Genomic DNA, 144,179 nt, shown 5'->3' on the forward strand with positions numbered 1-144,179 from the left:
GTTTTGGCTTCCTCAGTATATAAATGCCCGATAGCATTGTTCAGTATTTAAAACTGAATTTAGATTAGTTCAACCTGTTTAATCATCTGCCCTTTTTCAAATATTTCCACATACTTTGAGAGATGACTACATTAAATAGCAAAAGGAAAAAGTATTTCCAGAGGTAGTGCTAGCTTTTTTTAGCCTTTTATTGCTGCATTGCCTTTTCACAGTCTTCCTATCCATTGAAGTTCAGTCATCACTATAACTTTAAAATTAATTAATGTCAATTAAAAATAAATCAAGATAAAAGTGTCAGTTCTGCTAAAACAGAACAGTGGTGTAGTTGGTTTCTTTGAGATATTGTTTCTTGCAGGTAGGGAGTCAGAAATAGAGTTCCCTGGGCTTCATGGCAAGCTTGTCAAACGGGGACCTCTAATGGTGAGTGATCTCAAGCACTATGTCCTCTCGAGCTGCAACAGTTGACAGAGGTTGGCAGAAGAGGATGGTAATAGGGTCTCTTGTCCCTTGCTGTCCTAACAGCTAAGGTCCTGAGAGCTGCAGGGTTCCATCCTTAATCTTCTTCCCATATTCTCCTCCAACTCAGGGAGACTTGCCTTCTGTCATATTCAAAACATAATCACAAATGCATGTTGCATTCCTGTTCCCTTCTCTCCAAAGACCTTCTCCCTCTTATCCGAAACTCCTCCTGTAGACACACTAGATGGCAGCAAAAAAGACACCGGAAAAACCTGACCCTGCGGTCAACTAATGATTATCTGGAGCATCTAGATTTTTACAGCCCAAATGTGGATACTTTCACCCAACCCTGCATGATCAAGGTTGTTGAAGATGAGGACAAGAAATGGGCTGCAAAGGTCCCTTTGCCTTTGTTTCCTGGGACAGCTTGCATTCCAAGTCTTCACTATATTTATACCACATGAGGTAAGACAGAAATTGAGAAAATGTTTGTTAACCAAATCTGGAACCCAAAAATTTCCCTCACTTGTATTGCTACATAAGAACTGATAAAAACAAATGACCATCTATTTTAGTGTTCTGCATGTGACAAGAAGCAACGGATGGAAACTAATCAAAGAGAGAAACAACCTAGAACTAAGGAGAAATTTCTGACAGTTAGAACAATTAATTAGTGGAACAACCTGCCTCCAGAAGGTGTGAATGCTCCAACACTGGAAATTTTTAAGAAGAGACTGGACAGTCATTTGTCTGAAATGGTATAGGCAGTGGTGGGATTCAGCCAGTTCGCACCAGTTTGGCAGAACAGGTAGCTAATTTTTTGTTGCCCAGGCCCAGAATGGACTTTTGGAAGTGGCATCCACACAGAGAATCGGTTGTTCACATATCTGAACCCCACCACTGTTTCCTGCCTGAGGAGGGGGTTGGACACTAGTTGACCTACAAGGTCTCTTCCAACTTTATTATTGTTGTTGTTGTTGTTTATTTAACTTAGCCATAATTATGAAGAAGTATTCTGCCCGTGATGCTAAATAGTTCCTTCACAGAGAATAAGCCATTGATATAATTATCCTCCACAGATATATTTAATACTTCCTTACATAGTTTTGTCTATCTTAGCCACAGATCTCTAGAGATTTTGTCAAAGATGAAAACCCTGAAATTCCAGATGCTAGTAACCCATGAAAACTTTGCATGTAGTCCTTCAGCTCTTCCAGAAAATTGCCACCCACATTTTATGGCAAAAGGAGAAAATTATTATTACATAAGGAGAGATTTTATTATTATAGTTAATTAATTTAATTTAATATTATTTAAACATGATTAAACCTAAGTCCCATCACTACTTTTTGTATAAAAAAGGTATAATAACTTAGTTATTTCTTGAAGTGAGAAATCTGACATTGAATAAGCAGAACAAGATGAGCTAAGAGTGATGCAAGATCCATCACATAAATACTGTTTTTTCCTGTTTTTCTTTCTGCCAAGTTCAAAGGTTTCAAATTTGAGAAGGTTTTTCTGGTAGAATACCCAGCAACCTATAAAACCTATAAATTATCATTAATTTTAAATAGAGTAAGAACTCATTCTACATTATTATTATTTGCAAATGTATACTCAAACAGTTTTGGTTGATTAAAAAAATCTAAAAAATATAACACACTAAGATATTTTTATAACATACTGTTTATGTAACTAAAATTATTGAGCAAATATTTATTCAAGCTTTATCCAAACTCTGGGATACTTAAAAAAAAGTTTATTTTAGTGAATCATTTAAGCGTATGTTAAATTCATTTGGAGAGGGAGTTAAAATAGTTCCTGTGTGGTTTGCCCGAGAGCTTGAAAGCCAGTCATGATGTAAAATATTTACATGCATTTTTGAAAAATGGGGGTGGAAAGAAAAATACTAGAAAGAAATTAATGTTGCAAAAGGAAAGAAAAAAGATATGACAAATTAAAATAGGTGAAAGAAAAACATTCAAACATTAAACACATTCTCTGTGTGTTTATATGTCAGTGTGTATGCTATCTATTCCAACACTTACATTTAAAACAAATGATAGTTATATAATTGAAGACTGTATAAATATTTAGTTCTCTACATAATTCTCCCAAAAAGAAATAAAAAATAAAATAAGTTTCTAATGATTTTGATAATGGTCAATCCAGATTATAAGAGCCGAGGTGGCGCAGCAGTTAGAGTGCAGTACTGCAGGCCACTTTAGCTGACTGTGTTCAGCAGGTCAGCGGTTCAAATCTCACCGGCTCAAGGTTGACTCAGCCTTCCATCCTTCCGGGGTAGGTAAAATGAGGACCCAGATTGTTGGGGGCAATGTAAATATATATATACATTGCTTACTGGTGTACACCGCTTAGAGAGTGCTTGCACTTAAAGTGGTATATAAGTCTCATAAATAAATAAATAAATAATATTCCAGAGGTTTATGAAAGGCAATACAAAAGTGTTTACAAATACAAATTCACTGATTGTAACAAGGCAGCAATGTCGTCATTCATAGGAAGCATTCTGATTCTACCCACTGGCAAGCTAAATTTGAAGGCAATGTTCTAAAACAAAATTCAGATTCCTTAAGAAAATAATTTATAAGAAAATGAGAATAAATAGATGCATAGAAATGATGTATAGAAATATTAGATAGATTTAAAATGCAATTAGGCTCTGGAAATTAATGTATTAAAGAGCAAGAGAATTCTATTTGATTGGGAAAATGAAATGAGCAATTGTAAGTTATGTATAAAAGCAAAAGAATAGAGCATGTAGATCAGAGGTGTCAAACTGCTGGCCCATGGGCTGGTTGCATCATATGTAGGCCGTGCCCACCTCAGCTCCAGCAATGCAAAAAAAGTTGTGATACGTTGCAACACGTCATGCGACACAACGAGTTTGACACCCCTAATGTAGATGAATGTGCACATTCTATTAAATATTTACTAACAATGGGGAAAATGGCTGGAGATATTGTAAATTCTGGTGAAATGATAGATTGTTTTCCTTCCAGGGGACTAGTATTTAGCATGATCAAAATGGATTTCAACCCAGTTTATGATATATTAGTTTGTATGAACTGAGCCTCGGATATATTTGAGGGACTGGGATCACTATCCTGTAAAATTATTGAGTATTACATAGTAAAATAATAACAAACTAGACTATGCTTGGAAATAAATTGAAATCTATCATGCTTTTTGTTGGGCTGTAGATGCCTTGACATTAAAAAAATCTGCTGATCAAAAGCAGAAATTTTCTTTCTTCATTTGCATAATCTGTATCAAATGAACTATGACAAACAGTTTGTCATGAGACTCACTTAGAAAATAATGTATTCTATTGAGCAAACTTGTCAAGTTAATCTTTTAATGTAATTCAGAAAACCATACTACTTTCAGATCTCATCTTCCATCCATGTATGCTTCAATGAAAAAAAAAAAGAATGATAATCTGTGAAGCAACCCATAACAAAATTAATCCACATATTCCAGGATAAAAATTAGTAAGGATATGTTATGCTAATACACACATGTAGTGACAGTTAGTCTTTTTTTTCTGTAAAGCAATACTAACATATTTCCAATGTATAAATTAGCATCCAAACTAAACATACAAAAGAGGCACTGCAGTGATAGCAATAGCCCAAGAAAAAAAAAATTAACAGCAATTCTAAGCAGGCCTCTCCACAGACAAGAGATGAAAATTTGCAGGAAGATATCAGCAAGGTAAGGGCTAACAAAAAAAGATGCAGTAATAGTTCAACTCTTCACAAACGAAATAATAGAGGTAATAACAACAATAATAATACCCATCAAGTGTCATCACAAACTAATGACTCATTTACAAGCAGCTTTGCTGTGCTTTTTTCCCATCCTAGAAGTGGGAATAAACCAAATTGGCATAAATAATTTTGATCTTACATTGTGCCCTTAATATGCTTCTGAAACGTGGCCATTTTGTACTGCTTTCTCATTCAACACTGCATTGCAAGTGACTGGGAGCCTTCCTCCACCAAAGTAAGCAATATATTTCAAGGGCACTTACACAGTCTATGTGCTCTATCCAATCATGTTTTTTTTCTCCCAATGACTATCAACCTATTAACTAATGAGTGTGAAGTGGTTTTAAAGCATGTGTTTCTCTTAACTGCAGCAAAGTGGCCACATGAGCTTGTGTGGCCCAGATGTAGCTGCTATTTAAGTGTTTCTGGAGTCAGAGTTCAAACAAGAGATTTTGAGTGTTTTAGAGATATGTTCGGGTTACTCTTGTTGAATGAAGCCAGGAATGGGCTGCTCAGCTTTGAAGATTCACTCTCGGAGTTGATGGTCAACCAACCAATTCATTTAAAAAGAAAAACAAAATGGAAAGGAAATGGTTCCAGTATCCCTTGCCACCCAAGCAACGTTGCAGAGCAAGCATCAAGCAGAGAGACCTGATGGAAAGAAGTGGTATCATCATACAGTTGCTGCCAAACACATCATCCCCATCAACCATACCACTTCAAGTCAATTCCTCTGTGTACCATGGATTGTATGGATGTGAGGTGTTTTTTTGTATTCCAAGGGAAACATGTCAGAATACTTTGTACCTAAGCAGTAGGTAGCCTATGAGATGTAGGCTCCATTAAGGTGATGTCCTCAAGTGAAATGTCTTTTTTTTTATTGAAAGTTTTTTAAATTTTACAAAACAAATCCCCTCCCCAAACCCCCCACCCTCCCATACCCTCCCCCACCTCCCCAAACCTCCCAAACCCTCCCCCAACCTTCCCAGAGCTGAGTACAGACTTAATTAAAATTTTTCAGAAAAAGAAAAGAAAAACTTAAAACACATATAAATCCTAAACAAATCTAAATACATTAAATTAAATAGGTTATCTTCTCTAAAAAATAATAATTGCAATCATTAAACACATTATAATATACTCTAAACATTTTCTAGTATCATACTTATATTATTATCCATCATTCTGTATAAACTCCCTCCAAAACACAAATTTAAACATTACTTTCTTTTGAATATCTATACCTACAATTATGTTATTATCCATCATTCTTTATAAACTCCCTCCAAAACACAAATTTGAACATTACTTAAAACATTAGAATTCCCTTATACACATTTAAATCTTTACCAATAACAAATTCCATCCACAATAAACACATTCCTTATCAGTCTCTCTTGTCCATAAACCATTAAAATTCCCTTATACACATTTAAATCTTTACCAATAACAAATTCCATCCACAATAAACACATTCCTTATCAGTCTCTCTTGTCCATAAACCTCAAAAGAAGTGCTTTGAAAACTGCCCTTAAAGCTAACTCCAAAAAGTTTGTAAATCTTGCTTCTCCCACAGACTCAGTACTCTTTTGAATACTTAAACTAAGTACTTAAACTTAAACTTCTTATCTAGAATTTTCATTCGATCTCCATCCTTGTCAGTCTCTCTTATCCATAAATCTCGAAAGAAGTGCTTTGAAATCTGCCCTTAAAGGTAGCTCCAAAAAGTTTATAAATCCTGCTTCTCCCGCAGACTCAGGAGCCAATACTTGTGAGGCTTCCTTAAACTCCTTCTTCTGTTGCTCTTTTTCTTTACGATCATATGTTGCACGAGTTGTCCTCTGCTCCTTCATCTCAACTTGTTGAGGCCCCTCAAACTGAGATTTCCCATTTTTCATTAATATAGGCTCTTCAGACTGCAATTCTACCCTTAAAGGTTACTCCAAAAAATTTATAAATCCTACTTCTCCCGCAGATTCAGAAACCAATAGTTGTGAGGCTTCCTTAACTTTCTTCTGTTGCTCCTTTTCTTTACAATTATATGTTGCACAGGTTATCCTCTGCTCCTCCATCTCAACTTGTTGAGGCCCCTCAAACTGAGGTTTCCCAATTTTCATAAGTATAGGGTCTTCAGACTGCAATTCTACCTTCTTTTCTTCCAAAGCTTTAAACTTAATAGATGGCGATGAACATACCCCCAGGACCGAAGTATAAAAGTCTTTTGCTTGAGAAACAGTATTAAGTCTATAACATATCCCCAGGTAATTCACCACCATTCCAATCGGAACATCCCATCTGAACAAGATTCGTCTCTTTTTAAGTTCATCTGCTAAAAAAGCAAACTCCTTTCTTCTTCTTAAAATTTTAGATGGGATCTCCTTTAGAATTATAACATCTTGTGAAGCAATTTGAAATCTCTTCTTATAAAAAGCTTGTATAATTTCGTTGCGCAGGGATCTTTTCCCAAAGTAAATTACCACATCTCTTGGCAAATTCTTTTGCACTGCCACCACAGAGTTAACTCTAAATAATTTTTCAATTTCACTAAGTATTTCCTCTTTTTCTTTATTCAAAATCACAGCAAAGTCCTTTGCAACCATCTCTCTCAGATCTCCTTGCACAGACTCTCCCAAACCTCTGATTCTTAAGGCATATTCCATTTGTCTATATTGAAGCATAAGAATCTCATTTTCCATTTCTTTTTCCATGCTTTCAAATTTTCCCTCCATCAATTCCACTTTTTCTTCTACCTCTTCTACACGAGAGTTCAGCTTTTCAAGAACAGAGGCAACTCCTTTTAGAGCCAAAACTATCTCTTGCCTCAAAATCTTATTATTTTCCTCTAAAATCTCTTTCATTTCTGCCCTAATTTGAGATATAACATTTCCCATCATATCTTGCAAATCCTTCACAATTATTGGCTGTACCAAGGAAGAGGGTGAAGCTATTGATTTAGGTTGTTGCACTGATGATAACACCGAAGAAGAAACCACCTTAGGAGCTGTAGGAATTACTGGACGCTTTGGAGCCATCTTAAAAAAAATCTTTACTCCTTCTTAAAAATTACAAAAATTAAGCAAAAGAAAAAGAGAGATTAAGTCCAAAAAAATTCAAAAAATCCTTCAAAAGGAGATCATTATAACAAAAAGATACTGAACGCTTTGGAGCCATCTTAGAAAAATCTTTACTCCTTCTTAAAAGTTACAAAAATTAAACAAAAGAAAAAGAGAGATTAACTCCAAAAAATCAAAAAATCCTTCAAAAGGAGATCATTATAATAAAAAGAAAGGAGTTAAAAAAAGAAAAGGGAAGAAGAAAAAAATAATTAAATAGAAAAAATCCATTCCATTTTTTTAAAAGTACAAAAAGCAAAACAAAGAAGTTAAACAAAAATAATAATGCTTCTAAAATCCAAACCCAACATCAAAATCAAATCCACATTCCGTTCCAATCATTAAAAAAAAGGAAAAGGATAAAAAAAAACACCAAAAAGCCTGCCGATCGCCATTCTACCTTCCCAAAAAAAAAAAAAAAACCCGAAAGGCTTGCCGATCGCCATTTTACTTTCCCTTTCAACAAAAGGAAAAAAATAAAAAGAGGGAATATAAAAGTAAAAGTAAATCTTTAAACTTAAAATCCAAATAAAATCAAAGAAAGCAAAAGCTAAATCCTCTACTCAGCTCTGTCCGCCTCTAAAAAAAACTCACCAGATCACTTTAATCGCGGAGGTGGTTGCAGCGGCTTGTTTTGTCCCTAGGGACAAAAGCAGCTGGGAAGCGGAGACAGTCTGAACTCCGTGGGAGCACTCCTCTCACCCTCCCAAAAAAGCCTTGGGGGTGCATGAGAGTGGCTCTACCACTATTCAGACAACCCTCTTCCCCCCCCCCTTTGCCCGGGAGGGGGATTTTGAACCGCTGAACAGCTGATGGCCGCTGTTCATAGCGATTCAAACACTTACCCAGGAGGACGGCTACAAAGTAGCCGCCATCGCGCGCGCAGATCCCCCGGAAGTCAAGTGAAATGTCTTTATACTATGAATAAATAGTCTGTATGGATGTACTTTAGCAGTGCTTTTTGTGAGGGCTTTTAATTTAAGCCTTTGCAGATTTTTTGGCTTTTTTTTTCTGACATACTAAAAAGAGAAACAGAATAGTTACACATCTTCTGATTCTACTACCAATTGATATGATTATATAATTTAGCCTCATTATATCTCTGAGAAAAGTTTTGTTCAGAATTAGTTTTAATATCTATTCTTTTTGTATTGTTGATGTATACATTTTTATTGGAAATAAAAGGCAGACATCACAGGAGCAGGTGATCACATAAACAATCAAGTCCTATGCCAAGTAGGGATTTATATGTAATAATAAGTACTTTGAATTGCATATGAAAACTTATTGGGATTCAGTGTAGGTTCCAGAATAGATCTATTATATGGACCTAACTAGAGAAACCCAAAACTATTTGTGCTGCTACATTGTGAACCAAATGAAATTTCCAAATAGTCTTCAAGGTCAACCCTATGTAGAGTGCATTGAAATAATTTATTTTATTAGATTTTTATATTGCCTTTATTACATGCCCAATACTCCTGTTTTTCCTTCTGTTTTTCTTACAACAATCCTGTGAGGTGGATTGGGCTGAAAGAATGACTGGTCCAAAGTCATCCAGGCTGCTTTCGCGCCTAAGGTGGGACACACAGACTCCTAGTTTCCAGCCTGTTGCCTTAATTACTGACATGACCAAACCTGAGTGACTGTGAGAGGACCCCCAATTCAGGAATAAGCACAACTGCCACACAATACAGAATTCTGTTCTTCAAGCAGGAACTGTGAATCCAAGACGATCCCCAGATAGTGCATGGAATCCAAGCAAGCGCCACATATATGTAATCAAGCACCATCGGCATATTGATGTTAGTTTACTTTCACAAAAATACAGTGAAGATTTTGAGTGCCTTGTCAGTTTAAAGCTCCTATTTTCTGGGAGCTTTCACTGGCAATCTGCTAGGGATTTTCCCCCCCGTTGTTTCAATGAGATATCGGAAGAAAGATCTGCCCTCATCTTTTCTTTCCCGGATAGGGTACAGATCACATAAGTCTAAAGTTTGGACTATAAAATCCTTGTTCAGAGTATCAGTCTGTCGCTGATTGAGGAACCCAGGGCGAAGGGGAAACTCCTTTTCTGCTTAACTCCCCAAACAACAACTCCGATCCACAAACAATCTGACTAATTCCAAATTCTCCCCTACGCGGCTTCGTCAGACGTCACGAGGCTTCTGCGAGTGGCGCATGAGCAGCGTAGCCTTCTCTGCCTGGCTTGTTTCAGTCTTCGCCGAAGCAACGCCGGGAGGTGGGACAAAGGGTGCCGCTTAACGGTTTCCAGATTACTACCGTCGCCCACCCGCCAGCCGGTGAGTACCTTGTCCTTCAGCCCGCCGCTCTGTGTGAACGGCGGGGGGGGGGCAGCAAGGCGCAGGGGCCGAAGCGGGCGGGCGCCTAAAGGTTTCTTCGTGGGTTCTGAAGGGCAGAAGGACAAAGGAAGGGAGAGCTGGAAGGCTGAGCCCCCCCCCGGCGTTAGGTGAAAGGCCCGTTCCGTTAAGGGAGGCGAGAAATAGGGAGACCTGCGCCCCTCCGGATCGGCAGAAAGCGGGGTCATTTGTCCACGCGTTCTGCTCTCAGGTTTAAGGCTCCGACCGATCAGGACCGCGCCCTTTGTTGTGTGGAGTTCGCCATCCGGAGGGGACGTGAGCCATTCACCTCACTCCCGCGCGGGGGAAGGAAGGGGAGCAACCTGGCTCGGGTCCCGCACCTCTGAGCGGCGCTGCGTGGGGGGGGGGGGGTGAGCGGCGCTGCGTGGGGGGGGTGAGCGGCGCTGCGTGGGGGGGGGCTGGGGAACTGGGCCCCGGTTTCCTCCTCCGGCGAGGGGTGGAAACCCACGCTCAATTATGGGAGGCGAAAACCGGACTGGGAAAATGAATAGAGGGGCGCTGGAGGTCTCTGTGGCCTCGTTATGGGCGCTGCCAGAAACCTTCGCAGAGCTCAGAGGCGGGTGGTGAAGAGACCGTGAAGGAGCACTTGGGTTTCATTACGTAGCTTGTTTGCGTAAACGGGAAAGAAGGAAGTAATTGCGCTTTTGTGAGAATTGGTTTCCCTTACGCGGAGGTGCGCCTTGATTACCGTAACGATCCTTTAGTAATAGGGGCCGAATCGATATTGGCCTGATTCATACATCATATTAAAGCTTACTCCGATTTGATTTAGTATATTGTGCGAATCTAGCCGTTACGGTTTAGTGTAAAACGTGGTTTATGGATTAAAATAACTTTAACTTCTGTGAAGACTTGAACACAGGATTTAGCATACAGTGTTTTGTCATGGGTGAACAGAATCACAGCATTTGCTATCTTGAAGTACTTTTCCCTTCATTTTATTAAAGTTATGTATTGTTAAAAAAATACAATTATCCATTATTTGCATAAACAGATTTTTACTAATAGTTTTAGATTAACTGTAACAGTATAAGTTTATGAAGTTTGAAATTAAATTCTGCTTCTGGCAGAAGCTTTTAGAGTTATGATTGCATTTGTTACTTCTGAATAGTACCATATTTTCTGGCGTATAAGATGACTTTTTAAACCAGCGGTTCTCAACCTGTGGGTTGCGACCCCTTTTGGGGTTGAACGACCATTTCACAGGGGTTGCCAAAGTCCTGGAGTTTTTCCTCATAGAATCCTTATGAAACATAGTCAGGCATTTTTTTGTTTTGTTTTTTTTCCCCTTTTTCATGAGCTGTGCTACTCCCTCTTATTCTATTGGCTTTTGAAAGCCAATAGAATAGACTCTATTCAAGAGAGTCTATTCTATTGGCGTTCGAAAGCCAATAGATTCTATTGGCTTTCAAATACCAATAGAATAGACTCTCTTGAATAGAGTCTAATTCTATTGGCTTTCAAAAGCCAATAGGAATTGTCCAGGCTGTCTCTGCCCTGCTGAGCCCGCCAAAAGTCCCAGTTGGCAAACGTTGCTGCAAGTTGTCTGCAGCTAAGGCGAGCTTTCTGGAAGTTTCCACCCCTCCTTGCTGAGCAATTACTAAATGTAAGTAAAAGAGGGCCAGGGGTGGGAGGGCTTCCCAGGAGCACCTGGGCCTACCTGCCACCGCACCGAATGGGTGGTGACCATGGTGAGGCTAGCAGGGCAGCGGCGGGTGCTGGGAGGGTAGCTGGCGCGTGTGGGGCCTGGTGGGTGGCTTACCTCCCTTGGACTGGGCCAACTGGTGGCCCAGCCGGTGGTAGGCCTGCACTGTTGCTGCCGCTTGCCATGGCCGCCAGGAGTGCCTGGGCCTGCCTGCCACCGCATTGAACGGGCGTCTTGCTCTGTGATTGCCGCGAGGCGTGGCTGAAGCAAGAGGCGGTCCCTCCGACGTCCGGCTGGCATGCCTCTGATGCCCAGTCGGCGTAGGGACTTCCCCGGGGTCCGTGTCAATGGGGGGAGGTAATTGCGGTGCATGGTGGCCTTGCCAACTCCCAGCTGGTCTTCGGAAGTTGGGCGGCACCCCAGGGCGGCATACGGATGTTGGCTGGCCGCTGGCTGCTCCTTCCCTATCCACTGGTTCATGTCAAGCCCAGGGACTTGACACACCGCTTATAAAGTTTTCGGCAAGCCGTTTCCAAAGCTAGGGACAAAGCTAGAATTCAAAAATAATCGCCCATTTAAAGCCATGCAAGAAATGGGTGGAGGGGGGGAGAAAAAGAAGAACCCGTGGAATTAAAAGTGCTTCTCCTCCTCTCCCCCACTGAGGGGGCTTTTTCTTGCGTCCCACGTGTATTTTGCAAGGAAGTGGGGTGTCAGCGCCGAACACGTTTCACTCCGCGCGGTTCCCCAGGTAAATGTGGCAAGTGATGGGCAGCGTGAGAGACAATGTAACACTCTGAACGTTCTGAGCCATTGTAACGTTTCGAATCCCGCGAGCGTGAAAGTACCAACCCACAAAGCTGCAAGCGCCGCAGCAGGGATGGAAAGGGGAACCCCTCGTTCTTCCAACTCTCCCGCTGCTTAAGACTTCGCGTACGGTAAGCCACCGAGGCCAATTTCCTTCGTGAGAAGAGAACGCTTTCCCTCTGCTCCCCCCACCCAAACTCTCCTCGAAAGGGGTGGGGCTGAGACAGATCAAGCGCCACGGCAGGCGGTTCTTAGGGAAATTACCCTCTGACCGTTTTGAAATAAAATAATAAAATATACTAAGGGCAATTTGGGATTCATTTCACTCCAAATGGGAGATGTAGAGAATGATCGGAAGGTTGTCATTTCTATAACTGAATCTTTTTTGAATAACCAGGAAGAAGACGATCCTAAATTGTCTAAGAATAGAATAGAATAGAATAGAATAGAATATAGACCAGACCAGAATAGAGTATAGAGTAGAGTACAGTACAGTAGAGTAGAATAGAATAGAATATAGATCAGACCAGAATAGAATAGAATAGAATAGAGTAGAATAGAATTATGTTTAATTTGTAACAATGAAAATAAATAGAAATAAATAAATAAATGAATAGAATAGAATAGAAACCAGAGTAGAGTAGAGTAGAGTATAGAGTATACAGTAGAGTAGAATAGAATATAGACCAGACCAGACCAGAGTAGAGTAGACAATATGGAAGAGAGAATAGAATAGACAATATGGAATAGAGTAGAATAGAATAGAAGAATAGAATAGAGTAGAGTAGAATAGAATTATGTTTAATTTGTAACAATGAAAATACATCCTGCATATCAGATATTTACATTACGATGCATAACAGTAGCAAAATTACAGTTATGAAGTAGCAACAAAAATAATTTTATGGTTGGGGGTCACCACAACATGAGGAACTGTATTAAAGGGTCGCGGCATTAGGGAGGTTGAGAACCACTGTTCTAAGCCATGAAAATCTTCTCAAAAGTCGGGGGTTGTCTTATACGCCCAGTCGTCTTATTTGCCGGAAAATACGGTGTGTGTGTGTGTGTGTGTGTGTGTGTATATATATATATATATTCAATAATGATGGTGAAAATGTGACTCCCGGGCATAATTATAAATGGAATGAATAAAGCGCGTTCACCAGGAGAGTTTAAAGTTAAAATACTTTAATTAAAGTATTTTACTATATTAAAAGGTTGCCAAGCTTTCGTTGGGAAAACTCAAAAAAAAAATCAAAGATGTTGGGGAGTTTTCCCAACGAAAGCTTGGCAACCTTTTAATATAGTAAAATACTTTAATTAAAGTATTTTAACTTTAAACTCTCCTGGTGAACGCACTTTATTCATTCCATATATATATATATATATATATATATATATATATATATATATATATATATAAATTCATAGGCAGGAAATATTTTCAACTCATAAAACATTTAAACAATTTAGAGAGCTGGATAAAACTAATTGCTTATAATGTATTCTTGTTATTTATTATAATTGTTGTTAGAAGTAACAAAACCATTATGAATAACTTGTCACTGATAAGTTTATCTTCCATGAATTTGACTAATCCTCCTCGTAAAATAATCCAGGTGGTTTGCCAACAATGTATTCTTTTGGAGTGAAGTCCATAGGTTTAAACTATCTTGAGTGTATTCTCTGTTCAGTTTGTCAGGCAAACCCTGTATATATTTACTTTTTTAGATTCATATGCAGCCTTTTGTACACAACCTTCTTCCTGTTTTTCCTCATAACAGCCAGATGAGGTTGGTTGGGATGAGAGTGACAGGCCCAGGATTACCCAGCAAGGTTGACATTAAAAAACTTGTTTACTTTTCTACATTATACATACACTATGTTTATACATCTCTAATATATTCCCGGTTTTTTGCTTCTTGCTAAAATAAAGAGTTCCAGTGTAATCTTTCTCATCTTTACAATTTTTCCTTTAGATGTTACCAGATTGAGAATGTTATCCCATGTCAGTTATTTTACAGATGTTATAATGTCTGTAACTGAAAAATAACTGAAATCATAAGTAGCATATTTTCATTTCTTTTTCTGATAATTTCTAATGTACAATTTACCCTTCTTTGTAGCAAATGACAATTTATTCTTTTTTGTAGTAGATTGCAATCTACTACAAGCCCATGACCATTTCTTGGTCAGTCATTGTCAGTGTGAATTCAGTGAATATAAAGTAAGGATTTTTTGGCTGAATATACTTCACTTTTGTCATGCCTCTCAATTAGTTTGAAAAGATCCATTTGGAAGTATTAAAGAGGTATTGAGTGATCTAATTTCTATTAATTCTACAAAATACTTTGTTATCCAAAGGGTTATTCTATTGTGTCTCTCCATTTATTCAGATCAAGGTACCTACTAATATAACCAACAGTATGTCATACAAATCTTCTGGATTTTAACCAGCAGTGAAATAAAGCAACAAAACTTTTTTCCCCCTGTATTTTCATTGATGCCCAAAATCTGAGATTGCAGCTTCATGTTGCCTAACAGTAAAGCCAGATCTGATTCCTCAATTATTTGGGTTCTCCTCCCTACCCCCCGAAACTAGATTGCTCATCCCTAACTCTAGGTTCATTAGGAACAAGTTAAAAAGAATTAGGCTTATTGGGGATTCCAATGTTTATATACATTTTGAGAACTGTCTCGCCCCAATTCCCCCTTTCTATCCTTCAGCCTGTAAGAGATTTCCCCTCTTATCCCAAGACCAATATATACTCTTGAGAACTTTGGTGAAGACTTTGTCAAAGTCCACTTAAACTCTGCCTACTAAGATACTGTTAATTCTATGCTTGTTGGCTTTCTTGAACTATTTGGAAAGCTGTGTTCCTTCTTCTCTTTCAAGTAACCTGCACTTGCTGGGAGAGTTGGGGCAAGTCCAGATAGAGGCTGACTAGCCAACTGAAATACCAAAGCAGTATTTTTTGACAGATACACATATGTTCATACATAAACATATGTTTTCTTTTTGTCCATTCAGTCTGATCAGAAAGGGGAATACAATATTATTCAGTTTTAGAACAAAATATTGAAAAGAGTTAATTTAAAATTTTGGAAGTATTCTGTACTTGTTTGATTTACAGTTCAACCCATCATTTCCTAGATGTGAATGCTGGGAGTGGTTTATTTATAAAATTAACTATATAAATAAAGATCTGAATGACATGACTCAAAGAAATAAATGAAAGGGCTGGAATGAGTCATATCAATTGCTTAAAAGTGTTGGACCCCAAATACTCTATTAACGTGAATAAAAAGAGCATCAGTTGTAACTCTTAATTGTGCAGCTTATACTTATACATATAAAACATGAATATTTTAAATTATTGTTACTCAAGATCGCATCTCCTCAAAATCACTGAGGTGCTTCCCGGTTGAAAGGATAGCTGGTGACATTACTATTGCCGGGGGGATGCCTGGTTGGGGGCTCCTTTCAGGTCCCTGGCAGGAGCTGGAACAAAGGACAGAGTGCTCACCCACCCAAGGCAGCACGTGGGTCGAGAACACGGGCTTGCTAACCTTCAACGTAGCATCCTAACCACACGAGCTCCATGTTACACAAGATTACCTAAATATAATTCTAGTAAATAACATTTTTTAGAAATAGAAATTAATGTAATAATTTAGAAATAAAAATATTGAATTGTGGCTGTTAATAACTTTTTATAACTGTACTTAGAATGGACATTGGAATTTTGTATTGCTTATTTAAAAACTTTTTTTCCTCCAGTGAAAATGTCGCTGTATCCTTCTCTGGAAGACCTGAAGGTAGACAAAGTAATTCAGGTATGACAAAATACATTTTATAATAAACTTTTGTTGTGGGTAAAACTTGTGTTTTGAGATTTCTGAAGTATCACAGTAATTTAAAAATATTTGTGGTATAAATATTAAGTTTTATTAATATATTGCATATATATATGCAAAAATCCTCTGGAGAGATGAAACCCACATTTTTTCTAGAAGCTCTTTTAGCTAGCCTGTTTAAGAAATTGAAGAACATTTCCATATCCAGAATTGCTCAGGTGTACGTTGATATGAGTAGTTCTCTTAATCTGTTCATGCTTGGTGAGCAGGATGGGATTATCCATCCCTTTGAATAATGCTAGATAATGTTTTCTGATTTACTAGAAATATGATTTCATCAAACATTGTTAAACTGAATGCTCTGGGCAAGTCATCCCATGTGGTCTTGCCATAGTTTACTTATGGAAGCTAATTTTAAGGTCTGATTGCAGCTTTAAAACTTGATTTCTTGAGATAATGTAGTATTTCAGGGGGAAGAATAAACTCTTTCATTAGTGTTGACCTTCCACTAAATGGAAAAACAATAAAACTCTAAAATCAGTATAAATAATAATAGAGGTGATTTTAAAGTCTGACAGATCGGTCAAATAACCTTACCTCTAAACTGATGTTAAGTATAAGATAAGAGCTAAGAAAACAGGGAGAAACTTTTAGAGGTGATGACTTTCCTAAGAATGTAGGTTGCATGAGAACTTTGGACTGCATTAAGCCCTTTGGACAAAAGTTGTCCATGCCTGTTGCAGGATTAATGTTAGATGAGAACTCCAGTGACCGGATTTAAACTCTAAATGTCAGTAAGCTCATTGGGTAATCTTGAATCAAAATTTCAGCCTTGAGTACTTGAGGGAAGACCATTTATACCAGCTTCAATTCTTGGAAGAAAGTGGAGAACCCTTTTTTTTTTAAAGTTATAATTTACTGTATTGAGGACATTTAAGCTAGTGTTCCTTTTTGTCTCTTTATCAACATTGTAGTGTCATGGTGCACATAGAAGTAGAGATTGTAAACACCTTTGTTCTTACCGCTTTTGTTGCATACTAGTTAAGCCCAACATCTAGTATTTTTACATTTTGTGAAATCAAGTAGAAGGGGAAGTAGGATACAATGTTGTTACAGTCAATCTATGCAATGGGTGGAGCATGTTTTAAGCTTTTTATTTTAAGCTTCAAAAATGTTTTGGACAGGAAAGCCGTGTTGGATAACCGTTTTATCTCACTGTTTCTCTGATCAAAACCTTCTTGTCCAAATTGCTATCTTCCCATCTTTACTTTGTGAATTTAACTGTTATCAAAGCACAGCTAATTGTGACTGCAGTGAAATAAAATAAAAAGGCAAGGTTCTTACTATTGATTCAGATCTAGTTGAGCATCTGGAGAATTGCTTCTTAAAATTACATCTTACATAATGAGGAAACTGAGAAAAGTTACAAAATCTTATAAATGTTCATTTAATTCAATATATATGTATATATGTATGTATATGTATACATATGTATATTTAAAAACATACAGGTAGTCCTTGCTTAATGATAGCAACTGGGGGGTGGAAGTTCTATCACTATCATAAAGTGCAACATCATATGATCGCATCACTTAGGAATAGCAATCCTAGCAGTTCCTGTTGCTATTGTCAAACAAGGATCACAGGTAATAAAGAAAAGATCTCCTCACAACTTTCTGCATGTTTTCAACAAGCAGAGTTAATGAGGAAGCCCGCAGGAAGTTGCAAGCCTTTGGTGGCTCACAAACAGGCTGACAGTCAAATAAAGGGCTGCTGTGCTGTGCTGTGCTGGGTAGAGGGTGGCTGCTATCATTTTGGGAAAGGTGCATCAGTATCTGCCGCAGAGCTACATGAAGATAACAGGGCTTGGGTACTGGAGATGGGAAAGTGCATCTATGCCCATGAGTAGTTGCTGCCAAGTGAGGGATGCTGTGTTAGTAGTAGCAGGTGGCTGCTTCCAGGTGAGGGAGGGTGTGCCAGTGATTGCCATGCAAGCATTGCTGGACATAAATATAATCTAGGCAGGAAGTGTTATGATTATGCACATAACTAGCAAAAGCACTTAGATCTTTATACTGGTCCATAGTGCTTTACAGCACTGAGCTGTTTGCAAATGCCAGCATATTGCCCATAACAATCTGGGTCCTCATTTTACTGACCTCAGAAGGATAGAAGATTGAGTCAACCTTGAGCCGGTCAGGATCGAACTCCTGGCTGTGGGCAGAGTTAGTCAGCAATACTGTATTCTAACTACTGCAGTACGGTTCATAAGTACACTACAATAAGATTCCCAGAATCTTGTACGCCAATAAACCAGAATCCTAGGGAAAAAAAGCTGTGGAAGCAACTTAATAGGACCAACTTATAATCTTCCCTACTGGCTTCACCATTGACTTTGCTTGTGGGACATTAGCAGGGAGATCACAAATGGTGACTATGTGACTGCAGGATTCTGCAACGATTGTAAGCTGAGTGTCAAGTACCCAGATTGTGATCATGTGATCATGAGCGATGCTGGGATGGCCAGACTTTGAAGACCAATCATAAGTACCTTATGCTCAGTGTCCTTGTAACTTTGAACAGTTGCTAACAAGTTATCATTAACCAAGAGCTGACTCTAAAATATTTTTATGTAGTTTAATCCTTACATTTTTAAATCCTATTTCTGTATAGGCTCAGACATCCTTTGCCTCAAACCCAGCTAACCCAGCAATTCTGTCTGAAACTTCAGCACCGATCTTACAAGATGGAAGTAAGTTGCTATAAGATTTGAAAAATGCTTGATATTTTATATAAATTTCATTGATTGTAGAAGGACTTTTAATTGATTGTTATATGTTTTGCTCTTAATATGATCTTACTTTCATAATCCAAGCATATATTTATTTTCTAGCCTTTGAAATCCTGTCTGTTGATGAATTCTGCCTTATCTCAAAACAAATGAATTTTGCAGGTTTTAATTTAAAGAAAAAAGCTCAATGATGTTCTATATTTTATAATATGTACTTGAAATACATTGTTTTTTTTTCTGAGAATGATAGTATCAATTTATATATACACATTTGTTATAAAAGTAAATCAAACTTTTTGATATGCTTATATAATCAGTTTGGAATTTTGAACACAAAGGAGTGCAGTATACATTTTGTGACCTGTTGTCTTATTTTTAAACAGAAAACCATTTTCTGTAGTGTAGAATCATTGTAAGACAATGTAGTATTGCTGAGGTATCAAAGTAAGCTTTAGGTAAGTGAATTTAGTACCTCCAACTAGTGTGTTAAGTTTTTTAAAATTCCAAAGGATAAGATTGGTGAAATATGAGGCATGCTGTTGATTTTGCCAAGAGTATAACTGAGGGGACAGAAATACCATTATAGTAAGTTTGTAGTAACTTTTTTTTTACTTGTTTTAGATTTATACCCTAAATTGTATCCTGAACTTTCCCAGTATATGGGTATAAGTTTGAATGATGAGGAAATCCAGAGAAACCTGGCAATGGTTCCTGCAGCAAATTCACAGGGGGTAAGTGTCATAACCGAGAAGAGGGATTCCTTTGGGCTTTACTGATTTTGAGGGACTGAATTAAGAAAAAAGGGAAATAAAGATGGGATACTTTCTTGTGTATTCCCTCCCTTATAATTGAAAAAGTCGTAACAAAAAAACTTACATGTGCTATGTTAAAACAGTGGATGTATTTGCTCAGCTTGAATTTACTTGAATCTTTGTCATAATTGTGATTTTATAGATGCTAAAAATATTACTATAAAACCACACATAGGTCTGACACATTTACATCAAAGATCTATATTTGATAATAGGATTTGTGATGATTTTTAATTTATTTTGGGGGGGATTGTTTTTGTACTCCATAGCTTGTTGCAAGATCTGCATCAGATTACATGGTAGCTCCAGTAACTGGAAATGATGTTGGAATTCGTCGAGCAGAAATTAAGCAGGGGATCCGTGAACTGCTCTTGTGTAAAGATCAGGATGGAAAAATTGGTCTTCGTCTTAAGTCAGTGGACAATGTATGTATAATGTTTTCATGCTATAGAATTCAAAATAGACAAATTGTTACATAACTTTATAGTTTATCTTTCAGCCCTTAGTCTGCTATATGACTTTCAATATATGTGAGTTGGTAAGCAACAAATATTTTAAAAAATGAAAAAGGTTTATGAGTCAGAAAGAAATTCCTAACTTTTTTAAAATTAAACACTTTCATGAGTAATAAAATTAATAGTGTAATCAGAGAACTAATACTAGCGTAAGAAATTTTATCAAATTTATGCATTTTTAAAATTAAATTTAGGGAGTGGAGGATGTAATCTTTGTAATATAGTAATGTTAATAAAATGTTGGGACTTGTTTATTTAGAAAAATGATAGATTTCTTCATTATATTTCTCCTCTGCTTTTAATGTATACGGGAATTATATCTGCATGCACCACCTAAACTGGCAAACATTGTTGTTCTAGGGTATATTTGCTCAGCTGGTTCAGGCAAACTCCCCGGCCTCACTGGCTGGCCTGCGATTTGGAGACCAGGTTCTCCAAATCAATGGTGAAAATTGTGCTGGATGGAGTTCTGATAAAGCTCATAAAATTCTGAAGCAAGCTCCTGGGGAGAGAATTTCCATGATTATTCGAGACAGGTAAACTTGCAGGATTATTGCATATCACCTGAATTATATTAATATATTAGTAAGATCTGTGCATTCTATATTGTTATCTTAATACGCTTCTGCACAGCCAGTAAATTTGGGGTTAATTTTATTGTGGACAGTGGTTCAGTAATACATCAATAAATTTTATAAGTATTGAAGTACAAACATTTTCCCTCTAGGCCTTTTGAACGGACTATTACCACGCACAAGGATAGCACAGGACATGTTGGCTTTATTTTCAAAAATGGAAAAATAACTTCAATAGTAAAGGATAGTTCTGCTGCAAGAAATGGACTTCTTACTGAACACAACATTTGTGAAATTAATGGACAGAATGTAATTGGCCTGAAGGTAGATGATAAGTTTTTTGTAAATATATGGTACTCTAATCCATTAAATTGTCAAAGAACCTCATTTCTTAACATATCAGTAATATACAATTGTACCTTGGCTTTTGACTGCTTTGAAACTCATCAAATTTGGTCTTTGACATATTTTGACGAAAAAAATTGGTCCTGTGTATTATTTTAATTTAAACTATTAAACTATTTTATTCATTCTAGTTCGACTAAAACAAAGTTAAAACCATTGTGGTTATCTAAACAACTTCAAAGCTTATAAGAATTTATGACTTTTACACTTTGTTCACCAGGATTCTCAGATTGCAGACATATTATCAACAGCTGGAAATGTAGTGACCATTACTATCATGCCTTCCCAGATCTTTGAACACATAATAAAAAGGTATGCGTATTTTTTAATATGTGTGTTATGGGCTCTTATCTTTTGAAAGGATGGATAATAATGCATTGAACTTACAGTGAAGATAAAATGCAGGTAGTTTTCTCTTTACTAGCCATTTCTTCATGGACCAAAGTAATGACAGTGCTGAAAAAATAATTCTGACCAAATTATGACCATTGGAACAGTCCCTCAGAAATGTGATCACCATTACTATTGCACATTTTGTCCTATGCCCGAATTTGACTTTTATTTTTTTCTTCCCTTGATAAGTGGACTTCAAGAGAGGAAGCTTTTTTAGTAGACAGTAAGCAGGCACTTGAACATTCCAAAGAATGGAGGAATAGTTAGGGGGCAAACAGAAACTGTAGATATGAAACAGTAGTCTTATCTATTTCTAGCGAGAAAGCTCAGTTGTGGTGACATGATTTCTCACTTAATGATTGCTTTGCTTAGAAATAATTGTCTTCCAAATTAGGGTTACTGTGAGGATTATCTGTACCTTATTCCAGCAACTTTATCCTCAGTTAAATTGGAAAGCATCTAAACTTTATTGCTGAAATAATTGAAAACTTAACACTTTTAATTCTTGAAGTTTCTTTTTAAGAGTAAACATATTAATATAAGAATATGTATTTATTTCAGGGTTTAATTGTGAGTCCTTAGTGCTGAGTTTGGTTGTTTGCTTGCATATGTTTCATTCCTCTACTAGATAACAATCAATACAAGTGAATGTGGTGTTTGCTACCTGCTTATATACAATCTGCCAGTTTTGAGGGGTTGTGGTTTTTCTCTTCTGTAGTTCCTTGATTATGTTTTTTTTTCTGCTTGATAGCAACGAAACCCTGAGAGCACCAAGGATTCCACATATTAATGAAAGTTATAATTCTTTGCATATATTTGCTCGTTGAATAACATCATAGCTGTCAGATGTGAAAAACTAGGTCCATGTGCAAGTGTTCAAAATTAACTTGCTAAAAGTCTATGCATAGGAATATTTTCAATTAGTGGTCAGCATCTGATTAGTATTAGATAAGTGTCAGCCATTTGATTTATGGCTGCAGAAGAACTCTAAACTGATCCCTCTTTTTATTCCTCCTCAGGCTCTGCCAATTCTTTTACACAAACCTGCTAATACTAATTTATGGATAATTCAAATATTTTGCTCTATTCTTTTTGTAATACTGCAAATTTTGAATGACTTGCATATTCCGTTATGAGCTAATACATTGTGAACTTTTTTTTTCTAGGATGGCTTCAAGTATTATAAAAAGCTTGATGGATCATACTATTCCTGAAGTCTAAAATTTATTTTGGATGCATTATTTTGTAATTGAGACACTGCTGAACCTGGGCTACTACATCTCTGAAATATTTACATTCTGCACATGAGCCTTTCTTTGACATAATGTTGCATTGAGCATTTAGATAACATTATGGCTGGGAATGTCACATTTCAACATAAAACCTTGCTCAAATTTTCCATTTTGTATTCATCATACTACTTTGACGAAATATATGCTTCTTTCATAGGGTTGTACTATGTAGGTCAGGAAAATTTCTGTCATTAAAAATGGAAGAAAACTAATGTTTGTGAAAGCATCTAGTATTTGCTTTCTTTGACCCAGATATACTGCTGCTCTTCGTACTTTTTCAGATTCATTTTTGTACTGCATCTATCAATGAGAATATAACTTAGTGTTAATTAACTGATTTTAGTTATCTTGTTTACAGAAAGCATGCTTGTTAAACTGAGCATAGCTTGTATTTATCATTCCATAAGTATTTTAAAATAATTGTCGTCTTGCTGTCTTATAAAATCATTCTAATATGCTTATATTGTGTTGCCTTAATCCTCTTAAAACTGAAATAAAGTTGCAAATATATTCACTTTCTAAATGGGTAGTATTTTGCATTTATGAATCTCTAAATCCTTCCTGACTATTAGCAGTATAATCCAGCATAAAGGAAGCAGTGAAAGTGTTAAACATTTTACCTCAATGGTGTGCTTTATGGGCTCTTGAAATAGTAAAATTCAGTGTAGGCTATAGTATTTCTTTCATTACATGAACTAATTTTACTAATATCAAATAAAATTAATATTGGAGATGACTAACATTTTAACAGCATACTCATTAGGGTTTTTAATTTATTTCTCTAGCAGATAAGCTTTGATACAGTAATTGTAGTAAGAAATCATCAGCAATTTACTGATGAAGTTCTATCAGTTGGATGTCAAGCTTTAATGCTAGAAGATAAGCTCAACCTGGCAAATAGAAAAAAAAGTTACAAATAATGGCATATAATATGTGAATTCTATCACAGGTGTAATACAAGGAAGTAGATGTAATCCTTAATTGCTTAGCAATCATATCTGCATTAAAATAATAGAATTATCTCTCAAAGTAAATGATTTATTAGCACGTACTAATGAAGAATCATTGGGAATTATGACTTGCATTGTCAATTTAATAACATGTTTTTCTATTAAACTGATCAACTTAGGACAGGGGTGTCAAGCTGCCGGCCTGCGGGCCATATGAGTCATGGCGAAACCGCGCCCACCCCTGCCAACAATGGAAAAAAAGTTGTGATACATTGTGACACGTCATGTGACTTTGCGAGTTTGACACGCCTGCCTTAGAAGGTGATGTTTAAGAGAACTAGATAATAACATTAAACAATGTTATGGCAAATGAACAGTATTTAACCACTACTACCCCAAGCAGACGCAAAAAGTTTAAGAGATTCATTAAAACAGTATATTGTAATTTTTAAACACTACAGTATATAGAGAGATCAGCATTTGAATGGGACTCAGCAGTGAGTATGCAAGCACGTTACACATTGGTTTGCAGTGGAGGGTGAAAAAGGATTCATGTTTTGGTTTGGCCAGTAAACCATCACAGTTGATAAATTTCTGAGAGATTAAACTGCAGCACTGGACTTAACTGAAGGTAGAATGATAATGACTGTCATTTAACATTGTTAAATATTTATTAGTAAATGAAATACTACCCAGTCCAAACACTGAGATATCAAAGATCAGTGAAATGTGAAAATTAGTGAGAAATGATAAGGAGCGATCTAGGTCAGATCTAGTGAATGTGGATGAGAATTTTAAACTCCACTTTTCACCAGCACTCAATAATAATGCCAAATCATGACAACATGGATATAATTCCTTAGTAAGAAGGTGGGAAGGTATTTGATAAGGAATGGGTACTATAAACATAATATTCTAACCTTATGAGCTGATTTATATCATTCCAAGCAGCTTTATAAAATCAGGAAAGAAATAGAGACTTTCCCAATAAAAATACAGAATTATCAAATTATTGATTTAGCAATCAACTGCTGTTTGACAGAGTGATCTAGGGTGAAATAGTAAAAACATGATCATATTGAGATGGAAGTTTGGGAAAGCATTTCTGCCAGGTACATAAAGTTGAATAAAATCTTGTTAGTTAGAAAGTAGGAGACCGTAGATTCTTAGGCACAAAGCCCACTGGTTCACTTTGGCCCTAAGAAGAAGACAATGGCAAACAAGCCCACTAATTTCGAATAAAGATAAAATTTAGTGATTGCAATGTTGGCAAACTACTGCCAAGAAAACCGCGGGGATTTGTCTAGGCCACAGGTCGGCAACCTGCGGCTCCGGACCCGCATGCGGCTCTTTGAGCCTTCCCCTGTGGCTCCCAGCCTCCTCTGCCTTTGCAGAGAGAGACAGAGACAGAGAGAGGCAATTGCGTTTCCCTGCTTCCTTCTCTCTCTCTCTCTCCGAGGAGCTGAAAAGCTTTCTGGACGGAGCTCCTCCCTTTGCTGCGTCTCTGCAGGAAGCAGGAAGGGCAGGAGAGAGCTAGCTAGCCCAGCTAGGCTGACTCAGGAATTCTGGGAGTTGAAGTCCATGAGTCATAAAAGAGATGAGGTTGCCTACCCCGGAGGTTGTTGGACAACAGCTTGAAGCTTGCCAGGTGAGCAGCAGATAGGAGAGAAAGAGAGAGAGAGAGGGAGGGAGAGAGAGGGAGACAGAGGAAAGAGAGAGAAAGAAAGAGTGGGGGAAGAGGAGTGGCAGGCAGACCAAGGGCAGATAGGGAGGGAGAGAGAGAGAGACCCTTTTGACATCTAAAACGAAGATAACAGTGCATATATCCTTTTTTTACCTGTATGTGTATTTGTATGAATGTGTATATATATATATATATGTGTGTGTGTGTGTGTGTGTGTATACATACATACACACACACATATATACACACACACAAACACACACACACCTATAATAAAGGTAAAAAAGGATATATGCAGTGTTATCTTCATTTTAGATATCAAAAGGATTTTGCGGCTCCCGGTGTTTTGTTTTTGGTGGGAAATGGGTCCAAGTGGCTCTTTGAGTGTTTTGGGTTTCCTACCCCTGGTCTAGGCAGTAACCAGACATCAACACTGACTTGAAGACAAACATACACAGGAAACAATATATAGGATAGTATGATTTCAAGTTAGAACATACTGGTTACAGAAAAATAAATTTATTTTCAACAGAAGTATACGACAAGTACCCCAGGCTGTTACAGTATTACTTCAGTAAATAGGCAAGTGCATACACATATTTGTAATGTGTTCATCAATATACAACAGGAATGGGGGAGAGGGGACCAGAAGTTCTGTCTGAACCATAGAAAGCATTTTTACATTTAGGCAAGGTCCTTTTAAAATTCTGGTTTAAAATATTAAGGATTGAGATATCAGAGAAAAAGCACTTAGTATTGTTGCTTCCAGACCACAATTTGTCTGTCTTCTCCTCCAGTAATTATATTGCTGCACTGGTCATTCATCCACATACACGTCACAGCACCTAAGGAAGACACATATACAAGTCATTCAGATTGACCATTTGCAACCACCTTCCTCAGCCTGCTATCTACAATTCATAATTAATTTTATTCCAACTGCAAAAGATGTTAGCTCACCGCACCTATGAAATCTACATTTTGAGAAGCAAGTTATAGAATTTGTCATATTTAATTATGTCAGGAATAATATATCAAAAACTCCCAAGCTAACCTAAAAATGGTGGGACATGAAACTGTCCTATAAACTGTTGATTAATGAACAGGAAACAGTAAAAAGGAATATCATGCATCCCTATTGGCAAGGCAGATTATTCTTTCCAAACATCTGATTTGGGACTGGTACTTTCAAAACTAACTGTTTGAAGTTCAGGGTTGAAATGAGGGGTCCTTAGTGCTCTCTGAGTTTGGCTGTTTTTTTGCAGACGTTTCATTACCCAAACTAGGTAACATCATCACTTCTAGTAAGGAGTGGGGTTTGCTGTCATCTACAACAGGGCTTTTCAACTGGTGGTATGCGTACCACTTGTACTTTGCCATATGGCAGGTGGTACATGATTGTTATCCAAGTGTAGCAGGGGAGAGGAATGAGTTGAGGCGAGCCAAGCCTGAGGGAGAGGCAGCTGCAGAACTCTCTGGGCTTGGCAGAAGCCCCAGGAGCCGGCAGGGCTCCAGCTGATTGGCAGTTCCAGAAGCAGCTCAGAGCTGAGGTGAACTGAAGAAAAAAAAAAGGGGGGGGGGTGAAAGAGAAGAGAGGCTACAAAAACATGGTTTGGATGGGGAAAGGGAAAAAAAGATAACAGGAAAGATTTAATCCCTTTAAACAAATGTAATTAGTTTTATCCCCTTTAATTGAGTCTGTCTGGTTTTTAGAAAGTTTTCTTTGAAAGCTAAAGCTTTTTGCAATTGTTGGAGCCTTTCAGTCTAGAATTGCAACATTGTGACAGTGACACGCCTGAGGCAGCTAAAAGAGAAAAAAAAAAACGGAGTTTGGGTTTCTTTATTTTCTTGCTTTGCACTTGATTTCTGTGTCTTTAAGGGTACAGGGAAAGGATTGGGGGGTACATTCTTATTACACTGTGGAAGAGCTCAGAAGGGCAAACCAGCTAGCTCAGGAGTCTACAAACTTAGCAACTTTAAGACCTGTGGTCCAACTCCCAGAATTCCTCAACCAGCCATGAGGGCTGACGAATTCTGGGAATTGAAGTCCACAAGTCTTAAAAGTGCCATATTTGAAGACCCCTGAACTAGCTGCTAGTGGTGCATATTAATAAACATGGATAAATTCATCATACATTTGTCAGTGCGAAGGGAAAGTGATTCAGCACAGGAACAGCCATCGAAGAAATTAAAACTGGTTCTTTTTTTCTACAGTTTGTAATATTTGATTAGATTATAGCAGACATGTCAAACACAAGGCCCGGGGACCAGATGCGGCCCGCGAAGTGGTTTCATGTGGCTCGCGAAGCCATCCTGGAAACAGTGAGGGAATGGCCCCCACTGCCTTGGCCCTGGCCCAGGCTGGCCAGGAGCCAATGTACAATTTTGTGGTGGCCATCTATGCTCCACAAGGCTGTCTGGAAACAGCAAGGGACTGGCCCCTGCCACGTCAGCCCCACCCCCTGCATGCATGCTGGGGAGGTGTCACCCTTTGTGAGGAATGAAGAAATGGACCATGCCTTGGCGCTTGCCCTGGTCCCTCTCCCTTCTGCCAGAGACCCTCAGATCTGTCCCACTCCTGCCCAGGCCCCCATAGACACCCTTGACGCGAACGGTGTAGAGCTGGCCACGCCCACCCAGTAGGCCACACCCACCCGGCCCCCTAAGGGCAACCACAATGCTGATGCGGCCCTCAGTGAAATTGAGTTTGACACCCCTGGATTATAGAATAAAATACAAAAATACAAAAGCAAATAGTGGGACACAGTGGGGGGAAAAAAGGGGGGGGAAGTGAGGGGGAGAAGGGAAAAAGAACATACTTCCTCTGTTGCAGTAGAAGAAAGCATTAACATTGAACGTCAACTTATTAGTTTTCCATAATATTATAAACTAGACATTTCTATAACAACAAATGAATCTAATCAGTAAAACGTGAAATCCACCCCCCTCCCCAATTTTTTTTAGTCATCAAGTTTTTGACACCTTGCTAAGCACTGGTGGCACTCAAATATTGGCATGTCCTAAAAGTGGTACAATCTGTGAAAAGGTTGAAAAGCCCTGATCTACAACATACATTGTAATGACTACAACAGCTACTACGTAGGACAAACAGGAAAAGACCGGCAGAATACATTTATGAACATCAATTAGTAGTTAGAAGACATGTTGAAAACTCTTTAATTTCATAACATATGGACAGACTTAACCATAGTTTCATCTAGGAAACTGTGACGATCCTAGACCAAGCCCAGTCCAAAAATGCTAGAAGCTTGACACTCTAACAAATTAGCCATCAGTGGATACATAAACAATATCTATTCTACGTGCTATGCAAAAGAGAGACTCAATGAGCCAAAAACAGAATAAAAAGACCAAAACATCTCCCCACCAGCAATCAGCACTCAGATGAGCATATATTAACTGCAAAATTAACATCAAACCAACAATCAAGAAGTAAATAATACTGCAATCATGAGAATGCCAAACAAGCTAACAGTAAGCAGTCCAACCAAAGAAATTCCAAGATCATCCCCACCAACACTGACAGGGCAAGACACTAGAATATAAACTGAGAACAAACTTCACTCCTTCTAGCCCTGATGATGTTACCTAGTTTGATTAATGAAATATCTGCAAGAAAACAACCACGCTCAGAGAACACCAAGGATCCCTCAAAGCCAAGACAGAATAATTTGAGGTCAACATTGTTTCTGGTTTTCTGATACTTTTTGATTAGTTTGTATTATAAAAATATCTCCAAACTATGAAAAGCACATTAGCCAATAACAGGAAAGAGAATGCTTTTTAAAAAGTATTTGCTATGGGGATTGTGAATGTAATATTTTACATTCCTTCCTAGTTGGTAGGATGAAGGCAACAGTGTTATTTCCTTGTAATGTAGCCTCTACACCAGGAGTCTGGCTGAGGAATTCTGGGAATTAGACCACAAGTCATAAAAGGGCCAAGTTTGAAGACCCCTGCTCTACACTGAAGATCCTGGTTTGCTTAAAATTGTTTGAAAATGCTCAGGCTAAAGGCTGCCCAGAGTCATAAAGAGAAGCCTATAAATCAATTTGTACGGAAACCTATAAATCAATCAAGTCAAACTGATATTTTTTTTGCCCCTCCTATATCCATCCTTTAAACTTCACTAAACTTTTTGGGCAGTCAGATTCTGTTGTCTCTATTTTTTTCTTGGTTGGAATAGTTCACAGGTTTAGTAGCTTCAAAAATGTTTTCCTTACTTCTTAATATTCTAAGCTTTAGCATACATCAGACATGTCAAATGTAATTTTGGAAAATACCTTTTTTCTGCTTTTCTAACTGAAAAATAAAAAAGTTAATTGTTTGAGAAAAGATGTTGTGGTCTGCTGGGGACATCTTGTGGCGAAACATGGCATAGCAACTGAATTTCTTTGTTTTTTCAACTGTGCCTGTTGACTCCCTTGATTTGTCCTTCATATTAGCCAAAAGATAAGAATTGGAAACAGCTGGCTGGTGAAAACAATTTTTAAAAAGTGTGAAAGTGAACATTGGTTGACTCTTACTAAACATAGCCTCAACTAAAGGACTATCTTTAATCACCATGGAAACGGAGGAACTCTACCACAACTCAACTATAAACTTATTCTTGAAAAATTTTTGGAGCTACTGAGCTAATCAAATCAAAAGTGAAAGCCGAGGATATTTTTATAAAACTACAAATCGAACCCCAGACTCCAGATGATCAATTTATAAGCCAAAAAAAACAGAAGAGGAACAACAACATTTACAACTTTTGCTAACCCAACACTGACTTTAACTACAGTATCTATAACTCCAAAAACAACAGGAACTGATCAACAAACATATAACATCGAGAACTTAGATAATTTAGTTAATCAAACAATAACTACAATACCGGATATGACTCTCTACTTTACTCAGACAAAACTGGAAGAAGAACAAGAGGACCAGACTGAACTGATGACAAATATTCCAAACCAAACATGATTTGAATTATTAGGGCAACAACCTAACTATTACAAAGGGGCCAGTTCGTTTGAAAAATTGATAACTGGATGTTCTCCCTTGGTTCAAACAACATGTGTGGGAATGAAGGGAGAGACATCAGTGGATTCAGAGGAACTGGTATGGAAACCTGTTTGGCACAAAAAGAAAGCCAGAGTTAGATTTAAAAATGGGATTTAAAAATTCACTTAATGGTCTAGGTAGCTTTTTGGAGTGATTGGTTTAATATTCAGGATTAAGACTTATAAGGGAAATTAAAATTAATTGTTAATTATAGTTTTGATTGTTAGATGGAAATACATTTGTGATAATGGAATATATTTTGTTAATAAATGAAATAGAATATATTTGTGAACAAAGTAAGAAGGTAAATTTTGGAACAATATGTCTATTCTATAAGTATTTTATAATGAAATGAGGGAAATTAAGGTTGTCTGAAACTTAAATATTGGTTATAAAAGGCTAAATTAGAACATGGTAAATGGAATTAAGTAAAACTTAAAAACAGGACTTGGATATATATAAGTAAAATGTCATTGATAAATATATTCATTGATTGAGCGTTAGTTGGAAATGTATTAATATGAACACGATATAATATTTAAGGGAATTAGAGAAGGAATTTCTATTGATGTAACCTGAGATACACACGAATGATTTTACTATTGGATTATTGGTTACTCTATCACCATGCTGCTTCCCAAGCACTTGGATGTAAAAATCTGAAAAATTAATAAAACTTGCTTATAAAAAAAAAGACATGTCAAACTTGTGATGTCATGTGATGTCGCACAACGTATCGAAGCTTTTTCACCATTGCCGGCAATGAGGTGGGCATGGTTTCCTGATGCGTCCGACCTGCGGGCCAGCAGTTTGACACCCCTGGCATACATATAACAAAGGTCATGAACCTTATGAGCCAATATTGTTTTGATTTTCCATTGAATGGTTTAATAGGACCCTTAACAGCAATACTCTGACTTCTTTCTACAGTATACAAGTTCTTAGGATTCTTCTTGATATCAAGATCAATAATTTAATATAATAGTTTAAAAACCAAGATAAAGCTATAAGGTGAGCATGCACTTTATCAAATATTTAAGGGCTTCAGAGATTTGAAATGTCACCAAGAAACATTTTAAAAATATATTCAAACATACCTGCATGTCCCGGAATTTTTCCTACTGTTTTTCCTCCAAGTATATCCCAAACAAACAATTCTCCTGACTGACTTCCTGATAAAACTATGTGTCCATCCCACTTGAAACATCTGCAAAAATAAGTTTATCAAACCAAAATTGGTTATCATTTGATGTTATATAACTGTACTGTCGTCAATACCTACACTTTCCAGGGTTTAATAAACATAGGCATTTGTTGCTAAAAAAGTGTGGTTTCAGACTGTAAGAAAAAGAAATGTATTTGTATTTTGGTGTTAATTTGGGAAATTTACGCCATGACTACAATCAAATGTACCCAAGCTAAGGAGGTAATTTAGATGTTTTGCATTTTCATATTTCTCAAACATTAAACTTTGTGCTAACTTTAGAGGAACAAGCCCAGATTGCAAAATTCATCTATACCCCCCCCCCCCAGGTAATCTTATGAGATGAATCTTATGGGTCCCATGTTGAGACAATATGTATGAAAATTTTTCAAAACTAATCTGTTTCATATACAGGATAGAGTTTTAACAATATTTTTTTTAAAAAATTAAAATTGGCAAAAGAGATTACCTTTGAGTCTGCTCCAAAACTATAGAAGAGATAATCATTCCAGTTTGCACATCTGTTACTTTAAAATAGGCATCTTCTCCTGTGCTTAATAGGTGCCGGCTATCTATATTACAAGAATAGATACACTGGGTATTTAGTTCAAGTATTTGAAGTTAATTACCTTGTCTTCATTATAGAACATAGTGCTTCAATCCCATACATGATTCAGAGAGACCTTCAACTCACAATCTGTAATTCCTCACACAGATACAATGATATAATTATTTTAGCTATTAGATATATTACATACTTGACTGTGCAGAGAACAAAATACCTATAAGCCTCAAAACCTGATATCATAGTTCAGTTTCAGGAAAATTAGCTAGTTGATAAAAGAAAGATGCTCTCCAAATTACAGTCACCATTTTGACTGCAGGCATGCATGCAAGGAAAAACACCTACTATAAGTGGATGTCTTTCTTCTGTGAAACAACTAATATGCTACAAATTACTAACATAAAAATGCAATGGAAGGCAAGCTAACAATGGTGACCGAAACTTTGTTACAGCTGCTATTGTGTTTTATGATTATAAAGCCCAGATCAAAATGAGATGATTGGGGAGGTCTACTTACTGGGAGCCTCAATCTGTAATCCATTTACTGAAGAATAAACTAATTGAATATACAGGTAGTCCTCAACTTATAACCACAACTGAGCCCAAACTTTCCATTGCTAAGCAAGACAATTGTTAAGGCAGTTTTGCTCCATTTTTATGACCCTTCCTGCCACTGCTGTTAAATGAATCACTGTAATTGTTAAGTTTGTAACCCAGGGGTTAAGTGAATCTGTCTTCCCTGTTGACTTTGTTAGATAGTCGCAGAAAATAGCCTCATGACCCTGGGACATTGCAACCATCATAAATGCCAGTTGCCGATGTCCAAATTTTGATCAGTGACCATGGGGATGATGCAACATTTGTAAGTGACAGCCATAGGTCTCTTTTTTCAGTGCTGTTGTAACTTCATTAAACGAATGGTTCAAAGTCAAGGACTACCTGTGATGGTCCTTGTTTCCTCAGCAACACAAACAAGTATTGTATTGGAATTGTATGTTTCCAATCCAGAATTAGATAATAACTTTGTTTATCTATTAGGGTGCGTGTTTTCCTTGACAGAATGGGTATTTAAGAAGAACATTTGAATTATCCATACCAGGACTGAAAGCAACATCCAAAACAGTTCCTGAGTGGCACGGAAGGCGATGCAGTATAGAAGCAGCAGGAACATCCCAGATACTAATGGTTCCATCTTTTGTTCCTGATGCTAGCAGAGTATATGCAGGATTCAAGGTGATAGTTGTTACCTAAGTAATTATGTCAATGTTATTTATTTTCATGTTATTAATAATAGATACAATGATGAGCCGAGGTGGCGCAGCAGTTAGAGTGCAGTACTGCAGGCCACTTTAGCTGACTGTGTTCAGCAGGTCAGCGGTTCAAATCTCACCGGCTCAAGGTTGACTCAGCCTTCCATCCTTCCGAGGTAGGTAAAATGAGGACCCAGATTGTTGGGGGCAATGTAAATATATATATACATTGCTTACTGGTGTACACCGCTTAGAGAGTGCTTGCACTTAAAAGCAGTATATAAGTCTCATAAATAAATAAATAAGTTTCTACACATTTTCTAGGATACTGACTCTTTAAGCTTGAAACACTTGAACGTTTAAAATTATATGCATAGTTTTTTTTCATAACTGGGGGTATTTCAATGAAGGATTACTTTCACAGGGAAAATGAGCACAAGAAGGATGGGATTTGGCATCTTCAGAGCTAGCCTCAGAATGGTCAAAAAATCTACTCTTATTTTTTTATGTCTTCCATATGTAAAAATAGGCAGAGATTTGCCTGCATCATTGTGGCCGCTATCTTAACTTTTTATTGTTATTATATGCTGCAGATATCCTTGAATCTCTGGAAATCTACACTAGAGGATTGCAAATGTTTTGAAAGAATGGGAGGAAAACAACAGATTATTGTCATTTTCTTTCACTCAACATTCACTGTTCAAAACAAAAGTTTTCAAGATATATGCTAAATTTTACAAAACAAATAATTCTTCCAGTGCAAGTGAGATGTGATGGCATTAGGACTATGGCTATGCATGATTTATACATTTGGGGAAAATATTTCAGACTGCTTCTAAAAAGTGAGGACACACATATTTGCTACATATGAAAGTAGTCCCTATCATTTCCAGCTTCTGCCTGAGCCTGAAAAAGGAAGATTGCGTGTACTGTAAGAGTCACATTAATTTTAATCAAGAGCTTTCTTAAAGCAATTGCCCTTGTGCAGAAGCCAGAATAAATACATTAAGCACTTTTTAGAGTCAAAAGGTTTACAAAATATCCAAAGCACTTCTTTCATATAATTTGCAAGGAAAATATCCCAGTTAGAATTCTGATTAGGTATAGTATACAAAAAGAACCAGATGTAAGAAAGCAAGATCCATCAGTCCCTCGAGTCCAATTTTCCACTTAACATAGAATTCCAGATTAAACCAAAAAAGAATTCAAATTAAACATAAAGTTTCTATGGCTCTTTATGGTAATAGTGATGAAAAATTCAATATATTCTCAAAACAATTATTTATCTTTCAGTAATTTATCCATTTGCTCATATTTTACTAAGATGAGACATTTCCAAAATTCTGATCTCTTCAAATTCTATATTTTGTGAAATTATCTTTAAATATCTATGTATTTTGGCTTATTTTACCACTGTAACAACAACTTTATTTTTTAAATAAAATCTATGTTTTTCTAGGCAAATCCATTCCCAAAAGATGTCCTACCGTGGACGGAAGGAAGAATATTCATATTATTCTATAGTTAGAATTTTTAGATGGCATTTGAACTTTATTGTTTATAAAGTACTACATACACAAGTTTCACTAAATAAGGTTGAGAAAAGAACCTTACAAGAGAAAAGAAACAAAAGATTTGTATAATCTTTTTCATATTATACTAATTGTACACTATGTTTCCAATTCAGACCTCCTAGAGTATATTTGCATATTTTAAACAGAATCCTGCACACAACAATCTGTCCCAACCAAAATGTTGTTTAGATATATGAAAATTGCCAATGAATTGAATTTTTTAACACTTTAAACTTAAACTTAAATCTATAAGTAATAAGTGAATAAGCAATCATAAGAGCGCATTTACTTAAATCATTTAAAAAAGTAATCACATTTATTGATCAAATTTTTGATCCTCGGATGCAAGATTCAGAGGCAATCAATCTGAAAAGAGTTATGTATCTTCATACTTACACTAACATCATGTTCCAATTCAGCAAGCAATTCAAAATGTTTCTTAGTGTTTAATAATTCTGTTGGATTACAGTGCCACACCTGGGACATAAGATACATAGTGACTAGAAATATATAAGCATTGTTTCACTCATTATGCCATTCATAAAAGATATAAGGAATTGGAGAAAAAACCATGGAACTTTTTGTTATATAGAAGTAAGATTATTGCATGCATAAAGATAGAAAGATTTGACAATACCTACAACAGATGATCAGTGAAGATATTCAGAAAATGCTGAACAGGCCAAACTGACTTATTTGATTATAAGAAAAAAATATCTACATTTATTGGTGACTTTATGGACTTTTTGAATTTACAATTTATAGTTCTGATGATTAGATAGAAAGGATATTAGCAAGAAGAAAGGAACATTATAATTTTAGACAGACAGCTCAATTTATAATTGTGCTTATAACCAAAAGATGAAAAAAAGATTGGAAGCCATTTCTATATATCTTTATTTCCTTCTATTATTTTTATCTACTACTCTTTTTCTTTTTGCACAATTAGTTTTTTCTTATCTTTTTTACTTTTTTCTCTTTTTTCTATTTTCATATTAATATTGTGTTTATATTTTTCAATAAAATTATACATGTTAGATATAAGATAGCTCCCTGGAAGTCATATGTTTTGTTCCATATGGTTTGCTATATTATTATATATTTATAATATCATACATTTATATTATAAATGTATATTATGCTCTACACAAATTTAACAATTCAAAGCCTATGTATCTAAGCCACCTTAGATCTCTTAGCCATCTCTGTAGCTGTTTGCAACTGTTAATATTCTACTATGAAGAGCTTTTTGTCAATCAATTTATCTGATGGATTGTTCTTATGCTACTTTTCCGAGCAGAGATCTATCAGTAGTACAGGAAATAATGGATCATCCATGAGGCTATAATCCGCCTAACCTATCATAAATACCACAGGAAGCACGATCAACTAGAGATGATAAATAGTTTTTATGGGGCAGTTTTATAAAATAATCATTACTAAGGTATCTCAAACCGACACAGTCCATGAGTCAAACTAGCTGCTATTAACCAATTTATGGATAGAAAGTTTTGGCACTGTAATAGACACCTAATGTTGCAAAAGGGACAGATTTTGAATAGTCTGTTATCCAATTACAAAGTTTTTGTAACAACTTTGTTACAGATGTATGATATTTCTAAAATTAGCTGCTCTCCAGATGCAATGGACTGCAACAATCCAAAATTTTAGTCAGCATGAGTTAAATCCTGAAAATTGTAATCAGCATGAGTTAAATCCTGAAAATTGTAGTCAACTTATATTGTATCTAGAGCACGGGTGTCAAACTCACTGCGTCACGTGACGGGTCGTGACATATTATGACTTTTTCGCATTGCTGGAGCTGGGGTGGGTGTGGCCTCCGCATGATGCAACCGGCCCGTGGACTGGCAGTTTGACACCCTTGATCTAGAGGGTACTTGGTAGAAAATAATGACCTGCAAAATGTCTTCCATCACAATCATACCTACTTTTACTGTTGAATCCCAAGATGCAGAATATAAACGATTATTATGCCAACAGATCTTGCTGACGGCATCATGATGGCCTATTAAGGTGTCCTGTTGCCTTCCAAAGGCTACTGAGTAGAAATAGCTTTTAGAAATTAAAAAGAAAGAAAGAAAGGGATTTATAAATACTTTGGAGGCAATTTTATTTAAAACAGTACATGCACATACAAAAGTAAGCCAAAATGTAGTTCTTCTCATTTTCCTATTTTTAAAGTATTTTAAACAGCATTTATATTTGGGATTGTCCTGTTGATTAGTTTCAGTGGAAAATCCTCTAATAAGGCAAATATTGCAATGTCAGCAATTAACAGCAGTAGATAGTAGAAATTATTTTGCTCTCTGAGATAAAAAAACAAAACTGCACTAATTGGTTATTGAATCTTTTGTTAATCTCTGTTGTTCCCAAAGGCTGTTGTAAGAAGACTGTGTAACATAAAAATCTCTCCTTAATAACTTGCTGCCATTTATCAGCTGCTAACAGCTACTTCATTCAAATATTTAGCCATGGTAGAAATAACTATTCCTGTCAGGAAAACCTGTCCAGATCTGGTCACTGGGGTAATCCATTGTGCAACAGATTATATCAAATTACATCCAATCACACTTGGCCAATAAAGAATTCTATTCCATTTCTCATGTCCATGCACAATCTTTTGCCTCCTTAAATTCACTTGAATTCAGCTCATGGAAAAACTGGTCCCAATAAAAGGAATCATGAACTAGTGATGTACATTTAGGAATGTGTAAAATCACATACATATTATTGTCCCATGAAGAACATACAACGGTGCTATTCCCTGGTAAGATTAAACAAGACGACAAAGCCTGTAACAAAATCAACAAGAAAAATGTTGCTTCATATTATTAAATTATATATTAAAATATTAATATATTTTGAATCAACATATTTTGTATGTTATGAATTCAAAAGCTATTCTTTTGAAATAATTAAACATATGAACATTATTTTGGTGTATCTAAATCTTCAAAGGTAGCTAAAAGAAAAAAGGGAGCCATATAAACCAAAACATTCCCACTAGAGAATTATTAATGCATTACTCTTTGTTTATGTAAAAAATCATTAAATATAAGTTCAAACAAGATCACCTAACCTAAACTTTAAAAAAAGCAAATGCACTCTTAAAATGCAACAGCAGAAATATAGTGTAAAAATCAAGAAAATTAATCATTCTTGAGATAGTCACACCATATTTAAAATATTGCTTCCATTTCTGGCCACCATGTTTTAAGAAAGATATTGACAAACTGGAATCTATCAAGAAAACAGAGATAATGAAAAAGGGTCTGAGAAGAAACTTCTGGGAACTATTGTAGTTAGTGAATGTACTTGATCTGAAGAAAAGAAGACTGTGTGGTTACATTATCCACCCCCACCCTCACGCATCTGAATGACTGCCTTATAGAAGATGGGACAGCCTTGTTCCAGAAGCCAGAAAAAACAATGGATTTAAATTAGAAGTAGATGGACATCAGGAAACATTCCATAATATGAGGTAATGTACAACAATAGAACATAATGTTTCTGACTATCTGACTATCATTCAATATCCAATCATTTAAACAGAGGCTGAATGGCCACTGTTGGGGATGCTTACAGTAATGGTTTCTCCACTCAGCCAAGGATTATATTAGATAATCTTCGGATCCTGTGAAACCACCAAACCTTTCTATGAATGGAGGTTGAAATATCACCACTTGGCAAAGAGGATGTCATCTCTACATCAGGCCTTTAACTATGTGTTCCTAATGGAGATTGTATACCCTAGCTTATATCAGTTTCTTGGCTTGGATTTGAAAGGAACATTATCCTGGTGGCCAGATTCAAAGGCTTAAGATTGGCACTGGGCATCAAGAAGCTTTGTATATTTTGAAACCCACTTCAAGTTCCAGTTTTCAAGTAAATCAGGCAGCCTCTAATTCAGCCTACATAGATTTCAGCTGTTTTCTGAATTATAGTCCCAACCAAATTTTGTGTACACATCTAAAAAGGCTACAATAAAGGCTTGGAAGGACTGACCATGTTTGAGAAAGACATACTCCTTTGAAGCATTTTTGAATCTGCAGAAAACATCTTCAAAGTTGAATCTAATGTAAATGATGAGAGAAAAATAATAAGAACTGTGCTCATTTAAAGGCATTCTTCACCTTTCAGTTTGAAAAATCAACCAAGTCAGGATACAGACTTTCAATTGGCAAAAAAAAAAAAAAGGTGTTTGTGCAGTCCTGTATATTGATGCATAAATAATAAATGCATTTGTTAAGCAATGAAAAGGCAATATTTTTCATATTACTATGTAAATATATATTAAAAGGTAAAACATTACTGTCTTTGAATGAGCTTGTACAAGGTGAACTTCAACTCTTTGTAGATTTATTTTCACTGAATATGGAAGGAATATAGGTTGTTCTACAGATGCAATTAAATCAAATTGTGTATACTTTTGCAAAACCTGGTGTTTATGGCAAGCATGCAAATCTCTACCTTGTTCTTATATAAAGCCACTTCTGTTACTATATTTTTCACCTAGGGACAGTACTATGCTACCCTAACTTTTAATATTTTTACAGGAATTTGTCCACACTTCTGCTTATTTAACGAAGTTAACTTCTACACCATGTGATTTCTTTTGGCACTTCCACAGAACTACGGAACAGCTTCCTTCCTTTCTGTTCATACGTGCATTCAATAATATATACATATTAAAATGTTTAGACAGTCTGTAAATCTTTGGATTTTTAATTCTGCAGACCATAACATTCGCCACGCCCATAGTAAACCAATTTAAAAGGCATTGTAACATTTCACTTTATTTGAAAGCAGGCACCTGATAAAGGCATTACTCACCTTGAGATGTAGTAAAGATAGAAGATTGATTAGAAGTAGAACACACGGCAATTCCAGTTATTGGCCTTTTCAAAACAAAATCATGTAATTTATTTAGTTACTTTAGGCTGATTGAAAACTCACACCAGTGTTTCCTGAAGTCTCTAACTAAGGATTTTACTCATTACATTTAATCCACGCGGGAATTCTAAATTTGATATTCAGATGTAAATCTATCTGTATTTAATGGATTTACTCCAAAGTAACTAAAGTAAGTACTTAACTCATAAAGTCTTAAAGGAAGAAATATTTACAATATTTCAAAATTGCAGGTATCACATTGATTCAAAGTGTAGGATGATTTCTCATCCCACTCCAAACTCAATAGAAGCTCTGCTTTCAAAATGAAAATGGTCAAATAAACTTCTCAATGATAGCCAGTTAGTTCTGGTGATACCTGAATTAAAATTTCAACATTTAATTGCACCAAAGTTATATTTTCACCCCCATGGCTCAATTTAAAGCACTTGTTTTAGCTGTTAAGCTCTGAACAACCTGACACTTTGATTTTTTTTTTTTCCAAACAACTTTAATTTTCTTATCCAGGATTTATGTTAGTATCACACTTTCACTACAGGGATTTTGTATTCTATAAAGGTTTAAAAAAAACACAGTCTTATTTTTTTTTAATTTTTGACAAAAATCTCTTTTATGCTGGAAAAACTCTTCCCAATGTGTTTTGAGGTTTATCTGTTAGTATTTTTCCTGTCTTTGGGAGGAGCTTTTTATGACTGGCTATAAAAGTTCCAGTTGTGAAAGATTAACTACTGAGGTATTTTGGATTATATTAAATTGTAGTCAAAATGCAAGAAATATATCAAGACAAAGCTTATTGGGAAAGCTGGGCTGAAAGAATACTTTTCAGCTTACAGGTTCAGCTTGAAAATTTAGATAAAAAACTTGATAAAGAAACAATGGTTTTAAAAGATGGCAATCAGATGCAAATAACAGCACTACAAGATTTACAATTAAATGGATGAGGTGAACTTGAAAATTACAAGTTGGTTAGATAATTCTGAGATAGTTTTTTGTACAACAAATGCTGTGGAGATACACACAACAGACAATTATGACTCTAGGGAATAAAATCCAATTGCTAGAAAGTATCCTGATTAATATCACTAAGAATCAGTGGAGGATATTTGATCCTGGATGGGCCAAACACAATTATTGTGGTTACTTATCGTAGACCAGAAGCATTGTGGACTTTCTGCAAGTCAAATACAACAAACAGATTGTTAACAGAAGGTTTTGAAATTTATTTTAGCTGTTGGTTTTATGTGTTAACTATGGTTCCATATAGTAGATTGATGTCAGGCTAAGTGGGTTGGGTAAACAGTGTTATAGAAATTTATAAATTGTGTTTGTTTCGCAAGGGAAAGGAGTTATTACTTTTGAAATATATTTAACAGTATTCAACTAGAGAGGACAATTTATGTATATGTCTGTTTCGGTTTTTATGCACTTTTTTTGGATGTAGTCTTTATTTTTGTTTTTGTATTTTTCCCTTTTTTGGGAGTTTTATTTTAATGTTCTGAATAAAATAAAAAAAGACAAAAAAAGAAAAGAAATTTTCTTCCCTACGCTAAGCATTTCATTTGTGGTAATAGGGTTGAAGATCACTGAGATGAGTTCAAATATTTATTGTTTTCTTTTATACAATTGCCCATCTAGCTGCTACAATTTACCCTTTGTGGATCTTGTATTGCTCTTCAAGTTTTAAACTGGCCATGTTATTCCAGGAAAGTAAGATGCTTTCTTCTGTCAGATCCTCAAAAGATTCTTCACCTGGAGAGACTGACAAATATGATAATAACGTAAACTCAATGTAATCAAATGAAAGTCAAAAATTGTATATTTTCTATAGGATCTTATTTCAGGGAATAGACAATTCAGGCTTTTTCACATTCCCTCCTGTCCTATTTTTTCTCTCTTAAATAACCCCCTGCCCCCCCCAAAGTATCAATTATAATGTCCATCAGGAGGCACCAAGTTATCAATTTCATCCTTATAGGTAATCATCAGGTGTGGGCAGCCAAAGGTTATTCGATGGGGCTCAAACCTGGTCGTGAATTCGGGGACCTTTACATTTGGATGGCTACATACAGCATATTAGCTGTAAGAGCTATCCGGGTCCTGGTCCTGAATAGTTTGCAGGAAAGGATATAAAGCAGCTGTCAGAGTGGCATATGCAGCCCACCTTCCCATAAAGTCTCAAAACAGAGAGATAAGATAGTAATAGTAGTAAAGTTGGAAGGGACCTTGGAGGTCATCTAGTCCAACCCCCTGCTCAGGCAAGAAATCCTACACCATTTCGGACAAATGGCTGTCCAGTCTCTTCTTAAAAACTTCCAGTGTTGGAGCATTTACTGCTTCTGGAGGCAGATGATATATTATATCATCCCTCCAAGCATGGAGTTTTACTAAGGGTTTAAAAATAGTATCAGTGATAGTAATACAATACTGCAAGCAATCCTGTTGATCATCAAAATTATCTTTTAGTGTTTTGTTAATGACTATATGAATGGAACTCGCAGTTAACTATATTATTATATAGCAGGTGTAATATAAAAAGAATTCAAAAAGAAAAGCTAATGTTTTTCTAACTCTTCAATAAATGATCTCTTCCTTATGACTCTGTTGTACAAAGAGTAATTCAAATGTCATCACCTACCAACAATCAACTGCTGCAAATCAGGTCTAATTTTATCTTTCCAATGTTGTGAATTATATTTCATCCACTAACAAGGATCAGTACACTTTGGGTTACCCATGCATATCCTAAAAGATGGCATCCCATAATAGCTGCCTCTCATTTTTGAGGTTTGTTTCAAAAACAACGAACACGCCATTTTGAATGTTTGTGAACATCAATAACTATGTTCTCCTAATAAATCATATACTATTTTTCACTATATCCTGTTTCTTAATCATTTTAAAATTTTATTTAGCAATTTTTTTAGATTTTGTTGGATAAAGCAACATAGATTAAAAAAGGGAGTGAAACAGGCAATGTGCTAAACAATAAGAAGAATCTAAAAGTCTACAAAATTTACCTGAAGATTCAGTCAGGCTGGATCCAGTCAGGCTGGATGCTCGAGACCAACTTTTTAATTTTGGGATTATCCTTCTTGGATGTGGGATTGTGAACAATTGTTTTGGAGTCTGTCCAAATTCCAAGATTTGCGTCAACAGAGCTACTCTTTCATTTGTGTCCATAATGCTTCAGAAGAAGAAAAAAAATGATCTTGCATTGTACCAAGAAAAACATCATAGTATATTCATTATATATCTGTGGAGACTCTCAATCATCCCGGTCATAGTTGTCCTAAAGGTGCTTTTTCCAAAAGGCAACTGAACTTTCTTGGGTTTTTTTCTTTGAAAAATTTTCCCTTCAAGCTTCTTCTTGAGAGCTTACAACCTTCCCTCAGAGTGCTAACAACCAAATGAATTCAATCCTTGAATTCGCCACCAGTCAGTTGGAACTGACAAAGCTTCTTGGATGAGAAGCGAAACATTTTCCAAGAAAAAAACCAAGAAAGTCCAATTACCTTTTGGAAAAAGCACCTTTGGGCATATTTATTACACTAGGTTAAATCTGTATGTTTCTACCAATAATAGTTTTCATAGTTTAAGCTGGTAGGATTCAAGATACAGAACTTTGTCTCCTTACCTTTGTGGCAGGAACTATAAAGTTCACTAAATTATTTCAAACATAATAGGAAAATGAGGGCTTTCTCTCCACCCCAAATAATTACTTTATGTAGTAGGAAATGCAAAGGGATGCAGACATTGTTGTTGAAAGGACAGCTGTGAAGACTGTGACTTCGAAGGAACTGCTTGTCTGGTGAATTTAACCCTTTTCACCAAACAGGCCTTCTTTTTCTTTCTTTTCCTTTAAAGTTTTCTTGCCTTTCCTTTATCCTTACTCAGTTGTATTTCTTCCCTTTCCTTCCCATTTCCAACCAATAACTTATTGCTCTTATTCTTATTTTTGTTATTTCTGCTGGAAAGATAGAGAAAAATCTTATCTTTGAATGGATGGTATTTACACATGAGGGTTATTTTATAGGCAATTCAGTTTCTTGGTACTGTTTAACTAAACATACATTTATAGGCTTTTCTGTTCTGCTCTATATGTCCTATGTACACATTTAGTAACGGGAGGAAATTTTCAGAAAATCTGAGGATATATATGGACAGGAGGAAATTTTTCAGCAACTGGCAACCCTAAACTGAGAAAGTGTCATTTTCCTATTTTTTTTTCTTTTATCTCTGCTCTTCCTTTTTGGAGATAATCCTTTTAAATTTAGAGTCAACTTCATTTCTAGTAAAGAGTATGGAATGAGAATCTGAAATGTTTTTCCAACTCTAATTTAAGTATCTTTACAACACTGAATTAGTCAGAATTGCACAATTCTTAAACTAGTGAAAAAGATTTACATATATTAACTACCTAATTGTGCAATTAATTTATGGAAACACAACTCATATGTAGATTCCACAAACTCTTCAAAATGGCCTGACATTTATCTTGAAATGTATTCTGTTCTTTAATCACCCTTTTCCAACATCACCCTTTTAAAAACTATTTTGATAGAAAGAGCTTCAATGTTCACACCAAAATTGTCCTGTTCAGAAGGCAAACTTTGATTTAAACAAACCAGGATCTCAACACCAAACTTGAAATCAGAGGGGAGTAGAAACTTATGAGCATCTTGAACTATTCTCAGCATGTTTATAAAATCAGGAATGAGAAAGACCCAATGCTACTGATTTTATTATTTAGGTGCAGCTTTCCAAATTGGACATCCCATTAAATGTATAGGATTATAAGTAGGCTACACACCAAAATGTTGCAGTATGCAGTGATCCTAGTCAAGTAGTCATGCCCTCAAGACTATGCCATTGCTTGACCTCTTCATTCCCACCTCCAGTTTTTTTGTACCTCCTCTTCGATTAGGCATTGGAGCATTCGGGCATGGAACATGCTTTGCGTTCAGCATACTATTCCTGAACATGCATCTTGCTCCATTCTTTTTAGGGTTTCTCCTAAAGGTTACTTTGCTGCTTATGTGCTTTTGCAAACTTGAAGATTGTCTAAAGACCGTCAGTTTACTCCTTTGAGTGCATACAAGATATCTCAGAATTCATGCTAAAGAACTGTATTGAGGCAATACTTTTTTTTCTTTTTGGGGATGAGTGGGGGTTAAGCACATACATAGCATTCTCTCAAAGGGAGATGTATAAAATTTGTAATTAAAACCAGGGTTTGTAACAGAAGAATATGAATGCTATATTCTCATTATAAGCATATAGAAGTTACCTGTTCAGATCTACTCCTCCTTCATAGGTCAAGGGATGAAATACTAAAAAGAAGTAGAGAAGTATGCTGCTTACTTGAAAATACAATTGTGGCAAGACTCTTAATCAAGGAGCATTCTGCAATCTCTCACAAGAAGGTGCTATGTCATTTGTACACAATAAATTTCAGCTCTATTCAATATCAAGACAAATAGCACAATGTCTGAAATATAATTTTTTAAAGTTCTAACTCTCTATAACTGCTTAACATCCAAATAGTCTTCTCTTTATGAACTCTGATTATGTAAATTTCTAACACCAGCATGAGCACCAGTCCAGTGCTAAAAGATAACTCCAGAAACCACAAACCCAGCAGGTTTTGACTTTAGTCAAAACCTGAGCACATCAGGGAGGCCACCTGGTATTTGAGGATTAGAAACTAAGAATGTTTGTAGGATCATTGTCCAGCCTTATGGATCTGAGAGGTAGAGAAGCTGCCGAAGACAATGAAAAGAATGGAGAAAGCAAACAGCAGCTTAGAAGCCAAGTAGTGCCTAGCTGCAATGGAGTGGAGGCAGTAGTTGGTTTTTTTTCAGATTTAACCCAACTCCACTAAATCAAAGTATATGACATAAAAGTTTTATTACAGAAGTCTTAGAACTGAACTTCCATTGCTACTTCAAGTAGAAGTCAAATGTGATCAATACTTTTTGACTGGTTTCTTAATGAATACTGTACATAAGCAACCTGCTCTACTTTAGGATGTTACTACCCTAATTACAATGGAAACATATTTGTGTCTATTCAGAAGCAAGCCAAACAGAATTCATATAATTTACTTCCGTGTATATTTATATAAGATTACAGTTATGACCTATAACTGTAACTTCAACAAAAGAGAAACTTAAATTTAATGTGGATATAATCAAGCAAGACTGTTTCATACGACAAAAATCAGCAATATTTATAAACATTTACCTTGCAGCAAGTATTACTTAACATAATAAAATTTATTTCTGAGAAAACATATTTAGAATCATGCCATTAAAATGTGCTTGAATCTGTTTTCATTAGCATTATAATTTATAATAGATATGGAAGAGAATTTGGTACATTATGACATGTTATGTGTTCAATAACGGGTAGAGTGTGTCAAAGAAGTCCTAGTATAAGAGAACGCCATACAGCTGAAATGCAAAAATAGCCCTTAAGAACTTTAAATATCTATATCAAAATTACCATTCTGAGCTGCAACAGCTTCATTGCCCTTCTGCTTATAGCCAAACACAAGATCAATCCATTCATGGAGATGTTCTGACACATACTGGCTTTCTAAAGCATCTTGACTCTTCTGGAGAAAATCTTTGGCATCTGAAATAAATAATATTCAAATTTCTTGCATGTTGTGGACAGCACACCTCTAGTCACATTTTCCTACCTCCCTTAAAAAAATAATTAAAAACAGCACAAGAAGCTTCGGGAAATCATATTAATCAGCATTCAGAATTTTGTAGCAATCATCTTTAAAGCCCAGAATAGGAGAAAAATGGATATTATTTTACAAGTTTATGGAATGAGAGCAAATCTCTGGAGCAGAATCCAGATAATAGTTACACCTAAAATTTTATTTACCTGATGCCCATGGAGGAAGTTCTACATTGTCAACCATCTTTCCTCCTTGTGTCTTCCCCAAGTCCAGTTTCAGGTTATTTAATAAGAAACTAGAATCACTTTCATAGAACTCGGGGATTAGCTGGATAAAAGAAAAGTGGGGAACTGTTAGCAATGAAATAAAATTGTATTTATATTCATAACAGCATTACAGTAAAACATTGACTAGTGCTTATTCATGCTTCTAAACCAGCACAAAGCACTATCACACAACAGACTGCACCCTTTCAAAAAGAAAATCCAAACCTGACTAACTCCTAACAGAAGACAGACCAGTAGTCCCATTCTTGGGTTGAATGCACAGTAGGAATTGGTAGAATGCACTGTTGGCCATTTATTTTTAAATGTGGGCATTTGTCACCAATATGTCAGAACATCAAAGATACAGCATTCACATTAACTGTGAAGTTATCAGATTCAGTCTACTCCAAGTAAACTATTAAGCTATAGTTGGTATCAGGAAATCTCTGTAAAACCCCAGGTATTGTGGAGTTTTAATTTCTTACTTTAAAATATCAGCCCAAACTGGATATCCTTTCTTACGTGCCAGCAACAGATTGGTCAAGTGAATGTCTATTTGGCGATCTTTTAAAGTGAAATAAATTATCTTGAAGTGCATGAATTGATTCCACAAAGAAAAACAAGAAAGTCCTGTTGCCTCTTGAAAAAGCACCTTTAATACAACCATGACCTGGATGACTGAGAATCTCCACTGACACTTGATTCCATAGTACAAAGATTTATATTGGCCACCATTCATATATCCACAGTATATCTTAATCTACACAAACTACCTTTTCTTGAATGTGTTTACAGTTGTGGATCTCTATTGCACATATTAATGCAAAGGTTCCATGTATTCATTAAAACACAAACACTAAGCAGAACACAACACAAGCTTTTTAGTATAGGAAAGAGGAATGGAAAAGATTTTCATTTCTCCCTGTAATGGGTTTTGTGCCCTCTAGCTCAACTTTACAGAGCCTGCAAGAAGATAAAAGATCACGAAGATTGCTTTCCCAATCCCATGAGTATTATTGAAACTCCATTAAGTGCTATGCTGCTAGATAAAAGTCACCAATGGAAATGAACGGTTATGTATAAAATGGCAATGATGTTGAAGACATACCCTTCAATTTTTCTCTTCAAGATGTCATGCCATTACTGATATCGTAAAGCCTATGTTTGATTTTTTGGCAGAAAAAAACCAACATAAATAAAAGTTGCTATACAAAAGAAAGCCCAAGTTTTATAAAGCTTATTTCAACTGTGTTTATACCACTTCAATCATGGTAGCACTTAATGTAATCTATAGTTCTACCTACCCATAGCAAGGGATATTTAATTACCAACTTTCATTATACAACATAACTTTTAGCTTCAAATGTTGATTCAAACTGTTTTTATTTAAACATCTAACAGATGTTTAGATAACATTCTGGAACATCAGCTCATGATTAGTTATTGTAATATGATAAACATGAAGCATCTATCAGGCTAAATTCTCAGTGAATAATAAAGTATATTTCAGCTTGTAACATTGAATTTATTTCAATCATGTTTGGCTGCAGGTCTTTAGAAGAAATCCAATATCACTTATTATCTTAGTCTTATAACTAGGGATGCTAACAATTTGGGATTTTCTGTATGATAGGCCCCAAAGGTTGGGGTAACTTCCTAGATCTGTTAGATGGAAATTCATTTTTATATGCCATATCTGCAGCATCTCAATCAGCAACATGAAGAAAAACAATTACTACAGACTGAAGTACAAGAAGATAATTTACCTCTTTGAAGTCTGTTGCGCCATCTAAACAGTTTTTCCAGGTTTCTGCAATACTAGATAAGAATAGTACAGAGAATAACCAGTTGTAATTTAAAGCAACATTGTAAGTGTGACAAACATAAAAGTTAACTGAACTGGTTGCGAAATTTAGAACTAACCTGTTGAACATTCTGTCAGGATGATCAAACTTTCCATTTTGTAAGCAAAGCATATGCTCTGGTGCTATAAAAACAAAAGAGGTTAGATATATATATTCACTCAAGTACTATAATGATATTCTCTGAAATAATTTTGCATATATCTTACCAACTCTGACCAGGTAAAAGAGAACATAACCTGGTGATGAATAGTGGCTGCCATACATAAATTTTGGTTCTTGCATTTCTTGATAACGTACCTATCAATGCAAAAAAGGGGGGGGGGAATAGGGAGAATCAATTAACTGATAAAATTTTTCTATAGTGATTACATGTAGTTTATATTAAAAAGTGAGTCAGCATTTCATTTTTTGTGCACATTGTTCCATGACTGAAATGAGTCACTGACACAACCATATATTCAATCTCAGTGGACTGCTATAGGGAACAATTCCAAAATATATTATATTTCAGACATGCTTGACTCCAGGGCCACTTGGATAAATTCTTCCCCATGTCCAGTAAAAAAAGATTGTTTATATGTACAGTATAATCTGATCCTAAAATATCTGAAAAAAATACCTATCAAATCAGTGCAACCTGCATATGAAAACCTTAGAAAGATATTCTAATCTAGTCTTTTCCACCCTTCTCTTGTATATACTGAAATGTTTAGGTAAAATAGGCTTGCTTTATAATAAAAAAAATAGTTAGAAATATTCACATATTTAACCTTTTATTGACAGTCTAAGAAATCATAGTCCAGCCTAAATATATCACTTATAAACTTTTGAGCTATGCTGCTCTTTACGCCTAGATAATAGCCAATTATAATAGCCAAACTACAGACTTGAGAAAAACATTTTAAATGTTGCTGAACCACAAAAAATAGCAGCTTTGCTTAATACATCTGCAATGATGGAGGTGCAGGGAGTTTTAATTTAGGAACACCTGAAGGGCCACTGTACCTCCAGTCCTTTTATTGCTTTCTCATTTTCTCTCGCTATATCTCCTTGTACTCACATTTGGATACCTTTACCAAGTAATCACCCTCCCATCTCAAATATCTACAAGTAAAGTTACATTCTTTAACTATTACTTCTAAAACCAGTTTTTCTAGCAATTTTGCATCTATCTTTTATAACAAATTGAAACATTTCACTAGAAAAAACTATACTTAAAATACAATAAACAAAAAACTTGTTTTAACTAATTTACACACACACACATAAACACACAAACACACACATGAACACACACAAATATACAAACAAGGTGTTTTTCTACATACCAGTAATCTTTCCAATCTTTCTTTATTTAGTGCACCTATAGGTTTACTAAGGTCACGAAATGTTTCGGACTTTGTTAGATCTATAAAAAAAGAACATTTGTAAATATATATTATATTATTAACAATGATATGACAACTTTATTTTCTAATGCGTATGGACAAAATTTAAGATATCAAAGCTAATTAGGAGCTATACTAAAGCTATACTTTTAAAGCATAATTGCAATCCTTGGGAAGAATTTGGACTAATGTGTTTGCATATTTAGCTATAAAGCTGGAGGGGAATCAGGTCTACTGATTCCAATAATTTCAGTATAGGAAAAAAACTTCACTGAAGTTTTGTTTTTTCAGATACCTGCGCTGCAGTTACTTTGGTGGAAAAGTATTTTTTTTCATCCCTCAAATATATCATTTTATGGAAAAATTAGACCAATTCTCACTTCACAATCAAACCAGCAAACGTATATTTAATGAATGCACCCCATTTCCAGTTTTGTAATTAACTGCTTATACCCAAAAGACAAACACTTCACGAACACAGGTTTTTTCTCTATTTTATGCTTTAATATTTTAACATTTATTTTTATCTCATTTAGATTCTTTAACTGATTTTAAAATAACCAATTTAAAAATAAAATATATGTTTTCTGGAAAGTTTCAGTCATTTAATACTTTCTATTCACAATTATCCATTTTAGGCTATTTTAGTTTTACATGCTATTTTGGTAAGATATACATTTTTATACTCTCTTCAAGTTGAAAATCCAAAGAAATTAGATTTTTGGATTTTAGATATCAAGTAACTTTATTCAAAACTATCCTGAAAAGGCAAAATCAATCATTTTTTTTGAAAAAAAATATGCTAACAGCTCTTATTTAGTTTTTCTCTTAGATAAGCAGAAAACATGTATGCAAACCTTTCCAATCTATTCAAGACCCTTACTTTCTATGAATAACACATCAAAGTTAGTGCTTACAATGCAAACTGTGGAACTCTATGTAGCCTTAATTGAAATGAATGGATTTTTGCAACATTGAATCTAAATTCACTAAATACTGAATCTTTTATCTTCATGCCCCAGGTTGTTATTAATGTTTCCTGACTTGTATTTCCTCAAGGAGTCATTTAAAAGTCTAAATGCAGCAAAGTAAGCAGCAGGCTGTGCAACTTGTTTATACCAAGTTTAAACCAAGTTTAAAAAAACCAACTGAAAATGCTGCTGCTACTAAACACTATTCCATTTTGGAAACAGAAGTTTGAGAAAATGAACTGACAGCACAAGCATCCAACTGCTCAGAGTACCTGGTCTGGATTGTCCCGTTGCATTTACTTTGCTTGTCTCCAAAGAACTCTTACCTAGTTCTGAGCTAGAATAATCTGCTATGATCCATGGAAAGACAGGGTACTGGGAAAGATCATTGCAGCTCCGATCAGCCAGATTATTGAGATGAAGAAGGTATTGGTAGTTTGAGATATGCCCTCGTTGCCATTGTAACATGTAGCTCTCTGCGGTGTGCTCTGTAATATGATTTTCTAGAAAGATACAGAAAATGTGACAGAATGCAAATAAGAAATTAATGTAATTTGCAATTAAGGCTTTCCAAGGAACACGCATCAGGCTGAATTTCTATCTTACAAGGCTTGTAGAGCCATCGTTTATCACTGATCAGATAAGGCAGATCACTCCCCTGACAGCAAGTATTCACTGATTTATGAGAAGTGGGTGAAGCTGTACCCCACAAAATAATTACTGTATCTTGCCATCCCTATTCTGTGCATGTCTATTTGCTAATATAAAAATGAGCAATGATTAAAAGAAATCTTCCACTATTTTTTTCTAAGTAATTGTTTTCTAAGCAGTTGTCTTCCATGGAAATTTCATGACAAAAAAGTTGACAATGAAAATCTTGGGATGGGTGATGATGGAGAAGATAATCTGCCTGCATTAAAATACACAAATTAATGTAATATGATGGGAATAAAATCAGTTATTTTAACGATTTTGTTTAATCCTTAAGGACTTTATCCTTCTTTATCCTGACCCTGCTCACATTTTGATATGCTGCTCTTAATCCAAACTAGACTTGTCTTTTAGTATTCCGCTAACCATGCTCATACCTCATTTGATTTTGGATTACACCATACATAGCTGCCCCCGTCCTTCAACATCTTTTGTGGTAGTGTATTAAATATTCTGAGCTCAAGTTTCAGGTTTTTCATGTGTCCCAAGATCTATATTAAAGCCAATCCATTGTAAGGGCTATTTATACTTCTTGTTTCAAATGCTGTGTCAGGAATTAGTTTTGTGGTTTAGGGTTGAATTATTAAAATTTTCCCCAGCAGTATTGACTTAAATCAGATCAAATGTTGGACCAAAGCAACAGCTCTTGCAACCATGACAAAGCAATAAGAGCTGTTGTGGGCTCTGTTTAGCCTCTTCTTCTGCATAAATGAAGATTTCTCTGAACTTCATGCCTGCCTTCCTAGTAGATATGTTGCTGCCTTTTAAAAACAAATTTCCTGTGGGGAAGTTAGATTTCATGCAAATTAACTATAAGTGCGTTTCATGTTCCACTTTGTTTGTTAGGCAGATGGGTTGAGATTAAAAAAGATAGCCAACTACAAAGATTGTTATTTAGGAGAAAACATTATAGCCCTCTCTAAGTGGTTTACAGAGTCAGCATATTGCCCCCAACAACCTGGGTCTTCATTTTACTGACCTTTGGAAGGATGGAAGGCTGAGTCAACCTTGAGCCGGTCAGAATCAAATTGTTGAATTGCTGGCAGCTGGCAATCAGCAGAAGTAGCCTGCAGTACTGCATTCTAACCATTGTGCCACTATGACTCTTATTATATAACTATAATAGTAACTATTATTTGCTTCAGACAGAAGTGTTGCTGGTACTGTTAGTTATTCCAATGCTACTACATTTATGGTTTGATTTGGTTTGCTGAATTCTGTTATTAGCTTGTAAGAGATATGCAATTCAGTTCCAAGAAATTGGTGAATATGTGCCACCTATCTGTTTCTTTTTAAATCAGCACGTTTTCCCAATATAGGTAGTCCTCGGATTACGACTATTTGTTTAGCAACCATTCAGAGTTACAAGGCACTGAATAAAGTGATTTATGACCAGTCCTTGCACTTACTACTGTCATAACATCCCTGCATTCATTTGATAGAAGTTTGGGAGTTTAGGAATTAGCGTTCATTTATTAAGGTTTCAGTATCCTGGGGTCATGTGATTACCAGTTGCGAATTTTCAACAAGCAAAGGCAATGGAGGAAGCTAGATTCATTAACAATCTTGTGATTCACTTAACAACCATGATAATTCACTTACTGACCACAGCAAAAAGACTTGTAAAGTCAAGCATAATTCACTTAACTACCCCTTCCCTTAGCAATGTACATTTCGGTCCCAACTGTGGTCTTAAGTTGAGGACTACATATATTATATGGCAGCACCATAAGGCAACTGTGCAACTGCAGGAAAAAACTGGCTGGTCTAGAGAGTTGCACATTCTGAATCACCTTTTTTGTATTACTTCTGAAGTGTTATACAGGTCTAACGTTTGTTCTCTATCCATCCTCTTGTGCTAATGTTGGGCTTCCAAATTCACTTAAATTCAGTTTTTACTGGTTTATAAAGTCTTCAGCAATAGTTTTCTAACAAAAACAAAATAAAAAAAACAGGCATAACATTCCAACAGAAAAAAAATCATAATAGTTACTATTATAGTTACATAATAAGAGCCATGGTGGCATAGTGGTTAGAATGTAGTATTGCAGCCTATCTCTGCTAATATTGCCAGGCATTAAATTCGTTCAATCCTGATCAGCTCAAGGTTGACTCAGCCATCCATCCTTCTCAGGTCAGTAAAAATGAGGACCCAGATTGTTGGGGGCAATATGCTGACTCTATAAACCGCTTAGAGAGGGCTGTAAAGCACTGTGAAGCGGTATCTAAGTCAAAGTGCTATTGCTATTGCTATTTTTTATGGGTGTATGCCTGGGATGATCACTATGACAAAGACAAGTGAATTCGGTTACTTGAAGTTTCAAGTGAGTTGGGCTGTTAATACATTGGGTTGTTAATACATTCTGCCACAATTTATCTGCCACTCAGTCTAAAAATTATTGGCCAAGAGTATTTTTTAAAAAAAAAATATTGGGGAAAAAGCCATAGGTAACAATGGAAGCCTTAATCAAAATATATACCTACTCTTTGTTATTTGCCCCAAGTTGCAGTATTTTTCTTCCTTATATTAAAGCTGCTCTTCTGATTATATAGACAGGGATATTATCAAATGACAACATATGGAAGATATAGAACTCTCTTTACCTGATTCTCACCTTTCAATGGCTTTCTTCTGCTAATCATACACAAATTTAAAGATGGTACTAAGAATCTGCTACTAAGTATCTCCACAAAATAAAAAAGAGCTCTTTTTCTAGGCAATACTTCCAATCTTCTATAAAAGCTAAATTTATATAAAAAGTTGAAGTTAGTCTGATTCCCAACCCCCTACACACTATATTATTTATTAGAACTGTTTTGAAACCTAAATATGTTGACACGTAGAAATAGACATTATCTCGGTCCTCAGTGTTGTAGAATTTCAAATAGATGTCTGAACATAAATCATTTTCAGTGCAAAATACTTCCAGACCCTTGAAAATTAAAGAGATAAAAATAACATGTAATGAAGTTAACAAAACTACTGAATTATTCAGAATCCATGTAGCAGATGTTAAGCATAGATAACTGATTCTTATTGTTTTCAAAATAGCAGAACTGATGTCTAGATTATTTTATAGCATAAAAAGTCAACACAATTAATTTATTTTTACTAGGCAAGCACTTGGTTAAATTATTCCTTTATAACTACCAAAATACTGCCAAGATCAAAGCAAAGCTTTCCACAACGAGATACACATTTGATTATATAATGTATGAATATATGATTATATAATGCATGAATCTGTTAAATGATTTTCCATAAACTAAGTTGCTAGAAAATTCAATCAAAATGTAATTTTGTATCAGTTCTGTGAAACAGGCTCCACTAAGTCCAGAAAGATTTTGTACTGTGTAATGCTTGCTCCCTCAGGAATTGAAATAGCTAAATTTAAACCCATGAAGCACATCTATGATACCAAGGATCAAAAGCAAGTATTATCTTACCAAAGGTGACAGACTATGTCTTCTTTTGTAGATGCGTCTGACACTACGCAGTGTCACTTGTACCACAGGTTTCTATAAGGAAAGAAGTCAAAGATTACACATTTCTTCCAGTTTTATTCATATGTTCTAGACAGAAGATGCATTTTCTCCTCTAGTACTTTACCAACAGTGAATTTCGATGTTGCATCCAAGAAAAGACCATTTTGGAGGGTTGCTGGGATTTTTTTTTAACAGGATGGGTTAGTTATCTTAATTTAGAGAGGCTACTTCTGTGACTGTTCAGTAATCTGTATGTGTTCTGGAAATAGCCAGCTATTTGTTATCTGAGGAAGCTAATTAAAAATTAGGTTAACTTCTTCTCAATGTTAAGGATAGATTCACAGTATAGAAACTTTGTGTGATATAATTAAACGTACACATGTGAGCAGAAGATACCATGGCTTCTCACAAGAAATACATGAATCTACTTTCTAGTTTGTTAGCATCACAGCAAGAACTCTTTGACTTTCTTAATTGAGATAGTTTGGTACCTTGAAAACAGATAGAAGCATTTAACTTATTGTATCAGGAAAGCCAGATGGATGCCAATGGAAAGTTGCATGCCAATAGAAATGCCAATGGAAATCTACATACCTAGGACATAGCATCCCAATTCTTGTGTTCCAGAATCATCAGTATGTAACAGAATAGCCATTAAGGCCATTTTCCATCTATTAATTCATACCATCTTCATGGCATCACTGAGCCATAATGAAGTGATATAAGCCTGTCCTCTTTATTGCTACTTTGACACAACAATAGATGGATGAATCCAGTGCTGTAAGTCACCAATTAGAACATGACCCAACACTACTGATAGGGCAGTGGATTACTTGACCAATACTTGTATGTGTGCTTTAATTTTTTTTACCTTTAATTGTAACATGGATATTTCTAAAAAGCAGGCTTAAGCTGAAACTAGTTTTCCTCAGCCTGGGGAAATATAGCACCTAGGGGAAATGACAGGGTTGTTTGATTTGCATTAAAAGCAGAACTCATTAGAGACTAAACTGTATGATTTGATCCAAGGACCAAATAAAGAACACATTGTATAAACTTGGAGAACATTTTGCTAACACACTTATCAAGGTTTTAATAGCAGACGACTAGAAAACGCAAGTTACTCACAGGATAGCCATTGAGAGGCTGGAAATACAGGTTTGCATCAGTGATGCATACATGTCCTGGATTAGTTACCAATGGAGTGACCATTTCCGCTTTACATTCCATATGCAGCGTTTCAGAAATGTTCTGAAATCTATACAAATGATAAAGAAAGAATCCGTGTAAGCTTCTATTTATTCTTTATCAGCATATCTATTTTCTATCATACCTTTACACATATTTTTAGAATATAATATTTATTACTTTATATATTTTATAACAACCAGTGTGAAATCTACTTTATATTACTGATTTTATTGTAAATGCGTGAAATTTTTGCTGCTTAGCATATTAGAAGGTATAATCCACCTAAAAACTGAACACATTTGCAAAAGCATTTCAAGATAGCTAAGACCAAATAACCAATCTATGCCAAGGAGAACATGATGAAAGCAAGATTTTTTTCCCCTTTCTACATGAATGCAAAAGAATAAAACATGAACCAACGAAGGTGTCTCCAAGCATATTTTATACTTCTTTGGTTATTATTATTTTGTCACAGAAATAAGCGATTCAAAAATTCAGAATTCATCAGAGTGAGAAAAACATATATAAATAGAGAAAATATTGTAAATCAATATCAGGCAACGCATAGATTCCTATTGCTGATCTACTCTTTGCTTTTTATATTTACCTAAGCATGTTAATTTTTTTTTAGAAACGAAGAGTGAAAAGATGAGATGCCTCCTGAATCAACATAGAGAAACATACCTGTTCTTATCAAATGATGTTCTGGCCAAACGTGACTGTAGAATAGCAATTATCTGATTTAAAATAATAACAATAATCAGCTTTAAATTTTTAATGCAAATAAGATTGTCACAATTTCCCCTTCATTAATGCTGCATCTCTACTACATATTTACCATAGCAGCCTGGTCCCCTAGCTTGTCCAGGTGCGATGCTCTGTATAACTGTAAAAAAACAGAAGCAATCAAATGAAATTTAGAAGTTTTCCCAGATATAAGAGATTTGAAGACCATAGATATAGGCAAGACTTGTCAGAATTACCCACTTTGCATTACAGTTTCATTTACAGACTTGCATCACAACACACATATATAATCATAAATCATAACTCAAGAGTCACAATTCATGGCTTTAGGCCACATATACCCCCCAGGAACCCCTTTTTATATCATCAAGAGCTCCCCAATAATAACTGCTGAAAACTATTAGCCTATGTAATCACCATTTTGAAATGATAAAAACTTAAGAACTGTAGCAAAAGCCCCCAAAAGTAGGATGCCACAGAAAACAGGGTCTCATGCATTCACTGAAAGGTCAATTCTTGATATAGATTCTTAACTAATTTAACTTTACCAAGATTTTTATACATCCATCCATATGCATGCATTCATAAGAATTTTGTCCTAATCAGTACTATTCTCAACAGCAATATTTCCCTTAATTCAAGTTTGACTCTGGTGCTTACACAAATGCATTCATGTAGTTTCCTTGGCGGAGATATAAAATGGTTTTGACACTGCCTTCTTCTGTAATGTTATTTCAATTTTCCAGTGAAGCTCATGGCCAAGAAATTTACTCATGTAAATACAAATCAGATCACATTCTTGCTTATTCTTTTCAAAATCACTCAAAGTTGGCTAGATGCTGCTACTAGTTCATGATTAGTAAGCACAAATTTTCTAAGCAGAGATAAACCCATTACTGTTACAAATGAAAAAAAAACCAATATAAACTTCTCTTGTTTGATTGCCTGGAACTGAGATTCTATAAATGTCTACTAATTGTCAACAGCATTTGTGCCAGAGATTGCTCTCTACAGGATTGCAGAAGCACTCTACAGGATTCCTTAATGATTGATTAGCCACATTTAACCCAGGACTACCATGCAAAAGAAAAAGAATTAGGCATTTGTTAATTGTTTCAAATATTTGACTAGATGAAGAGAGTTTACTCTGAGTCATTAGCTAAATCACATGCTACAGGCAGTAACAAAACCAACAACTATTCATACTTGGTGAAGTGTTTGTGTGACATCTTCGACTTTTCCAGCAACATCCAGTTCAAATACATATTTAGTTTCACCCTAACAAGAAGAGATAATTAAAATTATATTACAACCCATTGTAGTTAAACCCCACCCAACCTCTTCAAACTAGGAAAGGGTCTAGTTTGGCATCTGTATTCTATGCAAACTAATTCTAGATTTAATTCCTGTTAGTTCTGATACTCTAACCTAGCTGCTGTATTATATCTCCAGTTTCTTATTACTCTTTTTCTTGTTTATGACATTTGGCAAATCAAACATTGTTTGTATATTTTACCTACCGTATTTAACAGTTCATATCCTAGACTACTAAAAGGCACTTTAATACTTTTATATTAAAAATAAGAATATGTTTAAATACTAACATATGCAGTTATTTTTCAAAAAATTGATATTTTTTTCCAGAGACAAAGTATTTAGTTATGTAACATTTGAATTTTTTTTTCTTTGAATGGAAGAAAAATATATACTTACTCTTTCGGTTTTAAAGGGTGCAATGACATTTTGTTCTTTAGTGAGAAAAGCCTTTAGAAAAGGACAACTTGTTTAGTATTTATTTTTGTAATATATTGTAGCTATTAGATATTATCAGAAATGCAGGGAAGCTTATAAAGTATGAATATATGAATAGTAACTGTTCAGAAAGTTCCTCCTCAAATCATGTTTCTAACCTTTTCTCTTCATTTTAAATGAAAATTACATTTTAATTTTAAAATAGTTTTTTTTTTTTACAAAAACGAAAACGAAATTGTAGGCTAATATTTCACTGTGAGCCTAGTTTAACTTTGCCTTTATTGAAAAGTTAAACATTTCCCTACAGTTGATGTCATTGTCAGACACAAATCCCGATGACTTTATGGACAGATATCCTCCATTTTGATGTTTCTCTAGTGCAGTGTTTCTCAAACTTGGCAACTCTAAGATGTGTGGACTTCAACTCCCAGAATTCCCCAGCCAACCATTCTCCATGCATAGTGGCAAATCACAGTTATTGTTCTTTCAGAGATATTCAAATGATATTCCTGATCCTTTTCTTTTATCTTCTCCATTGCCTTCCCCTTTTCTCATTTCCTCCAATCATGCCAAACAGTTATTTTTTCTAGTTCATCATCTGCAGAGTTTTTGCTTATTAGTCACTGCCTCACCTTTTTTCTTCAGAACTAATTGATTGGTTCTTCTTTTAGCCCATGATACTCTTAATAACCATAATCAAAGCTGCAATTAAAAGTTATCCATCAATGTCCAAATTTCTCACCCATACAGTATCGCTGGTAAATCCACTGCTTTAACTATTCTGATCTTGATAGAAGAGAATATTTGATATTCTGACACATTCTAATCTTTGTTGTCATAGAAGTACTCTTTGGCTTCTTGATCTTATCTGAGCTTCCTGTTGCTTCCCTCTTTAGTATTATTTTACTTCTTACATGTCAAGCATGCAGCTAATCTATTCCTGAGTGAAGAAAATAAAAATATCTTCTTCCCCGTTGCCTATGAACCTATTAAGCATGCAGACTGATGATATCCTTTATCCATTTTATATCCATTATCCATTTTACATTAGCTATCAGATCTCTTGTCTCTTTTCTTAATACCATTTGTCTCTGTATAATTCTGCTTTGAAGAACTTAAAACAAATATTTGCTTGTGCAAAGGTTTATGATAAAAATATTTTGCCTCCCTGAGCTAATGTGTCTGGGGCACAGCAAAAGCTTTGCTGTTCAAACTTGACAAGTTTTTTCTGACAGGGTTTTGTTCAGTCTGGCAGTGTTCAACCAGGGGTGCTTATCTTATGAGATTCATGATTTATGTAGCACTGTTGTACGAACAGCAGAGCTAAAGTTACCTATCATTACACTACATACCCTCGCTGACCTTCCTTATGTATTATTATGCTTATTTGACAAATCTCTTATATCCCTTAAGTTTATACAACAGAAATATGATTTTATTATCTGTGCAGTGTTAACCAATATATCATCATCAAGCATTGCTCCTGGAGTAATTTTTCTACTGTCACTCACGGTATGAATTATGATGAAAGTTTCAAAACTGTCTTGAGCTAAATACAAATTTGATAACAAATGGAGTTTGGTCTGAATTAGAAGCCTTTTCAGAGATTAAGGCAAAACTCTAAAAAAAAATTCACAGGAATTTGCATTTTAATTTAAAAATGACATTTAAAAAGCAGTAAACATGGACTTTTAGATTATTCATTACTTACTTGACTAGATAAAATAGCAATCTGCCCAGAAGTACCACTAAAACACAGATTTGGGGAAAAAGAAAATAACATTATCACATATTCAGTTATATTGATATTAAATAAATAAGTCTTTAATACATCTTTAACAGCATTTACCCTGTGAAGGAATAATTCCCACTATCTTCTGGTGCTTCAATTTTAACACAATCTCTCAAAGGAATCTATGTGAATTTACAGAAAAAAGAAAATTTCATTTGAGTTTGATGTTAAAATCAACTAAAATTCTTGGCATTACTTACTAATCTACTCACCTTAATAATGGGGTGGATTATTTCATCAGGCTCAAATATCACTGATTTTGAGCAGATTTTAAATGATCCTTTAATTTTCCTAAGCATTAGAAGATATTAGAAAGTTATTGCAGAATTTTGATGCAGCACAATATTCATGTTTTCCCATTTATAAAAAGAGTGTAATACCTTATTCCCTTGCCACCCTTCTCTAAAATGTAATTAGCTGTATGTTGTTCAAAGTAGTATTCTTCCAGATTAAGGAGTAGTAAGGAAAATCTAAAAGTAAATAATAAAAAAACAAAATAATATGTGTTAATGGAACTCAGCTGTGCTTTGATACTAATATGCATTACAAATGGCCATCAATTTATCACCAGACACTTAGCGGCTGTTCAGTTATGAAGGACCTAACCTCAGGGCTACTTATGCCCCAATTCAGCAGTTGTCTCCTCTGCGAGTCAAATGGCTAAACTTCAGCCCTTGGTGACCGGGCCATCTTTACAGCTGTTTGCAGCATCTCACAATCACGTGACCACATTTTATAACAATTTTGCTGAAAACCGGCATTTACTTCTGATTTGTGGGAAAAATTCACCCATAGCAAACTACTAGTTCACTTAATGGCTGTGGCATTTGCTTAATTACTGCAGCAGCCACTTCACAACTATGGCATTTGCTTAATGACCACCACCACAAAAAAAGGGCAGTAGTTTTACAATTGTCATGACTTACAGCCATGATGGGCAGTCTAGATGTGTTCCAAATAAGGCAGCTTCTGGCTAAAAGGTAAAGAACGCTTCCTAAAAGCAGGGTGGATTTCATTTAAATCAAGTTGATTTAAATCATTTAAATCACCAGTAAAAAGCTTGATTGAAATCAACTCAATTTAAATCATATTTTTAAAGAGCAACTGTCATCTTTCTCCTGCAGCAGCTTCCCCTCTGACCCTCTATTGACTCACTGACAGTCCCATTCATTTTAATAGGACAGCTGGTGATGCGGCAGTGACACAACAAGGTGAAGGACATGGAGGGCAGCAGGTGAGTGGATGGCTTGCGCTGCCATGATAGAGCTGAAATGACAGGTGCTCTTTAAATGTAAGGACTCATTCTTGTTAGTAGTTAGAATTTTTAATATTATTTGCAAACAAAATGAAGGTTTCCTATTTAGAATAATAAGCTGTCAGGTTAGCAAAACAGTGATATCAGAACTGATTTTAGGTTAATAGGTTAATCATACATAGTTGGAGAACTTCTCAAATTCTTTTATTTAATTAAAACACTTAGAGCCTGGTACAGATGCATTTCTCTTCAAATAATCAGTTTGTAGTGTACATAGATTTGCAAAACAATGGGATAAAGTAATATTCCTAGACTTTGTTTTATGATTTATCTCATGGTTACTATGAAATTGTATGAATGTATCAATGCAGTGCATGTTATCTCAGCTTACAGAGCTTGGATTCATTCAATGAATTTACCAAAACTGTAAATATTGCACAATATACAGCATCATGCTACATAACTAAGCTCCATTTCATGCCGAATACATTAAATCATTAATGTATCTTAAATAGAAAACTATCTTTAGATAGATTTTTACTTTAGAAGTATTTTATTAAAATAAATTTGATAAAAATAAAAAATCCAATTTAAATTAAAAAAAATCCAAACAATTAGATGTGGAAGTAAAAGTCATCATTGATGTTTTTAAGCAGGGGTCTCCAAACTTGTCCACTTTAAGACTTGTGGACTTCAATTCCCAGAATTCCTCAGCCAGCCATGCTGGCTGAGGAATTCTGGGAGTTGAAGTCTACAATCTTAAAGCGGCCAAGTTTGAAGACTCCTGTGTTTAAGTAACCACATGTTGGAAGTGCTTTAGTTTCAGATCAAAAAGCAAATCTGATTACCAAGGATATTTGGTGTACACAGCACAATATTTTGTTTGCAATCCAAGGGGAAGAAATTTTGAATGATCTTTTTTATGTATATATTTATTATGTTTTATCAACAGGAATAAAATATAAAAAAGAAAAACAAAACAGAAAAGAAACATATATCCAACAGTAATAACAAAAAATGTTTAATGCTGGAAATTTTGGATGATTATAACAAATTTTATTTGCATCTTTTTCTCCATCTTTTTCTTACCCATTGGAAAAAACGGCAACATAAGGAAAAAACTGCAACATTGATTTTAACTTCTATATAGATGCATAAACTTTAAAAGTATCCCTTTAAGAAAAAACAAAACAAAAACATTTTTGTAACATCAATAAGCAATAATGAAGCAGAATCTTTTAAAAAATTCCAGCTAATTACTGAGCTAGCCTAAAAGATAATTGAGAAATTTTATTTTCACTAGTAGTTTATTCTTCAAGGAGTATTGACTTCTACTGTCCTGCTTTGTACTTATCCAATTAAAAATGGAAACAAGTCTATATTCTTTTTGAAGGATGCAGTTCCTATGAACAGCTAAGAAAGGATTTCATACAGGATTTCACATAGTAAATATAAATATTTGCAATGTTACATAGTGATCAGTATGTACATTTAAATAAAATATGTTAACATGTGACCCCATCACAAAGATCCTTCCCAGGCAAGATAGATCTTGAATGTCATGTGTTACGGGGCACTTTCCCTAGCTACTTTCTTTTTACTCAGTCTCCACGGAAGGGAGAAAATAGCAAGAGCACAATAAGACTACTATTTTTGAACTTGTAGAGGTTGGGCTTCATTACCAGAGAAACTTGAAACATTAAGTAAATTGTTAGAGCTCAGCTTTAATGGTACAGCAGCAATTACTATACTGCCTAGCCCTAACACCATAATTTTTCCAAGTAGTTTGATACAAAGTTGCTAATCTACACAATCTTCCCTTTTTAAATATTGATGAGTAAATTATCATAAAAGAAATCCCAAATTTCAAAAATCTGCACAAATATCACGCCATGAATACTGGTTTGTAATGGATGTAGCAACACTCTTCCAAAGAGGGTTGGTGAATTAATAGATTTACTGTAGCATAAGATTTCATGCCTGGAGACTAACCTTCAAACAATATGTATAGATGATTAACACATTAAAAAACCATGCGCTAAAATTCTAACTTATATTTATTGATTGGAATATCCACAATAATCTAACAAGAATATCTGAAAATGTACGATCACAGAATAATAAGAAAATAACATTGCAAAGAGTCTGTTTTTTTCCAGTTATAGGCCTGATAATCTAGATCAGGGGTTCTCAACCTTGGCAACTTTAAGACTTGTGGACTTCAAGTCCCAGAATTCCTCAGCCAGCAACTGTCTATTCCTGTCTATTCCACAGGCAAAGACTCCTATCACCCACATATAAAATCACTTAAACCTTTTCACCCTATGTAGGATGAAATTGATTAAGCAGTCTCCCCAGGAAGCCCTCTGATACCAGCAAATCAATCAGGAAGCAAGATCCCTCAAAGATACAGAAATCTTCTAATCACAATGTTGTTGTTGTTGTTAATTGCGAAGTCGTGTCCGACCCATCGCGACCCCATGGACAACGTTCCTCCAGGTCTTCCTGTCCTCTACCATCTTCTGGAGTCCTAATCACAATACTTCTCCCCTATACGAGGTTCCCAATCACAGACCCCCTCATAAAATTCCCCACCTAGAAAAGATCAACACATCCCATAGGGCAGTGTTTCCCAAATTTGACAGCGTTGCCGGCTGTGGAATTCTGGGAGTTGAAGTCCTCTTGCCTTAAAATTGTCAAGTTTGGGAAACACTGCCGTAGGGCAAAAGATAACTTTCCTCACCAAACTTTGCACATCCCCAAGGCAAAGACACCTCAATTAACACATGTACACACCTCACAATCAAAGCCCAATATTGCTATAAATATTACTACTCTTATTCTGATTTTGTAGCTACTTTGAGAGCTGAATCATTTGATTTGCTGTCAATTAAATTCTACCTCTACTTCAAGTTGGTGTCCTATGCTTATTTACCTGGCTGCAGAACAGAATTTTCTTCTAACACCACAATATCAAAAATTCTTGCAATGCATGCAGTGACACCATGATGGAAATCCAGTCCTTTTGTACTTGTGTTCCTAAGTCAGATACTAATACATCAGTTTTGGCATTTGTACTATGATTTTGAGATACATTTTTCCACTTGCGCTCCTTACCATCTCCCCCTCATGAATGCCCAAATTGATGGTTGACTGCATGTCAGACAAATTAGCTTTAAGATCCAGGGCTTTTTTTGTCATAGAACACCCAGAACAAAGTTCCGGCACCTTTTTTGGATGGAACCTTGTAGGGTAGGCAAGGTGGGTGGTATGATGTGTGTGAGTTCCGGCACCTTTTTTTTTTTTTTTTACAAAAAAAAGCACTGTTAAGATCATGGTGCTCAGTGGTCTCATGACTATATTTTGTGATTATTTTTGGTCTGTTTCTGGCAAAAAAAAATGTTCATTTAAATGAATGTGGTTCAGTTAATGACCATGGCATTCATTTAACAACCACTGTGGAAAAGGCCAGAAAATTACTTCTGGTCACTGGGTGCCTCAACGTATGACTGTAATTTTGGGCTCAACTGCGATCATAAGATGAGAACTATCTGTAGATAATGTTAACTGCTTAAGGATGTTGACATAACTACTTGGCATGGGAATTAACTTTAGTTTCCTTATTTTTAATCTGAGAGAATAGCGATGAATAAAATCTACTTTGTGTAATTTTAGGCATAAAATAAGGAAATTTTCACATTTCCTTTCATATGGGTTAGAGAAAGTAGATCTGAAGTAGCTTGGTTCATTTTCTTTTCTGCATAAACCTTACTATTTGGGTCTTGTATATGAGCTATGGATAGCCAAATTATTTAATTTTTAAAAAGTATTTATTTTTAAATATTTTCAAACTTGTTCAGAAATTAAAGTTGCAAAGTTATACTTTTTTCTATTCATTGGTTCAACTGCACTACCCACAAACATGAATTAAGATGTCCACCATTTAGCTTAGTGCTATCGCCTTCGGAACAATCCAGCAAATTGCTTTGATAAACCGTAATTTGTTTAATTAAAGGTCCGTGTGATAGGCAATGCAATAGTAGTCTTGTTGGCTACACCAAAGCAGTACAAAACGTGAAGCGTGTTTTTACGATTTTATCCGGAGGGAAACGATATTATTGAACGAATCAATGTTCAACATCTCGTGAAATTCATGTACCCCGTCCTATGCCCCAATTGCCATGTTTTAGAATTGGAGCCTTTGTAGCTTTAAGAGGAAGGGCAATACGTGCATACACTGCAGTGTCCCAAGACAATAGTCCCCACGCCACTTCCGTAATGCAAGATTATGACCCGCAATAGGGCTCACCGGGACAGCGCGAGGAAGGTTGATGATACCGTACGCTAGTTTTAAGCAAAAGGGACAACACAGACACAGACACACACACACACACACACAAAATTAGGAGTCCCTTCTTTCACGCCCCTCCCCCCCCCAAGTCGTTCCCGGTTCTCTCGCTTCTTTGCACACAATTAACAAAGCGATTTCGGTGCCTCCTGGGGACAGGTTCCCCTCCCTGCTCCCCCAACCGCTTGAGAGCAGCTGGGTACTTTCAATTTTCTCCGGATCTGAGCGCGCTTCACCAGCAGCGACGCTACCGCTGGAAGAGGGGCGGCGTTCAGAACGGCCCAACTCCTGAGCTTTTGCTCCTTCGCTGACATTGCCGCCGTCTTCCCTTGGAGGAACTGGGCGCGCGGCACTAACCCACGGCCCTTCACCCTGACATTGCCGCCGTCTTCCCTTGGAGGAACTGGGCGCGCGGCATTAACCCACGGCCCTTCACCCACCTCTCTTTAGAGTAGAGCTCCGGCTCCTGCCGTCTCTTCCGAATGAAGGCCATGGAGCTGACCCGGCCCTGCTTCCGCAGCGCCTCTCTTTTGCACCAGGAACTTGCCGAGAGGCAGAAACTTCATTCGCCGCTAGGGGCCCAGCAGCAGGCAGCCCTCGCCGGCCATTTATACCGCCGCAGGAGCGTCGGCTCTGGTATCTCGGCTGGTTGGGATCACTTTGCGGTGCCCAGATCCAGTTTTCGGGCCGGCTCTCGTTTCTGCAAACTTGCCTTGTGGCAGGCATATGCACTTGCCTTTGGGAAGCCGGGAAATCGAAAATTCCCTGCAGATTATGGCCAGCTGCCTTTGACAGTTTCTTTTTGCCCTCTTCCCCTCACAGTAGATTTTCTGGGGTAAAGAAGGTGCAAGATCAAGAGCCACTTCGGTTCAGTGTACCTGCACACCCGAGTGGGGTGTAATAATGATTTATGTTGTAGTTGATGACGCTCCCCTCCCCATCGCAAACAGGCAGCTTTCGAAAGGCTTGAATGACAACTCTTAAGTATCTGTGGAAATAGTTATCGGTACATCTGGAGGAAAATCGGCTTGAAAAAGGCAAACGCAGAAAAAGGCAAAAAAAAGAAAAAAAGTTGCTGTGCTTTCCCCCCCCTCTGCCTTTTCTTTCTCTCTCACCTGCTCTGTTCTTGAACAGATGTCAGAGCAGCTGGAATTGAGCCATGGGCATCTTAGCACACATTTGAAAGGATATAGCAAATGAAGTGTAGTGGTAAAAGATTAAACGTGGGAGTGAGGAGACCCAGATTCGAGTTCATCATTAGTCATAAGAAATGAGTTTGTGGTTGAGCTGGAAGAAAAACAGGATATAAATCTGATGAAAAAAATGATAGTAGTTGTTCCTGTTGGCTCTATGTCAGATATTTGCAGCCCAAGAAGATTTTTAATTCACTATCTGATCTGTAAGGGTGCTCTAGAAGAATGAGCAAGGAGCAGTGTCAGCTTTGATATCTGACCTCTGAAAAGTGTTTGTTTCAAGGAGGTGTGACGCAGCCAAATATTCTCATCTCTGACTCTAACATTTGTAATGCATTTATGTTTAACTGAAAGCTTTCACTTATAAATATAGAGCAGACATGTCAAACACAAGGCCCAGGGGCCAGATGCGGCCCGTGAAGTGGTTTCATGTGGCTCACGAAGCCATCCTGGAAACAGTGAGGGAACGGCCCCCGCTGCCTTGGCCCTGGCCCAGGCCGGCTGGGAGCCAATGTACAGTTTTTGTGGTGGCCATCTATGCTGAAACACACTCAGTCTTAGCTCCACAAGGCTGCCTAGAAACAGCGAGGAACCAGCCCCTGCTGTGTCGGCCCTGCCTCCTGGGTGCATGTTGGGGAGGTGTTACCCTTTGTGAGGAATGAAGAAATGGACTATGCCTTGGCGTTTGCCCCGGTCCCACCCCCTTCTGCCAGAGACCCTCAGATCTGTCCCACTCCTACCCAGGCCCCCACAGGCACCCTTGATGTGAACAATGTAGAGCTGGCCTTGCCCACCCAGTAGGCCACACCCACTCCAACCTAGCCCACTAAGTAGGCTGCACCCACCCGTCCCCCTGAGGACAACTGCAATGCTGATGCAGTCCTCAATGAAATTGAGTTTGACACCCCTGACATAGAGGAAAGGTGCATTGCCCCAGATGGATGTCAGCCTTTTAGAATCGTAAGGCTGGAAGGGACCTTGGAGGTAAGCTAGTCCAATCTTCATCCAAAATGGGTCCTTATTCCATCCTGGACAAATGGTTGTCCGATTTTTTTTTTTTAATTGAACATTTTTATAAATTTTTACAAAAAAGACAAAAAGACAGAAAAACAGAAAAAAATACAACAATTCAAAAACAAAAAATACAAAATACACAAAAAACTAAACATAACATCCCCTTCCCCACCCCCCCAAAAACACCCCCCTTCCCCCCCTGAGCTTCCCAGAGCAGAATATAGGCTTAATTAAAAAGGAATTAGAAAATATATATGTAAAAAGGAAAAAAAAGTTTAAAACTAGGAAATATATATATATATATATATATATATATATATATATATATATATATATATATGTTTTCTGAGGTTTTCGCGGGTGTTTGTATGTAGGTCTTTGGTGAACTTCACACAAAAAGATTCCTCCTAGACCGAATCAACAAAGATCTCCTCACACTCCACCTCAAACTCAGCAACAAGATCCACCCCGCACTTTGGGACAAATCCAAACAACTCGCCGTCTGGAGAGCCGAAACACAGACCACCCTCAAGACAGATACACACACCAACAAACTCCGAAGACTACAAGAACGCCAGAAACAAACCCCTCCTCCCTCACAGCCACACATGAAACAAACAGTGCATAACATCTCAGATAGGATCCTCACCAAAGCCGAAACCAATGTCCTTTCCAAAGGATTCAACTTTGCAGTCACTCCCAAACACATCCCCACTGAAACCATTATATGTGGAGTTGAAACCAGCCTGACCAAAATCAACCCCGACGATGCTAACAGAATCAGACTCGAAATCACCAACATCCTCTGTACCAGCAAGCCACCCAAAAGCAACTTACCCAAAGAGGAACAGACAGCACTACGTAACCTGAAAGAAGACACCAGCATAATAATCCTACCAGCAGACAAGGGCAACGCCACGGTGGTTATGAACACATCTGACTACCAAACCAAATTAACCAACCTACTCCAAGACTCCACATACAAACCCCTAAATACAGATCCCACCACCTACCTGGAAAAAACCACCAGATCCAAAATAAAAGCCTCCCCCATTAGCGAAGAGATCCAGCAAAGAATCATTCCCAGAGAGAAATCATCCAGATGCCCCAAACTCTATGGTCTCCCCAAGATACACAAGGAAGGAACCCCACTCAGACCTATAGTCAGCTCCATAGGCTCACCTCTACAAAACCTAGCCAAATTTCTTGCCAAACAACTACAGCCCTATGCAGAATCCATCACCTCACACGTAAAAAACTCATTCCACTTTATAGAGATCATAAAGAAACAAAACTTACAGCCCAGCGACCTACTCGTGAGCTTTGATGTCATATCCCTCTTCACCCAAGTGCCTATCAAAGAAGCCTTGACAGCTATCCAAAACAAATATAACCCCCCCAAACACATCTTAGATCTGACCAACCACTGCCTATCCAACACATACTTCATCTATAATGGACAAAAATACAAACAAACAGAAGGAGCACCCATGGGATCACCCCTCTCACCTGTCATTGCCAACCTCTACATGGAACACTTTGAAACCCAAGCTCTAGAAAAATCGGATCACAAACCCAAACTCTGGCTCAGATACGTAGACGACACCTTCATAATCTGGCCACATGGGAAAGAAAAACTGGACAACTTCCTCACACACCTCAACAGCCTACACCCCAAAATACAGTTCACCATGGAAACAGAAGCTAACAACCAACTTCCCTTCCTGGATGTCTTAGTCTACAAGAAATCCAATGGCTCCCTAGGACACACCATCTACCAGAAGAAAACACACACAAACCGCTATCTGCACGCTCTCTCACACCACCACCCAGCACAGATCAACTCTGTAGCCAAGACACTCATCTCCAGAACAAAACGCTTAGCTGACGAACAACACCTAAAACCCGAACTACACACTCTCACCAATGTACTAACATCCAATGGATTCCATAGAAATAAGATTACAAACCTAATCCAAAAAGAAACCCCCACTAAAATCCAAGACAAAGAACAAGAAAACGGCAAAGCCCTCCTCCCATACATAAAAGGCACCACAGACAGAATCAGTAAGATCCTCCATAAACACAACATCAAAACAGCATTCTGCACAAACAGAAAAATATCCACCATCCTTAGAAACCCCAAAGATAAAATTGAATTAGAAAATCAAGGAGTATACGAAATCCCATGCACCACTTGTCCCACCACATACATCGGACAAACCAACAGAAGAATAAGTGCACGCATTGAAGAACATAAGAACTCAGTCAAAAAAGAGGAACCAACATCTTCCCTGGTCCAACACCTTAAAGCCACAGGACATGAAATTGACTTTAAAAATACCAGAACCATTGCCAAAAGTGAACATTTTAATAACAGAATAATCAGAGAAGCCATCGAGATAGAAAAACGCCCACACAGCATGAACAAGAGAGATGATACCTCCCGCCTACCAGCCATTTGGAAACCCGCCCTCATTGACAAACGACTCCCTAACACAAAAAATGATACCAGACCCACACTCACAAAAACCACACAGGAGGTCACCACCAAACATCCACGCAAAAAACAAACCCAAAGCCACACTGACTATGAGGCACGACCACAAACCAGAAGCCAGACCACAGCTGCATCATTAGCCACTTTAAACCCCCCCAATCCATACATGAAGCAAACTGACACCCTCCATGAAGAGGAAGCACGACCACGAACGCGAAGCCAAGGAATGGCAGGGCAGCCCAAAATCTTGAATCCCTCTGCAACTCAGACTAACCTGAGCACAACCAAACAGAACACTCCCCCAGCCAATCAGAGCACAGCCAACCCCCCAGCCAATCAGAGCACAGCCAAGCCCCTAACCAATCAGAACACACCTCCACCCAATCAGAACACAGCCAAGCTCCCACCCAATCAGTTCATACCTCCACTGGCAGTTAAAAGGAAGAAACAGCCAAGACCACACACTGCTGCTCGAGGCACGAAGCTGAAAGCACCAGCCTGAAGATGACGAATGGGACTTCGTCGAAACGTCGCCAAGACACTTCCAATTTTACGTGGGAGAAAACCCGAACAACCAAAGACCTATATACAAATACCCGCGAAAACCTCAGAAAACATATATATATATATATATATATATATATATATATATATATATATATATATATATATATATATATATATATTATAAAAAGGCAAGATGGTATTTTTTTATATCCAATTTAAATTGTATAAATTCTATCCATTTATCCCAAACAGCAAGAAATTTCTCTTGCGTTTGATCCTTTAAAAAAGCCGAAATCTTTGCCATTTCCGCCAGACGATCTTTTCTTGAAATCCTCCAACAATGAAGTACCTACAACTTCTGGAGGCAAGCAGTTCTACTGATTAATAGTTCTCACTGCCCTAAAGGAAGTTTCTTCTTTAGTTCCATATTGGATTTCCCTCTGGCTTCTACCCATTACTTCTTCTCCTGTCCTCAGGTGCTTTGCAGATAAATCAACCCCCTCCTTCCCATGACAGCCCTTCAAGTATTGGAAGGCAGCTATCATGTCCCCTCTAAGCCTTCTCTTTGTTATGTTAAACATACTAGTTTCTTTAGACATTCCTCATATAGTGTAGCCTGCAGATCTCTTTACTGTTCTTCTCTGCTCTCTTTCTAGACCCTCAGCCTCTTTTTTGTATCATGACCAGAACTGGACGCAATATTCCAAGTGTGGCCTCACTAGTGCAGTACAGAGTAGTGCTATCACTTCTTGTGATCTTGATACTATCCCACTGTTGATGCAGACTAGGAGTGTATTGGCTCTTTTGGACAGCTGCAGTACATTGCTAGCTCATACTTAAGTGGTGGTCCACTAGGACACCTAGATCTTTCTGAAACATATTACTATTGAGCCAGATACTACCTATTCTGTACCTGTGCATTTGGTTTTCCTCCCAAATAAGTGCAGGACCTCACTTTTCTCACCACTGAACTGCATCTTATTTAATTGGACCTAGTGCTCAAGTTGTCAAGATCCTTCTGAATCGTGAGTCTATTTTCCAAGTGTTAGAAATTTTCCCCAGCTTGGTGATATCTGTAAATTTAAACACCCCTTCAGTCCCCTCATCTAGGTAATTTATGAAGATGTTGAAAAGCTCTGGGCCCAAAACAGAACCTTGAGGTACTCTGTTGCATGCTTCCCTTCATGTAGATCAGACATGTCAAACTCGTGACGTCATGTGACATCGTGCAATGTATCGGGACTGTTTTGCCATTGCCGGCAATGGGGTGGGTGCGGCTCCCACGTGATGTGTCGGGCCCACGGGCCGGCAGTTTGACACCCCTCGTGTAGATGTAGTTCCACTGAGGATCACACACTGCAGTTGGTCAGCCAACTGCAAATTCATCTAGTCATGGTACTGTCTATGCCACATTGTTCTATCTTACCAAGAAATAGGTTGTGATCTACTTTATCAAATGTCATATTAAAGTCTAAGTATACTATATCCGCAGCATTTCGTCTATTAATTTAGTAACTTTATCAAAGAAGGCAATTAAAAATCCTTTTTTCAATGCTGCTAGTTGCTATTTCTTACTGCAGCTTAGCCTACAGCAGGAATATGGGCATGGTGAACATCTCAGACAGGACCCTTCCTAATTTTTTGAGTGAAGGGTGAGAGATGTACTTTCAGACTGGAAAGATTTACAATAAAGATGCAGTTAGTTTATCCGGGTGTGCTTCCTGTCTGTACTACCTCACAAGGCTGGCACCGGTGTCACAAGTTGGAAAGTAAATTTCTTCCATATCATCAGGGAAGAGGAAACTCCCATGGAACGGTTCTGTTTTTATTTTATTTCCTGGGGTTGGGAGAAAATTGATGATTCTTTCCTTGGGTGATGCTATCTTTTAGATTTGGCTTTTGATTTTTTTATTGTTTTATGTGGGTTCTTTTTTTTTTTTTTTTTGCAATGCCTTCAAGTCAGTGTTGACTCCTGGCAACTTTCTAGACTGGTCCTTGCAGTTTTCTTGACGAGATTTTGTCATCTGAAGTAGATGGAAAGGGGTGATCTCAAAATTTTGAATATAAATAAATATCACTTAATATTGTCTTTGCAGTGTTATGTCTTTCTTCAGATATATTAATCTACAGTTACGCACCCAAGTGCTCTGAGAAAGGATATATTAGATTATCACTAGACTCAACATGATTTAATAATATTTCAGTTCTAATTAAAGTAATATTCTGGCACACTGCATACATATCTAGCATACAAAAAATTAGCCCTTTCCTGACATCCTAATTTCCAAAGCCTAATATGTTGGAGTTGCAATTAATAAGTTTATCCCATATATGCAGTGCACTGGAAATGAACCCTTTCCCACCATCTCCCAACTTTGTTCATATCGGCATAAATTTACAACTCAACAGTTCATTAGCAGAATAATTCTGTATACCCAGGTTGCAATCTTCATGATAATTGTGAATTTTGAGAATTGCTTTGAAACTGGGTTGATTTTCTGGCACCAGTGTGTACCAATACTAAATATTACTACCTGAAGTTATCTTGAAAATTAAGTACTGTATGCCCCTGGGGCTTTCGTTATTGGTGGTGGTAGGGGTAATTTTGCCTACATTGGAAGTATTTCTTCTTTCTATATGCTTCCAGAGTAGTGTCCCATGAATACAGTTGATAGTTCTCTTGGAAATTGTAACCGTACTTTTGTAATGTCTCATAAGCAATCATTTGGATGTGTGGTAAAGTCATGGTCAGTTTCCAGTTACAAAAGTGAGATGTGATCACACTTCGTGCATTCTGCAAATGGTAGTATTGTAAATGAAGAAGGGAAGTAAAAAAGAGAAAATTCAGAATTAGGCAAAGATAACCAATGTCGTACAGTTGCCAATAAGTCATTGATATGTTCATGTCATCACTACCATATGAGCTGAGGTAAAAGAGTGTTCCTAATTTTCTTGTATGAATTATAGAAATGCTACTTTTTATTAACAACATATATTTGAAAGAGAAATATAACTTTAAGAATGAAAGACTAACACTGCAGCCTATCCTAATTCAATCTTCAGAAATGTTGATTACTGATATTTTAAGAAAGGAAGTGATACCACCTTTAATTGTTCCAAAATTCAATTTCATTCAAGTAAATATGAAAAGCAAAGGAGAGGATATTTCATCTCTAGTTCCTCAATTTCTTTTTAGATTATTATCCTGGAAGTAGAAAATCTGGTATGTTAAAGACAATGTTTTGCAAATTGCATGTTAAACTGTTTCATCAAAATTAAAATCAGTTCACATACCACCTTATTTTCAAATAAAACTTTGTAGCAAAACATACATGTACTAAATTCATATTCAGGATATGCTACTTGGGTTGATAAAGATTATAATTGGTTATTATGCTCCCCAAATTTGTTATATTTTGACTTTATAGTTCCTTTGCTCTTTTTTCCTCATTGTTTGCTTTGATTAACTATAAAATACCTGGATTTGGAGCTCCTTCTTGTGGTCATATGTGGGTACAGCACATAGCTTTCTATAAACATGCTGAAAGTGCTTCATCATAAAGTTAGTTAATTAGAAAGTCAGTTCAATAAAATTATTATGCACTAACTGCTGCAGAAACTAGTTCTCTTGAGCAAATAGGTTCTTGAAAACAGAGATGACTTGTTTTTCTTTGCAATCCTAATATATTGCTATGAGAAGTATTGTATTTGGAAATGTCTTCTATATCAGTGTAAGGTTCAGTCATCACAGTTTTAAACTCTTATAAACAATACGAGAACAATTCAAGTCAGAATTAGTTATATATGTTCTCTTTAAAAAGATTATAGAATGATTAGCACATTTCCTTGAAAGACTGTAATTAATTTGAAGGAAGAAGATTTATGGTTAAATGCTAATTTTATGTATTTTTTAATTTTATTTTTTTAATTTTAATGTTTTATTGTAAGTCTTTGAGCTTCCTCATTATATGGCAAAATGATATATTTAATAAATAAATAAAACCATGTTGTGACTCTAATCTATAATCTCATTTTCCTCTGCCTTTTAGAAACACATGCAATCTCCCACTGTTTTATATAGTACCTAATCCCACTTCAGTTCATTCCTTATGTTAAATCACAATATTTCATTTTAGGATCTGCGAACTCCATTATTATGGTTTCAAATCATAGTTATAGCTTAAGTTATAGATCAAGAAAATAGAGGTCATATAGCCCTAATAAGTATCCATGACATCCCTAATAATGATAATTCCTTTAAAATGGCTCAAGAATGAGAATTAAGCATTAGAATTAAGACAGATTCTCACCTCTGGCAGTTTAATGAGGTTTATACCCATTATTGGTTTATATATTTATCCCACTTGATGTATACTCCCACACAGAATTGCATGATGTGTTTGAAAGCATAAATACTATCTTATATGTGTGTTATGTACGAATCCAATTTTAATGGCTTAATCACATGGTAATTTGTTTAACAAATATTTTTTTAAAAAATAGCTTAGCACAGCTCAGGTTTTGGGAAATAATTCTCAGCAGATATCAGTTTAATGAAATTTGCCTTAGTAGGTGCTTAGCATATAACCACAAGGCAAAAAATATGCATGTATGAATTTTTTGAAAAATTGTTGCTTTAGTTTCTCCTAATATACTAGGATCTGCCATAGATCTTCATTAAAAAAAACTACCTTGTGCATAGAATTTTAAAGTTGGTATTTCCAGCCCACATTTAACTTTGGAAAGCACATTTTCGTTTTGCTAACTGAATTTGTGGATTCTTTTTCAAACATGACATATTATTTGCATTTTTACATATAAAAAGCCAAAATATAGAGTTTTAATTGTAATGCAGAGTCGTCATTAGACATTGTAGTATTATCACTATTGTAGCCTAGTTGATAGCCCATTTGTTTAGTCACAGAAAGGTCCCAGTTTAAATCTATACTCAGCTATGTAACTCATAATAATAATAATAGTAGTAAAGTTGGAAGGGACCTTGGAGGTCATCTAGTCCAACCTCCTGCTTGGGCAGGAAACCCTACACCATTTCGGACAAGTGGCTGTCCAGTCTCTTAAAAACTTCCAGTGTTGGAGTATTTACTGCTTCTGGAGGCAGGCTGTTCCACTGATTAATTGTTCTCACTGTCATCAATAACCTTGATACAATTACTGCCTTCTACCCTGACTTGTCAGCAGGATAGTGAAAATAAATAGAGAATGGGCAACATCCATACTGTTTTAATATAAAGGATGACAAACATGGTCTGTATATCTTTAATAAAATGATTGACATTAGAAATAATTTTCAGAGAATAGAATGATTTTTTAATTGTTAATTCTGAGATGTATTCTAAAAATATTTTTCAGCTGCAGAAAATACAGCAAGTATTGAAAACTTCTTTGGCTTGTTTTGCCATGATGTCATGATCAATTATGGAAAAAGGTAAGTTGTAAAATATTATTCATTTCCTCCCAGTTGTAATTCAGTCAGTTTGATATTGTGCCATCAAGATTTAAAAGGCTGCATTAGAGATTGGAAGAGTATTAGATCAGCAAGAGGGACATTCAACTTTCCCTATGTACCAACCATCAGCGCTCTCTAGAATCCCACAAAATTTCAGACTCTGTACTATCCTTGGTATCAGTATCTAATTTTCAGTTGAAATAAAGAAATATTGTCATTACATTTTATAATTCAGGTCTAAGCACAATGAAAGAAAATGTTAAAAATGCAAATGGTTTGTGGGATTGGCTGTACAGAAACAGCATCTTCCATATTTATCATTTATCAGACCACTAATCTCAGTAAATATAAAACAGCTTTTCCCAACTTGATGCTTTTCAGAAGGGTAGGAATAACTATTAATTCTTGCCCACCTTATGTTTCAAAAAACAAAGTAAAACTTCAGTGCTTCTTATTTTTGGTCACTTGGTGGCACTAAACCAACATGATACTCATTAATTCAGTACATTAAAAGGTTTATGCTGAAGCACAGACTGGTCATGTTTATGTTCTTTATGGCTAAATTTCAACAATAATAAAACTCTTTAAAAGTCTGTCTGAATACAAGTGTCATATTCCTAAATAATAAATGAACACTATAGCTACTATTTCTTTTGAACATTTGCCTAATCCTATTTGTTCAATATTGTTGATACTGAATTTTTCTTTCGTTTCAAAGATATGTTTAAAATCACCAAATCTCTTATGTAACATTTTGTTATTTCTTTTTTAAGCTTCATATAAGCACAATCCAGACAAAGTTAAACTTTTTAGACAAGGAAAACCTATGTAATGTAGTAGTTAAAGTGCTAGGCAAGAAGCAATGCTATAAAAAAAGTTTTTGTTAGCACATTTCTATAAATCTGTAGTGCATCTTTATTGGTATTGTGAGCCATGTTGACTCAAGAATCCACTTTGTTATGGCAAAGACAGGAAAGACAAGAAACCTGGAGCAATCCAGAACATCATGAGGTCCCCAAATAGTTGCAAGGGATAATGATTTAGAACACGGGTGTCTAACTCATCACGTGATGTGTCACGACATATCACAACTTTTTTTGCATTGCAGGCAATGGGGTGGGCATGGCTTCAGTATGTTGAAACCAGCCAGTGGGCTGGCAGTTTGACACCCCTGATTTACAATGTAACTATTTAAACTGAACAATTAAAGTAAACGAATGATCTTATCCATCTGTTGATACAGTAAAGACAGGTGCTACAATCAATAAATGCAGGTAACTTCCTGCCTTTTAAGTTATCTTTAGCAATTCATGAGGGTACCATTTGATTGCCTTGGCAAGATGGGCAGCATAAAAGTCTAATATTAAATAAATAAGAAAGTAAATAAATAGATAAATAAATAAATAAATATTATCTAGTCTGAAAATGTAGCAGGAAATATGGTTGGGAGTCCACCAGAAGCTTGTAAGATTACAGTCTGCTCATGCATGTTCAGTTGGAATGCTCAGTTATCTAGCTTTAACTCAAACCACAAAGAATGTCCTTTAGACCTTTTTTTTTCCATTCCCCAGAGTCATACTATAGATCTCTTTGTTCTGCATGGCCCTTAGGGAGAATCATTGAGTTCTTTATATTCTTTCGCCTTGAATTTATGACCTTGAGTACAAATCTTACCTATTTTTTGGGAGGTTTAGTGTGGACAGGCTTGCTATTGTCCTGCTTCAAGATTGATGAGACAGAAGGAGGTCTTGGGTTCATTAGTTACTTTAGTAGCTTGCATAAATATTTTCTCAGTCTTCTTGAATGAGTTGGGCAAAATAAAAGAAGAAAAGTTACTGAATGGCAAAATGGGAGTGGGGCAAATCAGGATTCTAAAGTAGTAGATGATTGGCTCCTTTGTATTATTGCCTCTTTTTGGTTTACACTATTGATCAGGGTATTTTTATACCTCAGAAATTCTTGTATCTAATGTTAATATATTAGTGCAAAAATACTGTATTCATTTATCATTTCATTGCAGAAGAAGCAAACAGACTGTCTTGTTTCTTCCAACAAGCTAAACTGAAAACAGATAAACCGACTCTCAAAGGTACAAAAAATTGCAGAAAAGTTAAAGAAACCATTATAAAAAAAGATTCCAGTGATTCTTGCATAAAATGCAAAACCTATTTATAATGAAATCAAATTTTTGCATCCTCTATATTTTCTGGGAAGCAGCAATGCTTTCCATCAATGTTTTGTTTTGGCAACAGACTGTTTGCTTGTGAGACTTATCCAGACAAACTGGACTGTATCTGGCAACATTTTAACCCAATGGGGTCATATGAGTCTATGCTGATCTGTGATAGTTTTACTTGCTCAATATACAGTATTCCAATTCACCTCAATAAATTCAATCATTTTATGCCAACATCAAACTCTAACTCTTAAAAGAAAGCTAAAAGCAATGCTATGCATACTTTTATAACTGTACATTTACTTCCTCCCCCCCAGTGGTTTTAGAAAAAGGACAGGAATTTGAGTAGTATAAATTGGAATAAAGAATGGAAAAGTGGTTTACAATTGTTCAAGAAATATAACTCAGGATAGAAAAAAGCATAATCAAATCTATTCAGTTTGAAAGTGAGTAAAAGGTATAAAATATTAAGTTTGCTTCTCAATGGTTCACAATTTTCAAACTGAAAAAGGAGTTCAGTTGCAATTCTGTAATCATATTTGAAGGTAAACTCACTTAACTCAATGGACTTCTGAAAAAATACATAAAAAGTGCTCTTTTTGTATTTTGAATAAAATAGAAATTAATATTTCATCAAAATGATTATGGCCTCAGTATTGAGCTAAAATTATTTTGTTATTTAACTTTCTGGAAGGAAAAAAATATCTCTGTAAGGAGCTCATTGCAGTTTATATCAAATATTAAAAAACCAAAGTAAAATTAAATATTATTGTACATCTTAAAAACCAGTGGAGAGAACAACCTTTAAAACAAACTTCAGTATTAATAGCTAAAATAATTGCTCATTATATTTCCTCCTTTTAAAGAACCAGATCCTCGGTTGGGACTGGAAATACCAAGGGATGTTCTCAATATCAGGACTGAGAAAATTTCTTGCATCAGTTGGCAGAAAGATTCTGAACAATATCATAGATGATGTGATAAGTATTTAGAAAGATACATACGAGAAAAAGATAATCCTTAAACATCTGGCTCTCAGGTCACTCACACCTTAAAATCCAACTGTGTCTTAAACTGAGCCAGAAATTAATAGGTGATCAATGAAAACACAATTCTGTCAGAGAAATGCCTTACCTGACTAATTCTTATCAAATTATATTTAGAATTTGGACTAGTTGAAATATTACATGATTAAAGGTGTTAAACCAGATCATTTTTTTTTTCCAAAGAGAATTCTATTCACATTCATAACCAGCCAGCCAATCAGCCAGTCAGCTAAATGTGTTTGAATTCTTACCATCCCCCAGATACATAGAAGGATGAATGTTTAGGAAGGTTGTTCAACAACCTGAAAGTGAATTTTCTTACCTTTGCAGAACATAGCCAAAAATATTGACTGCTGCCAACTAATGAAGTTCTAGAAAAAATATGAGTTTATTGATTTTCTCCTATGGACATGAATCATAATTAATGTCTTGTAAGTAAAATATGTCCTTTCTGATTCTTTTGACAATTTGTTGTAGTGTTTAACTCTCATGAAGTGGTGGGCATTTTTCTATGGTTAGCCAAGTTTTAGCTTTACACCAAAGAGACTTGTGTCTTATCATAAAGAGTTATTCATAAGTCTTCAATGGTAAAATTTGGGAAAGTAACCGAAATATATAACCAATCTGAGCTGACCCTTACTGCCTAGCTTTAGCTGAGGCAGCTTAGCAAAATTAAAATAAAAAATAAAGAAAGCATCAGTATGATTTCTCTCCTGAGAAGTGCTATTTTCTTGTAACTTGGACTTCTCTCAAGAAGCAGAATCTGGCAAGGGTGGTATGGAATGTTTACACGTCTGCAGGGTTTCATTTTTAAAAATAAGAGAGGTTCCTGGGCACAAAAGGATCTCTGTGAAGTTGACTGTGGCTTATTCGGTGGTAAAGCAGTAACACTGCGGTCCTATTCTATATTATAATTTCAGGTAACATTCAGGGCATGTCCTGAATCAAAATAGCTATAATTTATTGTGCTAAAGGTAATCAATCATTATTTGGGAGAATCAGTACTTACTTACTTAAAAAAATCTGTGCTGAATCAGAACATAAAATTTAGCAATCCATGTCCACAAGATAAGCATTTAAATGTCCATTGAAATAGGCATTCATGTTTTGAATGCAAGAGCACTATTTCTGATATTTTGCTTCCAGTACTAGAGAATATTATACTCCATCTTTCCACAAAGAATTTGTATTCTTAACTAATAACTAATGTCAGATTTAAATATTTATGACTAGTATTTACCCCAATAATATGTATGATCCCCTTTCTAAAGCACAAATTGATATAAATTTAGTATTTAGTATTTTCATTTGGTATGTGCTTATATTTTTGTGCAGTGCAAGACCTATTTTTGTATTTTTTCATTTCAAAATCCACCACCTAACTATGTGTTATGAATAAAAATAGGCTACCTGTATTTGAGTTTATGATATAATGCAGTGATGGCGAACCTTTTAGAGACCGAGTGCCCAAACTACAACCCAAAACCCACTTATGTATCATTGGGTGATGGGTGGGTGTGGCCCATTGGGTGGGCATGGCCACAGTGGTAATGGCAGACTGGGTGGGACTAAAAAGTTCAATCTATTCTAACTTTGTGAGATCTTTTTTTTCCTGCGAGAAGTTGAAATTGATTGAACCTTTTTTTTTTTTTTTGCACACAGCGGCAAAGGCCTAAAGCGAAAAGGTTTTATAAAACCCAGCTGAAGGCCTAGGACTCGGGCGACGGTGCACGTGCCCACAGAGATGGCTCTGCGTGCCACCTGTGGCATGCGTGCCATAGGTTCGCCACCACGGATATAATGCATGTCCCATTTTTTCTGCTTAGATTGGATGACTGCATATTAGTTACATCATAGTTTGACTATTACAATTTGTTTCTGTCTGGATAGTGGTACTTCAACTCCAATTTCTTTAGTGGCATGACTTTTTGTATAATCAGTCCAGTTGGCTATCCTTGAGATTCTGAGAGGGAAAAAAGCAGATTTTAAAATATGATTTTCATCATTTCTTTTAAAGTTTTGTTTTACTGAAGAAAAATTCAAATGAGCCCAGGTTCTAGTCTTGCCATACTTCTGACACTAATTCTTGTTTTGCTTTACCATCTCTGCCACTGAGTGAAAAATATTCACTTTGCTACATGTTGGGACTGATAGGACCATTAACAATCTATATTAGGATTAATCAACATTGGATTATTTGATGAAGTAATTGACTATTAATTTCCCAGGGCATAACTGATTGCTCTGTACTAACTCCATTCAGAATCTTTTGTTTCCACTGCATGTCAAAGTGGCCAAGTAACCCTTCTTAGAAAATAAAATAATAAAATAAAATATATAAACTCTAAAAAATCTAGCACCAACCTTTGCAAAATTTGGTATGAATCAGTACCTTTTACTTTCTACCTTGCTTGCAATTGTCATTCCACCATTTTGTATTTCCTTTTTCCACGTAAATACAAAATTATAATTTGCTGAATGTCAGTCCAGATACAGGCATAAAAACATGCATAGTCTCTAGAAGGAGTTAAATTAGGTAACCTCAGTACATTCCTAATCTATATTGTTCCTTTCTAAACAATTTCTTTAATAAGATACTATATTAAAGAAAATGGTTGAACTAAGAATGTGGACTTTTTTTTTCAAAAGAGAGAGCTAAATTAACTAAGAAATATAAGGTTTTATAAAAAAAAGATAATATATTTCATTTTACACAAATTTAAAACCTAAATTAGTTTGACTTTATCTCCTCTGTTGCTTCCACAACAGGCTTAATGGAAATACTTCTGGTTGCTATGGTCAAGCTGTCACTGAAACAGATGGTTTTTGGGGGGGGGAGGGGGAAAAGAAAAGAGGTGACCAGATATGCAATTGCAGATTACATTTGTGACATATTTCCAATAATAATTACCATCATGGTGATTTTGAAAATATGGAAGATTCTATAAATTTTGAAATACAACTTTCATAAATTGGCTCTGCATGAAAAGCATTCTAATCTTAATCCAGTTATAATCACTGAAATTTAGCATTGCTTTCCCCATTGTAGTAGTACATTATTTTCACTCACCCAGTCTGGCATTCTGGTTTTCATAATAAATTTGTGATTGTTTTTTGGGAAAACAAACAAGTGAAACAGGTAAAGCCATGCAACACCTAGCAATTTGATGACATCATTGTTCTAAAAACAAAACAGAACCAAAACAAAGCCTAAAATGTTTGAAAGGTAATAATTTTATAGCCTGAAGAAACAGAAGTATTTCATTCTGCATGTCATTCAATTATTTTGTAGAATGGCAAAACTTTAATCTGCAGCTAGCAAACTAGGTCGGTTGCTGAAACCTTTAGTCTCAACAGCTGTAAAAGTTTGGGTTGATAGATTAAAAATTTGCTTTTGGAGCCTGCAGAAGGCCAGGCATAACATCTGTAAACAACTCTATAAAGCCAACATACCTTTTCTTAGGATTGTGTTGCAGTTATGGAGGGCAGCTGTGCAATTCCAGAAAAAAAATAGAAATTAGGCAGTTGCCAGTATAGATTGACCATCTGCACTCTGAGGTACCATTTTGCTTTTGTATTCAATGCTGCACAGTTTGATTTTTAATTCATTGTAAAATACTTATTAGTTGTTTGTCTCTAGTGATTATACTTTTGCAGATGGCTTTTAGATGCTTGAGGTGTTATCTCTTCCATCTTGCTAGGAATGCAGAAAAGAGCTGCCTGCTGAATCGGGTCCTTATATTCAGTATGAACATCTAGAGTCATCAGACAGGAGTTTTGCCAATGCTACTTGTAGCTAATAGAGACTGGACATGTGATCTTCTTCCTGTAACACATATGCACAGAGCTGTAGCCTTTCTGAAAGGCCATTATGTAGTAATCTTAATCTTTTCCATGTAGCCTTTTTAAACAAAGAGCTCTGCAATTCAGAAGATTATCTTTGTACTGCTCACAATTTCCTGTAATTCTGCAACACCAAGATTTATGTCACCCTTATGACAAATTGTCACTTTATACTATTAGTCTGTTTATGAAAGCACTGTCCCAGCTGTATCTGTAAAAGGGGCAGACATCATTAGACACCCACTACTATTGGATTAATTTACATGGATGGGTTAGTTCAATAGTGACCTACAGACCTTTGACCTATCACAGTAAAGAAGGTTACATGCAGAAGCAAACATTCTTATAAGCAGCCCATTTGGAAATAGAAATGCATCCATGTTCATATTTATATCAGTATTATTGTACTCATCTGGACAGGTCCCATAGCAATACCCGGAATGCTCAGGTACTACCAAAGTTTGCAAATTCTTAGAGAACCTGCCAGCATTGATATCATGACTGCTGTGATTAGGTTTCATTTATCTTATTAATCAGCCAGTCTGTCACAATGTTGCCATACTTCTCACAATCCCTCATAGCTGCTTCTAACCAAGAAAGCTAGATGTCAACGTTGTGACAATGGATGTTCTTGCTCTGACAACTGAGGGAAATTGCAGCTATTTTTACTCTGCTTACAGCTTGCTTTTTCTGTTGTTTAGAAATCAGATGTAGAAGGGGGGATGGGGTGAATGCTTTAGCTCAACTAGCCATAACAATAATGTAGCTTCGTGTGAACTTAAGGATGCAAACCGATAACGTTTTGGTGGGCTGAGGAGCTGGAGAGGGAGCCCGTGCTTCAGGCTAATTGGAGAATGTGATTTATGACTGCTTCATGAAGGTGGGAATTGCAACTTTTATTTTGTATCTGGGGGAAGGGAATTCAGTTTTGGGTTCAACTATGTAGTGCCGATACTTTGTTTCCTGAATAAAATATTCTTTAAGGAAGAATTCTTGCCTTGAAGTTCTTTAATGGGTTTCATCTATCGGAACACTGACACTAGAATTTCCAGAGCCTTCTTACTGATCTGATGTATTGAAGTGAAAAGAGTTACAGAATCTTAGAAATGGATGTGTATACTATAACGTCCCATTTATCAGGGGGGCAACATGGTAATCAGTCAACATAACTTCTTTCTGTTTGAGGTCCAATATAGCAGGATAGATTGAATGTCTGACAAAAGAGAAAAAGAAAGAAGAGAGAAGAAACTAGATGTGAGAAGAAATTTGCCTAGGCAGAAATAAAAAAAGATATAAATGCCATTGGCTTGATCCCTGCTCTCAGCTACAGTAAGTCATCTATCAGCAAGCATACTGAGGTGGGTCTACTGGGATTCCTCCGATCCTTTTCTTAGTAGTCTCAGTGCAAGGGATGTAGCAACCTGTTTGCCAGATGATAAGGAATGCCCAATTTTTGTCCTGCAATGTTTTGCAAAGTGCCATTCCTGTTTCAAACTAATTACATATGGAACTAAGTGGAGATTCTCAAGTTCAAGTACCTGCTCAGCCATAAACTTCACTGAATGACTTTGGACCAAGTTGCCAAAGTTACCTCACAGTTGTAAAATTACAGTGGAAAGAAGAATACTCTGCTCTTCTTTGAAAACTATGGTAGAAATATAATAATATTTTTTCCCATTATTTAACAAATACCAAATACCACAATTTCTTTTGCTCCAGCACTAATCTCTGTTTTCTCCAGTTTGGTGACCTATAGCTTTCTAAAAGTGATTGAATTACAGCTTCCAGAAGCTTCAGCTAATACTGGCAATGCTGGGAATTACTACATTCCTGCCTTTAACAGAGATGGCTGCATCACGATTCACAAGAAACTCTTGATGATGCATGAGTTTGAATATATATGCTCAGTGAAATGTTTTTGGATGTTGAAAAGGGATACCAGCAACATCAAGTATGCTAAGCGCCCAAATTAATGCTAGGTGCTCTTAGAAAGTCTTATTCAATGGGAGCCCATGTCATAGGGCCTATTGAGCCCAAGGACACTAATAAATGAATGATAGCCTCCTGGTGCTGCAAATGGTTATGAATGTGTGCTGGTTGCCAAGACCCAGAATGCTATCAGGTGACTCTTGGGCAGGAGATGCTGCAACTTTGGAATCAGGAAGTAGCTTTTGGGGGTCCATTATAACTTTGAATAGTTGCTAAGTGACTGGTTGTAAATTGAGGACTACCTGTAGATCAGGGGTGTCAAACAGCCGGCCCACGGGCCGGATGTATCATGACAAAACCGTGCCCACCCCATTGCCAGCAATGGGGAAAAAGCTCTGAAACATTGCGCAACATCAAAGGTCTGCTTTGACATGACAAAAATGTTGGTGTTAGGTACGGAGAAGCATTTGGCAGAATGTAAATAGAATGTTGTCCTGATCATTCTTAGAAACTGAGGAATTACGGATTGTGTCCAAGGCTCAAGATTCAGTGGCCGTCTTAGAGCCATTTCCCACCATATCTTCTCAGGTTAATTCTGTGATTTGGAGTTGCTTCTGTTACCTGAGAATTCTATCAGGTCTGTCCTTTTCTCTCAGGTTCTGATCTAAATATAGCTATGACATGCGCTGGTTATCTCCAAGTTGGATTATTGTAATTCACTGTATGCTGGGTTTCCCTTGACTCTTGAACTTAGTTTGTAAATCCCACTTCAGCAGATCATATTTATTTGACAAATGCACTGGGCTCATTTTATTACTTGAGCTACCTATATCTTTCATCTTCATTACTCCCAGGAAGTAACCATTTTTTTATTGCTTTGGTGATTTGTTCATGAACTGCACTCCACAGTTTATTCTCTGTTGCTTCTTTTCACCTTATTATATTTAATAGGGCTAGGGAAGTAATAAAGTACCCAAGAGCAATTTAAAATACACACAAAAATGTGTTGGAAAAAAAACCTCTGAATGTAATGAACAATTTAGGAATCATTCTGAAAAGTACATATATAAAAATATATTTTCAGGCTTCTTTTGAAGCAAATCTAATGACTTCAGGCAATGCAGAAAACAATAGTATGGTTTGTCTGAGGTCAGCCATGATTCTGTTTCATCACTCCTATAGTGACATGGCATGAGAAAGGTCGAATTTTCAAATCTTCTCTTTCAGAAGCTCACTAAGTCTATATGCCCCTACTTTGCTTCTTATCCTGCTGTAGCTGTACATAGTTCTGAAGCTTTTATCTTTCAGGGTGTTGGGAGAGGCAGTGTCACATGGTATCCTTTCTAAACCAGAGCAAAGGCATATCACTTCTTGACTTTTTGGAAAATTAAAAGTAAGAAAGAAATGAAATAAATTATATCATTCTGCCTCAGGATCTTATAATATTAAGGAATGTAATTTGGAACATAAATCAAATTTCTCAAGAAAAATGTACAATCAAATTTCATTTTTTAAAAAAGGAATTGCGATAACATATGCAATATGTCTGGTAGACCACCATAAGGTGCTACTTATAATTACCTCTCTCAAGGTAGGTAGGTAGGTAGGTAGAGATAGATAGATAGATAGATAGATAGATAGATAGATAGATAGATAGACAGACATAGATGACAGATGATATACATAGATAAAGAAACAGATAGATGATAGATCACAATTATTAATGAAATAAACCTTGCAAATGCAAGGGTACCTGGGAAGGGAGGTTTAAAAAAATTAAGATAGCCCAACAGCATGATCAAAGCAGGCATGTGTAAAATGAGTTGGGGCTTTCTTGTGTGGGTGTGGCCATTATCTTGATTTTTTTTATACTCCTGTGGATATTCCCATATTAATGTCTTTACAAAAATCAAACTTCTTAGAATGGTGGGTCATATGTAGTTCTCAGCAATAATTTTTGCCAGTCAGAGAGCACTCCTGAAATCATAACACCACTTGTAATCTTCTCAAGGTTGCAGAAGGGACACAAGACACACACTTTTGCAATGCTTAACAAACATATTTCCCAGTTTTGCTACATACTGCAAATTAGGGGGGAAAAGATCAAAATACTTCACCATAACTTCTCACAGTGATATAATTAATCGTGCATCTTGTAGCTTTTGCAAGCTAAAATTAATTCAGAAATAAAATGCAATTCTTGGTAGAAAATCCATTCCTGATATAAAGTGATATTTAGCCATGTTTGGATTAGTGTTTGCAGTTCTTCTCCCAACCTCAGGAAAATAAGGAAATGCATCTTTGTTGCCTTCATATTTGTGATCTGATTTACTGAATGTTTTGCAATTATTGACATCTATGGAAATATGCAATTTTTAATGAATCTAACTTGTTTATCATTTGAATGTTGTATATTTTAGTTCATTCTTAACCATGCATTAAAGCAGGGGTGTCAAACTGCCGGCCCATGGGCCAGATGCATCATACTGAAATTACGCCCACCCCATTGCCGGCAATGGAAAAAAAGTCGCGATACATTGCGATACGTCACGTGATGTTGCAAGTGTGACACCCCCGCATTAGAAGTATTTGTCTTCACCAAATAAAAAATGTGATCAGGACATTATGGACCAAGACTCCAGAACTGGCAGAGAATATTTTCAGCCAATCATGGCTTACTTAAACAATACAGCCACTGAATGCAAAGATTTAGTCAACTAAGATTTTTTCTCATTGCTTGAAATTGACCAGTTATTGAGTTGGCTGTGGAATTCTGTGAGTTGAAGTCTACACATTTTAAAGTTGTTCAGAAACACTGGTCTAGAGTAAGTTGGGCTTGGCCTAATCCTACAGGGCTTTTCTTATATTTGAAATCAACATTATGTGATACATGCAGCCAGGAGTATTAGCAGACACACAGAAAACTGAGGTATGATAGGGCTCATTCACCATTCATTCCCTTCTTGAACAAAACACTTAATCCTATTATTGTTATTCAATTTCAAGATATTGAAAGATACTAACACAGCATTCTTGATCTACTTCAAGGGGTTATTGTAGCTGGTTTGGGCACTGAAGTTACCTTGGATTAACTTTCCCAAGAATGGCAAGGAAATGCTGGTGATAATAATAACGGCAAACACAAGGAAGGATGTAAACAAGTGCAAGTCGAGTTGGCAGGCATTTGAACATGCTGGAATAATCTTACGTTAGAGTACCCTGCTTTGAAATTAAGATTATTTGTTTATTTGCTTATTTATTGATATCAAGTTCATAGATTCTCCTAAGAAGGCAAGCGTCTTCATTTTAACTTCTTGAGAGGACTGACTTTATATTTCCATTTTGTCAGAATTTTATCAGGACAGTAGAACAGGGAACCTATTTGTCACTTGATTTATTTTAAATAAAGTAAGAACTTTTTTTTTCATGTTTAGAATCCAGCACAGGTTAGAAGAGATCAAAATCAGTAGATTAGTAATGGATGTTATAAAGGACAGAGTAAATTAGCAGTTACTTAAAATCTTACACTTATAATTTAATTCAAATATATTCCTTTGAATATTACAAAATGAAGCCTAAGTAATATGAAGACAATCCACATGGCTGAACCTGTGATATAGATCAGTGGTTGCAAACCTATGGTACGCGTGCCAGAGGCAGCACTCAGAGCCCTCTCTGTGGGCAATTCTCTGAATTGCTGGTGGTGGGCTGCAGAGTCCCAGAGTGTGCTGGTCGAGGGGCTGGCAGGGTGTGGCTGCTGACGGACACTGTTGGCCCCCGTGCGCTCGCTAGCCTCTGTGTGCGGGGACCAATGGGGTCAGGCAGCAACTGCCCCGGCCCCTGCTTTGCCTTGCCCTGCGATAATGGCACTCCCGCCCTGCCTTGCCTTGCCTTGCCTCATCCCGCAGGATGAGCCTCCTGCCCACCACCCCACCTGCCAGACACCCTGGATAACCCCCAACCCTGCCCAGCCCCCACAGGCGTCCCTCCCCACAAGCAACATCAAGGTGACCATGCCCACCTTGGCCACACCCACCCAGCCTGCCATGACCACCACAGCCATGCCCAACTGGGGGGCCACGCCCACCTGGCACCTGGTGATAAATAAGTGGGTTTTGGATTAAGAGCAGTTTGGGCACTCGGTTTCTAAAAGGTTCGTCATCACTGATATAGATAGTAGTAATAACATACAATTGCTACCTATTTTTTCTATTAATGTTTTAATTTTTAATGAATTTTCTAGCATAATTTCTATCAAACAGTTTTCTAAAAGCTTTGAAACTTAACTACAAACAGCACCGAGGCAAAGCAAATTACTTCCATCATTTGCCATTTGGATAATATAATCCTGTGTTTGGTGAATATATGATGGCAAGGGATAGTTGTCAAAATATCTTGGTATCAAATATCTTGGACAATTTTTTAAAATTTTATAATTTTGGGGGGGTTCATCTGCCTTCTAATTTAATGTTGTTTATTGTTTAAAGGACTGAATGAAGGAAATTTTCTTATAAATTTTCCAATAATGATGATGTCACTTCTTTGGGCTATTTGACATCCCTGTCAAATAGCTGAATATTGGCTGAATATTAATTGCCCTGTAATCAAACTTGCCTTTAAAAACTATATTTATAACTTTCACTCTGGTCTAGCAAGGAGAAACCACAGATGCTTTTTAAATCTTTCTAAGAATGGGGTAAAATTTCCAGGAATATTAGAATATCTGATACATAAGGCAACAAAAAACACTAATTTCAAAAAAGTAGGTGCAGTGGTTTTGGGTTTAGGCTGCTTTAGAAAAATGTTAATTTATTTAGCCAGAATTAGGTGAAATTTATGGGCAAGATACATCACAATTATTCTTTGGAAACGCAATTCATATCTGTTCTGACAAATTACTTCAGTCTGATGCAACTTGAAAAGGTCAGTGTTAATCTAAAAACAAAGAACCATGAATCCTGTAGAAAAGGCCAAATCAGCTTAAACTGTAGCTCATTGTTATATGCATCATTATTAAGGCACAATGGCACATTATGATCTTTATTCCTAATGTCTGATTCTAAGATTGTTTCTAGTTGCTGATAAACTACGTTTTATATAATTTTATTTTATGGCTTACTATTTCTTAACTGAACTGTAAGTATAATGTTAAGAAAAACTGCTTGTGACACTTACATTATGTTCATAATACACTGTCCATCTATGCTTAGCTTAATCAATGAGATACAAAACAGATGGACAAAAAGTGTATTTTGTTCATAAACCCTGTTTAGAACTAGGATTCAAACAACAGTGTAGCTAATTCCATGAAAACAAGAGGGTATTAAAAATGTGTAATGCATGTGTGTTGTGTTCATCTGTGTTAAAAGCCTAAGAAGCAGTAGTTTAATTTATTTATTTCCATGAAATACCAGTTTGCAGTATGTCTTATATATATATATGTATAAATATGTGTGCACATGTGTATATATATATATATATATGTGTGTGTGTGTGTGTGTGTGTGTGTATATATATAATTGATAAATAGATAGATGATAGATAGATGATAGCTATAGATATATAATGTATGCATATTTTCTTTATTTTGGATATTTAACAGTTTTTCATTGCTGCATTATACTGTATATAATACATATACAATGTGTGTTTGCATACCTTTGAGGTCTTTTGACCAGATATAGAAATAGATTCAAAAGGCTTTTTAAAACCTTATCTAACCATAAAAGAAAAGATTAATAGTTCTGCAGTATTCTGTAAATCCTACTGTACAAATCTAATTGTCTGAATCTTAAACTCGTCCTCTCTCTTCTTCTGTTCATATATAATAATCTAACTGTTAAAAACTTTGCTTTTCTGATTTATAAAGTACAGCCACATTCAACTTTGGAACTGAGCTTCAAGTACTTCCTGCCCACCTGGTGATACTTGCTATTGGCTCAGTGACGAATAGAAAGTTAAACTTTCAGAGTAAAAAAATCTCTCCAGAAAACATTTGTTTGGCTTGAATATTCCAATCATATGCAGGAAAACCAGTGATTTTATCTTCTAAGACAGGTACTTGCAAGAACATTGTCAAATATAGCAGTTGAAGAACCTGTTTCTGGACAGTCCATCCAGCAATTATCTGTGGGCTTATGTTATACCTATACCACTATAGCACAAACTGTGCTATAAATAGGCTGTGGTTTCACATATGGCCCTGATTCTTTTCTTTAGACTAGCCAAACCCAAGTCCTGCAGCCATTCTTCATATGTTTTAGTCTCCAGGCTTTTGATCATTTTGGTTGCTCTTCTTTGAACTTTTTCTAAAGTCTCAACATCTTTTTTGTAACATGTTAACCAAAATTGGTTGTAATATTCCAGGTGTGGCCTTACTAGAGTTTTATAAAGTGGTACTAATACTTCGTGTGATCTTGATTCTATGCCTCTAGTTATAGAACCCAGGATTGTATTACCTTTTTTGGATGCTGTTGCACACTGCTGGCTCATATTCAAGTGATCATCCACTAGGACTCCAAGGTCTCTCTCACAGTTACTGTTTTTGAGCCAGGTCTCACCCAATCTGTACTTATACCTTTGATTTTTCCTGCCTAAATGTAAAAGTTTGCTTTTCTTCAAATTACAGTTCATTTGGATAGTGCCCATTGTTCAAGTTTGTCAAGATCTTTTTGGATCCTGAGCTTGTCTTCTGTATGTTGGCTATTCCTGCCAGTTTAGTGTCATCTGCAAATTTGATGAGTTCCCCATCTATTCTCTCATCTAAATCATTTATGAAGCTATTGAAGAGTACTGCGCCTAAGACAGAGCCTTGTGGTACCCCACTGCTTACGTCTCTCCATGTGGATGTAGTACCATTGAGGACTACTTGTTGTGTATGGTTTGTCAGCCAGCTACAAATCCATCTGGTGGTGATGTTGTCTATCCCACCTTTTTCTAGCTTACTAAGTAGCAGGTTGTGAGGTCCCCAACCTTTTGAGCACCAGGGACCCGTTCCATGGAAAGAGTTTTTTTGCAGACCAGAGGAGGCATGGTTTTATGTACTGCCTGCATCCCACGGATAGGGCTTTGCTTGTTTGCGTGAACCAGTTTCTGGCATGCCACGGCCCAGTGCCGGTCCACGGACCGGAGGTTGGGGACCCCTGGTCTACTTTGACAAACGCCTTACTGAAATCTAAGTATACCATGTTCAAAGCATTTTGCTGGTCTAAAAATTTAGTCACTTTATCAAAGAATGAAATAAGATTGGTTTGGCATGGTCTGTTTTTAACAAACTCATGCTGGCTACTAGTTATAACTTTGTTTGCTTCTAGTTGTTTGCAAATCTGTTTTTTTATTATCTTTTCCAGGATCTTCCTAGGTATTGATATTAAGACTGATTGATCTGTAGTTTCCTGGGTTTGTTTTTGTTCCCTTTCTTGAAGATAGGAACCACATCAGCCCTTTTCCAATCCTCAGGTAATTCCCTGGTGCTCCAGGATTTTTGAAAGATATTGTGCAATGGTTCTGAGATAACATCTGCCAACTCCTTCCGAACTCTGTGATGTAATCTGTTGGGTCCCGGTGATTTACATTTGTCAAGGTCAGATAGGTGTTCTATTACCATTTTCTTGCTTATTTTAATTTTTGTTTCTAGTTTGTCTTTTGCAGTAGTTTTTTTTTTTTTGATAAGTTGGGCTATAATTTCTTTTTGTGTGAAGACTGATGCAAAGAATGAGTTAAGCAGTTCTGCTTTCTCCTTGTTCCCAGTTACTTCTTTGACATCTTCTCACTTTAGTGGACCTACAGTTTCCTTAACTTTTTTATTGTCAGTATGTTGAAAGAAACGTTTTGGTAATAGGTTTCCATAATTTTATAATAAACTGATAGAATCAAAATGTAATCATTAAGTTTGGAAACATTATTTATATGGATGTATAACCTAAAATTTGTATTTGGGATTAAGAAAGTTTTACCAAGAATATGCTGTGTGATACACAGTGATAAATGGATCGTTTTATTTTCTTTTGTCAGAAAGCTATTATTATTACACTAGTGGTACAGGGTAAATTATGAATGTTTAAGAAATATTTTGGTAGAATTGCACAATGTTTGACTGCTTTATACTCATTTTTATCCCTGGAGATTTTACCAATGTCTATTTCTACCCATCTGGCAGGATATTCATAAACAATCTCTAAGCTCTGTATTGTCAGTACTTAAATATTATCATTAACTTTATTGTGATAGCTGCTTTATAGATATTTTCCTCTAGCATTATTGATTTGGAAAGTTTGGCCTACAACACTGTATTGGAATGAATGAAATGGAGAAATATCTCGTGTAATTGATTAGCAGCTATCTAATCAGGCAGTTAATGGTACTGACTGCCAATAGAGTACAATGTCTTCCTTCCCTGATTAAAACTAAATGTTTGCTTTTGAAAATATAAGTGGCAATCATGCAGGTTTGATGAGGAACATGTAACACTATTTTAACATCTTTAAATGAAGTTTATTCTCAAATAAATGTGCATATAATTGCACATTTGTTTCTGAACAGTGCTAATTGTATTTTTCATAACTCTTTTGAAAGAAAATGCATTATTGTTACTCCCTTGGCTTGTCTTGACTGGCTGCTAACTTTTAATGACTCTTGTGAATGCTTGCATATTTGAATTAATATTTTCCTACACAAAGAAAACTATTAGCGAGAAAACTATACTAAATAGATGGTGTTTGTGTAAGCTTTTTGACCAGATCAGATAAAGACTTTGTGCTTATATTTGCATAATATGTGAACCTTTAGATTTAATTATTAAGTTTTGTTTCATTTTTAAATGGCCTACCATGATGATTAAATCCACAAAATGGGAATGTAATAGCTAAAATATTTGTGGCATGTAATTGCTTATTTATCCTCTTTCAGTGAGGATAGTCCTGAAGATGACCAAAGCTTTGGAAAGATTATAAATATTAAATTCTTCTTATTGTATAGATAGACTTTCAGAAATGAAGATCAAACTCAATCAATCCTATCCAATGATACCCAGAGAAATTATGATAGAATTGCCCTGTTCTATTTTCTGGGTTTTAGAGATATGAACACTTTGAAAATTATTTAAAAGTTGGGCTTCAAATTGCATGTGGGCACAAGCAGAACATTATTCTGCTATTAATAAAAGTATCCCCCTTCCTCCCCCAGGCTTCCATATGAACCTTCAAAAGGAGCATCTGCATTAAAGAGATTTATTAATGTTAAACTGACTCATAAAGCAACTCATAAAGAGTTACTGTGTTTGTATAAGATCTGAAGTACTTTGTCTAAATCAGGGGTCCCCAAACCCCAGTCCACAGCCCACTACTAGGTTGCGGCCTGTATGAAACTGGGCTGCCGGAGAGATGGGCAAGAGCGTATGCGTGAAGTTCCAGTCCTGTGAGTGGTGGTGATGTGCTCTCCACTCACACAAGTGGAGCTTTTGTGTGAGTGCAAGTGCCTGCCGCTTGTGTGAGTGGAGCATTGCACACAAGCACAAGTGCCCTCCGCTTGCATGAGTGGAGCTTTGCATGCAAACATCCTCCGCTCAGACGAGTGGAGCTTCATGTGTGAATGTAAGTATCCTCCACTCATGCAAATGGAGCTTTGCATGCACATATGTGCACTTGCAAGCCATTTGAGTGGAGCTGTGTGTGTCTGCCACTCATGCAAAATTATTTTTTAAAAGAATGCATAGTGCAGTGATGGCGAACCTTTTAGAGACTGAGTGCCCAAACTGCAACCCAACATCCACTTGTGCATCGTCGAGTGCTGGGTGAGTGTGGCCCATTGGCTGGGTGTGGCCCATTGGCTGGGCGTGGCCCATTGGGTGGGCATGGCTGCAGTGGTAGCGGCAGACTGGGTGGGACTAAAAAGTTCAATCAATCAATTCCAACTTTGCAAGATCTTTTTTTTCCCGCAAGAAGTTGAAATTGACTGATTGAACCTTTTTTTTTTTTTGCACATGGCCTAAAGCGAAAAGATTTTATAAAACCCAGCTGAAGGTCTAGGACTGGAGCTATGGCATGCATGCCCACAGAGAGGGCTCTGAGTGCCACCTCTGGCACCCGCGCCACAGGTTCGCCACCACTGGCATAGTGCATTACATTATAGATGCAATGCATGCTGGTGTACTTTGAGGAAAAATGCTGTTTCAATTTAAAATTGATTATCTATAGATGTCATCCAGCCTTTTGCAAAACATTCATACTTGTAAAGTTATACTTTTCAGTAGGCGGTTATTATTTTACATGCTGTGGTTTTAATTCTTAGGGTTCTATTACATAATTAAAGAGTGTATCCTACTGTTTCCTGGACATAAAACTCTCAGTTTTCTGGGATATAATAGCAACTTTTGCACTTTCATAATGTTCTATTTAAGCTTGATACTCTAGTAGTTTTAGGAATCAATATCTTCATGCATATGTTATTTAACTATCATTAATATGTGTTTCTAGTTTGGACTATGCTTCAGATTGAAATTAAATATTATGTTGTGTCTCTAAATCTTCTATAAAAAGATGCCGATAGAATAAGACTTTCCCATCAAACCCTGTCAAGTCTAATTCACTTAGTTACTTATTGAGCTTCTTTAGCATTAATTTCAGTGGGATTTAATGTTTTATTAGAATAATATTAATGGAAAACATTAGCTAATTATGAGTGCCGATAAACAACTCGATATAAAGACAAATAAACTAAGTGCAATCGTGAATTCCTCTACAGACTAAAAATAATAAAATTAGGCCTCATCTACAGCTGTTTGAATAATCACATTTGTCTTTCACTATTAGTTTTTACATGTCAATATGTTTCAAGGTTGTACTCTGCTTAGGTTTATATCAAACCAAAGATACTGTATTTCTTGGGCATTTGAATAACATTCTTTTACTAATTATTATAATGTCTCTATTTTATATATGAAGCAGAATCTAACTGCTTGGCAGAATAGCTTAAAAGTTTTTTGGGGAACATTAGGATGATAGTTGGTGGATTTATTTCCTACCAAGTGGTTTGGTTCTGTTTTTTATAATAAAAGATGGATAATTATATCTTTTTTTTGCTTTTAAATGCTGTTAAGTCTACTGCAAAGATAAATACTATAGATTTTTTTTTATATTAGGTATTATTATTTATCTAAGGAGTTTCCAACTTTGGTGAAGAGAGAAACAGAAATTGTCAGATATCGTTCACTTTTATAAAAAGAAGCCTATTTTTCCAAATTTTGAGAATTTCCTTCTGTGTCAGAGATCCTAATCAAGAGTAAGTAGACAGAATATCACCCCAAGTCTATTGATGCTATATAGTTTATAATGGGAAAAGTCAGCTATTAAAAAATAAGAGTGTTGACCAGTCATTACTTAGAATAGTTTCATATATATTCACTATACAGATGGGAAATAGCCAGTGACTTTGCTATTCTTGCTGGAGAATTCTAGGGCTTGGAAATCCACACAAGTTAAAATTGTTGAGGTTGAGAAACACTGGCATAAATTAATAATTCATCCTTCCTCTCACTTGCCTGCACACTTAAAATCTGAGACAGATTTATCAAAGCTGCTTATTCTTCACTATCTGTGATAATAGTCCTTGCACATCTTCACTTTTGGCCTTTCATTTTTTCTTCTCCTATTGGGCCAGCAAAAAAAAGAAGCAATGCATCACTTTTTTTCTGCCACGTCATACCCAAAGGATAATTAACTCTACTTTGTGTTTTCATAACAGTAATAAATTTTGTGGCCTTTCTCTCCATTATAATTATTCCTTTCTCTGAGCAGGTGAGATATTCTTTGAATATGTAAAGATTTGCTGCAAAGTTATAGCACTGGTCTAGCAATCCAAGTAGATTATAGGGGCTGCACAGCTATAAGTTGTTCTTTTTCTACTTTATGAGCAGTTGAATGACCTCTGCAACCAACACAATCCTATGAATATAGATAGTCTTTTACTTACAACAGTTCATTTAGTGACCTTTCAAAGTTACAACCGCACTGAAAAATGTGACTTATGACCATTTTTCACAGTTATGACCTTTGCAGCATCTCCATAATCATGTGATCAAAATTCAGATTCTTGGCAACTGGTTCCAATTTATGACCGTTGCTGTGTCTCAAAGTCATATGATCCCCTTTTGCAACCTTCTGACAAGCAAAGTTAATGGGGAAGCCAGATTCACTTAACAACTGAGTTACTAAGTTACCAACTGCAACGATTCGCTTATTAATTGTAGCAAGAAAGGTCATAAAATTGATAAAACTCACTTAACAAATATCTCACTTAACAACAGAAATTTTGGGCTCAATTGTGGTCAAGTCAAGGACTACTTGTATGCAGAAATCTGCCTTTCACAGAAGAGAATAAGGAGAAGAGCCTCTGACACCACAGTTTTTGGATGCGCTGTGTCTTCTTAATCATCATCATGCTAGCTCGAGACTGAACTAAGCAAGCAAGAAAAAGAAGTTCTGATTTAATATAATTTTTTTCTCAGTTTGCTCTCAGATAAACATATGAAGTACAGAATAATTTCTTATTATTTTCATTTTCTGCCACAAAAGCCGGTTGGCTTTATTTATCTCACAGGAAAAAAAATCATATCAGAAGCAAATACACTGATGCCCATAAAAGTATTTTTTTTTTAAAAAAATCCTTTTTAAGATGCTAACAAATTTACTTACAAACACCTATATTTATTATTTCATAAATAGGCGCAACAGCTTCCATAAAAAAGATTAAATACAGACACAGGATGAAGAAACAATAATACAGAGCAATATGTAAAGATTATAATTTAGCTGTTTCCAATCTGTTTCTGCATCTAATAAAATATCAAGAAAGCATTTGGCAGTTTTATACATAAGAGGATGTAAATGACATTTACTAACTGTTACACATAAAGTGATAAAAAAGCAGTTTTAGGCAGTACAAAATAAATGTGTTTGCTCTTTTCCCAATATCACTTTTTTCTTTGTATAATTAATGACACAAAGCCAATTTCTGTTTAATTAAAATCATTTGGGAATAATTTTCATCTTTCTTTTCAGAGTTTGAAAATATAGAACTATTAGTCAGTTGCTTAAAAATGAAGTAAAAATATGAATGTTTGCCAATTTAACCCCCTTTGTGAAATCAATAAACTGGAATGAGCCAGTTTCAAAGTACAATTAGCTACAAAAAAACATTCACATTTTATACTCTAGGAGAGTGAAACATAGATGCTATTTACAACTTGCTATGACTGCTACATAAAGCCATTTAAAAAGTCTTTAGTAGTTTCATATAAACACCCATTATGAAAACCAATGGAAAATCCAGGACTTTTATCCAAGACATCTACAGTTGCTAAGGCAGTTACTAGCGCAGCACTTCACAGCAGAAATGAAAACCAACAAAATCCAAATGGTCCAGGACTCCTTCTGTAAGGAAGGAAGAAAAGCAATGTCCATTTAAGAAAGGAGGGAGAAAAAGAAAGGAGGGGTGGAGGAACAAGACCTTTTTTTTCCCAGAGTGAATGACCCACCAGCAAAAATAGTCCTAAGTGCTTAGCGACTTATACGTTCTAAATAAAAGCAGAAGAGCCTCGACTGCATAAAGCAATCCATGATGAAAAGACTTTCCTGCATTTCTCAGCAAAAAGAAGAGATGCATTTCCAAAATATTTTCAGGTAAGATACAGCGCTTTGTCCCTCGGCATGGCCCTGTTGAAGAGAGGAGGAGGGAGAAAAAAGAAGTTAAGAGTCACATTAAAAAGCAAATGTAAGTGGGGACAAGTATTAATCTCTGAATCCATGCTGTGATTTTTTTTAAAGCTACTGAAACAGTCATACTGTATTTCATATTCTCATTAAACTCAGGTGAAGCTTTATTTTCACAGAGAGCACGTTGTTGAAAGAAAACCATGTTCTTTTGAAATTGGAGAAAAACCTGTGTGAAGAAACTCCAGAAAGGTTATTCTCTCAAATGTAATATTTATTCTGGTTCGGGATTTTTAAAACCTCTTTTCTTTATAGCACTTTGTGGTGGGAGGCCACAAATTAATAGTTCTTATAATTAGTATTGTGGTTGAGTAAAAATATAATCTTAGCAAATTCCCTTCAGTGAAATGCCCTGAAAATGAATGCTTTGTGAGAAGTGTACATGTGGGAGTCATAAATCCCAGTTGGATGGTAGGTCTGACATCATAAGTGAACAATTAGAGGAGCAAAAATACAGGCATGGAACTCTGCCTATGTAATAAGACATTGTACTTGCCATCTTCTACATGCTCTAAAGCAGGGGTGTCAAACTGCTGGCCCAAGGGCCGGATGCATCATTCGGAAGCCACACCCACCCTATTGCCGGCAATGGCAAAACCGTCCCAATATGTTGCGCGATGTCATGTGACATCGCGAGTTTGACATCTCTGCTCTAAAACCTCTTCTTGAGATTCAAGAAATTTTATAGATGGATATGAGGTTAAAATACATTTTGTACTGCAAAGAATAAACAAATGAACATAGGAAACCATCTGTAAGAGTAGAGTGCCTTGTGCTCATGGATAAGGCCCTTTGGCTCAACGAACAATTGGCTCATTCAGTGGAATTTATGCTTGCTTAACAAAATGTACCTATCAAATGAAGTAATCATAAGCTGTAAAAGTTCAGAAAGCAACAGCCTTACATGTAAGTTATAGTATCTCCCTTCTAAATTTGCCTGACACGTTCCCCAAGTTTGGCCACAGAGCAATGGCAGCCAAGACTCAAGATTGACTAGAGTTATTTAACAAAGATCTCTTTATACAAGTTAATGTGATTGTCCCTTCTCAGTCTAGAATTTTTCAAATTTAAATCTTAGTTGTAGTTTAAGATCCTCTCCCAAAACCTCTTTCTTTAATTGTGGCATATAAAATTGATCCTTCTGTTAGCTATGTTAACATTTCTGTTATCCTCTAGAATATATTTGTTGTATAAAAATGGAAACCATGCCTGAGTCCAGTTTTTGTTTTAAATGCTACTCAATGCCAGGTGGCATGCAGTGGCTGCTCACCCATTACTGCAGTAATCATTATTCCATTCCACGGTCTGTGCTGGGGGATTTCTGCATCCTGAACGAACATATTCCATTGCTTGGGTAACAACTTGTGCAGCTGTAGATGTTGGATTAATAATATTCTGGTAATCAGGCTGGAGAGTAAAACCCTAAAAACAAAAACAAAACAAACAAGGTTTAACTATGCAAGCTAACCTCTGAATTGAAAGGCTTAATAAAGTATCAAATTGTTCTTTGCCATTCTTAAACTTGCAGCAAAAAGAAAATAGATGGGCACTTGAGGCTTTTCAGACAATAATTTTAATTGGTTAAGACAAATGCCAGACAACAAATTGCAATCATGTAGAGAGAACGTTGAAACAAAGAACAAAGACATTTTAAAGCTTTGCAGAAAACCAAAAAACAGTGCATTCAACATGAGAAAATAAAAGAAAGGTCTGTTTGTTTCTTGGAAGCTCATATTTCAATTCAATCCAAGGATATTCTATTAGTTAATTCCAAGAATATGCAACAGAATCTTTTTGAAGGAGGCAGGCAGCAGGTGGCTGAGTGTTTTATTAGACTACACCTATTCACAATTATTGTTCTCAAACCCCTTTTATTTGGTTCAGTCACAAAAGGACCATCTGCTGCTTCCTTTATTTGCACTTCTTTCTCAACTACACAAAAAAATCAACTAAAGCTTTTTAACCGTTGTTAGACTAATGTAGCAAAAAAAAAAAAAACCTCAGCTCTTCCTGTCTATCCCCCCCTCGTTATTTACTGTTGTTTTCAACATGTTAAATGTTTTCCAAATCAGAAAGCTGATTATATTTTCAAGAACGTTTTATTGCCAAAAGGTCAGGAGACCTGCTTTAATGGGTATCATAATAGACCAACTGATGTACCACAGAAAACAGAACAGACCAGCCTAAAAAGAAACTTACCAAAGGCATCAGAGGATGATATATTAAGTAAATGTTTCATTTAACTGAGCAGCACAAATTTATCAGAAACTGCACTCTCTTCTCACTAGTTTATATTTGGCAAACAGAATAAACACCTAACTTAAATCAACAGGTTTCTAACTGACTATTCATGTTACTAGTACATGAGTAGCGCACAAGATGGTGTTCATTTAACAAGGTAAACTTTTGAAGCACTGTTTATTGTCAAGTAGGCCAAGATACAGAACTTATGAAGGATGAGGAAGGTTGGAGCCCTTAATTGCTGGAATATAAACTGCATCATATTCAATTCACTTAGTCTGTCAATGGAAGTTCTTACAGTATCTTCAGATTTATAGGCTCCTGTCAACTAATCTCAGGAATGGTTTAATACTATGATGGGGACAATGTTTAAATCCAGCCGCTCTGCAATTATTACTTTTTCTATATGGCAACTAAAATAAAAACATACAGCCTATATATAATGTGTGTGTGTGTGTGTGTATGTGTGTGTGTGTGTGTGTGCATAGAAAGGAGAAAGGGAAAGAGTAGTCACCTTTCTAAATGAATTCCTAATTTCCAAAGGGAAGACAGATTCACTTAATAACCATGTTACTAACTGAATTGTAATGATTCCTTAACTGTGAGTAGAAAGGTCATAAAATGGGGCAAAACTCACTTAAGAGCCAAACAAATACCTCAGGAAATCTTGATATTTTCTGTTCCAGTGAAAAATAATAATATTAAAAATGTGCTACTAATATGCTAATAATATTAGGAGTGGCCACAAAATGACTAAGCAAAAACAATGTATTTCTTTTACTATTGTATATAGCATATTTGGATGTAATTTGGGGTGTCAGATTTCTCTAAAACAGCTTTTTAAAATTTTATTCCATGACATTTCTTTTTAATAAGTAAGTCATATATGCTAATTTTTACCCTAGTTCTGTGATGTCTTGTTAAATTATGGAACACATAATACTTTCCTAATCTCCTATGCTACTCTTCCCTTAGGGTACTTTTTAAACTTTTCCACATGATAGCTGTTTCTTTTAACTGCCAAGTTAACTGCATTTAAATGTAGTGACATTACAATTCTTAAGACTGGATATCGTTTTAAATCTATAACATATGTTTTGCAACATTTCTTTCATGCTTAGATTTTCAAAAGGGAAGAAGTTATTTGCATGCATGAAAGGTTTTTTCATCATACATATATGTACACAGCCTCAGATTTATGAAAATAAGTACTTCTGATTCCCTTTTAGGTTTAGCTATACATGTATACATACAATATGGGTTTTGCAAGGAAGCAAACAGATCTAAATTATTATAAAGGCTGATAAAGATACATACAACCCATAAAACAAACAAACACTCACCTACCCTGCTCAAAGAGCATCTTCTACTTAATTCAAAGATACCACTAAGTTTTAAAATAAGTTTTAAAGCGCCCTGAAAAGTACAGGTAGTCTTCGACTTAAAACTGTTCATTTGGTGACTGTTCAAAGTTACAACGGCACTGAAAAAGTGACTTACGACCTTTTTTCACACTTATGACCATTGCAGATCCTCCTGATCATATGATCAAAATTTGGATGCTTGGCAACTGGTTCACATTTGTGACTGTGGCAGTGTCCCAGGGTCATGTGATCACCCTTTGTGACCTTCTGACAAGCAAAGTCAATGGGGACGACAGATTCACTTAATAACCATGTTACTAACTGAACAACTGCAATGATTCACTTAACAATTGTGAATAGAAAGGTCATAAAATGGGGCCAAACTTACTTAACAAATGTCTCACTTAACAACACAAAATTTTGGACTCAAAATGTGGTCATAAGTCAGTGACCAACTGTATTTCAAAAACATATTCTTCATTAGCAAAGTTTATGGAAAATGGGCATGTTTCAGCAAAATATTTCTTATGTTTGTATCCTATTTTTCTTTAGAAGGCCAAGATGATAGCCATAGGATTGCTTCTTCCTGTTTTCTCCTTTATAATCATCATAACAACTAAGTTAGGCTGAGAGAATGTGACTAGTTCTCAAAGCCCCCACTGATTTTCCATGGTAGGGATAGAATGAAATCTGGATCTCCCTCCTCCTCACTATTAATTTCTATTCCACCCAAATTCAGTACTTGGAAATAAATTTATTTAACACATATTCTTTTTTTAGCAACATATGCACACATCACAAAAATGCTACCAGGCTAGATAAAATGCTTTAGATAACATTTATATCTTTCTCTATTTTCCAAGGCAATCACTGCCTTAGCACTGTGGCTAACAAGTTATCAACAATGTAAGTGCTACAAAGACTTATTTAGTCATGGTTTTCTGCCTTACATATTTCCCTATCAGGAAATATAAAACTGGCTCAATCTATGCAGTTTTTTATAATATATTAGATATTTTAACAGAGAAGATTTCTTGTATTTTTTTAAGTGAAACTCTAATATTATATTAGTCATATAATTTATAAGTTGTCTTGGGAATACTCTAAAACGCAAGATATACATTTGAAACAAAACAGTAATAGTTTTCTTCAGGCAAACGTAACGTGGTAGAGCCACGTAACCCTGTTAAATGTAGCAAACGGCAGCATATTTGTCCTTTCGTTGTATGCATCAAAGAATGTTGAATACCTTTTAAAAACATTGTGCTATCTGATATACTAAGGCTAATATTTTGTTTAAAGAACGATAAATTAAAAAAAATATCCATATATCATAATTTATCCTGTCATTTCTGATTTGTATAATCCTGTATAAAATTAACTTAAGATATACAATTAAACTCCAGCGTAAAAAACTTCAAAAGAATTAAATGCATCAAGAAATCAAACGCATCCAATAAATTAATTGAATACTATGAGATGAAATAACTTCAATATCCAGCTCTATATTCATCAAGTTGTTATGCACAAAATATAATTTTAAATTTTTTTAAGATTAATGTGTATTTTCAATCAATATATCCATAAATGTATTCTTTGGTGTAAGACATCAATCTTCAACCTGTGACCTTTATAATTTTTTGAGCCTCTTCATATATGCACATTCAGTTTCCTTTCTTGATAATTATAATTCAGTAATGATTAACTGCATTTTAATAGTTATTAAAAGCAGATAAAGGCAAACAATCCATGTCAGTTCCATGAATGGCTTCATCAAATTCAAAGTTAAAATGAGAAAAAAAATATAACATAAGACAAGTTCCAAACAATTAGTTCATCTTATGAGATAGCTGTGAATCTGAAAGTCGGAGCTGTGAACACAGGAAGACCTTCAAGTCATATTCTGCACTTTAGAATAAATGTGTCAATATCCACAGCCAACACTGGAGTTGACTTGAGTTGTATTATTTATACAAAAACAGTATTTACATTTTTCAAAGGTTAAATTTTAACATGTTTTCTCCATTCCTATTATATCTTTCAAATACTGGATCAGGAGTTCCACTGCATTTCTGGTTAAACCTGAGGAACCCCATGGAATAGGGGTCTAGGCTATACTTTTCTCCACTAGAAATATTGAATGGAGGCAATCCTGGAAGAAGGAGAATAATCCTTCAAAAACTGGCATATGACTTCTCCAGTGGTTTCATATAGATTTTTAATAGCATGGCAGAGATAGCCTAACCACTGTGGTACCTCACACTATAGCAACCAGGAACAAAATTATTCTGTCCCCACAAGTACTGTCAATAACTAACCACTCAGGAAAGATTGAACCCACCATTGAACAATGCTCCTACTCCCAGTCCTTGTAGATGATATAAGAATCCATTGTCAATGATATTGAATGTTGCCAAGTGGTTTAATAGGACTGAAGAGCTATATTTCTTCCATCAATATACCAACAAAAGTCACCTGAATAACAAATACAATTTCTGTGCCATGTCAATGTTTCAATCCTGAAAGGAATCAAAATTCTTGTCCATATAATATCCTTGACAATGCAAATCCTATAATTTTCCTCAGTTACTTTTAATCAAATACCCTTTCTTTGGGGCACATGCACCACCACTTCATTCAAGGCAGCTAGAAAACTCAGATTGGTAATACACACCTCAGGAATCCAACTGGATCAACCCTTCCTCTCTCTTCAGTTTCCCAAAAGAGCAAGCACAGAATGAGTCAATCCCATATGTGGCAAAACTGATGCTGTAGAGAATTTTATCCCTTTTCTCAGACTACATAAGATAAAATGAATCCCAGATAACTGCAAAGATGTCTACTTGTCATCTCATTAAACTTTGCCCAAGTAGCATCAAACTCAATATGAATATGAATATTTTTTAGCATTTGGGTAGACAAGAAATGGAAAGAATAAAGTTTCCAAAGACACGAAAGCTCTAATAAATAATTTTTCTGCAGCAAATTTAATGAAGCAGTTATGAAAGAATTCTGGTGAATGCCGTGAATCAAATGCAAACCCTATGTATAGTGAATTCAAGGTTGAAATTTTGCACACTTATGAATGTAACTGGCTAGAAATTCTGTTCTGGACAATTTCTACCTGTCTCTTGTTTTGCTAATAGATTGATTTGGTATCAGACTATTTTTAGTGACTATGTCAAAACTTGCCCTCACGATAGTCTGCAAACATCATGGTTATCTCTTTCTTTCAGGATGCTTTGAACACCTTGGGCCAGCATCACTGAAGGTATACCAAAAATACTCCAAACCTGTTCCTATAAAGCAAATTCATATATAGGTACTCATATCAAGTCATTACAGAAGAAGTAAATATGGTCATAATAATGATTTCATATAGCTCTGTCATTGCCACCTTTCACCTTCATTTGGTGTTGAATCTTTTGAATTACCCAAAACTAACAGTACATCTTACAGAGGGTCACATCTCCATCCTTTCCCAACCAATACTGATAGAAGACAATATTTGTAGCTCAGGGTCAAACTGTGGGGTCCTTGGTGCTCTCTAAGCTTGATTGTTTTCTTGTAGATTATTCATTACAAAATTAGATATCATCATTATGTTTTAATAATAATTTATTTATTTAGGAAAATTGTATTGCCGCCTACTCACACATGGCAAGGCGGCTTACTTAAATAGAAAAACACCCTATAAATAAAATAATAAGAGAAAAAATAATAAAATGCATTTTCATCCACTTTTAGATGGATGGAGAAAGGGCTGATGTAATGACATTTCATGGAGGTGGGGTAAAAAAACTCAGTTTTTAAAAAGGATCTTTTTATTTCCAAAGGCTAAACAGTATTACTGTTTAGGGGTGTCAAACTGCCGGCCCATAGGCTGGACGCGTCATCGGGAAACCATGTCCACCTCATTGCCAGCAATGGCGAAAAAGCTCTGATATGTTGCGCAACATCACGTGACGTCGAGAGTTTGACATGTCTGCCCTAAGTAATCCTAAAATAAATAGTCTGCTTTCCAACTCTGATTATATTTTTAAAAAGATTTGGGATCCTTAAAAATTGTGATCTACAACCTTTGAGTTGCCAACTTCTATACTGGACAGCCATCTGTCCGAAATGGTGTAGGGTTTCCTGCCTGAGCAGGGGGTTGGACTCAATGACCTCCAAGGTCCCTTCCAACTTTATTATTATTATTAAGCAACGAGGATGGGATCTGTTCATTTCTTTTATTTTAGCACCTGCAGAAAACAACTGCATGACTGTGTTTGAAATGTCTGGTTTGAAATCTATATCTGTCTTGTTTTGTCTCATCTTGTCTGTGTGTCTGTGTGTCTGTCTACCTACCTACCAACCAACCAACCATCTTGGATTAGAAGATTTTTCACTTTGTATTTTTGTTCTTCTTTACTTTCGGTTATTGTCTTACTTTTATATTTTGTTATATTTTGAACAATAAACAAAGTATGTTATTTAATTAGTAATCTACTTTTCTGCTTCTGCTCGGGAAAGAATAAGCTGTAATCTGAATTTTTATCTAAGCAGATTTCCTTATTAATGAAGACTTTTCTTTTCTGCCGTTAATTGCAAAACAGTGGGATAATGAAAGAACATCCCAATATTTCAGTTTGTTAGATTTAATTTGACAATTTTTGTTGTTATAATAATGCTTATTAAAATTACATCACAAAGCTAATGGAAAAATATCAGAAATACACACTGAGAAAGTAGGGTTTCAAATGGTTATTTTACTTATTCTCAAAAGCAGCCCCTGAGAGGTCAAAGACAGTGGTAAATGTTATGCAATGTGCCACTCAAGATAAGATCAACAACCATTTTGTGTCATGCCTTGAATTTTAAGGTTCATTTTCTAGCTCCCAGTTGAAATAAAAATAGGGCACTTGATAAAGATTAATTTGACGTCAGATGGGACATTTGCTCTTTAATTAGATTTCTGTATCCCTACTTGGGGTTTTGTGTGGGCCTGTAGTAAGTGCAAAAAAGCCTCCAGCAAAACCTAAACTGTGACCCTCATCTTCCCACTTTACCGGGAACTAATTTCATTTCCTGCCTGTCTGGAGAGGTATTTTCAACAGGCATCTATGTTTTGTCTTTTCAACTGATTTATTCATCAATCTCAATGTGATGTTTTTTTAAACTCTTAAATTACATCCAAATTCTAAAGCATCTATTTATTACACAAGGAAATTGAAAATCTGTCTGTGTGATATCACACAAAGATTCCCCTTTAAGGTTATAAGGACAGTTGACAGATATTAATGATTTTTTTCCTTCTCCTAAATCACATTCAGAAAAACAATGTGAGGAGGAGTGAATAGTGGAAGTGGCTAAAAGTAATGAAATACAACCAAATATTTACTGAATTTTAAAACTGCAGACAAAACAAGCCAATATTTTCTTTAAAAGCTAGTGCATAATCATAGTGCTAAAGAAAAAATGTTATAAAAGAGTAGAAATGAATATATTTAAATCCATGCCCAGTTCTCCTAGGAATTAGATAATATAAGCAATCCTTGCCGTAGTTGAGCCATAATAAAATTCATGTTTGTGTGTTTGTCTGTTTGTGTGTATATTTGTGTAGGTATCTGTCTATCACTCAGCGATTATAGATTATAGAGAACCAGTTGTTCACATATTTAAATCCCACCACTGGTTATACTGCTTCTTTCACTTTCCTCTGGCTCAACTCTATTACTGCACTCAATCACCCAGTTTCTGCCCGTGCTCAATACCTTGATTTCCTAGTCTTATTAGGAAATTAGAACAGGTTACATATGATGTGGCTGCAATTGACTATATCCCAATCACAGGGAAATGATCATTCTCTTGACATGTCTCCATACATGAATCCACAACATTTTCTAATTTGCATTGCTAAACCTTACTAGGAATTATGGAACTCCTACTCAAAGTTGTTTGGAAGAGACAGACTGTTTTAATTAGCTGTTTATGATTACAAATATACACATGACATATTAAAATATCTCAATTGTACAAATCCAATGTTGAAAATAGGCAGTTTGACTTAGGGAGACAGGTAAGAAAATAAGCTGGCTCCTAGCCAGAATATCAATATTTTAGGAAGGAAAATAATCCCAAAATATTTGTATATTGCTTAAAAAACAAAGTATGGAGAGTGGACTAGAAGACCTCCAAGGTCCTTTCCAACTCTGTTATTTTATTAGCAGTAAGTTAGCCTGTGGATATTACAATGCAAGAATTATACTACAAATCAAAATGAAGTAGTTTTTGAACCACAGAATATTTTTGTTGTTTTAATGAAAACAATAACGTTTCATGGTTAAATAGGAATATCTAAGTTATAAAGAGTCATTAGCAGTGCAAATTGAGACATCCATATTTATGCAATCTACTTCTTAGGATTCATCAAATATTTACTTGAAAATAAAATGTATAAGATATACTTAAATTTATGACAACTACAAAGAAAATGCATAATAGTTTTTGTTTATGAATATTATAAGGAACTTAACTAGCTAGCTTTTTTTTTTTTTTTGCTAATGAATTTAGAAGAAAATAAGACCAATGAGAAACTTCAGTAAAGCAAACTCTCTAGGTGAAAAGGCAACATAATGGATTCATTTTAACCATATATAAGTTAAAGCACACTGGGAAAAAAATCTAAATCTTTGCGCTTATGAAAAAGGTTAGATAATTTTGGTATGTGCTAATTTAAAACATATGAATAACACATAGTACAAGGATCAGACTTACAAAACAGGAGACAACACATCTAAAAACTTATTTTCAGGCTATGATATAAATGGATGGCACTCCTATTGTACTCTATCAAATTAAATAATGCCATACTCTAACAGAACTAATAGTGCAACCCACTGTTCTCCATTACAATAAAGTAGTGAAAGCTCAGGATCTTCTATAATATTCCTACTTCTATGCTATTACCCACTTCTTAGCTTGGAGACATCACACGGAACTTGAATATAGTTGTGGTATATGTTCTAAAGCAGAGGGAAATGTGCTGAAGGTTGTAGGTTTAAATCAGAATGTCCAACTGAAATTTAGGTTCAGAAATACCATGTATTCAGGGTAACCACAAAGTAGGTTAAATTGAGATATAATCAACAGAATTATGTTATGGCTATGCCAGTTTCCACACAATATATTAAAACTGGAATGTTTTATATGATTAAGGAGCTGAGGATCTAGTTGTTCTTTCACCATGGAAAAAATGTTCTCCAAGGATTATAACTTGTGAATTGACAATCATCACCATATGAACATTCCCAATAAGTTCCCTCTCACTGATGTTTCTCAAATGATGTCATATTGTAATGTTTTCTTGCAAACAAACCTATACTTTCAACAATTAAGGTCATTGTGGAATAGTCTGTACACCTAAGTTATAGATCAGAATTAATTCTTTTCTTATATTTAATACTTTATTTGAGGATGCAGATATCATTTAACAAAGGTCAATGGAATGCTCATGTGCCAAGTTTCCTTAATTTACATAAGCCCTGGCTGATTAAGTAAAAAAAAAAAAAAAGAAGCTACTCATGACATATATTGGATGGTAACAGCTTAAAAATTGGTAAGGACTTACTTGTTGCATTGTTGGTGAATGTATAGCAGACTGCACTTGCATTGGCAGCTGATTTCCAATCGATTGCTGCATTGTAAGTGTCTGATGTTGTTGTATACTGAGATGTGGATGAATTGGAGGACTCATCTGAAGGGTTGGTGGAGGAGTTACAGCCAGGTTGGCTATTGAAACAGTCACTGGCATTTGGTTGTTAGGCTTAGGTGCTATATTCCTTGGAATATTGGGATGTATGGCTGTTATATGAGAATTCATTCCTGTTTGTTGGTGGTAATGGGAACCCAAGTACATTGCTGAATGAGGCTGTGTGGATGCATGGAATACTGGCTGCTTTGGGCTCATCATCTGAGGTTGCTGGGATACTTTAACATCCACGGGCTCATTGTAGCTCTGTTTTAAAAAAAAAACCACCACCAATTATTTGAAGTCTGAGATGCGCAGTTATACTGAGAGACAAGACCCAAATAGTCTGTACTTTTTTTAAACTTGCCCTCCCACAACCACTGACAAAATTGACTCAGACAAAGCTGATTAAGTCTCTGAAGTTTTACTGTTATCTATGCAGAACAGAATAGTTTTTGTAAAGGCTATATGCATCACTGTATTATTTTTTAAAGTTTAAGACTATACTTTATAATTTTTGAAAAATGAACTGTCACATTTTGTACAAAAGAAATACAATAAATGAATATGCAATTCATTAAAACTTAATCTAGAGCAGGAAAACGTATCCAATCCCAGGCGATATCTAAACTTATGTTTGCACAATGCAACTTATTTTCATTTCTCTTCCTTTCTCATTGTATTTACTTGACATCATTTTCAGATTTGCGGAATATGAAGATGACATATTACTATGGGTAGGGCTCCACTAGTGATGCCATTTTGTCAAAAGATAGATACTTTTGAACATAAAAACCAAAGATGACCCAAGTTACAAACTAGACATTTGGCATTGATTTTGCTTTTAATTTCTTATCATGATAAAAGAAACAATTGCTTCAATTCTCATTTGTCTATTGATTATGCAAAATGTACTTTCTTTCCAGTCCCTATAGATCTTTTTGATAAATGTTGCAGCTTGATTCAAACATAGAATATCTCTCTATTTGCTCATAATTTTGTTCTTTGTTTCTCTTGTTCCTTGAGTAATTTTACTAAGGATTTCTCATATTGTTTACTACAGTGAGAAGTGTTGAACAAGTGAGAGATGAGCAGATTAAATGCCTTGGGGAACACTTCTACCAAAGACTGACCAAGGTATTTCAAAAAACACAGTTAATATTAACTAAATATAGTCATATAAATCTGGGGTCCCCAACCCCAGGTCCACAGACCAGCACTGGGCCATGGCATGCCGGCAACTGGGCCGAACAAACAAGCGAAGCCCCATCCATGGGATGCAGGCAGCACACAAACCCATGTCCCCTCCGCTCTGTGGAAAAATCTTTCTCCATGGAACTAGTGCCTGGTGCCCAAAAGATTGGGGCTGCTGCTTTAGATAATCATCATCATCTATTTACAGCCTTTTGTAGTTTTATTTTCCCCATGTCCTATTTGCTACATTTCAGAGGCAATTTATTATAAACATCTGGGTAATTGATAAGATATGAAGAAACCTGATTGTGTTATACCAAATTTTGAAAACTGAACCTGTTCAGACCTCAGTATGTTATGTTTCCTATCACTCTAGTTGTTCCAGGTAGGAAATGGACTGTAAGATTCAGAACCTTCTTTTCTCCACTTTTTCTCCTTATATACCAGCATAGAAGTTATTATTTTATATATTATTAATATATATTATATGTATTTATATAATATTAGTTATATTATTTTATAAGAGGCTTTCTTGAATTTGTAAGTTGTAAGATAGATACTGAAGCATTCTATATCATCCTCCAATGCATTAAATATATGTGTGATGTACAGTTATAATATTTTGAGGAGGGGGCAGGGATTGGAATAATCAGTTTAATAATAGCTTTCACATAACATTAAAAAGAGTTTCTATAACTATTTTTCTCAGTTTTCTGCATTGTTATTTTCTAATACCTGTATTATAAACTTGATGTGCTCACATAAATGTAGTAAAGAATACGGTATTAACTCCCAAGGGCTTGCCAGAAGATATGTACCTGAATAATAATTCATATCTTAAGTTGAAGGAATAACTATTGAAAAATGCCAGGAAAAAATGATAAAATCTTCCTTTGAAAGCAAGTGGTACTATGTCAAAACAAACATTGGAAGATTCATATATGTCCTTATTCTATGACCTTGATATCGGTTTTCAAATCAAAGTAAGTTTAATGTTACTCTAAGCTTTCTGGGGTCACTGGAGCCTGTGAGAGCCATTTGTATTCTTTCTGATATATGCACCATCACCACCAATCAGCCTATATGCACATTACAGACATTGCTTCATTATCTGTAATAATGTACAGAGGAAAAAATGATAACTTCATTTGCCTCCATCAAGCCTTTAATAATGATAGCAACAAAAATATATTTTATCAGTAAACTGCACAAAATTAAATGGAAATGTTAAAGGGAATTCAATTCTCAGTGCGTAGGTAAGAGTAAGTCTTTCATTTATGCAGTGTGGTATGTATACACATTTGGTGACATGCACACAGAATATATATACGTACGTACGTACGTACGTACGTACGTACGTACGTATGTACGTACGTATGTATATGTATATGAAAAGATGAGAAATATGAAATGCTGATTTTTAAAAAATTCTAACACAAAAGTTGCACCCAAAAAAGTAAAACACGTCAATGGTGTTTTCATTCTTATACCAATAAAATGGTAATAAAATTTAATTCTTCATAAAATTCATTTTATGAATGATTCCTAACAGTTGTTCTATCCAAATGTTACATATACTATAGAGCAGGGCTTTTCAACCTTTTCACCCATTGTACCACTTTTAGGATATGGCAACATCCGAGTACCACCAGTCGCCTAGCAAGGTATCAAAAACTTGATGATCCTGGTGCTTCCGCTGAACCCTGACAGCCCTGCAGCCCCAGCCATCTCTCGCTCAGGCTTATGCAGTGCTGTCATAAGTAGTTCATTCCCCTCCCCTGCTACCACTTTTCTAGGATGGTCACGTACCACCTGACAGGTGCCAATGTACCACAGGTGGTACCCGTACCACTGGTTGAAAAACCCTGCTATAGAGAACTGAAAACCCATTGAATGTTTAGAACCCTGCCTTCAGATTTGGAGTTAAAGTACAACTGATCCAAGTTATACCCAAATAAAACAAACAAACAAAAACATTAATTTAAGGAAGAGTAGATATTGAAATTGAAATTCCCTGCAATAAAAACAAATATGCAGCATCTGGAGGCATCAAAGCTAGGGCAAGAAGGGACAAATGAAAAATGACCATTATGACACAAGTTTGTGTGCATGTTGTGATATTGCATATATGTATGGAGTTTGCATTGAAATATTGTAATGTTTGTTTAATAATTCTGGTGAAACTTTGGAGTCTGTAAATACTACTGGCAATAATTTGAAAAGGGGGAGGGATGTCTCTGTGTGGATGTGTGTATAATTTTCACACAGTTCATAATGTTTATAGTTTCTCTAAGGGTAAGAATCTTAAGAATGTATGCTAAAGAGTGAAGACACAAAGGGCACAAGGAAAGCCACTAAACTATTACAAAGTTAAACAAAAATATTAAAACTATATTTTTAGGATTTAGCAACCTGAAGAAAAGTTTAAGTATATTAATTCAAAAGCTAATATATTTTAAACTTCTGAGTAAGAGAAGTTTATTTTTCTGTGTGATTTTTTGAAGGTAATCTAATCTTTATAAATTGTAAAAATGTACGTGCTATTCTATGTTACAGGATATAAGAATTACATATATTTAGAAGAATAAATATGAAGCCCTGGCAGTCAGATCTTAGCTGGGTCTGATAAATGCATAACATTAATTAACCCTCCTGTGTAATCAGAACTCAAGAGAACCTTTTGCATTCAAACTATTATTCAGCCCTCTTGAATGCAATGTAGAAATCCTTGAACCAAACATGAATACAAAGCATTCTTTTTATGCATGAATCTCAGAAACCTGTGATCACTTGAAGGTAAGCATTTCTTTTAAAACAATGTTATTCTTCAGAGGCTGAAAGATTATAAATTATTTGTTACCATGTATCTGACATACTGAAATGGATCATAACTTAATAGTACAATGCCTGGTTTCCATGTTGGAGGTCCCAAATTGAATTCCTGGCATTTGAAGAAAATTCTGCTTGAAAGTCTGGAGAATTGTCATTCACTGTAAAAGTTGTCTCATAGGGAGATGGGTAGCAAAAAAATTAAATAAATAAATACATAAATAAACAAATCTTTCTATATTTTGATCTACATTGAAGTGGATATGGGTTTCCTATCTTTTAAATTTCTTGGGATAGATTTTTATGTTGTATTCTGTTAGAACTGGAAACAAAGTATTTATGAATATTTCTTCAACAGATGAAGTGAGAAATCTAGTTAGCTCAACAATAACAACAGCAAAAGCCATGGATTAGTAACGAAAAGTGCTTGTTTTTCAGAAACAAAGTTGCAGCTCACCATATCTTAAAAAAATGCTGTACAATTTGTTAAAACTACATGCAAAACTAATAAAAGATGCAACTTAGAACAATGGAAAAGTTTAATCAGTATTTTAAATAATTTCACAATCTGAATAGTATTATCTAGAATGCTTTGTGAATTGATATTTTATTTAATCACTCCTACATATTAAACAAGTGGATTACAAACCACCTTCGTACAACAATGATGATGATGATGGTTCTGTTGCTTTGCATTTACACTGAGAACTTCTGCACCATGACAAATTACTTGTGTGTCTAATCACCCTTGGTCAATAAAGTATTCAAGATTCAAATAAAGCATTCAAGATTAATTTTAGTGGCACTATTCATTTGCCACTGGCACATTTCAGAATGGGAAAAAGGTTTGAGAATGCTCTGGCACATCTTCCAATATTATACCAGCATATATTTCTATCAGCATTTTTAAATGAACATGGCCATTTTTAAAGTAATCCAAACAAAATAAAATATGCTACAGATATGCTAGGAAAAGATGTCAAAACTGTCAGCCGGTAAACTGCTGCTTGGCAATTGTAACAGTCACTAGACTGGAATTCTGATATTTGAAGTCCAACACTATACCACACCAAGTTGGAGAAGCCAACTTTGTAGTGATTATTTTTTTTATTTCTAGTCCTGCTCATAATTTCAGCCTGCAAAATTCTATGACCCCTGAAACCCATGTTACCTTTGATACAAGGCTTGCTCTATACGCAGCTAACTGCTTCAGATACTCTTTCTTAGCAGCTTCAGTTTTCTTTTTATATACCTTTAAAAAAACAAGGGAAAAAGTCAGTAACAAAATTTATCATGCTTTCAAATAAAATCTCATCTTAAGAATACATTTATTAAAACACCAAGCATTGTGCTTTTAATTATCTACTTTCTATAATTTTATCTCATAAGGAATAATGACAGGTGTTAAAATGTGAAAGTACAGATTATTTAACTGGCAAAAGTGATGTGAAACATTAACCTGAGAACTAATTATTAAAAGAAAGGGGGGCGTAAAATAGTTAATTTGAGCAAAACTATCATACTGCTAGTTACGTTATTACATTACTCTCATCAATATGGTACATATCTTCCAGATGTGTTGAATTACAACTCCAATAATTTTTAGTTGCGGTGAATGAAGCCTCTTTAGCAATTTATCTGTGATGATCATAATATAAAAATCTTCACTGGATAAGATCTCAATCAAATTAGGTTCATTTTGATAAAATTTATCATACACAATCCTGATTCAATGAAATTAAATCTGGACTGAGTTTGATATTGTCAGATAAACAGGGAATAAGGTTTAGCATGTTTTGCTACCTTCATTTTCTCTGCTCACCAGGAAGTTCCAGCTGATACCATACTGCCTGTTTTAAGGGACAATTTTCAAAATCAACTGAAATACTGGTTAGCAATACAATTTTCACCTGAAATGCTTGCCGATTCCAAAATAATGATGCATGTCTGACAGATAGTACATTGAAATAATAAGAAAGCCATTACTGTAATGGCTATTCAACATCATGAACCTGTCATAACAGTAATATTAGCAATAGTCATCAGCAACAAACTAAAAAGGAAATATACATCATTCTGATAACACCAATTAACAAACATCTACATCATGTATAAATGTCATGATCTAAAATATAAGAAAATTCAGTAGGGAGATATTCTGTAGCACTGCATAAAATACCATGCCCAAACATGTACAAGCACTAAGTCATCTATGCTTCTTTATGCTGGAAATAAACCATGGATATAATTTATTATTTTTTGTTTGTTTATGAAATTTATATGGCTGCCCATCTCACACCAAGTGACTTTGCGAAGTGTATAACAAAACATACCATTAAAACCAATTAAAATAATTAAAACAGTAATTATGCCTGAATTGGTAATTGATTAGGGTATTGTTTAATGCTTGATTGTTTTGTCTGGTATTCCTCTTGGTGTTAATTCCTGCTGACCTGGGTGTTGATTGCTGGTGATGTTCTGGTCTTTTTGTTTGCTTTTTAGCTTTAGTCCTAAATAGTGGCTGTTACAGGCTTTACATTGTATGTTGTAGATGACTGCTGTTTTTTCTTCTTTGATACTGGGTTAATTTATTGTTATGATGATGATGTATACTCAGAAAAAGGCTTTTTTAAAGTTTACAGTGATATATTTCAAACTTATTAGGCCCATTATTTTAATATAAAGTACAGGAATATACTTCCAAGTAATGCATTTCCAAACTATGAAATTATTTATGAAACAGCACTGTATTGTTACAAAATGAGCTTTTTTATTCCATCAAAGTGATGTTTTGACAGCATACAAGTTTCTCTTATCTTTGCTGGAAAAACTCCAAGTTTTGTTAAAGGATTAAAGATTTTGCATACCAAGAAAATGTAAGATCATCATGAAGAAACAAGCATTACATAATACCAAGGTAGTAAATATAAAGTGAAATAAGAATAATATGTTGATTCTAACTGTGTGCTGGCATTTGTATGTTCTTTTGCAATTTTTTTCAGATTGCAAACCTAGGCACATTTTGTTTCAGTAAGGATTTATAACAAGTATCTTTCTGAGTTGATTGGTTGTAGTTATTGCTAAAATGTATTGTTTGTTTCAAGGAAATGAAACACCCATTACTTGACAGTTTTTCCTCTCTGGCAGCTAAAATTAAATTTGCCTGACCTGAAAGAATAGGCAAGAATGCAAATTGCACTCTCTTTGAATATATCTGCATAATTTTGCTGTTTCATATTCAAAACAAACACTAAACATAATAAAAATAATAGATCACAGATTTATTTCTGAGATTTCTCATTCCACATGTCCAATTAATGGTAGTTCTATAGAACTTTATAGGTAGGTACTATTATGCAGTTTATCATATAGATGCCATTTCTTAACAAGTCATACAGTATTTAACACTCAGTACTCAAAGATTAAGGCTATGGTAGAGAATAATTAATATTTTATAGCTTAAATATAACAAAAGATTATAAGATGAAAAACAGTTGGGGTAATACACACAGCTGATCTTCAAGACCCAGAAGTCAAATGTTCTATAAAAATCTGCACCTTGCTACAAATAGTACCTTTATTGTGATGCTATCTGCAAAAAGCAATCTGCCCAGCAACTAGTTATTGACATCATGGAGGAGCTTCGGAGTTAAAGAAGGAAAATATATGTGGGGTCCTTGATCCTCTCTGAGCTGGGTTGTTTTCTTGCAGCTGTTTCATTACCCAAACTAGGTAACATCATTAGTGCACTTACGATGTTACCTAGTTTGGGTAATGAAATGTCTGCAAGAAAACAACCCAGCTCAGAGAACACCAAGGACCCCTCATGTCAATCCTGAGCTACAAATATTCTCCTTTATTAAGAAAATATATGAATAGCAATACAAATATGTTAGACCTTTATTGGACCTAGCATTAAAAATTAATATTCACACATTACATGCAGTAATTCTTCAGCCTTATCATGTACTATGATTTAAACATGTACAGTTGTGATTTAATTAAAAATCACAGTTGTGATTTAATTAAAGATCTAACTATCTTTAATTAAAACAGCTGTAACTATCTAAGTAATTTCTGGAGAGCTAAATTCTCTTTTATCAATTTATACTGGTAATGCCATTTACTTCACTTAGGACTCACCTGATCATTTGCCAGCATCTGCTACTTGCAATGGCAGATATTGATCAGATGTGAGTTTACACCTGGCCAAAATGGTACCTGAGCTATAGGTGACTTTGTTGGGTATATGTTGTCCCACCTAAGATCTGGTACAAGCAATATTGATTGGACTGTGAGGCCATCTTCCCAGAATCAGATTTGCTGGTAGTTGAATCCAGATCATTATCTTTTGGTGCCACCAGCCTCAGCATGCTTATAAACTGGAGGCAGCTGGAAACATGAAATGAATGTCAGCTGCAGCTTGATGGTACATAAAATACTTATGAGAAACTCTGCATTCCATCCACATTCTTTCTACAGATAGTAGGTAGTGCAACCTTCAATCACAGACTGTATTTAAACTTTTAAAGAAAATTACAGGTGAGATACATTCTCACCTATAATTTTTCAGGGTAAAAAATAAACTATGATTAACTTTGAGAAGTCAATTATGACCATTTTCTATTATTGCTGTGGATAAAGTATTAAATTAACATCTACTTGTGAAAAATCCAAGTATTTGTTCCATTTCTCTATTAATTGGTGTGCTTTATTTGATCTATGTTGTTTTCCTATTTCCTATTGTTTTCCTATTTTCCCATATCATTATCATGCACACTTCTAAGCCACCTTATATCACTGAATGGTATCATCCAGATTCTAATATACTATCTTTATCTACCAGGAGGAAAGTATCACAGGAACAGAACTACCTGAGTCTTATTCACATATACTAAAATATGTAATAGATGGATGCATTACAATTGAGTTTTATACTATATATATATTATAATATATTATATACTATATATATATTATAAACAGAAGGTGAAAGGAAAATGACTTATGCTGTAAGTAAGCAGCACTAGTTAAGTAAAGACAACATAAGCAATTATTTGTAGATTATTCAGGTAACTTTTATTACTTCTTTTTACTAACTCAGTCCATAAACTGCAAATTGGGAAAGATGGATTCTAAATCTACCAGCCAAATTCATTTGGATTAAAACCTTTCTCAGAAGGTTTTGATTAAAGATAATCAGTAGAGATTTCTTCAAAGATCTTGACTCTAGTGAATTCCAGTCCCACCTCAGGCATGAAAGTCGGCTGGGTGACTTTGGGCCAGTCACTCTCTCAGTCCATCTCACCTCACAGGGTGGTTGTTGTGGGAAAAACAGGGGGAAGAAGGAATATTAGGTAAGTTCACTGCCTTGAGTTTTTTTATAAACAATAATAAAGGAGGGATAAAAATTAAATAAAAAATCAAATCAGATTTGAATGTTTTGGAACTGGTTATGCTGGTTTATATATAAGCACCCTTCCCTCATAGTAACTTATTTTGTGAAAGGCCCAATTCAGGCAGTTAAAATTTTAAACTGGAATCCAAATTATCCTGGTCTAGGAAAAGAAGACAAGATGTCTTCCAAATAAGTACAATCTAATAAGTGAGTACTTACAATTTTTGTTACTGACTGCGTGAAATCTAAGTTGCTTTTTATACATAGGCAAAAATCAAACTAATGGAAGGTCAGCTTAAGGATGGTATTAACACTTCAAATTATTTTAAAACAGCATACTCTTTCATTAACACAACACTTGAAGAGTATGTTTGTGGATTGCAGATAAAATTGGCTGAGTAATTTGAGTCAACATTAGAAAAATATATTTTTTCTATTGTTGAATGAAATTCCAATGATCAAAAACTCAATCTGTACATTCTGGACCATCAAAATTTGGGAACAGCTAGTTGTATAACAGTCATGACATCAAAAAAATTCTGTCAACGTGGTGAAAACAAAGCATTTGAGTTCAATTAAGAATTACTATATCAATAGAAATTAATGGAAAAATATGATATTAATAGATAAGTTGCCACCAGATTATATCATCATCAGTGGGTAATTCCTATGTAAGACAGAACAGGTTTGATGAAAATATCTGAAACAAATTTAGGATAATTTGTGCAGATAATTCTTAATTTCTGGATCATCTCCAAATCTACAGTGGAAACTATATGTACTATATTTGGTCTGCAAGGAACCCTCCTGGCAACAGACATATTTTATCAACAGCTTGGCTTACAGTTTATTAAGCACAGTTGTAGTCCAAAGAGTAAAAAGCCACAAATGATCTGTTTAAAACACACAAAGATGACTGTTTATATATGGAAACATAGCATTTTAAAAACACAACAAAAGTAATTTTACTAGAAAAGTATACCAAGGAAAAAGTGCTACTTGAAATGCATTTTACAGTTCCTGCATTTTTCCATCAGTTTCCTCTTTCTCTGCAGCCCAGAGAAATTGACCATTCCTGAAGACTGCCAATTCCCAAATGAGACTTTCTCAATGTGTAATGACAAGAAGTTGCAATGTCACAATTTTCAGTATAAAGTTTATCTTTTCTTTTGTTTCCTTATATTTGTATATCGACGGTGAGACGTATAGAATATAGGTTAGGAGGGAAAGTGTGGAAGAATTTCAAGTCAGATTATCATTCAGAGATGGAAAGGGATTTGGATATCTACAGATCAGAGGAAATACAAGATGATCATCAACCTCTGTGGTCCCTCTCCCCTCTACCAGATGTCAGGGGGCATGGCTTCCTTCTTCTTTAGTGATACTGGTGCCAAATGCTAGTTGGTTTAAACAAACATTACCTATTATGACTTGATAATAAATAAAATTGATTTGGCATGTATTATTCAATGTTACAGATGGGTTGGTGATTGAGTTCGATCTTGTTACTAATTTGGGGTTATATCTCTGTTCACTTAATTTTTCTAAACAGCATTAATTCCAACTAAAAAATAAGGTGGTGAAGTTTGCAGAGTTCATTGAGGATCATCTCCCTTATTGGAAGACCTGTAAGTGACAATGGGTCAACAAGATGCAGTTGGGATTATGTTAGTAAAGCATCAACTATGCTCCCCAAAGGAATTGGCTGAGATAGTGTCTAGTAAAGTTTGGTGTTTAAGCTTCTTCCTGGATTTTGAAGAACTCCAGATAATGAAATAGACCAGAAGATGTTCATAGTGCATATGATAGAAGATATTCTAGGGAGGTTTTTCAACATATGTTAATACAAAGAGTCATGTCCATTATGACAGTGAAAGCTGAAAAAATTACTTTGCAGCTTAAATTGCATCTTCAAATAGTCATCAGCTTTTGTTACAAATACTTACTGCCACCTACATTTAATATTCCAGTATTACAACATTTAAAGATCTTCTGAGGTAAATTTACAAGGCAATTCAAAATTAAAATAACTTTTATCTTTTTTTTTTGCTTGTTGAAATACTACAATGCCTACTAAAAAATCTAATGCACTGTTTATATATGAAGGTGAATTTTTTGAGACCTGAGTATATGGACCAGGTACTTGAAACTTCTTGGGTACACATACCCTCTTGACCAATGCCTATATTGGGTTATTTTAATTGAATAATTGATTGGATACACCCAGGAATGAGAAATACTATACATCTTCATGTGACAGAGTAGGGTATTTAAATTTTGGTTCAAATTTGGTTTTGAGATAGAATCAATTTCCAAATGACATTGTATGAAGGAGAAAAAACACCGTAGTAATGCATCTAGTAATAGTCATCAGAAATATTGAGTCTAGTGGTATCAATATACTGATTACACTCAACTAAAGATCACCTAAATCAGAAAAGATTGAATCTCTTCTAAACAAGTATAATGATATAGAACATCTTGCTTTATCTCTTTTCTATTTCTTATCATTTTCAACAATAAAAAAGTCAGACTGATCCTGATATGAACTACATTCCACACCAGACTCTGCCTTTGTGGGAGCAAGGTGATGGATAAAGGGTGATGGTGATGGATAAAGAGTGGATATCAGTGGATGATTGGTGATTCCCAGCAAAGTTTTATCCACAGATTGCTGTGTGGATAACTGTTCTGAATGCAACAGAAGCCAGGATAGTTATTCGGAATTTCATGGGGATGAGGTTGATGATGATGTTTGGATCAGCTGTGTGGTCTGGGAGAGGGGGTATAAGAATTAGAAGTGGGAAACACTGTATTCCAATCAGTTTTCTCCTGTTTCTGTAATCAGAGATAACTGGTATTGGCAAAGAAGAAGGAATTGAATCAGAGATCCATGACTGTGGAGTGCTTTAAGGCTCAATCCTGAAGATCATTAAGAAAGTTACAGCAGATCCAGAATGCAGCAACAGGTGCAATTATAAGCATGCCATCATATAGCCATGTAACACCTCTGCTGTGTGAGTTTAAGATTTCAGTCCTATCCTACTCTGATTGTTGTCATCCCATTCTGTTCCCAGTAAGGGAAATAACAAATATCTTTAAGACAGTTATAGAAAATATTGGATTCTTTCTCATACTTGGTACTTTCCTGCATGGAGCATTAATATTCTGAAAGGAAGATAAATCCCAAAAGATTTTGTAGAGAAACCTAATTTATTTCTATCATATTATTTTAAGTCAGTGGTTCTCAACCTATGGGTCGCGATCCCATTTGGGGTCGATCGACCATTTTTCGGGGGTCGCCAAAGGCGGCGATCCGCCATTTTCTCCCCCCCGGGAGCGCCGCCGCGCATGTGCGGCGGGCGCCGCGCATGCGTGTCGCGCATGGGGGCACCGCGCATGCGCGCCGCACCGCGCATGCACATAATGTTTGTGTGACGGGGGTCGCCGTCACACAAACGTTGAGAACCGCTGTTTTAAGTGAAGCTGAAATGATCTTTCCTCTCTAAAGATAAATTATTTGGAGAAATAGATTATTTGAGAATTTGCATATTTATCCAATCAGTTGTACTGAAAGTACATTTGTAACATACTTCATTTTTTATGTGTTATATATAAATATTTGAATATTTAACTTTTTTCTCCTGTCTCATATAATGTCTAATGTCTTATTGATAAGAAACCATCTGCAAAAATATTACTATATTGCTCATATCAGACTGCTTATCTGAAACATAGGAGAAATAAAGTATAAGTATGAAGACCTTCTTAGGTCTTCCACATTATCTCAGCCTTCGTCCTTCCCTCCCTCCTTAAACCAATAATGATCTTGACATTGCAGAAGACATACACAACATTTAAAACAGCAATGCTGCATTATAAACAAAAACAAGCACAACAAAATAACTAAAACTGGTAAAGAAGGGAGAAAAACAACTAATCTTGACAAATAAAAGCTTCAATTCTATAAATTTCACATACACGTATGAGTGCCATCAATCTTTAGCTCTAAATGTTGGACAAACGCCTCTGGTTTCAAAATTTTCATGAATTCAAAACAGGGAGGAGAGTAATCTGATTTTGACCAGGAAACTGTTCTAGACAAGAGGTACAGCATGGTAGCTTTGCTTCTGCTCATTTCTTGGGATTGGGGAATTACTAGCTGTTTCTCCAAAGAAGACTGCTTAATCAGATGGTTTTAATTGGAGCATGTTATTTTTATAATTGCTAGGAGAACATGAGGCATGGTGATGTTCTACTGAAACTTTGAGAGCTCTTTCTGAAATGACAGATCTTTCTTTTACTGTACCTGATAAATGCCATATCTGAGCTATAGCTGGTCTCAATATAAAGACAAGCTATAAAGCTAATAATAAATAAGTAAATAAATGTGGATTATGAATTGTACGAATATATGAAATATTTATGTTTAGTAATGCATTTATTTCCTGTTCTTGTATCTTTGTAAAACAAGGGAAACTGAGAAAATTTTAGAAATAATTTTCTATGGTCACATGAAGGGTAAACATGGTATGTTTAACTTATATTGGACATCGTAAAAATATGTTCTTTGAGATTCATAAATCTTGGAGCAAGGCCCAACAAATTCACCAAAAATTATAAACAGTGCAAAACATATTTAGTATTTTAAAGCATTATGAAGCTATTGTTTGATAAAAAAAGGTATTAGAAATACAAATAATGGTTGTATGCTCAAAAGATTTACACTTTCTTAAAGGATTGTTAAGACATATTGTGAGTGTCATCCACTGATACTGAATAAGCTGCAGCATTTATCTAGTGGGTTTATGAGCACCAGTGAGGAGTAAATGATTTGATTTTGTGGGCTCAGAGGATTTGTCAGCTGCCTCAGAAGTATAATTCTAGCTCTTCATATCCCTGCTGCTTCTAATTTAGCAGGACAGGCTCATAATTGAAGCAAATTAACTATTTACACTTGCCACTTCTACCAAGCGAAAGAGGATGTATCAGCGGGAAAGACTGAGTGGGAAATTAAATCCTTCCCACTTGTGTCAGATCTGCCCTTATATAAACACATTAACAGTAATTTCATGAGGCGTCAAACATAGGAATAAATACTGAGGGATAAAATAATGAGGTGTTGCTATTGAGATGAACTGTTGCAGCTAATATTCCTGAGAACAAATTATGCAGCTCTGAAAGAAAGCATATGGTACAGCAACCATTCTCTGGTGTGTCTTATCTGATGATAACAAATCGTTCCTGAAGTACATAGCCCTGCCTTCCTGCTACCTTAACCAAGGACATGGATGGAATAAATATACACATAGAATTCAAATTCACATGGACTGAGATCAGCTAGTTCTGGCTATGACTCAGCTAAGACTGATGTTGTTACAGATGTGAACTTTATGCAGCACATTTTGTGTGGGCATGGAATTCCATTTTCAAGAAAACTATCTGGTGTATTGAGCTCTGTGTAATATCGAAGTCATTCACAATAACAAACAAGGACAATTTATTTCTAAGTTGCTTTTGCTATTATATCTGCACTGAGTCTTCAATTAAGAACTTAAGTTTCATTTAATACATGCACATCTGATTTTGTTTTTTGTTTTTTAAAAATGGTTACAACTACAAAAAAATAAAAAGAATCCATCACGCTACCTTTCAGAAGATAGAGTAATAGGGTATTTTTCTAAATTAAAGAAAGTTTTGCCTTTAACTATTAAATCACCGTATGTGTCCAGTTCCTCCTGCATAATGAAAAAGTACATCCAGAAGAAAAAAACACCCTAAAGAAAATGTGTTAGAAAGAACTGAGTGTAAAAGAACATGCAATGAAGGCAGTGCAGGGAGAATAGAAAAAAAAATGAGCAAAATTGCACAAGGTCAATACGCTTAGTTTCTATGAAAAGAGTATTCAGAGCCTCACACGAATATAAATGTAGGAATAAAGGGGGAACTAAAAGCCTTGTATAATTTGTGTATTTTCAGAAATTAAACCTGGGGTGCACAATAGATCCCAACAACATTTCACTTACATATATGCAAGAAACAATCCTTGCTGATCTTTTACCTGCATTCTTATCATACTGAGTCCTGCCCACCAATCAATCATGGTAGACCTACTATATACAATTTCCACATATAAGGATTTATATGGTAATTTACATCTTGGCTGGGCAGCTTTCTAGGTGAATTTTTGGTTCCATCCTACATAACCTTAATTTGGGAAGTCAGCATTAGCATCCGAAGGGAAAAAAGTGAGGAAAAGGCTGAGCATTTTTATATAGAACTGACTTTGACTACAATGTGCATTCTAAAAGCCTGAAACAAACAACCACTTTTAAGATACTGGAATATAAAATGTTTACATTTTATAGAAAGAATCCTATATGTAAAATATAAATAATATATTTAGCCCATCATCTTACTTTAAGCAATAAAAACTATTGTTTGTGTATGAAACAAATTCACAGCATTGATAAGCCAATCTAAGTATTCTTAATTCACTAGCAAATAATAATAACTGCTAAACAGAATAAATTACCTGGCAGATCCTCAAGGTTGCTTGGTTTAAATTAATGGAGAACTGATCATTGTTTGAATTTTGCTTTAAGATTTGAATCATATGAAAATATGTAGTAAATGTTCATACTTGCTTTATTTCACGTTCTTTAAGGCATTACACATTGGTTTCTCTATAGTACAGAAGAGAAACTGTCAAACTGTAGTGATTAACACAGATTTCTTTTAATAATCGACATGCTAGTGAAATAAACACAGCTGGAAAATGAGAAACCCTTGGATGTTTCCATCAATAAGCATAAACATATCTGGCAAATACTTGAAAGAACTGTCTGCAATGATTTGTGTGTAAATTGTAAAAAACAAGAGACAAATTAATTCATGTCACATTTAGAATGGGTGTCAGGACACTGCATATACTCCCTACTAGGTGAGGTAAAGATAGTAATAGTAAAAAGCAGTTTCTAGAGATCCTAGCTTATACAGAATACAGTGAGTTATACATTACTATAGTAATATTAATAAGTAATAATCTAATCTATAGCTTCTTTTACTAAACAGCATTCTATGGAAGCCTTCACTGATGTATTCATTAGTATAGCTGAGAGGTGATGAGGGCAGGAAAATGAGCTCCACAAAATAAGGATAAGGAAAATTTTTATACTGTGTAACCAGAAAGAAAAAGTCACAAAGAACAAAGGAGAGCAAAGAATAGTTGACATAAAAAGTAATTTTTTTAAACAAGGCAAACATTGTCATCAATTTTGACAGAAAGAAACAAGTATGTGAAGTATGTGAAGAATGAATCCATGCCTAATAATTGGAAACAAATGTTGTTACTCATGTACTATACAAAAGGAAAAGTAGTAAGGGTGAATGTAGAAACTACAGAGAAATGAGTTTGCTAGGTATGCCCAGAGAGTCATTCATTCATTTATTTGTTTGTTTGTTTGTTCATTTGTTTGTTCCATTTATATAGATGCCTATCTTATAACTGATTCTGAACAAAGTTTAAACAGAATAAGGAATTTGGCTGAATTTTCATCCAAAGACCTAAATTTGGAAAATGGAGTATAATTTTATGCCATTTAGAAGCTCTTTAGAAGAGACATTGGTTCTTTAGCAGGTCACTGAGAAATAAGCCAAAGTTGATTGTACATTATGTATTTGTAGAAAGTGCATAATAAAGTGAGCAGACTTAATTGTGGAATCCTATGTACAAATATGGAGATTTTAATTGAGTGCAAAATGAAGTAAGAATGGATATGACTAAATTAAAGCTTGCAAAAAAAATAAACTGATTGTTTAGAAAATGATACAATACAGCAGAAATGAAGGGTGATTGAAATCACCTGTGTTACTTAAAACATTTAAAATAAATGTATAAGAAGTTATTGTAGTGACATTAGAAGTATGTTGTTGACAACAACTATGTATATTTTTACATGAAGATTCTGCTATGTTTCTAGCAGAGACTTCTAATAATTTATGTATGTTAATAGAATGTAATGCAATAAGAAAAATAATATATCAAAACCTAAGTTAACTATGGCTGACAAGTAAAATGGGTAAATTCATGCAAATTATACATAAATTGTAAAAAAGCTAACAGATGGAGAAATTTGAAGGCGCATGAAAATGCTGATGGAAAATGAGTACAGCAGTTGCAAAGAATTAACTGATAATGGCTGTGTTTAAGAACATGCTTCTGCCCGCTTTGTTACATGGGGATGAGGACTGGATAAATCAAAAGAAATATAATAGTAGAGTTCCATGGGAATAAGGTACCTAACATATGCATGAGGGAAACAAAAAAATATATGATCAAGAATTAATGGGTGCTGAATGAATATAAAGCTGTGGTGGCACAGTGGTCAGAATGCAATATTGCAGGCTGACTCTGCTCACTGCCAGGAATTCAATCTTGAGTGCTCAAGGTTGACTCAGCCTTCCATCATTCCAAGGTTGGTAAAAAACAAAAAAAATCTGCTAATTCTTTATTATCTGATATGTAGTTTATATTTAGAAGAAGCAATAATTTTACAGCTGTTAAACTAAATACTACCGGTATTATACTTTTGCTATTTTGATCATGTTACCAATGAAGAAGTGCCCCAAAAGAGTTTTTCCTGCAAATTACATAACATTGTCGCATGCAGGAGACTCTAACTTGCAGTTCACAACTCCATATGGAGAATAATCAAATTCCCAAGATGGCAATGAGATGGACTCCCCCCCCCAATGCCAAATGACCAAGAGAATGCCCTTGAAATATATGGCTAAGAACATTCACAGATGATTTAAAGATTTTAAACATTACATGGGAAGACGCTTACGTATTTGCCCAAAACTAAAAATACTGGACATCCCTTACTGCCTGATACGCTACATAGCACTGGAGGATCTAATGCTAAAGCTAAAATGCTAAACTGAATCCAGAAGTGTTTTCTGAAAGCTTTTTTTTATGAGAAAACCCTATTTTTCTTTCAATTAGCTAACAATGCAACTTCCTCAAACAATGACAGTTTTGAATCTGTATTGAAAAAATGCTGTCAGAGGCATTTGACAATATTTGTGATAAATTTGTCCACATGCTGGGAGCCATTTGGTTAATTCATTCTTATTATAGCACTGAAGTGCAGATCACTCACATGGTTCTCTAATTGTTCTGTAGATGTAATTAATTTTCATTGCATTAACACCATTCATTTTATTGATATTTTTTCTTCTTTTAACGCTCCTTTTTTGGTTTTACAAAACATTATCTCTATTTCTAAACATAATTGTCCTGATTTTTCTTTAAAAAAATGACAAATATTCAATTATCCAATAAAACTGTTTTCTTAAGCAAACAATCAAGTAGGTAAAAATATAATGAGTCATTACAACTATTAGAAAATCTCAAAATATTATGATTATTCTCTGGCTCTATAGCCAGAAAAAAGCATTATTTGAAGAAAGGTGAAATTCTTTTGATTATTACCTTACTATTACTACTGATGTTACCATAAGCAAAGTTATAATTGGTAGAAATTAATGAAACATTAGAATGGGAGTTACAAGGATGGCCTCAAAATGAAGAAGAAAAACCCCCTATTTATTTTATTAAAATATAGGCACACAAAGCATTGATATGTTAAAAGGTGAAGAGTAACCAGTAAACATATTCTATTCGAATTGCAAAAACTGTTAGTAAACATCTGAAAAATATATCTTTAATAGATCATTAATGTTAAGTAGTATGGAATTTAGATGTAAAGTCATAGAAAAAAATACTGCAAACTAATGCTATTTTTGACATAGATCTATGTTAATTTTCAAACACCAACAAGTATAGGCATATCAATCTGCTCAACATTCTGTTTCCACAGTGAATCAAATGTATATAGGTTATCCGTTCAAGGATAGGTTTGAAGCTCCAGAAATTGTGAGTGCTCCAACACTGGAGGTTTTTAAGAAGAGACTGGGCAACCATTTGTCTGAAATGGTATAGGATATCCTGCTTGAGCAGGGATTAGACTAGGACAGACATGTCAAACACAAGGCTCAGGGGCTGGATGTGGCCCGCGAAGTGGTTTCATGCGGCCCATGAAGCCATCCTGGAAACAGTGAGGGAACGGTCGGCCGGGAGTTAATGTGCAATTTTGTGGTGGCCATCTATGCTGAAACGCATTCAGTCTTTAACTTCACAAGGCCGTCTGGAAACAGTCAGGAACCAGCCCCTGCCATGTCGGCCCTGCCTCCTTTGTGAATGCTGGAGAGGTGTCACCCTTTGTGAGGAATGAAGAAATGCACCATTGTGCTGGCCACTTCCAGGTGGTGATGCATTTCTTCATTCCTCACGAAGGGTGACACCTCCCCAGCTGCGTTTGTTGCCTGTTTTTCTTCCTCCCTCATCTCAAATATTTTCCCACCACTCTGTACTTAGGAAAGAAGGAAGGAAAGAAGGAAAGGAGAGGGAGGGTCTGAGGGAAGTCCCACCTTAGTCCTCCCCTGCTGCCCTTTCACCATCCCCTTGCCCCCTCCTCCTGGCCTATCCTGGGGGGTCTGCCATCCTATTCCTAAGGAAGCTTTGGATACAAAGCTGGGTCTCCTCCCATGGAGAGGGAATGGGCCTCCTTCTGACTTTGCCCTTGTACCCATCATGAGCAACCTGGCTAAGGAAAGCAAGCACAGCAGTAGCAGCCTTGAGGAGGAGGTAAGTGCAGCTGGGCATCCCCTTGGGGAAGTGGGGCTGGGCTTGGTGCCGCAGGTGCTCCAGGGCCAGGCTGGGCGTTTGACCTCTGCTGCCCAGGGCTCCGGGCAGCCCGCACCACCATCCAGCCCCCCTGCATGGCCTGAGAGGAACAGTGCGTCTCCTCCAATGGGCCATGCCTTGGCACTTGCCCTGGTTGCACCCCTTCTGCCAGAGACCCTCAGATCTGTCCCATTCCTGCCCAGGCCCCCACGGGCATCCTTGACGCGAATGATGTAGAGCTGGCCATGCCCACCCAATAGGCCACCCCCACTGCATCCACGCCCACCCAGTAGGCCACACCCACTTTGGCCACACACACCCGCCCCCCCCGAGGGCAACTGCAATGCTGATGTGGCTCTCAATGAAATTGAGTTTGACACCCCTGGACTAGAAGAACTCCAAGGTCCCTTCAAACTGTATTATTCTCTTATTCTGATATGTGCACAATATCCTCCTACTCCCGTATCGAATGGTATACAGTCTTGGCTCAATAAGGTCAATTTTGAAAAATCTGCCTATCATATTCACAATTTGCAAAGAATAGTTATCTGCAACTCAAGCATTCCAATTCACAAACAAATTCTTAGATCATCTTGTAACGTATGTGCATATGTGATTTTTCCTCTCTTTAACCCTAGCCTGAAGACAATAGTTAAATACATGTAAAAGAAATTTAGTTCTTGGACATATGGGCATAATGAGAACATTGTTTTTTTAATGATAAAAAGAAATGTTCTAAAAATAGAAGGTAAATATATAAATAATTTTGAAAGCAATGTAACACTTTACCTGCTTTTGCTCTTCTCCCAAGCCATCCCACATAGATGCTACAATTTTAGAAACTTCACCAAAAGTAGCATTTGGATTTTGGCCCTTAATAGCTGCTTGAGTATCTCGGAAAAATAATGCATAAGCAGAAACAGGTTTTTGTGGCTCATTAGGATCCTTCTTTTTTTTCTTCTTAGGAGTTTTGGGTTTCTTTCCCATGTCAGAGGCAGGTCTTTTTTCTCCCCCATTGATCTACCAAAAAAAGAAAAAAATCATTATAAAACAAACTATTGCAATTATTACTGAAAACCAAACTAGTTCTTTGTTCTTCCATCCATATGAATTTAGACTTTTAACTTAAAATTTTACTTTAATTACAGTCCTTTTATAATCCAAATCATTGGCCTGTTACATTATTTCATTTATAAAATTCATTTATAAAGTTATATAACCTAATTATATTATACCTTACAGTTTGTTTTCATTCTAGCTATACTGTAGCTTAGCTTTTATTTTTTAAATCCTTTTCAAGCTTTACTGCAAATGGCATGATGTCATTTTGAACTCTTTCATTAATACGATAATCAGTTTCAATAAAAGGGAATATACATAGCTCAAGGTTGCTTTTCCAAAACACCTTAAGTAAACCAAAAGACTCAGTAGCCCAAGAAGAAAGAACAGGAGTCATCTACAACATCCAATGTGAGGACCGTTTCAGCTATTACCGGTATATAGGAAAAGGTAGAAAATTTGCAGAATACATCCATGAACACTAACCAGAAGTAAGAAGACATGATGAAAACCAACACATGGACTTTTAGGTTGGATATATTGTCTGTATTCAAGTCTGCATCTGCTATATATTGCTAACTAAGTGCAGTGTCATTATGCATTATGGACTGTAATTTCTATACAACAGACTGCTCAAGCTGCTAGTTGTAGGCAACAACCAGTAGTGTTCTATTCTGTTACTGTGGTTTGTCTTTTTTAATAAATTCCCTCTAGAAATGGATCTGGCTCAATTGATTTGTCTATTGATCTTGTACAGTATGTATTTGACTTAAATCCATCAGTTGTATGTATTTGGCAAATAGTCAAAACAAATATGGTTGTAGTGTAGAGCCTGGATATTCAGTGATATGTTCTAGATGGGAGCTGGAAGCACATAAGTATTCATGAGATAAGATAGCTTTTCTGTTTATATGTCCATTGTGTAGTTTTACTGTGACATCAAGGAAGTGGCTAAAACTGACGATGGGATGGAAGCTGTTGAAGTTTTAGAGATTGGTGGATCTTCTTCATGATGAAGAAAATGTCATCAAGTACAAGAGAGATTTCAGGGGCAAAGGTATTCTAGGTCAGCCATGAAAATATCACTGCCAAACATAATGTAGTTTTGGTTGAATGCAAAATCATACAGTCTAGGGACAAGGTATGCTATGTTGACTTCAGTGGTTATGTTCCTGATGGCTTGAAGTTCACATGTTTGGGGAATATTTATTTATAGTGCACGAGCATCTAGCTACTATCCAATTTAGCTTTAGTGTCTCTTATATACCTATGGCTGCTGGTGACAGGTCTGAATTCAGAATCTATAAAAGCTAATATTGCTCCTGGAGTCACATGATCACATTTTGGACACTTGGCAACTGGCTCACATTTTCCACTGGTTGTAACATCCCATGGTTATGTGACCATGATTTACAACATTTTTTGCCAATTTCTGGCAAAAACACCCATTTGGGAGAATGGATTTGGACTTTCAACTTAAGTCACTTAACAACCACTGTAAAACTGTTGTACAATTGGATCCATCAACAAGGTCTGGTGATAAACATGAGTGCCTCAATTTATGACCATCATGAGTTACAAACAAAATTCCAATTTCAACAATGGTCATAAGCTGAGAACTACCTATATTCTGGAACTTGGGCCTGAAAGAGGAAGTTTACATGAGGCTATAGGGCTGTTTATTTTTAAGGGTGCCCCAGTTTTCATCAATAAAATTTCAGAATATGAGCAATGGTACATGCCACATTAGAAGTAGAAAAAATAATTATGTTTTTAAACTGCATCCACATTGTCAAGAGAATATTACATGAATGGTTAGTAATGGATTACATATTTTAAAAAATGCTGCATTCAAAATAAAAGCATATGAAAAGTACTGAAAACTTTGTCCCTGTCACATTTCTCTCCACTGTAAGTAATATATGAAGATAATCTTCACATAAAATTGTAGTACAAATTTATTTGTGTTATTAATTTATTCTGAGGAGTGTTTATTTATTTATCTATCTTGGCTTATATGCCATTCCAGTCATGCTTCACTCTGAATAGCATTTATGCAAATTAAACCCAAATGTAAAACCTACCGAAAGTTTCTGTTAACAGTTTTTGTTAACAGTTTTTATGAGAACAAAAAGAAAAGTAGTTCTTTTTCTAGAATAATAAAATATGCCATGGTTCTTCTTATATTTAGTAAGATCTTTTTCCTATGCAAATTGGCATTTCTGTTACAATAGATCATAATATTTCTCACAGCACTCAAAGGCAAAATTTAAATTCTTTACTACCTAATACCACTGCCATATCAATGTAATCATATAAACATCAAGAACCTGGTACTTGTAGCATCAGTGCAAAAAGTCAGCATTATCCACTCCCTGGATCTGTACCCTCTGAAAGCATTAAACATCTGTTTATAAGATCCTTAAACTGTATGCATGATTGTCTATGTTACTGAAACATAAATTAAGATCTCTGTAATGTTATATTTATTATGGCTTTGTTCGACACTGGAATGGTTATGACTTAGAATCTTCTTTTTCTTTCAAAGCGTAGTCTCATCACTTTTTATTAACATTGGAACGACCATGTTCGTGCTTTAGAATCAGGATAATAAACTTGCAGCACAAAGGTGGAAATCCAAATTCTTTAAACCATCATGCATGTTTAGCTAACAAGTTACTCAGCTACTTAGAATAGTTATTTACCAAGTTACTATTGGCATATATAGAAGGCTACAAAGAAAAACTGCTATCTCAGAGGCAGGATGAATGATTCACTGGATTTGAGTTGTTCGTCCAGGATTTTTTTTTTTCAAACAAGGAAGTTAAAACTAAATTCACATTAATAACTTAGAAACTAAAGAGGGTGATTTTGGAATCTTATGGTTCTAACAACCAGCAATTATACAGATTTTGCTGCTAGCCATCAAAATGGAGATAGATGGGAAATTGTTTTAAAAAATTCTCATTCTTAGTTTGCTAAGCACAGACTTCTGCTTCAAAATCCCTGGAGGTATAGTTAGCTTGAGGTAATCCACCTCCTGTCAGACCTTATTGCTTAATTATAGTGATGTATTTAACTTATTTATCACAAGAAGGCACAAGTCACTCACTTTAAAAATCTGTATTAACCATGATTCACAAATAATAGATCACAAGAATAGATAGATAAGGATTTAAGATTATCAAAAAAAGGTGTAATGATGATATCTAAATGCCCCCTGAGAAGCCAACAATACCTAGAAGCATATTTAAAATAAACAGCAATAGTTCCAAGATTTTAATGGAAGGTAGGAGAACTGTTTTATTCACCATAGATTAAATTAAATAGATTAATTCAAGTACCATAACAGACTAAGCAAAAAACATAAAATTCTACTTAAAACAAAGTAAACTGTTAGGTTCTCTGCTACAAAAACAAAAAAACAAAAAACAGAATAGGCTACAGCAAAGCTTTAATGATCATGTTTCAGTTAGTTAATTTGCTGTTGACAATCCTCTCATACCATGTTCTCTAAATTCCATGAAATCCTTTCATATACGAAACTCTTTGTCAGCAAAAATCTAAATTTATAGAAATAGTTTATTGCAGTAGTGACTTGAGCCTGCAAAAGGTTCCTAGATTGGGGCTGAAAGGCAAAACGGTTTCTCTTATTTGGAGGGATAAAAAAACTTTTTATTCTTTTTCAATCAACTTCGTCAATTTGGTGTTCCCAGTAATTTTTGCTGCATTCTAACCCAAATTTCTGGTAAAGCTTCCAATGTATAATTTTGGCAAATTGATCATGACATTGTAGATAATAAGTCTGTGAGATTTTGCTGCAGCCACTGATAAGGTGATCCACTGTTTCCTCTTTTTCGTTGCATAAGTGATATTGTTATTGCTGACATGTTGAATTTTTGCTTTCATGGTATTGGTCTGCAAGACTTGTTCTTGGGTAGCCAAAATGAAGCCTTCAGTTTCTTTCTTCAGCACTCCTAATCTCAACCAGCTCCATATTAACTTTGTATCTATCTTTCCTTCAATGTTCTTCAGGTATTGACTGTGCATAGGTTTCTTTTTCCAGTTAAAAACCCGATACTCAATGGTTTCCTTTCTATATTCTGCTTTCAATCTTGTTGTTTTCAAGAGGTTTCCCTTGTTCATCTCCTTCAGCAGAAGCTCTTTTGCTTTTTTATGTTGTCAATTAACTCTTCCACAGTTTGTTTCACCTGTAACAGACCTCTGACACCCTGAGATCTTGGCAAGTACAATCAAAACATCACCTTTTGGATGCAGAGCATGGTGCATTGTCATTAGTTTTCTTGTCTTTCAATCCAAATTATCAAGTTCTAGCTCAGTCCAATCAATTATTCCAGCTGAGTATAGTATTACATGCATTGCCCAGGTGTTAATTGCCTTTATGATATTTCCTCCATTCAGCTTTGATTTCAAGATTTTCCGGACTTGTTTTATGTATTTTGTTGAAGTAGCTTCCTTGACTTGGTTGTGCAATAAATCAGAAGCTTCCAAAACTCCTAAGTACTTGTACTCCTCTTCTGGTGTTACTGCATTTATCAGCTTTTCATTATCAAGTTTGAAATCTATTATCTTCAACAATTTTTCCTGCATTAATAACAATTGTTGCACATTTGTCAATGCCAAATTGCATTTCAATTCTTTCTGCTAAACTCCTCAGTGCTTTTCAGCAGTGAGCTCAATTCAGCTTTTGTTTTTCCAAACAGTTTTAAATCATCCATGTAAAGCAAATAGAAAATTTTCAGCCTTTTTTTAGCCAAGTCATAGCCACATTTGCTTTGTTCAAAATGCTTATTAGTGGCGCCATCGAAAGTACAAATAACAGAGGTGACAATGAGTCCTTTTGGAAGATTCCTCATTTGAAGACCTATCTTGATGGCTAGAAGGTAGAACTACAGTAATTACTTTATTTCCTTCCTCCAGCAACAGAAAGATAGTATAGATTGTGGGAACCCTCACCAAGCAAGTGTACACCTGAAGAGGTGTTTCCTGAAAGATAGATAATGGCAGCATAATTAGCTAGTTGCCACTCTAAGCAAAAGGTGGGCCATGTGAAAGCTGCTTGGAATAGAATGAAAATAATTCTGTTACAACGTATTACAGAAGTAGGTGGATTTATACAAATGCAAATATAAAAATGATATTTTGTTGAATGAAGTGGAAAGATGATAAAAATGCATATAACAGCCTATATATTACAAAGTAATATGTTCTTGGTGATTATCTCACAGTAACAAGAGGGTCACTGCATTCTGTACTTTTTGTAGTTTCTGATCCACTCTAAATGGGTCTTCAGTTTAGTCCCATAAATTGCAATACACTGCAGTAGTTCAACTCAGTAATGATGAAGGTATGAGGAAATTTATTATAGTATGTGAAAAGAGAGTAAAAGATAGTCACAAAGAATGTAGTCAAAAGATACCAAGGAACAGTTAAATGAAAAAAAGGTGGTAAAAAATATTCACCAATTCTGACAGAAATAAAGTATTTTGGGGCGTGTGTGAAAGTTAATTAAACTGCTTCCAGCAGTTTAAATTGAATTAAAAATAAAAGCAATGAAGCAAAAAGAAACTGATGTAAAAGAATGCTGGTGGGGCAGTCTAGCGAATTCTATGGGAATGATGTGATCTTGTTGAAGAATGGAATTGGAAAAAATGTTATAACATTTATGGTCAAGCATGCCTATGAAGGTATTCAGCAGGCTTCCAATTAAAGAAAAATGAGGAGTTACACAGAGGAACATTTTTGAAGTGCAGCATGGCCTTGGAAGGATGTACCAAATCAGAATTTTGGCCTTCAGTTAATCATGATTTATGAACATGAGAAGTAACATTTGAAGTTTATTGATTTTGCAAAAAATATGGTAAAGTTGATAGGCTTGAATTATGAGTTTAGGGAAGTATAGATTTGGTTGATGAATGTGATATGAAGGAAATAAAGGATGATGGAAAGTAAAATGGAATGCTTAGTGAATCATTTGACATTCATTCATTCATTGTAAAGGTATCTATGGAGAAATATATACGAAATGCTTAATATAACTGGAGAAGAACATTGGTTCAGGAGGTGAATATATGTGTACTTCTATATGTAGTTAATGATTATATTGTTGACTGGGAATCCAGAGTTTGCAGCAAATAGTAGATAGAAGGTATGATATAATAGGAGTGTGGATCTTAAAATCAGTGTATCAAAGAGAAAGCTTTGATACACTGGTAAGATGTTGCAAAAAATAAGATCAAGTAGATGAATTTGTCTATCATTTTGGAATATAAACATACAAGTAAGTGTATTTATGTATTAATCAAATTTATATATCTGTCCATTTCATGAAAAGTGACACTGGGTGGTGAACAACAATCAGATGAAACAATAAATAAAACTTGTACATGTATAATGTACATGTATGTAAAAAAATCTTATTAATAAATGTAAAAATGTTAAAACCCCTTATTAATAAATATAATACAAGCAAAAGAGAGGATAAAATTATACCTCAACAATTGAGCCACCTGAACAAGTTTTTCGTTGCTTGGGAAGTCCAGGCCAGTTTTCACACTTAAAATCATTGCAGCATTTCTCATTATCATATGATCAAAATGTGGGCAATTGGCAACTGGCATGTATTTATGACAGCTGCACTGTCAAATGATCATGTGATCATTTGTAACCTTGTAACCTGATCGCATGATTCACTTAACAACTTCAGTGAATCACTTAACAACTGTGACAAAAATGTCACCAAATGGGACAAAAGTCATTTAACAATTGCCTTGCTTAAGCAACAGAAATTTTGGGCTCAGCTGTGGTTGTAAATCATGGACTATTCGTAAGTCCACGATAGAATTTATATAATTTTGAAAAACAAAGGGGCAAGTTTAAAGATCAAAAAGCAATATATGAAGTAATATAAGGTATGGTGGAATAATGGTTTGCAAGGGTAGATGAGAATGCAAGAAGTATGGTAACTAATGTTTGTGTAAATTAGATTCAGTTATGGTTTCTTTTATTTTTCTAATCTCAGGCCTTAAATTTCTTTGTCCATTTTTATGGTTCACATACCTATTCACCCAACCTACCAATGTAAGTAGAAACTGCAGCTAGTTGAAGTTCAGATGCTAATTTCATATTTAATGGATCGTATACAACAGGAAAGAAATGGAGTATCTTGAATACATGGGAGAGAATACTTATTACATGGATTAAGCATTTATGTTGAGTTAAAATGGGATAAAGTTGAAAAAAGAAATAAAACAATTGTTTACACAGTATGGAGTAAACTTGTATAAACAAGTTTATTGAGAGGAAATCTCTCAATTAATGTTTGGAGTAGAGAATTTATAGATGGTATCACACTTGAAAAAAGGCATTTGATATTGATTAAAATTTAAAAATTTTAAACTTTAAAATTAAAATAAAATTAAATTTCATTAAATTATGTTTAAATTTTATAGTGCTGGTTACAAATAACCACAGTTTTAAAAGTATTGGTCATACCTTTGAAGTATCTTCTTCATCTTCATGAACTGAACTGGATGGTGAAGGAGTGGCAGATTTGCTACCAGGGGGAGATGGAGAGTTGTGAGGAACATTGTTTCCACCCATATTTAAACCAAGCTGAGCACTTAGTTGTGATTGGTTAATAGTTGTCAGCTGACCATGTTGTATTATTCCTGGTTGCCTCATATCTCCAGGCTGGACTCTTGGCCTCATGGCTGCTATCTGGGGATGGGAATTATATTGAGTTCCTTCTGTATTCCGTAATTCTTGCATCTAAAAGAAAAATATTATACATTTATTATTTGTTGTTATTGTTCCACTGTTCAGAGAATTTATCCTGAGAAATGATTTAAAAATTCATTAAAAAAATAAATGAAATCATATGATAGGGAGTTGCAAAATTTTCCTCATCTTAAAACACAGCAATATTTAAGAAAAGCTTAAAGCTTAATGCTTAAGAAAAAATTCATAACGTCAAAACATTTCCCTTTATATATCATCATTAGAAAGCCCCAGAAGCAGGAAAAATGAGCTAAGATTATGTAATTGTATCTAAATTTTATCGCTCTCCAAATCAATTTAGTTTCAAAAGAGCTGAAGAATTTTTAAACAATTGGACTCTAGTTTTAATATATAAGGCTGTCCAAAAAGCTACTATAATTTTCCATGTGGAGAAAACAGTGAGTTAATGATTGGTTGATTACTTGACTACACAATTCATTTTTTGAAATCATTATAAATGAGTGCTTCAGACTCTAAAGTTATGAGCTTCATAAATTACATTTGTGGGCTTAATTTCATTTTATTTTTTTTAATTTGAACAATAAATCTAAACTTTATTAAGATAAAAAATGAGAAGGCACTAAAATAAAGAATACTTTCTTCTTCATTAAGACAAAATACATTCAAATATTACAAATTATCAATCTGAAGTTTTCAAATTTGAACTATACAATATAAATACAAAAGAAGTAGTATATTTTGCAGCCTTAGTTCAATTACTTACATTTGTTTGAAAGCACAATAGAAATAAGGCATACATAAACAATAAACATTATCTTTTCAAGGTGCAATGCATCATATATTAATTTACACTCTATTCTTACCTTTTTACCTACCATATTTCCAGAGTTTTATTATAAAGATAAATATTTTGAAAAATAACCTTACTCATTTCTACTTAGTTTGATGTGAAATGTAATAATAAGTGGTAGGGTGAATTATTTTTGCAATAAACTAAATTATTGGGAAAAATCATTGAAATATATATTTGATAAATATATTATATTTGATGAAATATGTCATTACTTCAGAATGACTGAGGTACGCTTAAAATAGATCTGTAAGGGTTTTACTATACAATCAATCAACATTGTAGGAAGATCTATTCAGATATAGTAATGAAAGTAGTAGCAGCATAGTTATTGTGTTTAATGCTATTACTAATAAAAAATTGTATTTGTTAGTAGAAACAGGTATTTTTTATCCATAAAAACAAACACAATTCCAGAAATCTGCCTCTCAACAATCAAGAGCTGTGCTCAATTATATGGAATAGATGGTACATCCAAAATGCTCTTAAATTAATTTAGTGAGAGTATTGCAAATTTTTCCATTTTTTTATTTCATTACATTTTAAAAAATTTTTATATTTCAAGTAGAGTCCTAATTAGGCACTTTTCATTATTATTTTATTAATGAAGAACTGTTATAAATCTTTAGCTTTGTACCCATATTTAGTAGATCAGAAGACTGAAAATATTTCCTACGAATTATAAATGAAATTTATAGATATAGATATATAGATATAGATATGTGGCTTATTTAAACTGTGATTTGAGAATAAATATTGGTTTCTTGAATTGATGGCCTGGTGTTGACATGATTTTAGACCCTGTCAGAACTGGCACAAGCACATTTTGCTCTGACCTCTCTCCATGGCCCCCCAAAAGTAACAATTTAATAGTTAAATACTGCTTTTTCCATAATAACAAGGACAACCTTGGGAAACATTTTAATACAACACATCCTCAGGTTCAGAAGTTATAGCAAATGAAGATACAAGGTGTCAGGATGCAATCTTAGAAGTCCTATCCAGTTTTTGAAAGAGGCCAAGAAATGCATGCTTTCCATAGAAATAATTTAAAAACTTACCAACTTATAAGTAGAATAAATCAAAATATTATTTTAGGTTTACAGCAAAAGATCATCAAAAAAATTGGAGGACCATGATATAATGTATGTATCTCTACAGAAAGTATCATTCTAGCTGTAGAATTTTGGAAGTGGAACTCCACACAATTTAAAGTTGCCAAAAATATCTGAACAGAATAACTGTATCCAGAATTTGCATTATTTTTAATTTTTCTTCAAACACCAAGGCGTTCTAAAGTGCAATCACGTGACATCAATTATCACTTTTAACAGCCTTTCCCAAAGTCTGTATAATAAATTTAACCACAACATTAGAATTAATGTAATGAATAATCAGGGATGGGAGAGGACAGAGCAAGAAAAATAGTGTATATTGACAACTGATGGTTTAGAAATAAATCTTGAAAAATATTTCAAGATGGTTACTGGCTCTTTACTTTCTCCTTTCAATAGTTCTATCCTAGTCAAATACATTAGCCTCCAAAGCTATCATTATTTCTGCCTCTAGCAGACAATCTATATCTGAACAGTTGTAAACATAAAACTTGGCTGTATTGCTTCTGATCCAGCTGTTTCATTGAATAGCATTTGGTGAATAAAGAACTGGAATATGGGTACCCCCGAGGCCTTATTTGCTAATGTTAGTCACCAGCTGCTGCTTTTTGTAGTGATAATAAGAAAGGCCAGAAAATATGCCAGAGAAGGAGGAGTAAAAAGAAGCATCAGCAGAAGAGAAGATCTCAGAAACCTTTTCATTCTGTATATTTGTTATCATTTAAATTTCAACCCTGGTGAATTTTCAAGGCTCAACTGAATAGTTTCTTAGAGTTAAAAGTGTGAATAGAGCCTATAAGTTACAAGAAAATATTTTTCCTGGCAGATCTTTTGTTATATGTATACGTGACCAATCATCCTGAATTTTCATAGTGAAATAAGGGATCTAGAATTTTAACTGATACTTCTACAACCTAATTTCACCCTCTTGTATTATTTGCACTTTCAGAAAAGAATTGATAGAAGGTAAACAACCAAGGTAAACAGCTAAAAGCTTTAACTGACTAGACATTTCCAAGGGTAGAAAAGTGGCTTGGAAATCTTGGTTTAAAGACAATGGTTCATACTGATACATTATGACACCACATAATAATTAGCTGTAGCAATTGAAGCTGGGCAAAGGCCTTACTGACCAATACAACCAGCAGTTCTTCAAAATGAAGCTGGGAGACTAGGAAGACACCCAGATTACAGGCTTGGTCTTTTAGGGGAAATGCATCCCACTAAAAGCCAAAAATTATATTTATTTTCTTGTATGTACAATATCTATCAGTGGCAGCTGACAGAGTGGATTAAGCTGGTTTATTGTGGCACTTATGAAAAAGAATGCAAGGGGACACCTTTCTATGGTTGTATTTTCTGTAAACTGAAATTATAAGGTGTTTTATTCTTAAGTATAAATATTTATTATATAAAAACAGCTAACATTGTAATAGTCTGATTAAGATAAAAACTGTTAGATGCTAGGGAGTCATTTAACCTCTCTTGGACATCTGTTTGGAAAATTCATCCTGCTTGCACAAGAGTAAACAAACACTCTCAACTGGCCCACCTGAAAAAATTTATTGCATGTATACAGTTATATGTGTGAATCTGCTAAAACTATGGTCATGAAGAATTCTGTCCTTGTGTCTCAGTCTGGATTAAGCCAACATGTACTTTCTTTAATCAAAAACAAAAATACTTAAGGACACTGAAAACCAAAGAATTGTTTTCTTGTGGATCTCTTCATTGGCCTATCTTTCTTAAAATAATCTCTAATAACTAATAACAATTTTCCAGTATTTCTCAGTCCTGTCATAAATTTCTATTCAGCAATATCATTATTCCAATTTGTTCAGTTGAACAAAAAAGACAACTTGATTTAACATGGAAATGGGCTGTTGGTTGGATCTCCGAGCTTGGCAATTTGG

The 144,179-nt window shown here is 35.4% G+C and overlaps 3 protein-coding genes across 5 annotated transcripts in view; 1 reads left to right on the plus strand and 2 right to left on the minus strand.

The window, feature by feature from the left end:
- Window positions 1-9,516: 9,516 nt before the first annotated feature.
- LOC120309400 (syndecan binding protein) lies at window positions 9,517-23,356 on the plus strand. The gene is made up of 9 exons (XM_039346580.1): window positions 9,517-9,669; window positions 15,978-16,033; window positions 18,728-18,806; window positions 19,467-19,576; window positions 19,927-20,082; window positions 20,533-20,708; window positions 20,900-21,071; window positions 21,373-21,464; window positions 22,712-23,356. Exons 2-9 carry the CDS (start codon window positions 15,983-15,985, stop codon window positions 22,764-22,766), a joined length of 891 nt encoding a protein of 296 aa, XP_039202514.1. The 5' UTR covers window positions 9,517-9,669; window positions 15,978-15,982; the 3' UTR covers window positions 22,767-23,356.
- NSMAF (neutral sphingomyelinase activation associated factor) lies at window positions 22,709-67,260 on the minus strand. Of its 2 annotated transcripts, none has more exons than XM_039346579.1 (31): window positions 66,973-67,260; window positions 61,310-61,399; window positions 61,142-61,220; window positions 60,987-61,051; window positions 60,849-60,885; window positions 59,099-59,149; window positions 58,592-58,663; window positions 57,477-57,524; window positions 57,323-57,375; window positions 56,576-56,705; window positions 55,409-55,480; window positions 54,786-54,894; window positions 51,577-51,753; window positions 50,220-50,299; window positions 49,098-49,188; window positions 48,950-49,013; window positions 48,793-48,844; window positions 46,967-47,087; window positions 46,574-46,705; window positions 45,357-45,399; window positions 43,087-43,253; window positions 41,719-41,827; window positions 39,992-40,056; window positions 39,164-39,231; window positions 37,883-37,950; window positions 37,087-37,210; window positions 35,534-35,614; window positions 33,410-33,560; window positions 32,218-32,320; window positions 31,642-31,751; window positions 22,709-23,727 (listed from the first exon to the last, which is right to left on the minus strand). In XM_039346579.1, exons 1-31 carry the CDS (start codon window positions 67,023-67,025, stop codon window positions 23,723-23,725), a joined length of 2,670 nt encoding a protein of 889 aa, XP_039202513.1. In that variant the 5' UTR covers window positions 67,026-67,260; the 3' UTR covers window positions 22,709-23,722. The 2 variants fall into 2 exon arrangements, with proteins under 2 accessions (XP_039202513.1, XP_039202512.1); XM_039346578.1 differs by lacking the exon at window positions 22,709-23,727 and adding an exon at window positions 25,941-26,316 and having other exon boundaries at window positions 66,973-67,256.
- A 32,619-nt stretch (window positions 67,261-99,879) lies between these two features.
- The window catches only part of TOX (thymocyte selection associated high mobility group box), a 131,502-nt gene continuing 87,202 nt past the window's right edge, over window positions 99,880-144,179 (minus strand). For both annotated transcript variants that reach the window (XM_039346581.1, XM_039346582.1), the window contains exons 4-9: window positions 140,056-140,331; window positions 132,271-132,501; window positions 116,505-116,585; window positions 111,191-111,577; window positions 101,244-101,395; window positions 99,880-99,916 (exon numbers count right to left, since the gene is read on the minus strand). In XM_039346581.1, coding sequence (XP_039202515.1) covers window positions 99,880-99,916; window positions 101,244-101,395; window positions 111,191-111,577; window positions 116,505-116,585; window positions 132,271-132,501; window positions 140,056-140,331 — 1,164 coding nt within the window. The remainder of the gene's footprint in view (window positions 99,917-101,243; window positions 101,396-111,190; window positions 111,578-116,504; window positions 116,586-132,270; window positions 132,502-140,055; window positions 140,332-144,179) is intronic.

This window comes from Crotalus tigris, unplaced genomic scaffold (assembly GCF_016545835.1).
Source record: "Crotalus tigris isolate CLP2741 ecotype Arizona unplaced genomic scaffold, ASM1654583v1 scf7180000018015.536803, whole genome shotgun sequence".
NCBI classification, from domain to species: domain Eukaryota; kingdom Metazoa; phylum Chordata; class Lepidosauria; order Squamata; family Viperidae; genus Crotalus; species Crotalus tigris.

Excerpts from the sequence above, each read along its gene's own strand:
- LOC120309400 (XM_039346580.1), top strand. The coding sequence starts at position 15,983 with ATGTCGCTGTATCCTTCTCTGGAAGACCTGAAGGTAGACAAAGTAATT. Across the intron at positions 19,577-19,926 it reads CTGCAGCAAATTCACAGGGG|CTTGTTGCAAGATCTGCATC; the intron begins GTAAGTGTCATA and ends TGTACTCCATAG. Across the intron at positions 20,709-20,899 it reads TCCATGATTATTCGAGACAG|GCCTTTTGAACGGACTATTA; the intron begins GTAAACTTGCAG and ends TTTTCCCTCTAG.
- NSMAF (XM_039346578.1), bottom strand. The coding sequence starts at position 67,025 with ATGGCCTTCATTCGGAAGAGACGGCAGGAGCCGGAGCTCTACTCTAAA. Across the intron at positions 61,221-61,309 it reads AAGGGTGGCAAGGGAATAAG|GAAAATTAAAGGATCATTTA; the intron begins GTATTACACTCT and ends TCTAATGCTTAG. Across the intron at positions 54,895-55,408 it reads GACATAGTCTGTCACCTTTG|GGTCTGGAAGTATTTTGCAC; the intron begins GTAAGATAATAC and ends TTAATTTTCAAG.